Source organism: Pogona vitticeps, chromosome 2, assembly GCF_051106095.1.
Source record: "Pogona vitticeps strain Pit_001003342236 chromosome 2, PviZW2.1, whole genome shotgun sequence".
Lineage (NCBI taxonomy): Eukaryota > Metazoa > Chordata > Lepidosauria > Squamata > Agamidae > Pogona > Pogona vitticeps.
In genome coordinates this window covers 181,361,922-181,477,808 of record NC_135784.1, presented here as the reverse complement: position 1 = coordinate 181,477,808, position 115,887 = coordinate 181,361,922, and the positions used below count along the sequence as shown (strand labels likewise).

At 43.2% G+C, this 115,887-nt stretch overlaps 2 protein-coding genes across 6 annotated transcripts; one reads left to right on the top strand and one right to left on the bottom strand.

Annotated features, from left to right (window-relative positions):
- Positions 1 to 339: 339 nt before the first annotated feature.
- DCAF15 (DDB1 and CUL4 associated factor 15) lies at positions 340 to 37,202 on the top strand. 2 transcript variants are annotated; one of them, XM_020798707.3, is made up of 13 exons: positions 340 to 535; positions 3,987 to 4,084; positions 4,227 to 4,362; positions 9,733 to 9,839; positions 11,650 to 11,786; positions 12,231 to 12,401; positions 14,346 to 14,924; positions 20,890 to 20,981; positions 24,015 to 24,143; positions 25,006 to 25,091; positions 27,538 to 27,642; positions 35,921 to 36,036; positions 36,565 to 37,202. In XM_020798707.3, exons 1-13 carry the CDS (start codon positions 419 to 421, stop codon positions 36,618 to 36,620), a joined length of 1,929 nt encoding a protein of 642 aa, XP_020654366.3. In that variant the 5' UTR covers positions 340 to 418; the 3' UTR covers positions 36,621 to 37,202. The 2 variants fall into 2 exon arrangements, with proteins under 2 accessions (XP_020654366.3, XP_020654367.2); XM_020798708.3 differs by lacking the exon at positions 340 to 535 and adding an exon at positions 621 to 2,006.
- A 4,425-nt stretch (positions 37,203 to 41,627) lies between these two features.
- On the bottom strand, positions 41,628 to 103,792 carry RFX1 (regulatory factor X1). 4 transcript variants are annotated; one of them, XM_020798703.3, is made up of 21 exons: positions 103,644 to 103,792; positions 85,137 to 85,472; positions 78,237 to 78,346; positions 77,376 to 77,459; positions 71,951 to 72,043; positions 67,157 to 67,252; positions 65,089 to 65,184; positions 62,509 to 62,603; positions 60,412 to 60,766; positions 59,411 to 59,592; positions 57,765 to 57,884; positions 53,775 to 53,890; positions 53,044 to 53,162; positions 50,983 to 51,092; positions 49,979 to 50,130; positions 49,553 to 49,650; positions 49,101 to 49,250; positions 47,916 to 48,124; positions 47,593 to 47,746; positions 46,839 to 46,884; positions 41,628 to 44,122 (listed from the first exon to the last, which is right to left on the bottom strand). In XM_020798703.3, exons 2-21 carry the CDS (start codon positions 85,423 to 85,425, stop codon positions 43,956 to 43,958), a joined length of 2,841 nt encoding a protein of 946 aa, XP_020654362.1. In that variant the 5' UTR covers positions 85,426 to 85,472; positions 103,644 to 103,792; the 3' UTR covers positions 41,628 to 43,955. The 4 variants fall into 4 exon arrangements, with proteins under 4 accessions (XP_020654362.1, XP_072847619.1, XP_072847618.1 ...); XM_072991518.2 differs by lacking the exon at positions 67,157 to 67,252; XM_072991517.2 differs by lacking the exon at positions 71,951 to 72,043.
- Positions 103,793 to 115,887: the final 12,095 nt, after the last annotated feature.

Below are 115,887 nucleotides of genomic sequence, written 5' to 3'. Positions count from 1 at the left end.
TATCTCCTTCGCTTTCCTCCCTATGAGGGACAGGGCGAAGCCAAAAGTCCAGTGAAGAAGAGCCTAGCATGTGTCTCTTTCTCTACCATGGCAACCAAGCTATTTATGAATTGAAAGCCGGCCTCGCCAATCGGAAACCGCCGAGAGGCTCCCGAGGACTTAAACTATTGTATTGCTTCTCTTTCGCCCTCTCTGATTGGGAGCGGCAGTTTATCCTCGATGATTGACTGCGGCTTCTAGCAATGGCAACCGACAGGCCGTCTGAAGTTTGTCGCGAGGTCGAATAGGCGCCCGCTCACGTGCGAGGACTGGCCAATGAAAACAGAAAGGTGGGCGGAGCCCTTTGCGTGGGTGCGCGCGGGAGGTGGGGTGAGGGGCTTGTGGCGGCGGCGACGAACGGCAGAAGCGGTGGAGGAAAATGGCGCCGAGCTCGAAATCGGAGCGGGGCAGCGCCTCGGGAGGAAAGCGGGGTTCGGCGGAGACGGGGCGCGGCGGCAGGCGGGAGCATGTGGTGAGGCAGCTCGAGCGGGTCAAGGTGAGCGGAGGCAAAAGCGGAAGAGGCCGGAGAGGAGAGGCAGGGGACCCCCGTCACGAAGGGGAACGGGTCCCCCAGGCATGTCGAGACGTGAGGGGAGGAGGAGGAGGAGGAGAAGGCGGCGGCAGCAATACTCTCCTGCCGAGGAAGTGGGAAGGAAGGGAGGGAACCCTTGGTGGGATATGGTAGTCCTGTCAAGACTCTTTGGGGTTCAACGGTTGAATTACAGGTTCTTCGGAAACGGGGGGAGGCTTGTGAGTGTATGAACTGGAGTATGATTGGGATTCCTTTTTCCCTCCCCTCCCCTAGTGGTTTCTGTGAGGTAAATGTATGGAGGTGAGGGAGGATGTATGCTTGTGGTATCTGCTCGGTGAAGATAATCCTCAGGGGCTTCCATGGAGAGGCCTCTAAGGTGTCAGTAACAAGGTGCCTTGATGAGCACGATCACTCCGCCGGAATGGGCGCTGCGTCGTCGGTCTCTCTGGGTATTGAGAGGAATCAAGCGTCCTGAAAGAGGAATAACGTACTGTGTTGGAGATATCCTTGCCAGAGGGAGAAGAGAGTGTGACACCGAGAAAGATGGAGAATTGGCGTCCTTGATGATAGGAGATGAGAAGGGCCTTGTGTACTTGTACTGTACTTGAGTCAGAGAGTGGGATTAACATGTGCTTTTCCAGATAAATGGGAAAAGATGAATCAAATGAAATCGCCCTGAAACTATTGTTTTTTGTATAATAAAAATGTATAGTAAATAATTCTTAAAATAAATGGGTCATCTGTCAACTCAGGTGATGGATATATGCAGATATTTCTTAGTGTTGAGCTTGGATCTTTGAGACCTACCTTCAGATGCCCTCTTCATTGTTAAATTCAACAGGTGACCTTTACCACAGGAGGGAATAACAACAACTATAATAGTAATCTTAGAACTGCAGAGCTGGGAGGTGCCCTGTGGATCAAGTCCAGTCCCTGTCAAAGAGGCATAGTGAGGAAATGAACTTCCAAACTCTACCTCTGCAGCCATGGACCTAAACCACTCAGCTGTCCAACAGTTCCAGGAAGAGGGGTGGGGAGGGGGAGATAAGGGATGTTTATTAGGTTGTATGTCATGATATAATTGAAAATGCTTGGCTCACAAGGCAGGATATTAATTGGGGTTAGTGCCATGTGGTGCTGTTGAGCTGAACAACAATTGGTATTCATATTCAACATAGGTGAACAATCGCTTGTTTTCAGCAATTTTTCCAGATTGGCAAAAGGTTCATTATTCATCTTTTATATTGTGTTTGTTGTGGAGTAAGTACTTTCAAGATGTTTTGTCCTTTGCTATATTAATTTTGTGTGTGTACTGAGGGTGTGATTCATAAGTGCATAACAGTTTCTTTCCTGGATCAAACCAAATGCCAGTCTAGTCAAGGATTCTTTGTCCTGCAGCCATACATTTCTGGAAACATATGAGCAGAACATGCAGGTGGGTGGTCAACAGGAGGGCTGTTCCCAGTGTTTGGCTTTTGTTGATGTGTTGTATGTATGTGATCGTTCAATTTTCTGTCATAGAGAAATAGATCACAATTTGAGCCATTCATGGAGCCATCTGATGAAATCTATTTTGCAGTGATCACATGACTCATGGAGAAATGTGTTCAAGCCTGACCCAAATCCTTGATCAAGTGGTACAGTTTCTACTTTTTGGGGCTGGACTGGAGAGGTTCCCCAACAGAGTGAAGGGAGATCACTCCTGTTAAAATTACTCTTCTTGATGTAATTGGGTATGTGTATTTGGAGCTGCCTGATCACACCGCTAGTTAATACCCAATGGTTAGTTTTAGAGAGACATGAACAGGTGTTTGGGGCTTCAAAGCCCTGACTCCTCTGGTGGGTGCCCACTTGGAGGCAGTGGCCTGGCTTCGCTGCCCCACCTCCTCTGGGCATTGCCTCTGAGTGGGCTCTGCTAGAGGAGGCAGGGCTTTGAAGCACCAAACACCTGTTTGGTGACTAAACAACCCAACATGAACTGCTGAACCAGATGGTTTGTTATCAACTCTGGTTAGATTCATTCTGCATGAACATATTAAAATATTTAAACAAGCCATCTACATTGGTAGTTATTCCACTTGGTGCAATTGCTAGGCATCTTGATTGAATGACTTCAGAGCATAAGAAGCTTTCTTATATTTACTTAGACAATTGCTCCCATCTATTCTGATATTGTCAGCTCTAATAGCTGCTGTCTAGCCTTTTAGGAAGAATTCATTCTCAGCTCTACTTGGAAATCAATTCCTGATACTCCTCAGCACTTCCCTATCTGGTACTAACTAGGCACCATCTTCTGTAGTTTCCAAAATCAGACTAGAATTTAGTCACTAGATTGATGTGTCCAGGGTGATAATGATGCTATAAACCTTATTCTTCTTGTAACTGGGCTTTTAATCTCTTCTTGGTAACTTAACAATTATTTCTAGTTCACAGATGGTGAATTGAGACTGGGGAAGGGAACTGCCAAAAATTGTGGAGAACTAGGAGCAGAACATCTGTCACCAAATACTGTGTCTTTTGTTTTTCACTTGTAACCAAAGGGCTATTGTGAGATGGATAAGGAAGCATTTTTAATGTGCTCTAGATTTTCATTACTGATTAAACAACTGAGTTTTGTGCTCATATTGGAGTTAAAAGGATATAACAAGAATCTTAAATCACTTAACCTTGAAATTTTTTTCCAGTACTTAGTGATAGGGAGAAGTATAGTAAATCAGAAAAAGAAGAAGAGTGTGCTGCCCCATCGTGCTTAGACCACACTCTGGTTGATTTACATTTTAATTAGGCAGGACATACATTACCCCCCAAACCATAACAGAAGGCTTGACTGCTGTGGCAAAAGAAAAATAATAGTTGATACCTGCTTCCTTTTTATGTTCTTCACTGCTCACGTGACCTGTGTTTAATATCAGAACCCTTGAGTGAACAAGTGACATAGGCCAAAATCCTGTTCTTTCTTAAATTGCATTAGATTGGGCCGACTGAATCAATGGGGATTGATTCAATCTACCATAAGTTTCATTGATTCAGCTGGGCCTGCTCTAACTGCCACTCACTTTAACACAGTGAGTGGCAGTCAGAGTAGGGTTATTTGAAACAATGGAGGAGTTGGCCCATTAAATCTGCATTGACTCATTGGGTCTATTCCAGTGTGATTTACTACCTTATGCAACAGGATTTTGACAACTGTGAGGGGAAAAGCGATGTGGTTGGATTCTGCAGGAATCATTGCAGTTGATTGGCACCAAGAGTTACACGATTTATTTTGACCACAAAGATTGTGCCTGATGCATGTGCTACCTTGTTACCCCACATAGTTTTTTCTTCTTTCCTTCATGTTATGTCAGTTTGTGTATTAGAGAGAATCTTGAAAACCTTAAAAGAATCTATTTTACTGCTTTTCTTCCTTTTGCAGATCACTGGGCAACTCTCACCTCGTCTGTTCCGTAAGCTGCCACCAAGGGTTTGTGTCTCCCTGAAGAGTATTGTTGATGAGCATTTCTTATGTGCAGGGTAAGGGCATGATATGGTATATATTCTTATTTTATGACCCAGTGCTGATGCTACTTCTCCTTGATGTGAGAGGATTCATGACTTTTATGAAGTGTATTTGAGAGCCCTGTAATCTGAACTTTGCTTCTTTCTTGTGTTTCAGGCACATTTTCCTTGGCTTTTCTAAATGTGGGAGGTATGTCTTGTCCTACACTAGCAGCAGCGGTGATGATGATTTTTCCTTCTATATTTATCATCTGTACTGGTGGGAGTTCAATGTTCACAGCAAGCTAAAAATGGTATGCATAATTGTGCTTGTGAGATGTGGGATTGAAATATCACTCCCTTATTTTGATTATGAACATTAGAGAAGTTGACTTGACCCACTGTCTTGAAGTTGGTGGAGTTCTGTAAAAAGATTATCGTCGTTTAGTCGTTCAGTCGTGTCCGACTCTTCATGACCCCATGGACCAGAGCACGCCAGGCCTTCCTATCTTCCCCTGCCTTACGGAGTTGTCAAATTCATGTTGGTTGCTTCACAGATACTGTCCAGCCATCTCATCCTCTGTCGTCTCCTTCTCCTCTTGCCATCACACTTTCCTAACATCAGCGTCTTTTCCAGGGAGTCTTCTCTTCTCATGAGGTGGCCAAAGTATTGGAGCCTCAGCTTCAGGATCTGTCCTTCCAGTGAGCACTCAGGGTTGATTTCCTTTAGAATGGATAGGTTTGTTCTCCTTGCAGTCCAGGGAACTCTCAAGAGCCTCCTCCAGCACCACAATTCAAAGGCATCAATTCTTCGGCGGTCTACTTTCTTTATGGTCCAGCTCTCACTTCCATACGTCACTAGAGGGAAAACCATAGCTTTGACTATTCGGACTTTTGTTGGCAAGGCGATGTCTCTGCTTTTTAAGATGCTGTCAAGGTTTTTCATTGCTTTCCTCCCAAGAAGCAGGCATCTTTTAATTTTGTGGCTGCTGTCTCCATCTGCAGTGATCATGGAACCCAAGAAAGTAAAATTTGCCACTGCCTCCGTATCTTCCCCTTCTATTTGCCAGGAGGTGATGGGACCAGTGGCCATGATCTTAGTTTTTTTGATGTTGAGTTTCAGGCCGTTTTTTGCACTCTTCTCTTTCACCCTCATTACAAGGTTCTTTAATTCCTCCTCACTTTCTGCCATCAGAGTGGTGTCATCTGTATATTGGAGGTTGTTGATATTTCTTCCAGCAATCTTAATTCCGGTTTGGGATTCCTCCAGTCCAGCCTTCCGCATGATGTATTTTGCATATAAGTTAAAATAAGCCGGGGGACATATAAAAAGTTTATAGACAGCTTCAAATGGTGGAAATGGCATTAAGGGATGAAGTACATCACTACTGCAGAAAAGAGAAACAAATGTGATGTGTGAGATAGCACATAAGATGATGTTCTGTCAAATAACTGGATGGTCTGTATCTGTGATACAGTTCAGCAAGTGTGTACATATTTTAAATTCATGTGAACTTGGGTCCCTGATGACACCTAGGATATCCAACTATATAAACCAGGGCGGCAGATAGTCCTGCTTGACATTTACCCTTACATGATTCCTCTGCCGGCTGAATCTGATAGTCTCAATTAGAGTTGAACCATTGGCTGAAGCCCTGTTGTACAGTTACACAAAAGGCATAATATTTGGGAGCAAGTTGCTGTAAATTAAGAAGTCTCTGCAGATCTTATCTGTTGCATACTGATTCACACAATATATGAAAATAGATAATATGTATTTTTCATAGCAACTTGTTCCCAAACTTATGCCTTTTGTGCAACTGCACAAGGGGATTTTGGCTGTTGAATCACTAGGATTTACATAACTGTTGACTTTATTATTCAGCAGTTGATTCAGTGGATCTACTCTGCTTTCAATTACCAGCTGGATTTAGGTCTGGAATGTTGACTGCATCTTTATACTCGTGTATCCCTAGAGATTGCAGTTTATCATTCTGTGGCTAGCAAATGAATTTTACATCTCAAAAGCAAGTAACAAAATATTATTTCTGTAAGGTCTCTTTTTCTTTGTTGTTATGGGCCATCAAGTCACCTCTGACTTATAGTGACCCTGTGAATGAGGCATCTCCAAAGTGTCCTGTCCTCAACAGCCCTGTTCAGCTCTTATAAACTCAAACCAGTGATTCCTTTAGGAAGTCAGTCCGTCTTGTATTTGGTCTTCCTCTTTTCCTGCTGACTTCTACCATTCAGACGCCATTTTCTCTACATTCTGATGATCCTTGTACATTCCTGGAATGTTTGTGGTTTTTAATAATAATCAGTCTGGATCTGTTGTGTTTGTGACATCTTGCTTAGTGTTCCCTATTGTGTCATGACTAGGTTAAAAAAAAAGGAAGCACTTTTATAAGACTTTGCAGGGTGAAATTTTCCTTACTTTCTAATCAAGAACTGTAGATCTATAGGAATACTTAAATTTTAACACATTTTTTGTAGGACCAGAGAATTGTAGATCAGAAAGTGGTCCAAAGGCTTGTCAAAATCCAGCCTTGCCAGTGCAGGAAATCTGGAGCGAAAGCATTCCTGATAGGTGGGCATCCCCAGGGAAGGAGAATCTACCATCCTCTGAAGACTCAATTCCATTGTCAGATAGCACTCACTGTTAGTTCTTGTAGTCTGATTTCCCTAATTTTAGCTATGAATATATCATAATTGTATACATAGGAGAGAAATATAGTCTGCTCAAATTCAAGGCAGATTAAGATTAACTGCACTTTAAAGCCTAAACTACAAGTTTCCAACCTGGTGGGTTGCAATCTCTAAGGAGGTCATGAGATGTTTTCGGGGCATGTGTGTCACCACAGTTATTTTTAGTTGCAATTATTTTTATATTTATTTTATTAATGATAGTATACACAATGCTGTTTTATTTTAATTCTCTTGGCCCACAAATAGATCAATTTAATCTGAACCAGAATTGCAGGCAATCTAGCATTCTTAATTGTTTCTATACCACTTTGGGCAGATTGTCCTTTTATGCAAGCATATTGCTCCTACCCTCTCTAAAAGAGCTGCTCTCATTCATTTCTCATTGCTCCTCTGCATCTACTTTTGGGACACTCAGCCCTTTGTACCTGGGAGCAAGCCTCACTTAAGTGTCTCATGTAAGCCTGAGTGAGGTGATTGTGCAGTGCATGCTAGGAACACTGATGCCCAATGTGGTAGCAGGATTGAGAAGTGGTTGCTGCGCTGTGGCATCTTTCACTCTCCCTAAGTGTCCTGCTCTCCTGTGTGTGGCGATAGCAGCACAGTGAAGGGACTGGGGACCTGGGCCAGGTGATGCTTCTGGATGGCGCCTGACTTGAGGAGGAGGGCAAGAGGGGCAAAAAGGTGAGGAAGGAGAACCAGGGAGGGGGGAGCATGGGAGGCCATAGGGGAAGTTTTTATTTGAGCTTGAGGAGGAGGGGCTCTTCACTGAAATGACTTTTGGGGAGGGGGAGGAGACATGAACAGAGAGTCGTTTCCACAGCCGAAAAAGTAAATTAAACACGGAGTGTATTGACATTTTTTCCTTCTCGATTTTTATCTAATAGAGGTGGATTTACAGCCTCTCATAATTATGTATTACATTATACAGGGCTTGAAAAATCCACTCGTTTGTGACGAGTGAAAAAACACTGCTTGATAAGCCACAGCTCTCTCCCTCCTTGCCTCCTTACCCTCAGTCCGTCTCTCTCTCTCTCTCTCTCTCTCTCTCTCTCTCTCTCTCTCTCTCTCTCTCTCTCTGATCCTGCAGTCCCCCCTTCCCCCTTCCCATTGCAAAAGGAAAAACTGCCCTCTTCTTGCTAGAAGAGAGTTTGAGCAGCACATAGATATATAGCTCTGCAAGAGAATGTAGAGTACAGTGGTGCCTTGCTTAACGATTACTTTGTTAAATGACGAATCCGCTTGACAAGGTTTTTGTGATTGCTTTTGCAATCGCAAAACTATGTTTCAATGGGCGATTTTCGTTGGACGATGATCGGTTCCCTGCATCGGGAACTGATTTTTCGCATTACGACAATCTGAAAACAGCTGATCGTTGGGTTTCAAAATGGCTGCCCGCTGTGCAAAATGGCTCCCCGCTGTGATTAGGACAGATTTTTCGCTTGACAGGCACTGGAAAATGGCCGCCCTATGGAGGATCTTCGCTGGATGATTAGGTATTTAGCCCATTGGAACACATTGATCCGGTTTTCAATGTATTTCAATGGGGTTTTCCCTCCGCTTTACGATGATTTCGCTCTGCAGCGATTTCGCTGGAATGGATTAACGTCGTCAAACGAGGCACCACTGTAGTCCCATGCTGGAGAATATGGAGATTCCTTGTTCCCAATTTCAACCAAATGATCTTGCTCCCTAAGAGGCCGGGCGCTTTTGCTTTCAGTTTTATTTTTGCTGGAGACATTCAAAAGAAAGGCATTCAAAATGCAAGCTTCATGACCCCACAGGCACGCAGGTAATAAAGCAACCCAAGTCTGAGGGTATATTTATTTTGGGTTTGTATGCATTTTTATGTAAAAAATCCCTAGTTTAAATTTAAATTTAAACATAAATTGCAAGGCTATAGTCCGGTCATGCTGACTGGTGAAATTTTGACTGACTGGTGAGACATTCTAAAAATCTTCAAGTCCTGTATATTAATATTAACATATTAGAGTTATCATCTGAAAAACTTTTTTTGCTTTTTCATGCAAATGTGGTGGTAGCATCACAGGTTACTTCACAGGAAATACTGGCCTTAGCAAATGCAGACTATATCACAAATGTTAGTTACCTGCTCTGTTTGAAATGTTTTATTTTTCATCCAGTTATATATGATCACAGGTATTTTGCTGAGGATGCCCTCCAAAGCACATTGAGTCTAATGTGTTGAATTACAGTGGTGCCCCGTATAGCGACGTTAATCCATTCCAAAAGCCTGGAAACCTTCGGGACCCCTCCACCCTGTCCCTGCATCCCCGCGCTGCCGAGCCCAGGATGCCTGACAGGCATCGGGTCTCCCCACCTTCCCCCCGCGGCTTGGATCCGGCTTGGATCCGACCCGCGGGGGCTACCCCGGGCATGGCTGGACTCTTGGGAGTCCAGCCATGGCAGGGCTAGCTCCCGCGGGTCCGATCCAAGCCGCGGGGGGAGGGTGGGAGAGCAGGGGGATCCGGATGCCTTTCAGGCATCCCGGGCTCGGATCCCACCCGCCGCCGGTTACCCAAGGCTGGGTAACCGGCGGCGGGTGGGATCCGAGCCCAGGATGCCTGACAGGCATCGGATCCCCCCACCCTCCCCCCGCGGTGGCCTCAGAAGGACCCTTCGGAAGGGTCCTTCGAAGGCCACCGCAGGCATTTTCCCCCAGCTGAGTGGCGGGAACTTTCCTTTGGAGGCTCCCGCCGCTCAGCTGGGGGAAAATGGTGCCTATGGGGAAAACATCGCAAAGCAATTTTTCCCCATAGGCACCTTCGTTATACGATCGCAAAAGCGATGGCATTTTTGCCATCGCTATGCGAATTCGTCGTTAAACGGGGCACTCGTTATACGAGGCACCACTCTATTGTGTTTTCTGCGTATTTTGTAGTTTCCATGGTATCACCTAGCATTAAACCTTTCTTCTGAGACCCAGTCATATTCCAACAAGTGTTTTGCTGCTCATTTAGGTACGTCAGGTTCGATTGTTCCAAGATGAAGAAATCTACAGTGATCTATACCTGACTGTGTGTGAATGGCCCAGTGACCCTACCAAGGTCATCGTCTTTGGTTTCAAGTAAGTTTTCTTCCCATGTTTCTCTGGCACTTGCTTGAGGCATTTCTGACTATTGCCATGATTTAAAAAAAAAACAACAGCATTGCACTGTATGAAAAATTGAAATATCCTTTATCATAACCTCTCAGGAAATTTAAACTATTTAGCATAATAAAACAATGATATTTCATTCCCATATTTTAAATTAAATTTAGAAATTTTCCCAGTGTACCACAGACTGGCAAAATAAGAAGCAAAGGTGGCACTTTTCTAGTATCTATCTCACTTGAAATAAGCTTATGATAGAAAAGAGAGGTAGAATTTCAATTTAGGAAGTTCAGCAAAAGAAAAAATCACTGAAATTGTAGACAAGGGTGGGGAGTAACATTCTAATCTACATCCTCAGAGGTGAAATCTGAGACCTACCACTTTTGAACTAATTCTGCAGGTCTTATTTTACCTTGTTTTAAGCAGAATAACTTGGTAAGGAAGACATGATTTTTGCAACTTATGTGTTTCTTATACCACTAAATTATGACAAACAGAATCTACCTTTCAGTTCCTACAGGAGTTGAAAGTTGCCTTACTCCCAGCTTTGTAAGGTCCACCTTGATGAAGACTCCCGTAGGAGTTTGTGCTATTTTAGCATTTGTGTTATTTTAGTGGTCTAATAGGGACATATAAAATATTAATACAGTGGTGCCCCACATAGCGACGATAATCCATTCCGGAAAAATCGTCACTATGTGGATTCGTCGCTATACGGAATAAAAAAGCCTATAGGAATGCATTAAAGCACGTTTAATGCGTTCCTATAGGCTAAAAACTGACCGTTATGCGAAAATCCTCCATACGGCCGCCATTTTTGCTGCCCGGTAAGCGAGAAATGGGCGCGAAAACACAGTGGGCGACCATTTTTTTTACCGGGCAGCCATTTTGGAACCGCCGATCAGCTGTTCTAAAAACATTGCTATGCGGAAATTGGTAAGCGAAACAGCTTACTGTTCATCGCAAAGCTATGTTTTACCATTTAAAACATCGCAATGCGATCACTTTTGCAATCGCAAAAACTTAATCGCTATTCGGATTCGTCGTTAAATGGGGCACCCGTTATGCGGGGCACCACTGTATTTTAATATTGTGAGCCACCTTGACTCCCCCTATCAGGAGAACAGCAGCATAGAAATAAAACAAATAATAAATGTTACCCACACTTACTTTTGAATTTAGGAAGTTGTTATTTTTCTATTCACTGTGTGGCTGTGGGCGAAGACTTAACACAGGGGCAGTACCTATACAAAAGGTCCTTGGTGCCATCCGTTATAATCTTCCCATAGGACTGGAAAAGGGATCTCAGCAGCGGTGGACAGACATTGTTGCTCAGCATCAACAATACTGTGATAGAAGAATTAATGGTCTGACTCAGTTTAAGTTTGTATCTTATGTTCCATGAATTTGGCTTAGCTAGATGAATGTTGGCAATACATTCTCCTACAAATGATTTTTCCATTTCTAATTTCAATTCAGATATATCTGATTGGGAATATGATTGAATATTAATCAGATTTGTGTTGTGTTCTACTCAGTTCTGTGAAATATTGGTGGTAAACTGGTGGGGTTGCTCTTGCCCTTGGACTGTATGGATTATCTTCTTTCACTCAGAGTGTTATTGGATTTGGTACAGCTTAACTCAGGAGTTTGAATAGATTTATCATTGTATAGCAAGTGGCTTTTAACAAGTTGTTAGTTGTGCCAAGTACCCTCTTAAAAGCTAGGAGGCATAGTTTTTTATGGCCTTTGCAGCAAATAACTTCTACTTCCTCTCTCATAGTACCCGTTCAGCCAATGGTCTACTCATGAACATGATGATGAGTGATGAAAACCATCGAGATATCTACATTAGTACGGTTGCTATGCCTCCTCTTGTGCACTGTTCCAGCTGCAGGGACATGGCCATTGCACATCCAGGCAAGTGAAACATAACAGGCTGAGGAGGAGATTTTGGCAGCGTGCCTCAATTAATAGAAATCTTTCAGGGCTTACTGAAAGTGTTAGCAAGATATGATATAGCACTTGGAATCTGATGCTCATACTAGGATTAATGTGTTGTGGGAATATTTCTGTTCAGTATCATTTTGTTTGAAAGGATATGTCTATCTTGTTTAAATACTTGTTTTAACATGAGTTATCTTTTAATAGTTCCAGAACTGAGAACAGAGAGTATTTTCTTCATTCTGGAAAGGTGTCCATTACATTTGTATTAAAATACTGTACAGTTCTACTGTGAATCTTTTGAGAGAAAGTGACAGTCTCTTGCAAAGTTTTCTATAGAGAGCAGATCCTCTTCTACTTTTCTTTGTATTCACGGTTAGTCCCATGCTGATTCTGATGATCCTTGTGTCTATTTTCTAGGTGACCCAAATGCCAAATGTTTGCAGCATGGGTTCATGCTGCACACCAAGTACCAAGTGGTATACCCTTTCCCCACATTCCAGCCAGCATTCCAGCTCAAGAAAGACCAAGTGGTGTTACTTAACACTAGCTATTCTCTTGTGGCCTGTGCTGTTTCAGTGCATACATCAGGTAGGAGACTGGCGAAGGCAGGGGGCATTGCATGAATTCTTTTCTGTTTGGCTGATCTCTTCAGTTTCATTAAGGGCCATTTATGAGGCAAGCCTGTTACTACTGAGTAAAATAGCCTCACGTGTTATATGCTTTCTTGTAATTAAGGAACTGGGTTCCTTATGAAACAGGGACAACCCATTTCAAGAATTAAGGCATAAGAAACCCCTTTGGTTTTAGAAAATGAACAAGTATTCTGTTGTAATTAGTTGTTTAGATTCCTCTGTGCTTTATGAGCAGTTACGTACATTTGTTAGAACCTTAGTTGGATCGTTTTCTGTTTTTGATGTTTGACACCAGTTATCTTTCAGCTGGTGCCACTGAGGTTTGTTGAAAATGTTGTCTTTGCAGCTATGTTCAGTCAACAATAAATCATCTCCCTATAGCACAAATCATACAAGCCATTCCTTCATTATTTTACTGTATTTAAATCACCTGACAGCCCCAGATAAATTTAAGAATGAAATATTTATTTGTTCTTAGTGGCTGCTATTGCTTGTGGAATGGTGAAAGCATTTAAAAATTTTAAAATATTTTAAAATTAGTTTTAAATATTTTTAAATATTTAAAAACAGAACCAGTCTTCTTAAAATAGATATTATAAGGAGTCTGGGACAATAGAAGATAATTACTTTGGGAAAAATCAGTGCCAGACAAGCTCCTCTGATGGGGTATTTGAGACATGGTGCTCAGAAGAAAAACTTCCTAACTGTTAGAGCAGTATGACAGTGGAACCAGTTACCTCGGGAGTTGGTGAGTGCTCCAACACTGGAGGTATTCAAGAAAAACTTGAACAATCACCTGGCGGATATGCTTTGATTTTGTATTCTTGCATTGAGCAGGGGGTTGGACTTGATGGCCTTGTAGGCCCCTTCCAACTTCACTTTTCTATGAATCTGTGATACTCACGTGCATGTGCATGCACACACACAGAGTCACCAGTATCTGTGTTTTCTGGATATAGCTTGTTCAGTCTCATTATAAAGGTGGAATAGGTAATGTTTAGGGACTTTCGCAGCCTCCCCCAGAGGCTGCCCTTTGGTGTTGAATTTGTTGTGTTATTGGCAAAAAAGGTCTCTCTTTATTTTTTTCTTTACAACAAGGAACATGTTTCTTACTTAACTCGCTTAGAGATGGCATTATGGTTTGCAGGGACAGGATATAGGGTGTGGATGCTGCCCACATTTTCACAGTCTGAGAGAATATAGAAAGAAGTGAAACACAGAATACAGATGGATACAAGAGGAATAATTTCTTGAAACTGCAGAATTAGGTCCATCTTCTTAAATTTGTTCAAACATTTGACAAGGTTTTGTAATTTTGTGGAAATTCTACACAACAAGCACAAGGCCTTCATGTATCTTTAACCTCCTTTTTCTAGATTGAAAATGTTAGTGGTCCTTTTCTTCATGGTTCTGAGTTTATAACCTGGGGTGATTGTCCATGGAAGAAAACAAAGTTGATGTTTGGGCCTCTTAACTGATTAGATTGCTTCCTGAAGATAGGGCTATGTGCCCAGGCTAGTAATCTGGCAGTGAGGAGTTGAGTTTTACTGTACCTTCTGTACCAAGGGCTAAACTGCACTAAACTAGCAAAATTCCCACTATTATTGTGCGTATGTAGATAAATCTTCAATATTGAAAAGTCCTCCGATGGAGATGTGCTATGCATGTGAAAACACTGTGTAATTTCTCAGCGACCAGATTTTGATATTACCAGGACATGTCTTCCATTCTACAATTACATCTCAGAATCTAGATGTTCTAGATTTGAGCACTTATTGGTATTTGAACATCTTGTAATCAGCTAAACAGCATCAAATAATGACTAAAAATGTTGGCCAGTTTGCTGCAGAAATAAAAATGCATTTTGCATTTCTGATTTTCTATTAATGTTTTCTTTTAGATGACAGCAGCTTCTCCCAAATCCTTTATGACAGGAGTCGCCAACCCTGGTCCCCTGCTGGTGAAGTCAGCCACACAGCTCTTGCAACTCAGTGCCCTGCAAGCTTGGAAGAAAGGCTAGAAAGAGACAGTTGCACTTGCCAGAGCAGTGATGCATTGCAGCAGCCTGCTGCTATGCCTTTGCAGGACACAGAAAATCACATCTCACCAGCTGTAGCTATGGCAAAGGAATTTGTTGCAGACATCTTCCGAAGGGCCAAGGAAGCCAAAGGCACAGTCCCAATGGAGGAAGAGGCAGGTGGTGGGCTTGAGTGCCTTCTTGACTCCAGTGAAGCCCTGGACCAGGATACTCTAGCCTCTTGGGATCTACAAAAGCCTTCGGAAACTTGTGTGCACAGTAGTGGCATTCACAGCTCCATATCATCTGGGGCAGACAGCCTTTCTGATGTTTCTGTCTCCCCCAAAGAGTCTTCCCCTGCCGGTGCTGAGCTGGAAAGCCAGCCAGCTGAGCCAGGCTATGTGAACTATACCAAACTGCGCTATGTCTTGGAGCCCAGTGATTCCTCTGAGGCAGAGGATGGTGAGTGTCTGTTTGAAGCCAAAGCTCCATGTGCTAGGAAAGAGCAAGTATCACTATTTAAACCTCTGTGGTTAGGATGTGAGCCAAGAATCTCGGTATCAAAGGCATTCATTTCTGTAGCTCTGTTGATGGATAAGCACCCTTCCCCATAGACTGCTACTTATTGAGACCTGTGTTGCTTCTAACATCCTGTACAGTGGTGTCTCGACTTATGAACGTAATCCATTCCAGAAGATGGGACGTAACTCAAAATGGTCGTAAGTCGAAGCTCTATTTCCCATTGAAATGCATTGAAACCTGATTAATCCGTTCCAGCTGTTTTTTGGTTGTACCTCGAGACGCCGGTTGCAATTCGAAACATTCGTTCCCATAGGAACAAATGCAATAGCGGTTAATCCGTCCACCAGCACAAGGGGGAGAATTTTTCTTCTTTTAGCCTAAGATGACTTAGGTTAAAAAAAGGGCAGGAAAGGAAGAAGGGAGGGAACAATGGGGAAAAGAGGAAAGAAAGAAGGTCATCACTGGGGTACACAGACCCCTCCGACAAAGGTTTGTGCTGTTAAGCACAGTAAGAAAATTGAGAGAAGACTTTGGGGGGGGGGGAGACTTGAGTCTAAATCACATTTTAAACCAAACACCTTTTAAACAAAGCACATTTTAAAACCAAACACCTTTTAAAACCAAACATTTGAAACCTACCCTCCAACACCTTTTAAAACAAAAGAGAGGTCACATAGCTTTCTGTGTCTTGTGGAGGGCATCACGGTGACCTCTGGCTGGAGGAAGGCGGGTGGTGAGATGGTCATCACTGGGAGGTGGAGTCCCCTTCTTTGAGTCATCTTCTCCAGGGGTTCCCTGTCACTGTCTCTTGGCTGCAGGCTCCATTCTGGTGAAAAATTTGTCCAATATCACCTGCTTTGTCCTGCACTGCAGAACCTTTCTGAAATGGCTGACCATGTTGTTCATCATGTCCGAAAACTGTTTCCTGTCGCAGTACTGTTTGGGTGGTGCCTCTCAAAGTGTTGGCACTCGTTCCATTTCTTGTAGATGGATCTTATCTCCTCGCTGCTAACCTGTGCTCCCTCTTCCTCAGTGGAAAGCTCCTCCACAAGAGTCTTCTGCTGCTTGGTTTGCAGTTCGGCAAGTTCTGTGGTCAACTCTTCATGGTCTTCAACCAGCTCCTCTTCATCCTCCTTGTTGACATCCAGCCCTATGCCTTCACCCATGGAGATGATGTCCCTCACCACCTGTGCATCAGTCACCTCAGTGTCATTGCCTGTGACACATTCTCACCACAGTTTCCTCCAGGATGAGTTCAAGGTCCGAGTTGTGACATCTTTCCAGGCCTTGTCAATGAGTCTGACGCAATGGAGGGCATTGAAATGTGTCTTCCAGAACTCTTTCAGGGTCAAGGATGTCTCCTTGGTGATATTGAAACATCTGATGAAGAGTGCCTTCATCAGGTTGCTTCTTGAAGTTGCTGATCACTTGCTGGTCCATGGGCTGCAGAAGAGGTGTTGTGTTGAGGGGGAGGAACTTGACCCTGATGAAATCATACTCCTTGTCAAGATAATCCATCAAGGATGGGGAGTGTGCTGGAGCGTTGTCCATCAGCAGAAGGCACCTTTCAGGAAGCTGGTTGTCGGAAAGATATTTTTTGACAGTGGGTGCAAACACTTCATAGAGCCATTCCAGAAACAGCTGTCATCCAAGCTCTTGTGTTGGCCCTCCACACGACAGGCAGTGTGGCCTTAACTTTCTCTCGGTGGAATGAGCAAGGAGTCTGGGAGTGGTACACCAGCAGAGGCTTGATCTTCAGATTGCTGGTGGCGTTGGCACAGAACAAAAGGGTCAATCTGTCCTTCATGGGTTTGTGGCCCAGCATTTTCTGTTCCTCCTGAGTGATGAAGGTCCTCCTGGACATCTTCCAGAAGAGTCCTGTCTCATCACAGTTGAAGACTTGCCGGGCGAGATAGTGTTCTTGATGAATTTGGCAAAGTCCAACTTGAAGCCTTCTGCAGCAGCATTGCGAGAACTTGCAGCCTCCCCATGTCTTATCACACTGTGGATGCCACTTCTCTTTTGGAACTTTTGAAACCACTCCCTGCTGGCTTTGAATTCTTACGATGCACTTCCGGAGGGGTTTATTTCCATTAAATCACTTAGCTTTTTCACAAATCATGGATTCACTAATGCTTTCCCCTTTCAGCTGTTTCTCATTCATCCATACCAGTAAAAGTTTTCCACCTCTTCTATCAGGGATGACCTGTTCTTTGTTATGATTGTGACTCCTTTTGCCACATCAATTTCTTTAAAGAAATCTTCTTTAATAAGGTGGAGATGGTTGAATTTGGCATCTTGTATTCAGAAGTCAGTTCAGTCACACGCATGCCATGTTCATGCTTTTTGATAATGTCCTTTTTCATTTCAGTGGAGATGATCTTCTTCCCTTTGCTCTGCTCTTTCTTTGGAGCCATGAGTACTGTTCAGCACACCACAGTACACAAACCCTAGGAGCCACAGAATCCAGCAACCATTATTCCAGCACCCAGACCCCCTCAGCACAAAAAGAGATAAGAGAGAGAGAGAGAGAGAGAGAGAGAGAGAGAGAGAGAGAAAAGACGGTGCGGGGGGGGGGGGAGAGACTTGAGTCTAAACCACATTTTACACCATTCTAGCAACCAGAGCCCTTCAGAGAAAATTTCTGATTTTAAAACAATAGACTTTGGAGTCTAAACCACATTTTACACCATTCCTGCAACTAGAGGCAGAGAAAATTTTCTGATTTTAAAATAAAAAGACTTTGGAGTCACATTTTAAATCCACACGTTTTAAAACAAAAGAGAAGTCACAGTACACAAACTGTAGGAGCCACAGAATGCAAAAATAAATAGATAAATAAATCCAGCAACCATTATTACAGCAAACAGACCTCTCAGTCTAATTTTACATTTTAAAATTACAGTCTAATTTTCACATTTAATTTAAATTTAATATTACAGTCTAATTTTCACATTTTAAACCCACACTGCAAGACCCATCAGAGCACAGAAACATAACCCCCCCCACCTAGCCCAAACCCATGCTGCAAAAACCCTGTACAGTACATACAGTACTCACCCAGAACAGGCAGTCTCTCTGCTTTAAAAAAGAAAGTCAAAAATCCAAAAAGCATTTTTTTTAAAAAAAGCCAAAAAAAAAAAAAATCCAGTACCAGGCAGTCTGAAGTCTCTTTCCATGTCCACACTCTCTAACTGTTGGGGCAAACGAAGTACCGAGAAGCAGCCTCTTCACTGACCAACGGTTAACTGAAAGCAGTTCAAATTTCCCGCTTTCCCCACCTTCCTTATGTTTTTTTTCCAGTCATAAGTCAAAGCTCCAGTCGCAAGTCAAAGCAAAATTTTGCGACCGGAGCGGTTCGTAACTCGAAATGGTCGTAAGTCAGGATGTTCGTAAGTCGAGGCACCACTGTATGTCCAAATGGAAGTTGTCTCTCTGCTTTTTCTATATACTTGGAACTGTCCTTTTAACCTTAAACCTGCAGGAGCCCAGAGCTTGCAGTGGGTTTGCATGGGGCACTTACTGTGTGTCCTGTCAACATTCTATACGGTATAAAGGATTTAAATGTTGCTGCCACCTCCTGTTTCTATGTAGCAATGAAATCCAGCTGTATTGAGATGTGAATCCGGTTGCCCTAGGCTTGAATAGATCTAGTAGTGTCCATTCTACTGGTATCGTGACTAATGAGTCTTGTAGTGGCTTACTCATAAGTCTGCCTCTGATGCAATGGTGAGCTGTAGAATATTTTGGAAATCAAATCCATATTGAAGAGTTAATTCTTTATTCCTATATCAAAGGCATGAACTTTGGGAAAAGTTGATGTCTCATGTGATTTGAGTGTAAGAATGCTGAGTAAGTTCATCAGTTATTTATTTTGGTAGTTTTTTTAACTCACCCTTTTTGTATTTCAGTTGTGATAGTTCTTTAAAACAGCACTGCACCTTGTTTTGCTCACTTCCGTTTCTACAAATCTGGAAGTCCACTTTCATTATTGGGGTCAGCAGTGGGTCTTGGGGGCTAAAACCCTTGGAACTTGCCAACATTTGTTGTAAACCAGGGCAGGCAATATGTGTCACATTTTAAGATTCTGTTTTCTAAAAAACCTTTTGCTCAGAATGTCCCCATGGACATATGAGGGACATTTTATCATAGAGGGGTGACACTGTAAAATGTTTTTAAATGTGTGTGCTTTTAAAATTGACCAATGGACAACACAAATGTTCTTTTCCATGGAGAGGGGTCACCTACAACTCTAGCCTCTAGTCCAGGGATCGACAGGTGTCTCTTTAGGAGTTTGACCATCCCTGCTCTCAACCAGCCACAGAGGGGAGCGTGTTGGAATAAGTATGCAGGGGAAACTTTTATGTTAATCTACCGTAAGGACTGGCAGTTTTTAAAAGATGATTTGTGTTGGATCTCTTCGTTTTCTGTTTGAATAGGCGGTGCTAACAAAACTCTGGCCACTGAAAATGTAAGCTTAATGCTGCTTCTGCCAGAAGCTTATTTTTCTCTTCAGCTATATTATGGGATTCCCTATCTTTGTGACATGTAGGTTGGTGAATCTTCCGCTTCCCACATATTCTGTGCAAGCAGTAAGATATTTTGTGTGTGTAAACCAGTGCATTTACTACAGCACACACTTGTCAACTCTGAATTGCACTGTGGCACTGATTGCCTGGTGCATTTGGTGTATTTTCTACAGAAGAGACCCCAAAAAGTCCCCCCCCATCAGTTTAGTTGCTGGTGGAGTTCCTGACTTCCTTCTTTGAAAGCTTAAGTTTTTAGTTTGAGTTCCTGTCCACTTCCTTTACTTTAGGATATTTCAATTGTATGTTTCACCCCCAGGCAAAGCCATTTTGTCATCTTTGGAAGCCAGAGTGGATGCTAATTCTGAGTGATGTGTTCACCAGAAATATGTTTGGTTTGTCTTTGCAGATTTGGTAGGAGCAAAAGCAGGTGTACATAAGAATTTATACAACTCCCCCCCATTATGTACTGTATATCAATAATAAATAAATACTTAAGGAGTTCGGTCTCCCTCCCCCTCCTGTGAGTTTGCTCAGGATTCACTTTTTTTGGTCTGCCAGATGCATGGTTGAGCAGTGCTTTGAATTCAGGTCTCTTGAGTCCTAATCTGTCATTCTCTTTACTACACCATACTATTATCCTTATTGTGAGGATAGGTGGCACAAATTATAAAATAGTTTGTGTGCTGGACTTGGGCAAGTTACAATATTACATTAAAAAGCTACTGTAAGGCAGTGGTTTTCAATATTTGGCCTTCCAGATATTTTGGACTTCAGCTCCCAGAAGCCACAGCCAATGTCCAAGAATTTTTAGATCTGAAGGTCAAAACACATAGAAGGCCACAAATGAGAAGTACTGCTTTAAGCTGTTTTTTGCATGATTTTTACAGTACTGTATTGCAATATGCACAAGGGGAAAGACTTTATCTAAACCAGTGTTGTGAATTTTTTGTAGTGAGATGTGAAGAACTACTGGGGAGTTTGACACCTGTGGCTACCAGGATGATTTGGAAAAACAGAAGCTTTGGCTTCTTAGAAGAGACCAAAGTTTCCTTTAAAGCAGTGGTCCCCAACCTTGGACCGCCAGATGTTCTTGGACTACAACTCCCAGAAGTCTTCACCGCCACCTCTGCTGGCCAGGATTTCTGGGAGTTGAAGTCCAAGAACATCTGGAGGCCCAAGGTTGGGGACCACTGCTTTAAAGTATTCTGTTCCAGATGCTCAGTTTCTTTTGATCCCAGTTCTCTTGCTATTTATTGTTCTGGTGTTCTTCATTTTTCCTAGTGTTGAGCTTCCTATTAAAAAGTTCTATCTTGAAATGTGTTTTGTTGGCACTGTGCAGTTACTCTGCTTGGGCTTCTCCCTGTGTTTTCTTTCAGAGTATGAGGATGACAAAATCTCCTTGCCATTTGTTGTGACAGATCTGCGAGGAAGGAATTTGAAGCCACTGAAGGAGAGAGCAGTTTGTCAGGTGAGGGCTTGTTATAGAAACCTCTGTTAACTGGAGAAGAGATGCGGCTCTGTCAGTGGGGGAATTACACTTTTTACTAATTGACGTCAAACTTCATAAGGAAAATTTGATGTCCTGCTAATGCAGACTTATGATGGGTGAGCTTCATCAGAAGAGATATCATGGTGGTGCTCAAGTCATGATTTAACAAGAAGCCTTGAGCTCGTTGAGAAAAGATTATTAAAACTATGACAAGATTATTAAAGCAAGTTTCTCATATGAACTTCAGCATTTCCTGTATGTCCTTTGGTTCTCCGTCTCTTCTGCTTAGCTTAATGTTGATGACATCTTGATGTGCTCTGCAAATGGGTCACTTCTGTTAGGACATTTCTCCACTGAATACCTGCCCCAAATGTTTACCTCCCAGGGAGTTCGAATTATGAGCTGATGAACTTACAGTGGTGCCTCGCTTAACGGGCGCCCCATTTAACGATGAATCCGCATTTAACGATGAATCGCATCGTGATGTTCCCTATGGGGAAAAATTGCTTTGCGATTTTTCCCCATAGGCCCCATTTTCCTCCAGCTGACCGGCGGGGGCTTCGGAAGGACCACGAGGGAGCCCTCCCCTGCGCTCCTTCCCAAGAGCCCGCCCGTCAGCTGGCCGAAAAAGCGCGGGCGCTTCGGAAGGAGCGCGGGAGAGCCCTCCCCGGCGCTCCTTCCCAAGAGCCTGCCTGTCAGCTGGCCGAAAAAGCCGCGGGCGCTTCGGAAGGAGCGCGGGGGAGCCCTCCCCGGTGCTCCTTCCCAAGAGCGCGCCTTTCCGCTGATCGGTGGTTCCAAAATGGGCGCCAGATCAAGAAAATGGCCGCCCGCAGCATTTTCACGCCTTGCCCTCGCTTACCGAGGCGGCGAAAATGGCGGCTGGATGGGGAATCTTCGCTTACCAGTGAGTTTCCCCCCATAGGAACGCATTAAACGGATGTTTCCGGATAGCGATGTTTTTCCTGGAACGGATTAACGTCGCTATGCGGGGCACCACTGTATTTACAAAAGGCATGTTGTGCAGCTTCCTGGTGACTATAATTATGAATGTTTTCTTTATTAAATTTATATCTATCATTTTTTTCACATCTAGAGTTGAACATATAGCACAGTATAACTTAGTTTATTCTTTCACTTTATATTTTACTATCTGAGTAACTACAAGGATTGGGTTAAGACTCCAGTGAGGCATTTAAGGTTGTCGTGTTCATGAGCAGTCTTATGTTAGCAGTTATTAGGGCATGACTGGATATCAATCTGATTGTTTTCTGAACCTCTAAAATTCTTGACAATATAACCTGTGATATTATTATAAGCAATTCTTGAGGACTTTTGCCTTTTTTGAGAAGTGTAATTTGGGCTGCTTGCATTTAACTCCTGTTAAACTGTTGACTGACGCCTACTGCATCTATTTTCCCCATTCTGTGAGCAGAAGCTCATCTTATTCTGCCAGGTAGTAAATTCTGTACTTCATTGAAATTTCCTCCTGAAACTCCTTGACACACAATTTAAACAAAAATACACACTAATTGCTTGGTTACAAGTAAAATGTGTAGTTTTGCAACTAAAGAGAACCTTCAGAGTATGTAGGAGGAGACAATGTGAGCAGAAGGTATATAATAAAAGTACAAAATTGTTTATTTGTGGAGTAATAAGATATAAGATGGTGTGTTCTAGAATTATTTGTGCTGTTATGCTGGACCCCTGGCCTCATGCACCAAACCAATGTAATGCAGTATGTAGAGTGCATTTTTTGGAAATGCTTAGAAGTTGCCCACAGTTCACACAGGAAAAGCAGTTAGTAGCTCAGTGGACTTGATAGATGGTAATGTTAATGGATTAAATTTTAAGAGAATCATGTAAGTTTATTTTATTTTCAACATATTGTTCTAAATTCAAATCTTAGATTTAACCTAGGTATATCTACAACTCTTTTTTAGTTTTGAAAAACTACTTTAAATATTTTTAAAATTCCAATTAATAAAATCTATGGGATTTTGAGGGAACTCCTGCCCAAATTAGAGAAAACTCATATTAACAGTGATCCACAAAATAATCCATGTGCTGACAAAATGGAGTAGTCTGTACACGTAGGCAGTGGTTGAAGCAATAAGCACCAGACTTTAGTCAAAGTCAAAGTATATTTAAAGGACCAAAAACTTCATGAAGCCTCACCTAAGACTTTGTCTGAGATTTTGAAGCTAAACTCTTGGATGCTGAAGGTTTATTTTGATAAAAGAAATGCCCACAAAATGGGTGGAGTAGTATGTTAGATGAAATGCTGAGAGCAAGATCTCTTGGTTCAGATTCTGAGAGGCTAATATAGATCTGCTCATCAGCCGAAGAGTTTGAATTATGAACTGGTCAGCTTAATTTAGGAAATATATGCTGTATGTCGCAATAACTTTAGGAACATTTTTCTTTATTAAATTCTACTCATAAGGGCAGTACAGCATACAGGCGCAAAAGCAAGTAACTGGATGGACTGTATATAAGAAATTGTCATGTCAGGATCCTTCCTAATGTGCTGATTTCCATAAACCCCCTACTGTTGCTGTACCCACCCTTGCCATGATTCAGTTTCTTTAAATTCAGAATTGAGTTTTACAAATTGTTTGTGAAACTTTGTAATTTTCTCTTCTGACTTGAATTTATGGCGGTCATTGAGCATTTTTAATATTCTTATGGCTGCTTTATGGATGTAAATCAGGAGTGAGAATCCAAAGTCCTCCAAGGTATCATTTGACTTCCACTCCTGTCATTACTGACCATTAGCCATACTGCCTATACCAATGAAGAGCCATATTGATCCCCATCTGTGGTGTAAATGGGCTGAATAAGATTGTGCAGTTGGACACTGATAGCCATTTGGGAAATTGGAAGGAAGATTATTGAGTGTACCTCCCAAAGGTTGATGATTTAAAAAGAGGACCATCTGGTTTAGGTTGCATAAGGAACAGATGATTATATGCTTGTCTACTATTCATGCTGTGTGTCTTCTTTCCTTTCCAGGGACAGTACTTAACCGTGGAACAGCTGACTCTAGATTTTGAATATGTTATTAATGAGGTGATCCGGAACGATGCATCATGGTCTAAGCAGTTTTGCTCCTTCAGTGACTATGACATTGTCATTTTAGAGGTAGGGACCTGGTGGGTGCATGAACAAACCAATGACCTCATTTTGAGGCATAGGGGCCGTTTCATATTTGACTTTGAGGAAACATTGTTTTGCAGGGACAGACTTAATCATCTCCTAGCTTGAGAGGAAGGGCTTTACTGTCTCTGAATGAATTTTTGCAGTATTATTGTTACTTTGGTTTAACTTTGAGGGTAGAGTAGGATATAAATTTCTATGATGAAATATCCAAAATACTTTTGGTTGCTTTCATCGCTGTAGTATGGTCAACCAGAGCCTCTAGGACTCATCTAAAAGTTTAATATTTTTTCTGGTTGGCTCTTCTTCTCTCAGGGGAAAAAGCAAGAATAGCTAATTAGCATCCCCACTGCTTGATTTTTAAGTATGGGATGTGATGGTGGCAGCTTCTAGAGAATGCTTCTCCTTCCAAGTTGGAAATGGTTCTGTGACTCACTTTCCAAATCTGGCACAAATGAAGGCTTGCCTTAAAGATTTCCATTTTTTCTCTGAAAGATCCCTCCCCCTGTCTTGAGCTTGCGTGGTTTGGGTTCTCCCTAGCCAAACTTGTCGTGCGGTGTGATGACTGGGAAGGGAGAGTTCAAACCTGAGTAGCTTTTCCAGGGAGGTCATAGCCCCACCCCTCATCGTCGTCATGTTCTGACCTGCACTGGTTTAGCACAAGTTTAAAACCTTGGTTTGTTAATTGTGCTCTCTGTAGAGACATCACAATGGAGCAAGTGTTTGAATCATGGCTCCCTGTTTTGAAAAGAATCAAGCCGACAATTAGTTCTGACCTGCTACTGTAGCCAGGGTGCAGTTTAGTTCAGGTTGCTTCCTTTACCAGCTCTTGAATTTATTTTTCTAGGTATGTCCTGAAACCAACCAGGTTATTATCAATATTGGACTCTTGCTCTTAGCTTTCCCTTCTCCTGATGAAGAGGGACAGCTCAGGTGAGTTCATCCCTTAGTTCTCTGTACATCTTCTTTTTTCCTGATTGCATGAGATCTTTGCTTTGCCCTGAAGAAGTTATTGTTAAGTTGTTAGCCCTATCTGCAGGAGTGGAAGAAAGCAGAATATGGCTTAATATGGTCTAAAGACATGCACCAGCCGTGAGTGAAGTGGGGCCACTAGGGCCTCCCTTTAAAAAAATAAAAATAAACCCAAGCTTTGTAGAGCACGTGAACTGCCTGCTTGAGACCCTGGAGCTTTCAGAATCAGAAATGAGTTCTGATCACTTCTGTTTTTTGGAAATGGACTTCTCTGGGCCTTTCATCTCAGGAGAACCCCAAAAGTAGCAAAACTGCCTCTGCACACTCTAGAAGGAGACCTTTCTTTTCTTTTAATCGAATGCGTGCACACACGCACACGCAGAATGGCCTCCAAAGCCCAGGGATGAGCTTGTGTGGAGCCTGAACTCTTGAAAGTTAACCACCCAGTGCACACTTTCCAATGTAAACTTCCAGACCTACTCATTGAGACATGCTTCCTACTTAGGGAGTGAGCAACATATGACCTCCAAAACCTGCTGGGTGCCTCCCAGCGCTTCATTTCCCCTCCACGGGGAGGAATTGCCTGGAAAGTACCCTTATGTATCTTAGCAGGTATGGGAGTAATTTTCTTAACATTTCAGAAACCTTGTGCCACTTAATTCAGCCTACTATTGCAAACTGTGTGTGTGCTATAGGAGAAGGGGAAAAAGGGGGTGGGATGTTTCAATTGCACTGAATAACGCTTCTGCTTTGCCAGCTGTTATGTTTTCATTTTGGTTTTCAGTAGAGCTAAATGAAATATCAGAACACTTTAATCTGGCAAAATTCAGATTTTTATTTTGAACATCTTGAAATTGGGCTGATATCCTATTGCTTTGATATACATGCAGAAGGCATGTATAGTTCGCAGTTAATGGGATTCTTGAGTATGTACCAAATCAGTGGGTACACATGCCACTGAGATTCCCAGCAATGAACGAGAATGCTAGTGTTAATTGCTATAAAGAAGCAACTGTATGTTACACCATTTGCTTTCCACGTGTGTTACAAAGCAAAAGGATTTCAGCTATAGGCTTCTTAACTATTCATTTTTTGCTCATGTCAAATAAGTCTTACAGGATATAAAAATATTGTCAGAATACTTATGGTATGTGTGAGGGTTCGAGTTCAGGCTCCAGTTTTGCTTCAAATAAATCATTAGACTTGCGAGGTTTGGAAATTGGTGTAACATTTATTGCGTTGTTTAACAGGAAACCAGTGTCAGCAAACGGGTTCCAACCTTTTGCCCCCTCTGACAACAGGTCTGAGGCTTCCATTTGTCAACCTTGAAGGGGTTTCTCCCCGAAACGTTCCAGGGTCCCGGCCAGTCCAGGGCTAAATTTGGGTCTAGTAACTGTCCAGGCTCCCCTTCCAGCAAGGGGACAGTGTCTTCATCCATGTCATCCAACCAGACCGGTTCTCTGGAAGGGGAGCCCGCCTGCCAGGATTCTCCGAACGCCCCTTCGTCTGCAACTCCCACACCTTCCTTTCTCTTCTTTCTCTCCTTTCCCTCTCAACATTCTCCTTCTCCTCTCTTAATTTTCTTCTCCACTGTTTTGTTTCTCTCTGGCCCCAGTAGGAAGGATTTTGGGTGTTTTGTCTCCTCCTCCAGGCATCTGCCTCCTCTTTGGGGATCCGTAGCTTCTCCACCTTGCCAGTCCATGGATCTTCTAGCCATATCCCTTCCCAGCCTGGCGGTAACTCCCCTTCTCCTCCCTTTATATCTGCCAGGCTTGCCTCTACTTCTACCCGCGGCTTTCGCTCAGTTCCCGCCAAAACAGTCCTGTTCTCTTTGACCATTAACTCTTTCAAATTCTCCTCCATCTTCTCCTGGTCTGATCCAGGCGGTTTTATCTTCCTGGGACGGGGAATTGGCAGGGTCTGTATTTCCTTATTGGCAGTAGGTGGGAGGGATGGCATTCCTGTGAGAGGGACTTTACTCTCACCTCCAGTCGTACAGTATGTCATCTCTCAACTATTGAAAAGCACCACATTCTGGCTATCAAATATATTCTAATCTCTGTTCTCAAGTATTGAAATCGGATACCAGACATAATATATCTCTCTTAAGTTTTCTGACTGCTCAGATAATGCCTAAATACATGACACATTTTTAGAGGAAATTCCTTGAGAGATGCTTAATTTCAGTTCTGGTTCTAGGTTTCTTCCAAGAGATAAGAACTCGGTGTGGACAGAGGGTGCAGGTTGGCACAGATCTAATATTTGTTCAGTGTAAGCTGATAAAACATGACTGTGTTAGAGGATGGGAAAGAGATGTTGGAACATACTTACTGAGTAGACAATTCTTTTTGTCCTTCAGAGGCTCATAAAACTTTTTGTTAAATAATCTGCCTGTTGCCTTCTGCAGGCCGAAGACCTATCACACCAGCCTCAAAGTTGCTTGGGATTTGAATACTGGAATCTTTGTCACTGTTAGTGTGGGAGACCTCACAGAAGTCAAAGGGCAGACCAGGTAAGGTGTCTTTTCTTGTATTCTGTGGCTTGCTCTAGAATGAGTTGTCTCTGAACCTACATGCATTTGAAGAGAGGAATAGACCCCCCCCCCCAATAAGAGCCAGACTGCCCAATAGTAGGGGATATGCTTTAGCAATAGCCTTCACAGGGAGATTTGCTTGGGCCACCCTTGTAGTCTTTTCAGGGCCTGCTGGAGACTTCTGTTCACCTCAGCCCTTTAATGGCTAACAAGCAGCTTTGTTGGCCATTAAACCAACTCCAAAATCCAAACACTTTATTGGGGTAATTGTTGTTGTTGTTAGTTGTTAAGTCATGTCCGACTCTTCGTGGCACCATGAACCAGAGCACGCCAGGCCCTCCTGTCTTCCACTGCCTTCTGGAGTTGTGTCAAATTCATGTTGGTAGCTTCGGTGACGCTGTCCAACCATCTCGTCCTCTGTTGTCCCCTTCTCCTCTTGCCCTCCCACTTTCCCAACATCAGGGTCTTTTCCAGGAAATATTGCAGTAATACCAAAAGGAAAAAAAAAAGGTTAGCCCAATCAAAGTATTGACCTAGGATTTCAGCCTCTACAGAACTAGGTAGTCTGGGTTTCCCACTTTTGATTGGTTGTATATGTGTCTTTTAAAAAACATGCCTTTTAAGTTTCTTTTGTATTTTAACCATTTTTATATTTATTTATTCATTGTAAGTTGCCCAGCGTTATGGGGCAGAATACAAATGTAAATAAAATACGTCAGTAGTGTGGAACATCTGCTTCCTGACTAGTTGCCAAGGCTCATGGTGGCCTGTGAGAATTTAGGGAACATGAGTAGGCACAGAGATTGGTTTTTCTGAGGCCTTGTATGTCCCACCACCAAGAGAGGCTAGGTTGGTGGGTACAAAGACCTTTTCTACAGCGCACCCCAACTGTGGATAATGGGTTTTGTTTTCATTTCTTGTAATTTTATTGGATTTCATACATAAGTGCACTGGTGGTCAGAAGAGCCGTATATAGATATTTTAATTAAATATATCAAAACAGCTCTTGAGATGAATGCATGTTCATAGCTCTTTAGGTAGGCTTTCCCTCCTGTCATCACTTGATTATTTTTCCCCATCTTGAACCATATTACTATTGTTGCTTTTTATTTTATTATACTGTTTTTATTCCATCTTTATTGTTAGCCGCCCAGAGTAGACTTGTGTCTAGATGGGTAGGGTATACATTAAATGAATGAATGAATGAATAAATAAATAAATGTTCCTTTTTGCATTGGCTGGAGATGTCACTTAATAATGCTTGAAGAAGCTTTCAGTCTTGGCTCTTTCAAAATGGCTAGACACTAAGCTAGTGTCTTTTTGGGGATTTTACTTCATATTATTGATTCATAAAGACTGCAAGAGCAACTTTCTGCTGTTTCACTTGTAAGTTTCTCTACTGATTTCTGTCGCCTCCCCCATTCTGTTATTCTTTCAAATGTTGCTAACTTTTTATTACCTCCTAGAATACCCCCTTGCTTGTTTCTTCCTTTCCCCTTTTGTTGTTAAGAATGTTCACAGCCGCACACAGTTTAGCTGCACATGGGAACCCCATGCTTGGTCACCATCAGCTAGGTTACATTTGGAAATATTTCTCTTACAGCAGTGGTGAATAAATTGGGCCTCACCGCTGTTTTTGGATGGCTGCTTCCATTATCCCTCAGCATTGACTGTGATGGTTAATAGGTGATGCAGTCTACTAAAAGCATACATTCTCCAGCCTTTGTTTTACATTTCCTCCTTTCAGAAAACATCAAGTTCTGGGTTTGATCTGGCATCTTGACTTGTGCTAGAGCAAAATTAAGAGCAAAATTAAGAGTTACATTATCACAGACATCTGAAATGAGAAATCCTAATACTGCCCAACATAAAGCTTGCCTTGCATGAGACAGGGAACTTATTGAAGTCACCCATGAATGTCTGGGCCCAGGCTGCCTTGGCCGAGACAGCTCCCATGCTTCAAGAAGGGGATGCAGGTCTAAGCATTTCATTCATATGTGCCCTAGAGGCTCATTCTGTAGTACATAGAGGATATGAAGATGGGGAAACCATGACTTCTTCATCGTGGTCTTCTGTGAATGCACACAAAGGGTTAATACCAGCGCCAGCGTTGGGCCTCTCGGAACGTTTTCTAGCTGCAAGAGAAAAGTAACAATGTTTAGGACTACCCCTACTGCGCACGCCCAGCCTAACCGTCCCTCAGTTCCATTTTTCCGCCTAGCGGTTTGGAGCCTCTCGTCTTAGCTGCGTTACTGCGATATATCTGATTTTTGGCTTTTGACCTAGCTTCGCTCACGGACTACCCTAGCGCTTTTTCCCTTCAACTTGACGACTCGGTGTATTTTTCTGGCTTTACTCGGACTGATTTCGGACTGCTCTGCCTTATCCTTGGACTTGTCGTTTCGGTTTCCTTACTGCCCTATGTCCCCTTCCGGGCCGTTCAGCAGGTGTGTGGTGTGCGACCGCAAAATTCCCCATCAGGACGGCCACGATACTTGCCTGTATTGTTTGGGGGAGTCGCACAATCCCAAAACTTGCCCACACTGCAAAGCCTTCACTAAGGCTGCTCTCAAGGCTCGCCAACAGCGCCTCAAACTTCATCTGTGGGAGTCAACGTTGTCTTCCACGGCGCCCTCGGAGGGGGAAATGGCTTCCACTTCTCGAGCAGCTCCTGTTCAGTCGGTCGTCTCTAAAGTTTCCAAAATGTCGAAAAAATCCGCGTCGTCGAAATCGGCCGCTCCTGCTTCGAACCCCGAGCCTCCGGCTCCGAAAGCTAAGCCGTCGAAATCGTCCAAAGCTAAGGCGGCCGCCCAGCTTAAAATGACATCCATTCGACTTTCTCCGAGCTCGGGTTCCATCCCATCACCGATTCTTGAGGAGTTGTCGAGGCGCTTCGAGGCCTCGTCCGAGGCACCCGCTCCTCCTCCTGTTCGACGTACTGAAGTGCTACCACCTTCGGGAAGGTCTTCCCCGACGCCGAGCCAGTTAGTCGCAGTCACTACTGGTCTCGCTTCTGCCCCACATAGCCCTTTTCCTGCGGGCCAGGGGTTGCCTCCCGTGTCGATCTCGTCCGTACACTCGGACTCGAGATCCCCTCGAGAGAAGATACCTCGATCACCTGTGCGTTCGAGGTCGAAATCTCCTCGAGGCAAACGTTCTCGCACGGAGAAGCATCACTCCCCGAGCCGGTCCCCTTCCTCCGGCCGCTCGAGGTCGAAGTCTCCTCGACGGAAACGGTCGAAGAAGAGGCATCGAGCTTCCACTCAGTCCGACTCTGGCGATCGTTCGGACTCGAAATCCTCTAAGCGTAAACGCTCTAAGAAGAAGCGCCGTTCTCATCGACGTCGTAGCAAGCATCGACGTCGATCCTCTTCTTCCTGTTCGGCGGATTCCGACCGCCCTAAGCGTCGTAAGCGCCATCGACGTCGACGCGACCGTTCGAGGTCTCCTTCTTCGTCTTCGACATCCGCATCTCGAGACCGGTACCGCAAAAAGATCCGGTACATATATGTGTCTTCTTCTTCAGAGTCGACCCGGCCTCGACGCCGACGCCGGGCTATTCGAGCCAGGGACCAGCCTCCTACGATACCGGTTGCCCCTCCACCGCAACCGGTTCCTTCCACCTCGGCGCCGACCGTGGTCCCAGTTCGACCCCCGACAGCGCAGGTCGGCATCGAGAAACCCCCTCCAAAGAAGAAGAGGGACGTCTTCTCCTCTGATCCAGATGAGGTGTCCACAGAGCAGTCTTCTGACTCCGATCAGGAGCAACCCCCACCCTTGCCACCGCATGATTTGCCTCCGGGTGATCTGGTGCTTTCCGATACTGGTGATCCTCATGCCCCTTCTCCATCTGAGGATTTTTCTTCTTACTCTCAGATGATGTCCAGACTTGCCAAGACACTCAAACTGGACTTGAATCTTCCTTCGCCTCCGGGAGAGGACTTGTTCTTTGGGGACATCAAGAAGGACAGTACCGCTCCCCCCAGTATAGCCTTTGTGCCTGTGGTTATGGAGGCCATCAAGGAGTTCTGGGCTCAGCCTGCGACTACACCTAATGTCCCTCGTCGCACGGAGCACTTCTACAAGATTCATGGGACGGACACTCATTTTCTGCTCAAGCATCCCATTCCGAACTCACTCATTGTTGAGACAAGCTGTTCAAGGCCTTCGGCCAAGGCCCATGTTACTCCAGTTGACAAGGAGGGTAAAAAGCTGGAACTCATCGGCAGGAAAATCTACTCCCTTGTCACTTTGCTACTTCGAGTCATAAATTATCAGACTGTTCTGGGAGCTTATCACAAACAATTATGGCTCAAGCTTTTGCCGGGGTTAAAAATGATACCTGAAGACACCCGGCAAGCTTTCCTTAACTCCTATGAGGAAGCTCAGACGGTATCCAAGTATGAACGTCTTTCCATCAGACATGCAGCAGGGATCTCTGCCAGAGTTCTCATGTCTGCCATCTCTATCCGGCGCCACGCTTGGCTCCGTTCTGCGGACATAATGGAGGACGTCAAGTTGAAGGTCGAGAGTCTCGCCTTCGACGCTACCGGGCTGTTCAACGAAAAGACCGACTCCCATTTGGAGGACCTTCACAAGGCTAAGAGGACTGCCAAGTCCTATTCTGTTCAGACTCAATCTAGACAGAGACGCCCCCAATGGCGTAAATCTTATGGACAGTATCAATCTTCTCAACAGTACCGTCCTTACAAACACCTACCTCAGCAGCGCTCTGGCCAGTCCTCTTCTTCTGTCCAGGGCTATCAGGGATACCGGCCTCGTCCACCCCATCGTCGCCAACCCTTTAAGCCACCTGGCAGGAAACAAAAACAGTATCTTTGACTTTCGGCCCCCCGTTTTCACCCATTCACCATCCACCACCCGTCTTCAACCGTTTCTGCACAACTGGTCTATCATCACAAACGACACTTGGGCTCTAAAAATTATTCAGCACGGTTACCAGCTGGAGTTTATAAGATCTCCTCCGCTAGGTTTCATAACTCATTCTCCCTTCGACTCCTCGCTCGAGGAAGAAATATCATCTCTCTTGGAAAAAGATGCCATCTCTACAGTACCACCCCGCGACATACAATGCGGGTTTTACTCCCGCTACTTCGCTGTCTCAAAAAGCGGAGGAGGCATAAGGCCCATCCTCGATCTAAGACTCCTAAACACTTACCTGCGACCCAGACGTTTTCGGATGCTCACCTTAGAGTCCATCATGCACTTGCTGAAAAAGAACAACTGGTTCGTCCTTATAGATCTAAAGGACGCATACTTTCACGTCACTATTCACCCCGACCACCGCAAGTTCCTTCGGTTCATCTTTCAGGACACGGTCTACGAATTCCAGGCCCTGCCATTCGGTCTGTCCACAGCTCCCCGGACCTTCACCAAGGTCATGGCTCCGGTGGCAGCTTACCTTTGTCTCAGGGGCATTCACGTTTACCCTTACCTGGACGATTGGCTCGTAGTCTCCACCTCGCGAAGGCAATCCCTGAAAGACACAAAATTCATCCTGTATCTTCTCTCCAATCTCGGTCTCACTGTCAACAAGCAGAAGTCTCAGCTCATTCCCTCCAAAACAGTTCAATACATAGGGGTCTGTTTGGACGCTGTAAAGGGTCGAGTCTTTCTTCCCCCAGAAAGAATACACAAGATTCAACGAGCCATCAGGAAATTTCTTCCCGGTGCTCGGGTGACAGCCCATCACGCCCAACACCTCCTCGGCCTGATGTCTTCTACAACGCCGGCGCTAGCTCACGCTCGCCTCAAACTCCGGTCGCTCCAATCATGGTTCCTCACCCTTTTCGACCCTATGATGGACAGTCAAAGGAAGCGCCTTCGTGTCACCCCGGAGCTCACCAGACAGCTCCAGTGGTGGATGTACACACCCCATCTCACGGTTGGCCGGCCCTTTCGTCCACTCCGTCTCACCGTTCAAGTCACAACGGACGCCAGTCCGTCCGGCTGGGGGGCGCACTGCGGGCGTCACACCATTCACGCCCTCTGGACACCACAGGAAGCCATGTTCCACATCAATCACCTGGAACTGCTGGCGGTTATCAAGGCCTTCAGGTCCTTCCTTCCTCTGCTGCGCGGCCGCGGAGTTCAGCTGGTGACGGACAACACTACCACAATGCACTATGTCAACAAGCAAGGAGGAACCCGCTCTCATTCACTCCTGTATCTCTCCATCCTCCTTTGGGAATGGTGTTACCGTCATCATATCTACCCAGTGGCCATCCATGTAGCCACAGAGGACAACACAGTTGCGGACACTCTGAGCAGGCTTCAACATCAGACACACGAATGGGAGTTGAACCCTCTGGTCTTCCAGGACCTTTGCCGCCAATGGGGGACCCCAGTGCTAGACGTGTTCGCATCTCCTCACAACGCGAAATGCTCCTGGTATGCGTCCCGGGCAGGTCTCGGTCGCCACTCACTCGGCGACGCATTCATGATCCCATGGAACCAGGGTCTCTTGTACATATTTCCACCGATCCCGTTGATACAGAGGTCCTTGATCAAACTCCGACGTTCGACGACTCCGGCCATTTTCATTGCACCCTTTTGGCCTCGCCAAGTGTGGTTCCCCACTCTAGTCAGCATGGCCGTGGACTCAGTAACCCTTCCGATGTGGCCGGACCTGCTGACCCAGGAAGCAGGCAAAGTCCTTCACCCCGACCTCGACACGCTCCATCTGACGGCGTGGAGGATCGTCCAGAAATTCAGGAGGTCTTGACCAACGCCATCAAGCCCTCCACGTCTCGCTTGTATGCCTACAAGTGGAAAAGCTTTCTGAAATTTACCCAACAGAGGGATCTCGCCTCCTCTCCTGTGTCTCTTTCTACGCTTCTGCAGTATCTCCGTTACCTGTTCGATTTCCACCTGTCTATCTCTACTATCAAGGTGTACCTTGCTGCGGTTGTCTTCTTCCAGCCCAGAGCTTCTCCCTCTTCTCGCTTTTTCTCCCATCCTACCGTCAGGATGTTTTTGAGGGGTCTCTCTAACCTTCGACCTCCCGTTCGTCCTCCACTCCCTCAGTGGTCCCTCCACTTGGTTCTACATGCCCTATCCAGACCCCCATTTGAACCCATGGCTACCTGTGACCTCAAGATGCTTTCTTTAAAAACGCTATTCCTAGTGGCTATCACCTCTGCTCGTCGAGCTAGCGAGTTGGCAGCTCTCCGTCATGACCAACCTTTTCTTCAATTCTTTAAAGACAAGGTTATGCTTTACCTGGACGTATCTTTTCTTCCCAAGGTGGTCTCCGACTTCCACGTCAATCAGCCACTTATTCTCCCAACTTTGTTTCCGTCTCCGACGACCGATGTTGAACGCATGCTCCACATGCTTGATGTTCGACGGTCCTTAGCTTTTTACGTGTCCAGGACCAAGGACTTTCGCCTGGCCAACAGACTCTTTCTTTGCTACTTTGGCCCAAAGAAGGGCTGCCCGGCCTCGCCGTCCACGCTCTCTCGGTGGCTCGTATCTACCATCGCCCTTGCCTACGAGCTCAACCACAGAGATCCTCCACAGGGGCTTAAAGCCCATTCCACCCGGGCTGTTGCCTCATCCACTGCCTTACTTCGTGGCGTCGACCTGCCCGACATCTGCCGGTCCGCTACGTGGTCCAATGCCTCTACCTTCATAACCCACTACAGATTGGACGTGAGGGCAAAAGAGGAGACCAAATTCGGGAGGGCAGTGCTAGCATCGGCTCTTCAGTGACAGCCCACCATCCGGTTAGTAAGCGTGCTAATCACCCTTTGTGTGCATTCACAGAAGACCACGATGAAGAAAGAAAGGTTACTTACCTGTAACGATGGTTCTTCAAGTGGTCATTCTGTGAATTCACACAATCCCGCCCGGCCTCCCCTCTGTCTGTCTGTCACTGGCATCTCTATGACTCGAGGGCCTATGGCGGACAAATGGAACTGAGGGACGGTTAGGCTGGGCGTGCGCAGTAGGGGTAGTCCTAAACATTGTTACTTTTCTCTTGCAGCTAGAAAACGTTCCGAGAGGCCCAACGCTGGCGCTGGTATTAACCCTTTGTGTGAATTCACAGAATGACCACTTGAAGAACCATCGTTACAGGTAAGTAACCTTTCTTTCTCCATTACACCGGTTTCCTCCTCAGTACTCTGTAGATAAGAGCGCTAGGGTCTTTGGAGACCCTTGCCTACAGACCATGATGTTGACAGCTCTCTCTCTCTCTCTCCCCCCCCCCCCCCACCTACGATTCCTCCCTCAGTGGCAGTGTGTGGAGCTCCTATAGGAAAAGCTGTGTTGACATGGTCATGAAGTGGCTGGTGCCAGAGAGCAGTGGCCGCTATGTCAACAGGATGACCAATGAGGCCCTTCATAAAGGTAAAGCTCCCTAGTTCTGGACTAGAGGCCTTGGGCATCTTCGCAAGGCATAGTGGGCTTAACTGGCTGGCCAGTATTGGCATGGCAATCTCATGCAAGCCAAGCAAGCATGTGATGCTTTCTGTGTTTGCCACTGATAAGGACAAGTACTTGCTTTACTGGGCCAGCTCTTAGCATATTTATGGGGTTACAGAATGGTGAAATACATGTCTTGTTTCAGAATATGACATCTCATTCATGTACTTACTTTGTTGCTTGAACCTGGGCCCTACTTCCCTCTCCTTCATTTGTCCTTGGGTGACAGCTTTCAATAGAGCTTTTGGAGGACAGTGGCAATGCAGTGCTAGTTCTGCTGTGGTGACATCTAACTTTAGAGGAGTAGGTTCCAAAATCCCACCTTGGGCTGTTTGTTCCCGTCTCACTCAAAATTATGGTGGATTCCTGGAAGATTTTTAATGTTTGGATTTCAGGGACACTTACCATTGACCACAATGACTGCTAATGCCTTGTTTTCCTTCTCCCTTGCAGGCTGCTCCTTGAAATTCCTTGCAGACAATGAGCGTTACACATGGATTGTCTTATGAGGCCTGGTTCGGAGACAATGCCTACATCAGTAGTTCATTTCCTGCCATAACTGTGTGTCAGATTCAACTACCTCCTTGTTAAAAGTTGTTTTTAATTTCCCCACCCCTTTTGACTAGACAGTGGCCCAGATGACCTTCAGCAGATTGGACCCGATTTGTGGGTACAGCCACATCATCTGCTTCACAGGTAGGGTGGGAAAAACAGATCTGGTCCAGATGTTTTGGAAAACCTACCTCTTCTTGCACATTAGATCTATGGATTGGTCTGCACAGATTCCTGAAATGCAGGAAGCTGAAAACGATTTGCTTCGGTATGTCTATCTGGATTTTGTGATGCTGCAAGGAGTCTTTAAGAGGTGAGAGTCTTGTGCATGGTTTGCCCTCTCCTGGTGCTATACAGTGATTGGTTCCAGGGAAGTTCTGTTTAATGAGACCAAAAAAAAACACCCTTCTCTGTGTTCCAGGCTCTTCCTCCACCCCCACTGGAGGATTCATTTTCCCCTCTCATGCATAGATGCCATCCTGCTTTTTAATTTGTCTTAGCAGGCATTCTGATTCCTGCAATAAAACATTTAAACTTGACATTGACTCTTGCTCTTTCCTGTGTTCTTTGAGAGAAGACTGGGAATACAAGCACTCACCGAGCCTCCTAACACTGCGGTGTGTCTTCATAGTATGGACCCGGGACTCCTGAAGCTACTAACTTCAAAAAAAAAAACATACACATGTATGCTGATGCTGTTTTTGTGGCCCAGCTGGGCAAATGTGAGAAGTTTGTTTATATTTTATTCATGTCACCCAAGATGATGTACACTGGAGTTCAAAGTTGGTCTGCTTGGAGACTCAGATCTGTCCAGTTCCAGCCTGCTGTGAAAATATAGATTCTACGTTGAGGTTCATTAGGACAGAAATACAAACTAAAATAGCCTATAACAATGTATTTATATAAATGAGCACATGGACCCTGCTTGAAATAACACATAACAGTTCTGGATACTGTATCTTAGAATGGATATTGTAGTAGAGTCCATGTGAGGACTAACTCCTGTATTTGTGGCTATTCAGTGCAGAGAAGAGTTCTGCGTGGTTGTGGGGTACACACACTAGAGGTCTATAGCGTGATGTATGGTGTGGAAAAAGCAGTCAAGAATTTTTTTTCTGTCCTAAAGTAAGAATGCAGGGTCATCCACTGAAGCTGAATGGAGGGGAATTCAGAACCAATAGATATCCTTGCCATCACTCATAGTCAGACATTGGCATTTGTTATTAGAAGGTACAACAACAGCAGCTCCCTGTTTCAGCAACCTTATAAGTGATTATACAAATCTATGAAAGACAAATACTGTATGTCATTGGTTCCTACTTCTAGGATATTTCTGCATGCTTGCAGACAGAAGCAAGAGAGTGCTACTGTACTCATACCCTGTGCATGAGTGTTGTACAGAAATGTGGTTGGCCACTTTGAAAACAGAAGGCTGCATTTAATAGGCCGCTGGTCTGCTGCTGCATAGCTCCGGGGACATTAATTTTTCCTTCTTTGTATTACAGTACAAAGAATATGCAGGGGTATTTCCAGACTGAAAGGTCCTTGCACTAGCAGAGTATATAGCAGCAGAAACATGGCTGCAAGATGTTCTGTCTTGATTTTCTTAGGAGTGCAGATAAAATTCTTCCTTCTACAGCTGTGATGGTTCATGAGTCTTATGAGTAAGGGCATTTTCACATAGCCATCCAATAGGAGTATGGAGAACAAAAAGTGTTGCACCTTGTGATTGACAGCAGCTGAGATGTATATTTGCCTAAATACCTCTGACTTAAAACAAATCCTATGCAAGAAATCTTTCATCTAAAATTTGTGCTTGGAAGACTCTTCTTCTCTGTCCTAGCAGCTCTCCTTCACATTGCTGCTCTTCGTCTCCAGCTGGTACAGCACAGTTGACAGGAGTTAGGTGACTGTGCACACTGGAAATACATCAAAGGGAAGCCACACAGGCCTCTGGTACTCTTAGGTAAGAAGCTCCTGTAATCTCTGCAAAAAAAGCCATTCTTGTTTTGCCCGTAAGATTCACAGCCTTATACAAGTCACAGAACACTTCTGCTGAAGTTGTCCTGCTTGTAGGTTTACAATGTGTGTTTTGAGGTAAAGTTCAGTTTGGCAAGAGTAAGAAGCAGCATTCTAGGCAAAGAACACAGCTGAATTTATTTCTTAAGAAAGAACTACAAAAGGTAGAAAACAGCTTTTGCACTCTAGACTACACACACACATACATCATCTGAACCACAGGCACTGCCCATCTCATGGACCCAGGACACCTACAAAGCTCTTCAAACTCCACTTGAAGTCTCTAGTGCAGCTAAAGCTGCTGTTGCCGCACAAAAGATTGACACAAAATATATATTTTATACAATATGTAGATTTTGCAATAAACATCTATATCACAGGTTTAAAACACTGGAAAAATTGAACAAATAAGGCCATGATGGTTGAAAAACCCAAAAATATCAAGTAATTTATCTTCACCAATCTCACAATATTTAGGTGGTTTATAGAACAAGAATTAGTAATTACATATAAAAGCACAGATATTTTTTTCTGTTTAAAACTAGAATATCTAATATTCAGTTACAAACCCAAAGAGTGATTACTTTCTTTAGAGTAGGAAGTAACCAAATCTGTTTGCTTAGTTACTAGCACAGGGAGGGAACAAAGGATTGAGTTCTGTTTAAAACCAAGGGCTGCTATGCTCTCCGCTAGCAAGGATTTCTACAGTCTGGAACAGTCAGACTGAGTTGAGCTTGCTAATAACTGTCCCTAGCTGCTCTGCAGCTAATCTGTTGAGTGGACAGAGAGAATTCTGATTCAGAGGGAAAAGGGTTTCATTGTTGTGTAAGGCAGCAACTGAATAAAAAGGTAAGCTCATTCATGTTGTTGAGTCCTGTGTAATTGGTGGATCCAGCATTCTGCACAGTTCATAGAGGGAATAGCTAGCTCACAGAAAGCAAGGTTTTTACAAACAACTAGATCCATTTTCCTTACCAACGGTAGGACTTTCCTAAAGCTAAAAGCCAATCTGCATACATGTCAGAGAGCAGGGATGGGAAATGCTGGAACAGAGAAGTTCTTGAACCTTGATTAGTGTGCCTGTTCCTTATAGACTATTGTTTTTTCCCTGTTGCAGCACAAATCATAACCTTTATGCACTGATGAACACACCCATACACTTCATAAAGCAGTATATGTTCACAAATCTGTGACAATGAAGTTGATGTTCATTTTATGTATACCAGAAACAGTGTACTGTAGAAACAAAGCTCATCATGGCTGAATGTACATCAGTTGGCTGTGAATCATTAGTGAAGATAATAAGGAGGCATGTATGGTAACTAAGGTGCATCTCTGAGAAGATGAGTGCTTATGCAAGGCGGCAATTCACTATGAAGCCTGTAACAAAGTGGGGGGGGGGAATACACCTCTGCCACTTGTATCTTGACAGTGCTGCCTTCTTGCTAGAGTTCAAAATAAAGAGGTGCTCTATGTGCAAACATCTCTCTCCAGTGTAGCAATTTGCTACAAGAGAAGAACAACAGTGTTGGCACCTTGTATTTCCCACTTCAATTCACTTTAAGGAGAAACTTACTGGTTTACAGACTGGGCTACTGTCTTAATGAGCCCTTCACTACAGTAGTCTAACTTAGGTTGCATTTTGAATAGGGGCTGTAAAGTGGGTGAATTCCTATTGTACACTACACACACACACAGTGGAAAAGAGGACAGACCCATTAGATGGATCCATGTCATAAAGCTTGTTTGTGATCCTGATCGTGTGAAAGCCATGGCTCTAGGCCAGGGGTGGCGAACCTTTTTGGGCTCGCATGTCCAAACTGGTCGGGGGGGGGTCAGTGAGCTGCTGCCGCTGGAACCAGAAGTGGCAGCAGAAGAGGGAATCCTGGGCACGGAGGTGCCTCGAGACCCCACTCCAGATCAGCCACCAGCACCAGCTACTCTGGATCCTGACTCGCGCCTGTCCAGGCACCAGCAACACAGCTGCGGCCACCTGCTCAGGTTTGGCTGTGGGGGGAGGGGAGGAGCAATCCGGCAACTTATGGCTCGCATGCCGGCAGAAAGGGCTCCACTGCCAGCTGTGGCATGCGTGCCATAGGTTCGCCATCGCTGCTCTAGGCAATATAAGCAGTAGAAGTGTTGCTAAGATCCTATTTGGCTGAGCCGAGGAAACACAAGATGTAATAGTGAGGAACAGTGGGCTTCTCTCTGGGTTTGCTATTTCTGTCCTTACCTAGTGGGTTTGAAGGGGAAGCTGTTGCCTATTGAGCAGAACATAGAAAAACAGAAATCTGCTATCAGCCTGATCAGCCCATACTAAATTGCCATACAAATGCCTTTATGGGGAAACTTGCATCCAGAAATTCCCATTATGGACATAGAGATGAGTTGCTTGGAACTGAGAGAGAACAGGGGCAATTTAAGAGGATTTTAAGCCATCCCTCTCCCCTTCGGGGCCTTATCTACAAGCTTATGGAGGTGCACATATATTTCCTTGCACTGCACTGGTTAGAACAGTTGTGTAGGACTGCTTTGCAGCATCACCGACTTGACCTGAAAAGATCCATAGGGAAGAGAACACTAGCATCCAAATACGTCTACCCTGAAAACCAGTGATAAGTGAATGTTTTCATACAGGCATACTGTCTTTACATGTCACTTTTTAAATCTGACTGAATCAACCTGCAAAGGAATGGCACATGAAGCTTCTGTTGCACTGGCTGCTGCTACTGGAGCCCAAGTCTCTGTGCTTTGCTACAAGTACCTGTGAGGGAGAAAATACAAGCCCACGTATAGGGTATCAGCCCAGGAACATTTGCAACCACTTATGCTCCTCCTCATAACATCCCGGAAGGGGGATGCAAAGGTTAGAATTTGCATTGCTGGCCCGGCAGAGATTTCTGCCCTGAAACCTGCCTCTTTACCCCCTTCCCCACCTGTTTTGCTTCTTTCCTCCATATCTTGCCACAGATCAGGTGGGCTGTAGCCACCTAGCAATGCAGTTAGTGTGATTTCGCTCAAATCTACTCAGTAACACTTTACTTTAACCAAGCTACTTGGCAACATAGCTGGTGGTAGACTGCTAATGTATGGGTGCAGGGTAGGTTTAAAGTGCACTCTGTTCCACAGTGATACTGAGGAAGGTTATCTTCTGCAACTTAAGACCCATCTTGCTAGAACAGTGGTTTCCAAAGTTCGGGACCAAGTTATTCTTGGACTACAACTCCTGGAAGACCACTAGCTACGCTGGCTAGGGCTTTGTCAAATTGTACTCTCAGAACATCTATGGCCCCAAATTTGGGAGTCATTGTACATAGCGTGCAAGAGGCAATCTTTGGATTCCAAGTACTTCAGTGAGGACTAACCCTGCCCCACTCTCTGGCACTGGAAGGATCTCCTTAATTCATCAGTGGAACAAATACCTTTATATCTCCTTCCCTGGTCAATGCAAGGACAGGGTCCCCTCTCCCCTACCAGTACACCTGCAAAGGCTCATTTAATCGCCACTGAAAATGGCATTTGAAGTAAGGCTTCAAAAAGCAGAGTGCTAAGAGTGGTGAGTTGGGCTAGGCTTACTGGATAGAAAGTGGTACAAGTGGAGCTAGTGTTCTACTGGCCACACAAGCATCTTGAAGAGAAAGACTTTTCTAACTCAGCCACTGTAAGTGTGTGGCCGATGATTTGCCATGGGTATAATTCAGTATTACATCCCAGTTTCAACCAGAGCAAAGGGCAAGGACTCAGAAATACTGATCTCACCCCATGCACAGTGCCTAGTTTGTTGGCAGAGCAGAAAGGAATCACCTGGCTTGCCTTTGGGCTATCAGCAGGTGCAATTTCCTGATGTGATTCAGAATAAAGCTGAAATTGCAAAGAACCACCAACTGATGTATCATCACCAGGAGGAGTGCAGAATCACAGGGAGTAGGCAGTAATAGAAAGTCAAAAGGGTTTACAACAAGAGTTCCATTGCACCATACATAAGAGGCATCTGTGACATTAGACATGCCTTTTGTGAGTCTTGATTTTTAACGCCTTCTAAACCCAGCAAAGGCCTGAAGTGAGCTGTCCAGAAGAGTAAGCGCAGGGCAGTCTACTCCTAAGCACCTGGAGGATCAGCATGAGCACTGTAACAAATCTAGAACTGCCAGCCACATCTAGGAATATCAGCTCCTAGGCCATGACACGGTAGGTTTAGAGTGCCTATTCTGCTCACAAAAGACCTTGCCTGGAGGCTCCTTACTCTTCCAAGGCGGATACAACAGATGGCACATGCACATGGTCAATAGGCACACATTGCTGGGAAATGGAAACTTGGAGGGACATGGCTGGGATACATGGAACATGTGCAGTTCTCTTCCAAGTTGCCATCCTGCTCCACCCCACCAGATTAAGTCACACAAACACCACACTGAGGAGACCCATTGTGGGTTTCAACTCCTGCCACAAAAAGCTACAGTCCACATGGAAGCTGTGGGATGTGTACAACACAGAATCTGACTCTCAAGCTGTTGATGTGAGTTGTTTGCTTCCCAAGCTTCTGGAGACCCAGTGTACCCAACAACAAAAGCACAAAACTAAGGCAGACAGATACCCAGGAAAAAGTGTAACTCCTTGGCGGACACAAAGAAAGCTTCCCACCACACAGTGACATCCAGCCATGCTCCCAGAAGCAGGTGGAATTCGCATCTCCAAGGCGCATCTGAGTGCTGAGTAAGGGTTGCTCAGGTTTGCCAGATAGGGTGCATAGCTGAGTACTGGCCACAAGATAGAAAAGGCCAGCTTCTAGGCGAGCCTGAGCCAGTGTTACAATGTCAGATTACATCCCATCCAAGCATCACGAGTGGGAGTCCCTAGCAAGTTGAGGACTATGCTTGGACAAGCACACACCCTCTCTCCAAATGACAAAGTGAGCCATGGATAAAGGGTGTCCGAGATAAGGTCCAAGCTGGTTTCTAACTACCTCCTGTAGCCAGAAAGGTAGCTGGGAAGAGGCAGGAACCAACCGACCTGAGCAGCAAAACCCAGGCCTGGCCTGGCATCCCTTGGTGCTGTTGTGGGCCTGGCAGGACTTAGGCGAACATCCCTAACTTAAGGGAACTTGGCTGGGCTGGACTGGAGGTGGGTACAGGAGAGGGGTGAAATGAAAGCGCATTGCATACCACTCAGAGACAGGGAACAGCTCATCTTTATCACAGGGCAGCACAACACAGCACAAGGTGCACCCCGGCCTTCTGCTGGGCCACTTCACAGTCAATCCCTCGCTGGTCACTCTAACTGGAGGGCAGCGCTTGCACAAAGATGCCCTGTGAATCTGTCCGTGCCAGCTTCGAGGGTGGCTCCATGGGCTCGGCTGTTAAGCTGCTGGACTCATTGGAGCTGAGAGACAATTCCTGAGGCATTTCCTCATCACTTTCTTCTTCCTCCTCCTCCTCCTCATCTGATGCAAAAAGAAAGGTGGTTAGAACAAAGCAGCCCCATTGTAGGAACCTCAGTACTGTACTGAGTAAGTAGAAGCTGTGGTCTGCTTCCTTTCCCACTCTTCCTCAAGTCAATTTAATTCAACAACAGGCTCAAGGTTGATGCCAGGGGACCACAAAGAGCCAGAAGAAAAGGATGTGTTGGCCTCCAAGCTTGATGACTGCATCAGACTGAGGTATTTCTTAAGGACACATCCTGCATCATCCACCCTATTAGTCACAAGAGCTAAATGCAGCCCTCATACGTAGAGTACCACAGACTTGGGGACAAAAGTGAAAGGAGGCCCCTCTCTTTTCTGCTTGTGAGACTGCCAGAGGCATCCGGAAGGAAAGCTTTGTTGAGAAGAAAACTTAAGGTGATGGACTTTCTTTCTGGACCAGCGAAGTACAGTATATCACAAGAGTACACCCCCTCACATTAGTATATCTTTTCATGTGACAACACCGAAGAATGACACTTGACTACAAAGTAAAGCAGTGAGTATACAGCTTGAGTCAACAGTGTAAATGTGCTGTCCCCTCAAAATAACGCAACACACAGCCATTAGTGTCTAAACTGCTGGCAACAAAAGTGAGTACACCCCTAAGTGACAATATCCCAAGTAGCCATTTTCCCTCCCTGGTGTCATGAGACCGTTAGCATCACAAGTCTCAGGTGTGAAGGGGGAGCAGGTGTTATCACTCTCACTCTCTCAGACTGGTCACTGGAAGTTTCACATGGCACCTCATGGTAATGAACTATCTGAGGATCTGAAAAAATGAATTGTTCCTCTACATAAAGATGGCTTAGCCTATAAGAAGATTGCCAAAACCCTGAAACCGAGCTGCAGCACAGTGGCCAAGTCCATACAGTGGTTTAACAGGACAGGTTCTACTCAGAACAGGCCTCGCCATGGTCAACCAAAGACATTGAGTGCCTGTGCTCAGCGTCATATCCAGAGGTTGTCTTTGGGAAACAGACGTATGAGTGCTTCCAGCATTGCTGCAGAGGTTGAAGGAGTGGGGTGGGGGTCAGCCTGTCAGTGCTCAGACCATACACCGCACACTGCATCAAATTGGTCTCCAGGGCTGTCGTCTCAGAAGGAAGCCTCTTCTAAAGATGATGCACAAGAAAGCCTGCATACGGTTTGCTGCAAACAAGCAGACTAAGTACATGGATTTCTGGAAGCGTGTCCTGTGGTCTGATGAGACCAAGATAAACTTATTTGGTTCAGATGGTGTCAAGCGTGTGTGGTGGCAACCAGGTGAGGAGTACAAAGACAAGTGTCATGGGAGTGTCATGGTCTGGGGCTGCATGAGTGCTGCCGGCACTGGGGAGCTACAGTTCATTGAGGGAACTATGAATGGCAACATGTACTGTGACATACTGAAGCAGAGTATGATCCCCTCCATTCGGAGACATGATGATAACGCCAAACACACCTCCAAAACGACCACTGCCTTGCTAAAGAAGCTGAGGGTAAAGGTGATGGACTGGCCAAGCACGTCTCCAGACCTAAACCCTATTGAGCATCTGTGGGGCATCCTGAAACGGAAGGTGGAGGTGAGCAAGGTCTCTAACATCCACCAGCTCTGTGATGTCATCATGGAGGAATGGAAGAAGACTCTGGTGGCAACCTGTGAAGCTCTGGTGAACTCTATGCCCAAAGAGGGTTAAGGCAGTGCTGGAAAATAATGGTGGCCACACAAAATACTGACACTTTGTGCCCAGTTTGGACATTGTCACTTAGGGGTGTACTCACTTTTGTTGCTAGTGGTTTAGACATTAACGGCTGTGTGTTCTGTTATTTTGAGGGGACAGCACATTTACACTGTTATACAAGCTGTATACTCACTGTTGTACATTGTAGCCAAGCGTCATTTCTTCAGTGTTGTCACATGAAAAAATATACTAAAATATTTATGAAATGTGAGGGGGTGTATTCACTTCTGTGATATACTGTAACTCTTAAATTAAGGTGCCTCCAGATTTTGACAAGGAGGGCTGTTTATACTGCACTGGATTTTTTTAAAAAAGCCATAGTCCTTATCTTAAAATTCTCTTGCCAGAGTTTGGATGTACCATACTAACAGTACTCCAAGAGAAACTCGCTGGGTGGTGGCAGGGAGGGGGCCTTTTCTGTTGTAACAGGAACTATTGCCAAGTTTCCCATAAACAAACCAAAACCTAAATGAAGGAGCACGTTACTTTTATTGAGTAACCCATTGTTGCTCAAAAATGTAACATTACCAAGGTCTATCAGCATTTGAGCAGAATAATCCATACCATCTAGTATCTACAAAATATGTTTCACACATAATATTGTAACTGTAATAAATTAACTTAATGATTAATGACAATTTTGTATACAAATGTCTTAATAAAATCAATTAGAATAAAACAGAAATAGTAGTAGAAGTAGAAATATAGCTTCACACAAATAATTCGAATACTAGATGACAAGCTAACCCATTGATTTTTAAAAGTATAACATAATTTCATTTTCAGTATATGAGTGAAGAGCCTCAAGAAAGAAGCCTCAAATGCCTTTTCTGCATGAACACAGTGAGGAACAGAATCCCCTCACACATATCTAAGTGGGGTTTGTGTTTCTGTTAATAATCACATAGATCTAACAGTTTGTCTACTGACGAAGTCCCAAGTAAGCATTGGTCTCCCAAGGAGCTGGACAGTACCTTTATCTGGGTCCAAGGGATTCAAGGAACTTGCCAGGTTTGCAAACTAAAACAAAGCAGAAATAAACGTAAGGGAAAATGTTCCTGATTTTCCAGATGCTGCAATGTAACCCTGTAGGTAGAGCGAAGGAGGACTTGCTGTTTTTCCCAGGCAACAGCTGAGATATCGGGACTGGGACAGGAACAGGAAAGGTTGTCTCCTCTCCAGAACATGACAATGCAAACCCCCTCCTGGCGGTGGTCGGGCAGCTACCCTTCTGGGAACTTTGCTAATCTATTGGCTGCTGCACTCACTGTGCAGGGAGATGGACAGCCATCGTCAGTGGGCTAGAAATTGGTCATGGCAGCTCAATTTACTATGTTGCGGACTTCTGAATGTATGTTTTGGGATGTCCAAACCAGAATGAATAATAACATTCTGGGACTTCCATAGAAACAGTCCCAGTAGTTTTCAGCTGAGCAGTACAACAATTGCAAATGGTCTCCAGTTTAATTCTTGCCATCTCCAATTATAAAAGGATCTTATGTTGGGCTGGAAAAGACCCTTGGTTAAAATTCATGTCAACTTCTACTATAGTAGACAATATCAATTAAATTTCCCAATAGTATAAAACATGTGGGTAGGCAAAGCAGTTGAAGTCCCTTCCTGAGTCTGACATCCCAGTCAAGAATGTGCTAACCTAGATGGATTCAGGTCTTCAAGCAAGGACTCCCACAAATCTTCATCCCTGAGTCCAAAAACTACTAGACTTACCTCTCCCATGACAGCAATGGGCGTCTCGCCCTTGGCCTGGGCCACACGGTGTTCTATCAGGTAGTACATGTACTCATCATAGAGGAGACGGATGAGATGGAAGGAACCAAAACTAGCTGCACTCCGCAGAGTCAGATCCCGAATCACCATGGAGCTGGAGAGAGAAGAGTCTCAAAGCAGCAGTTCCCATCCAGGCAGACCCACAATGGTTGACTACCCCCATTTGACTGGCAAGGTGACCAAAGAGCAGCAAACAAGGCCAGTGGCTCAACTGGATGAGTGCCATGAACCAAGCCCAACACTGCTTCTCACCTGCCCCTTACCTGTAGAAGGACCACTTGAGGAGAAATAGTTTGGCTGCTTTGGGAAAGCTGGGGCTGCCCTGGTAGGGCTTTAGAACTTGGCTGACGACACCATCCAGCCACACTGCCCATTGCTCAAGGGAATTCTGTTGCTGCAAAGTCATCTTGAAGTCCTGCTCGAGGCGCTGCACCACACGATCCTCACACCGACACACCCACGAGGCCTGCTCCTGCGAGGCACCAAAGGAAGGGAGACGTGCATCTTCAGGGAAGCTGTTGCTTTTCCTTCCCTAGTCAAGCCAGGGACCCAACTGAAGTGTCTGAAAAGCGCTCTAGAAACAGATCTGGTGCAAAGAGAATCTGGTCCCTGGTGGAAGAACCAACGAGACCCTATGGACTGCCGTGAAGGCAACTTCTGTCCTCAGCTGAGAAGACTTCAAGGAACTACAAAGTCCAGATTTCCCAAAGAATATGCTGTTAGAGATGAACTTTTCTTCAAGAATTTGAAGAAAGAGAGATAGAGACGGCAGTGGGAACCATCCAACGCAGGCACATTCTTAGATGGCTATTTCTAGTAGTGTATTGTTTACAGGCACCCAGCAGTTTCCCACACTTTGTAATTAACTCCTGGAATTTCATCAGTCTAGTGTTAAAATAATAATGACAATCTATGTATGGACTAATGAAGCAAGGATGTAACTCTTGGTGGAGGAGTTACATTTTGGGGGAGAGGAGCTTCTGTCAAGAATGAATGTTATGTATAAATATAACATCTAGTTCAAATATTAAGATATTTGTTTCCACATCCTCCAAGAACTGGGCTCCATGGCACCGATTAGCTGCTGTACTTAAATTGGTGTTAATGTTCAATGGTAAGTGTATTTCTGAGGATCAGATTTTGGGGACAAAACAGGGGAGGGCTTTTATCTTTGTTCCCGGATTGTAAACCACTCAAGGGCTTGTAGTGATGTGAAATCAAGTGCTATTGGCAGGCCAAGAAGCAAGCAAAGCAGAACTTATGTCTGCACCTGGTACAACTTAACCACTCACCACCTTTCCCCCATAGTGGGGGATAGTTTCCATGGGAGCAGCTGGTCAAGTAAGAAGGGAAGTCTGGACTCAAAAAGGGAGAGGAGGTAAGGCAGGCTGAGAGTGCAGCTGACCCTTGTTCATTTGAGACTGGACAGAAGTCTGTTGGGTTATTACCTGGACATTTGCAAAATCCACCCGGTTGAGGTCACTTAGCATCTGATTAATCTGAGCTGTGTTCTGCAAGACAGCCCGAGCAGCCTGGGCAAGATGGTTCAGGGAGGTGTAACGCCGCAGGGTCTGAGCAAAGGCACTTGCTGCTGCCACCTGAGGGACAAAAGGCAGATGGCACAACTCATTCATTCCCTTGGAGACTTTAACAGAAAGTGGAAATGGGGTGTTGGGCAGGGGGGTGGGGAAATAGGTAAAGATAGGACAAGTGGCTGATTGTAGCATCAACTCAGAAAACTTGAGCCAGAGTGACTTCAGGTCTGTTGATCCACTCCTAAAGGAGGTCCAGACAAGGCCATTTTTAGAACTGCCTCCTACTGTCAGGAAAGGGGAAGTCTAAGATGAAAAAACGTAACCTGCTCTTCCTCCTCCCAACAGTTTCCAATCCTTTTCCTTACCTTTACACGGACCATCTCTTCTGGAATATTCATCATGGCATTTGTCAGCCAGCTCTCCAAACTTTTTGCAAAATTTCGGATCGCTTGCGTCAAGGCACCTGGAGCACAAGGGAAGGGCAGCAGTCATTCTGCTCTAGAACTGACCGTTGAGGGGGTGGTAGTCTCCTCTCCTCATTGAAAGTGGGGTGAGGGCAAACCCAACAGCAACCCCTCTCCCTGGGAATGGCTTCAGTGCCTACACCAAAGGTCAGGGGATCTTTCCATGCAAACCCCAGACCCGCATGATGACAACTGGCCATGGCCCCTAAGGCAGAAGGGCCAGGCAAAGCCCCCAGTAACAGCTGGAATATCCTGCTCTTTGCATCAGGATGGACTGCTGCCCAAAGTCTGTCTTACCCACTACTGAACTATGAGGGATGGGCTTACTCGGAATGGGCCGGAGCACTTCTGGGATCAGGACCTCCACCAGCCCCTGGTACAACAAGTTGTCACAGTCCTTTGTCCACTTGAGGACAGGCTCGTACTTGGACAGCACCACCAAGCAGCTCTTCGGAAGACGCTTCTCAGCTTCATCATGGCTGAATAGAAAACATACACAAGCTATTACAGGTCACTGAGACAAAACCAGACTCTTCACTCCAGCAGCCTTTCCACACCTAGCAGTCAATGGATTTTGTTCAGAGGATTAAATATCTTCACAGGGAAGGGGGAAGGTATCCCAAACTTGAAAGATTTTTTTTTAAATAAAAGAGCTCATTGCTGTACTCATTATTTTGGTGTAGTGGATTTTTACTGTGCTCTGCCCATGTGAAGAAATGCAGAGATAAACCCTCTCCCTCTTGGTTCTGCCATACTGAGCTGATGAGAGGTACTAGCTGGGACAGAGGTATAAATTCATTCTCATGAGAAGAGAATTGTTTTACCAGAGAGTGAACCAGAGCCAAGGCCAACTGAGATTGCCCAATTGCACATATTCTAGAGCACTGGTTCTTAACCTTGTGTTACTCAGGGGTTTTGGACTGCAACTCCCAGAAGCCTTCACCACCAACTGTGCTGGCTGGGGTTTCTGGGAGATGCAGTTCAAAAACATCCGAGTAACAAAGGTTAAGAACCACTGTTCTAGAGCAGTGGCTTCCATCCTTGGGTCCCAATAGGTTATTGAACTATAACTCCCAGAAATCCTGCCCAGAACAGCAAGTGGTGAAGGCTTCTGGGAGTTTCAGTCCAAGAACATCTGGGGACCCAAGTATTTGGTTTAAGGTTTAACTTGTATATAATGTACACCTAAACAAATGATCAGTTGTTTTTTTTTTTAGTTGAAAGTTACATTTGTTCTCTTTGTTCCTGGTTCCTATTACTAAAATGTTAATAACAATATTTAAAAACAGAACTCTTCTGCCCAGAGGTTACTGCCTCACAGCCGTACTTACATAACAATAGGGGTAGCTTCACTGGGCTGGTTCATATTGTACCGCCAAAACGTCTTCCAGAGTGTTTCCACTAGTGTGAACTGCAAGTTGACCATCACATCAACAATGGCCTGTGGAGAAGTAGTAGTAGCAGCAGTAGTAGAATGAAACAATTGCAAGTCTGCCAGATAAAATGAGGCATACCTAGGAATCCTCTGACTAAATCAATCAGTTCTATCAACTAGATTTTGGCTTGTTTATAACAAATCAATCCACTGTCTGGCACATTTCTGTTACTCAGAGGGTTTCTTTCATTTCTGAACTGAAGGTCATGATACCCAACCAGATGATGTGAATCAATAGAGGAGAGTGAGGCTGCTCAATAGAATTCACAGGCAGATTCAGCGTAAGCTCTTTTAGCCTCAAGCCAAAACTTTAGTCAACTCCAGTTACTGTAGCTGGTTTACGGAAAGAGAATACCTGCCTCAAGGAGCCGAGTATGCCTGGAACCAATGATATTGATGGGTTTGCTATCCTCTATGGATTGAAGGTCACTAATTTCAATTATTTGCACACATGCTCTATTCTCAGCACTGGTGTTGAGATGTTTTTAAACTCAAAACCGATTTCCACCAGCATTGTGTATACATGTATGTTTTTGTTGAGAGTATGACAGTACCGTATTTTTCCATGTATAATATGCCCCCATGTATAAGGCCCCCCCCTTTTGTAACAAAAAATTAAGAAATCTAAGAAGGGCTTAGAAAGGGGAAAGCAGGGATCAAAGCAATCCTCCAGCTTAGCAAGTGGAGGGGGAAAGGGATCAAAGCACTGCAGGATCCTGACTGTAGGAAGCTAAGCCTCATTACTGAAGGAAGCCTGTTTGCAGAGGCAAGATATGGGCCATTTTGTTCTCTTCTCAGTGTACTTCTGTGTATAAAATGACCCTCAATTTTTGGTCTAAAGATTTTAGACAAAAGTATAGTGCTATACATGGAAAAATATGGTGTATATATGGGCTTTAGTCTGTGAAAGCTTCTATTGAAACATAAGAATAGGAGAAAGATGGGGGAATATACTTTAAATAAACAAAATTTTAAAAATAAAGAAATATGAAAGAAATACAAGATAGTATAAAGATGTAGAAGACTCCCAGTGTAGTGTAGTGGATGGAGTGATGGACTAGAATTCTGGAGGACAAGGTTCAAACCCCATCTCAGCCATGGAAATTCACTAGAAGGGTGGAACTGGTTAAACTACTCTTTAAATATCTCACTTACCTTGAAAGCCCTATCAGGGTCACAATAAGTCAGTTTCAACTTGACAGCACAGAACACACACACACACTGCACACACACCGCACGCACGCAGGCACACACATGTAAGGATCTTTATAAAAACATAAATGTATATATGTGTAGTATATCCAAATCCTCATGTAGCTTCTTGCAATCAGACGTCAACATAACCCACCATGTCAAATGGATGAATTAATAATTCTATCCTCAGTAAGCTTTTAGGCACCCAGCTGACTTGTGAAAATTCTTGCAAGGTTGCAAATCCCTTTTACACTGCAGTCACACAATCATCTCAGGCAAAAAAAAAAAAAAAAAGAGCCTGATCATTTCCAAAACTAGTTTTGAGAAGAGGAAGCTGTAATGGTAGCTGCTGCAAAGCTTCTCACACATTCAAGCAATCAGTGGCAATGGCAAAGGGAAAGGCGTTTAGAGCAGTGGAGCAGTGTGTGCTATAGCAGTGAAATTGCCTTGAAAAAAATTACAACTGAAGGGGATGTTTCAGATAAAATGAAACAAGAGAAGGCATTCAGGGAGGAGTGTTCAAAAAGGTCGAGTCAGACTGATTCTGCTTTCACTGATGGCGCTTGACCTAGAAGCAGCCAGAGCAGCACATGGCCTAGAAGCATGTGTACAGTGTGGCACAGAATGGTGCATTTGATGCCAGCCTGCCTGGGATGCATGCGAAGCTGCTACTGCTTTCCAGCTGTCTTCTGTTAACAGTAATCCATCTCATGCAGCTCTCAAGAGCCTTGATTCCCCCTTTTTGTATGATCCACACACATACCTCACAATGCTCTCGATAGAGCAACTGGAAAGCCTTTACATCTTCAGGCCCAATGCCCTCAGGGAGGGTCTTCCCTTGAAGGTCTAACTCTGCAAAGTCAGGCAGACTGCGAGAGGGATCTGCAAAGGGTGAAAAAGTCAGATTGCCAAGAACAGCCCTCAGGCACAGCAAAGAGTTCTCCTTTGCCATTCTTCATCCTGGGGGTCTTACGGGAATGGAAAACTGTGGCCCTACGCCCCACACTATCACATGAAATCAATCTAATAAACAGGGAACTCCAAGCAGTGAAGTTGTGTAGACCTCATTTCAGAAGAAATGCAGGAAATGTGTTCCAAAAACACCTTCTTGTGGAGAAACGGGTTGGTGAGTGACATAAAAAAAGGTCTGTACCATTTGGAAAGGACCCTGCATAGAGCGATCCAACCATGCTGACGGACTCCTGCCAGCTGATTCTGAAGTTCTCCATATAATTGGGCTCATGCTTGACAGCCCTAAAGCAATGCCCCATCACACAGAAGCTTATCAGGTATGTCAGTCAAGCACCCTATAGCACACATACAGTCTCATAGTCCCCATCAAATCCCCTCTCCATTTTTTGCAACCAGGGATCAAAGAGTAGACACTATCAAACTGCATATAGAGGCGGGTACTTCATTCTTCTCTGTTTCCACCTCAGAGAGCTTGTGGTCTAAAGTCTCCAGCATATAACAGAGAGGGGACAAGCATCTTACCCAGGAACTGTTGGTACTGTTGCACTTGGGCACTGATGTCGGACAGCCCAGAAGCCTGCTGCTGCCCCACAGCCACTCCATTGGTCATGCCTTCCATCTTCTGAATGGGTTTCAGCCTAAAAGGCAAAGCAAACCATGGTCAGGATGTGTTGGAACAGAAGCCACTAGATAAGGGAAGAGAAAGAGGGCTGGGTTCTGTTACAAGGGGGAAAAGACTGCTTGGGGAATTTGCACCACTCTGAGGCACATGATGAGGAAACCATGTTGTCTAGAAAGAAATGACAGGTTGCTTACTTGTAACTGTAATTCTCTGAGCAGTCATCTGTGAATTCACACCAAGGGGTTCCTTCTGAGCCTGCACTGACATCTTCAAATCCATTCATTCATACCCTCTCCACTGTGCCTGCTCCCCAACTTAACGCTAATCTTCAGTTTCCCTGATTTTATCAGTCTGCTGCTGAGAAAAGCACCTGTGAGGCAGACCGAGAGAATGGGTGGGTGGGTTGTGCGAATCCACAGATGACCACTCAAAGAACTACAGAAAGCAACCTGCATTTCTTCTTTGTGGTCTCTGTGATTCCAATGGGTGACTGCCAAGCCCACTTAGCAGCTGGTGGGATGTCATACCAATATAGAGAAGATGGCTGCTTTGCCCAACGAAGCATCAAGTTTCACCCTTTTCAATCTGTAATGTTTAATGAACATCAATGGCTGGGACCATGTTGCTGCTCTGCAGATATTTGTCATTTGACTTCCTTTCAGGAAACCTGAAGATGCAGCAACTGCTCTAATTGAATGGCCTTTCAAGGACAGAGGTAGTGGCCTTTTCAATAGCTGGTAGGATAGGGAAATCGTGTTCACCATCCATTTAGATAAGCATTAAGACATAACAGGTTCACCTTTCTTCAGCCCCTGATAACTGATAAACACTTTGAAAGATTGACGGAATTGCTTGGTTCTTGAACTGCAGAAAGCCAACACTCTATGAACATCCAGTGTGTGTAGCAATTTCTCTAGATCAGAAACTAGTGAGGGGAAAAAGTTGGCAGCACCATAGACTGGTTGAGATGGAAGTCAGAAACAACTTTTCAGAGGAAAGATATATTAGGGATTCTAAAGGAAATCAACCCTGAGTGCTCACTGGAAGGACAGATCCTGAAGCTGGGGCTCCAGTACTTTGGCCATCTCATGAGAAGAAAAGACTCCCTGGAAAAGACCCTGATGTTGGGAAAGTGTGATGGCAAGAGGAGAAGGGGACGACCGAGGATGAGATGGCTGGACAGTGTCTGCGAAGCAACCAACATGAATTTGACACAACTCCGGGAGGCAGTAGAAGATAGGAGGGCCTGGCGTGCTCTGGTCCATGGGGTCACGAAGAGTCGGACACGACTAAACGAAAACGTAACCTTTATGGAACTGTGGTCCTTATGGAATTGCAGGAAAGGTGAGTCATGTCTGAAGGCAAAAATGAAGCGTGCTGCTTATATACCGCCCCACAGTGTTTCAAGCCACTCTCTGGGCAGTTTACAAGTGTATTATGCAAGCTACACATTGCCCCACCAGCCAGCTGGGTACTCATTTTACCGACCTTGGAAGGATAGAAGGCTAAGTCAACCGTGAGCCGGCTACCTGGGATTGATTGTGAGCACCGTTTTGGCTGCAGTACAGCAGTTTAACCAGTGCACCATGAGGCTCTTCACATAGTTCATGTGCCCTCCTCGCTGATGTTACCATCACCAAGAAAACTGTCTTATACGCCTGAGATGTGTTGTCACCAGTGGCTCAAATGGTGGTTAAGCACTAATGTTAGTGACCACTGCAGCAGTGGAGGCTTGACTTCAGGGTAGACATTTTCCAAACCTTTCAGAAACTTTTTAAGAATTGGATTTGTATAGAACTGTGATGCAGACAATCCTGGAGGTTGTTGCGCCACTATGGCTGACAAATTAATTTTTACTGACAAATGCAACAAGCTCATTTGCTTTAGTTGCAGCAAGAAATTGTAACAGAAATCAACCCTGAGTGCTCAGTGGAAGGACAGATCCTGAAGCTGAGGCTCCAATACTTTGGCCATCTCATGAGAAGAGAAGACTCCTTGGAAAAGCCCTTGATATTGGGAAAGTGTGAAGGCAGTATTAGCTTTTTCATGTTCCTTTCTGTTGGTACATCAAAGGACACCAGATACCAGGTTTGAAGAGACCACATATTTAAGTGGGCATGTTGGAATACCACTGTTGGTAAGGCCATCAGATCCAGCAGTCTTCGAGCCATGTACACCATCACAGACACATTGGCTTTGAATTTTATTGCAGATTCAAAAATCTTGCCTATTCTGACATGAAGTAAATATACTCCTGCAGACCTTGAATCTTGAATTATCCCAAAGTATTGAATGACTGTTTGATTTTAAATGTGACTTTTCCAGATTTATCTGGAGACCGATATTTTATAGCAGTTGTAGTGTGAATGAAACATATCTCTGAATCTTGCCTTTTGTACTTGCCACAGTTAACTAATCATATTCATATGGAAAACAATCACAATGGATTCTGAGATATGCTGCAACTTTGGCCATACACTGTGTGAAGACTCAGGGTGCTATAGATAGACCAAAAGGGAAAGCTTTGAACGTGAATATTTTGTTGCCTATGGCAAAGCATAGCAAGTGTTGATATTCCAAGAAGATGGGTAATACTGTATGAAAATAAGCATCCTTTAGGTCTCAGTGCAGCAAACCAATCCACTTTCTTGAGGAGTGGTAATATCACTGCTAGTGTCACCATTCTGAACCTCTTGGTCTCTATGTAAAACTTTACATTTCTCAAGACCAAAAATGGTCTCAAACCTCCACCTTACTTGAGGACAGTTATATATTGGAAGTAAAGCCCATTCCCCAATAACTCCAGGGGTAACCCCGCATCTTTCTTCCTCTAAGCCTTGAGGTGGTGTTGTGGGTCTAAAATGAATAAGCCATGGACACAGCCTGTGTGCTTCTCTGCACTTTGTGGTGATCAAAGTAGGATGGTGGATAGTGCCATTCTGGACTTGGACAGAACTGTTGCATGGCACCAAAATAATAACATAGATACTCAATTTTAGTATGGGATGAGAGTGGTGGCAAGAATGAGATCCCTTTCTTTTCACTGTTGAGGCCAAGTCCAGGGATGAACAATGGTGTCACCCTTGGAATGAAGATGAGTCATAATGTTGATAGTCTTTAGGACTCTCTTGAAGTGGTGACAGTTTACTTAAGAGTCTGATGTGTTATTTGGCTCTATCCTGAAGAGTGACTGAAGACAGGAGAGTCTGCATGTTCCTGGGATATTTTTTCCTCAGACACTGACCCCAAACAAACCAGGTCTTCAAGTTCCTTATATTGTAGAGAGTGTCATGGCAGTAAAACTGATGGTCCTTATTCTTCTGATTAGTCTTTGCTTTATTTGCTTGGCTATTCATAGAATTGGTGACCTTCTTTCTACTTCTGGTTGCTAAAACTAAGGTCAATTTTGAGGGAGACAACCTACCCTTAATATCAGCAGTTAGTTGTGGAGGTTCCGTTTCTTGTGTGGTCAGATCATCTAAGGTCGAAGTTCGTGTTGTTTCCAAATGAATGACTTCCATCAAGTTTGGATAATGTTTTGCAGAAACTGTTGAAACTGATGTTATCATTTAAGTATATATAGAAGAAACTACAATGAAAAAAGGTTCTAGATGTTCTGAAGGTATTTTCACAGTGGTGGCTGAAAGGGAACTGAGGATTAGCTTAGGCTCTGGAATCTTTCAACAATGTCCATGCAGGTATGGAAGGAACCCATTGGTGTGAGTTACAGAGACCATGAAGAAGAACCACAGGGGACTACATTGGGGACTCAAAAGTAGAAGAACACTTAGGATTGCACAGAGGAACTTAAGAAACTGCCTTCTAAAGAGTCAGACCAGAGCAAGTTGCTTGCCACTGCACTATGGACTCTTCCCACCATGGTCTCTTACCTTTGCTTCTGGGAAAAGGGCTGTTGCCTCATGGCAAGGTGCTGTTGATCTTCCATGAGCCGCAGCAATGGGGAATTGGCTTTGATACGCAGCCCATAGTAGTGGTATTTGGAATTCCCTCTGGGGAGGAAGACAGAAGCAAGAAAACATAAGCCAGCTTATAAATGCTCTGGTTCCTAACAGAGCACAAACCCTTGGTCACTGGAATACTACTACCATATAAGCGAAGCTATCAAATATTACAACAGTCCAACTGCGACTATGTGTGGGCAACCAGACCAGTTCCTGCCTCTGAAAGCTGCTACACCTTAAATATGTATCCCTTTTACTTGGGTTTCTAAATACAGAAGTACAAGTATTTACATCACTTTTCTCTCTCTCTTTTTAATGGTTAATTTAAAAAAAAGATAGCAGCACAAATCTATCAGTATCAAAAATCCATTCTAATAGCCATAAAGAAAGCTCCAAGACAAAACTAGGTGAAAATGCTTTATGTAGCTTTGAAAATAATGCAAAGGTGTTTTTTTAGCTTGTCAGTATATGCTCTCCTACTTTCTGTCTGATATTTGCTGATGACATTCAACTTTATTTCTCCTTTTCATTTAAATCCAGGGACACTGTTCTAGTTCTGAACTAGCATCGGACATCCATAATAGACAGGACCAAGGTTGAGAAATCAAAGCTAAATATACAGTGATCCTGGTCAGCAAAAACAGAAAACAGAGAATGGAAATTGAAACCCAGGTCCATACCATGGCGAGGAGTATGCTTTGCAAAAGTTAAAGCCAGTGTTCCAGATGCACACATTCCTGAGATGTCTGATCTGGCCACGATTATCTCTAACCCAGTTACATCCTTTTCTGGATTACTGTTAAAATACCTGCTTTAGGGGCTGTTGTAGAACAGTGTTTGGAATCTTTAGCTAGTTCAAAATGCTGCAGCCAGATTACTGACTGGAGCCAGTTATTTGAAGTGCATTATTTCTTTATTACAAAAGTTGCACTGGCTACAGGTCTGTTTGGGGCAGAAAAGCGCTGTGTATGATTTATCAAACCTGACTATTTCTTTAGATCAGCTGCTTGCTGAGAAAGAACCTTTTAAGAAATAAGAGCTATAATTTTTTAAAAAATATATTTTTAAATTGCTTTTTAGCAACAGTTTTTCAATACAGTAATTTGAATTTTCTGTGTTTTTGTTTGCATCTGTTTTTAATCTTGTCACCCTTGTTTAGCCCCCATTTTGAAAAATGCATGGGATTTAAATCGCATGAACAACTGAATATACATTTTATGTAACACAGCCTTATTTATTTGGGGACTGATTACTCAAATTGGGTTAGTTATCAGTTTATCTTTTTATGAAACTGGTGTTTTGTGGGTGGTCATCCTCCCCACAGCCATTTTATGACAGCCCATTGACACTTCTAAATTCTTCTAAAGGAAAACTCACATTTGTTCAAAAATATGTTACAAGAGAGGTTACCTGGATGAAAATATAGAATGTTCACAGAAATCTGACCACTATAAAATTTTGCTGGTGTAGTTCAAATCAGATTGGTGGAAAGCCAGAAATCAGGCATGTGCACTTGTGGACAAGCTCCCTTTAAGGAAATATACTACACTGATGGGAAAGCCTTCTCCATTTACCTGGTTCCCAGCCGGCGAGTACGGAGACCCATGAACACTGAGCGGATCAGCTTGCCAAAAGATGCTGCATTGACCGGCTCCAGTTTCTGCTCCTGGCAATGCAGGAGGTAATGGCAGTACAAAGTACTACGTGGAAGGCTCACGCCCTCTGCCGTCTCATAGTTATCCAACAGCCACTGGACCTGCAAAGAAACAGGTACTTCAAGTTACAAGCCTTTCCAGCTTCTGCCCTTTGCCTCCCCTGCGCCATCCGTGGCCCTTAATTTATGCCAGAGGCAAAAGTCTAAGACATCTATAGTCTTGTTTCCTTTTCATCAAGGACCCTATTTATCCTTCCAGGTCTTAACTAATTACTGCAGTCTAGTCTCTGTTCTTTTTAACCAGATTGCATTTCCAAACGCTCACTGCCACCACAACACTTGAATGACTTGTGTTGTGGGATCAGTCAGCAAAATCTTAGGAAGTGGAGATGAGAAGAGAGAAGGCATTATGAAGAAAGTCAGGCAGGCAGAAGAGCAAACAGACACATTTCACAACCGTTCGGCTGAATCTGCCTTGAATTTCCCATCCAGGCAAGTCTGTTATTGTTAGCCACTCTGAGAGAGCAAGAATGAAAAAATAAGGGCTTGAAGATCCCATGGCCTTACCATTACTTAACAGGAGACGTAGATCTATTTGGAAGTATTCTTGTATGAGTCTACATTACTACAAGGAACAAAACAATACTGTATGTCTATCTATGTTGCAACTGTGGTGCTCCACTGTGGGATCTGATATTTGGTCACCTTTAATGGCATCTGAAACCCAGCAGTTTGCACCAGGATAAAGCTCCCTCTGGTGACAACTTCATTGAACCAGCCTCTGCTAGTGCAAGGAATCTAGCAGGTATCCTGGAGCACAGTCATGAAAATTCCTGTCCTCATAGGGCTGAGTCCACCAGCCCCAAGTGGACAGCAGCCAGGGTCTCCCATCCTCCGCCACAGAGAGACTTAAGCACTTACAGTTGCTGGGGAGGCCCGGGTGGTGTGTGAATACGACTGGCTTGAACTTCCCAACATGTAACCTCCTTGAATCACGTAGGTCCCTGTGCCGCCACTTCCACCACTGCCTCCACTGCCAGCTGTGCTGCCGCCACCACTACTTCCACTGCTGCTGCCTCCAGCACTGCTGCCTCCATTTGGGTTGGCTATGATCTGCCCTCCAGAGACATACATGGGCACCGAGCCACTGCTGGCCACTGTCTGAGAGGTTGCTGGGGTGGAGACTTGAGTCGAGGTGCCTTGAGACTCATAGTAGTTTGCCCCCGCGTTCTGGGTGTAGAGAGGGGTCTCCGTGTACGGGTAAGTGTTGGAGCGTCTGGAAAGAAGAAATTCAGTCAGGTACTGGTGCTTTTCCAAAAGCAAAAACTAGAGATTGCTATGGGTAAAGGGGAGGAAAGTGTATAGATGCAGCACTCAAAAACAGGCAAAGCAGAATACATTCTAGATCCACCCCACAAAAAATTTCAACAGGTTAATTTTTTTCCCTCCTGCCTGCTTGGATGAGGAATGGCCTAGGAGAGGTCCTCGGCCCCGATATGTTGTCAAAGCCAATGTAATTTATCTTCTGGTGATGCCCCCTAATTTTCAGTGATGTCTGTCTCCCCCAGTGGTTTTGAGATTCTCTCTTGGGGGAAGGAAAAAATGGGAATCCTCTCCCATCTACTTCCCTTGTCCTGAAGGAGCCATCAGAAATATTATCTCTGATTTTCTATTACATGTACCACGCACAGAGAGATTTAGTTTCTTCTTTGGTCAGTACCAGGTTCAGCAACAAGAAAGTGGCAGGCTTTTCACCAAGTTGCTTGGCAATTCAGAGTATGGGAAATCTAATTCTCCATGTGACTGGCTAGATCTGATGCTTCCCATGATCACTTCTTACTGTATATATTTTTGCCTCTTACATTGTAACTGAAATCTTCTGTTTACCTTTCTGTCACTGCTATTCTGTGACTCTTGAAAATTTCCAATGATAGCATTCACTTTTAACAGACTGCTCCTTGGAACTGAATATATCCATAAAGTAATGCTACATTGTTTTTTCCTCTGCCTTTTAATACCCAGTGTATGTAACCATGATGTTAGAAGCTGGTTCCTCTCTGTGTTTGGCAATGAAACATTTCCTATGCTTTTTGTAAATAAATCTCTACTTATTCCATTTTATTACTGTATTCATATTTTTCCCTACAGTTTATATTAAAGAATATTTTTGATGAGGTTTTGAGGAAAGGTTGTCCTGATCTTTTTTACATAATTTTTCAGGACTGTGCTCTAATTAAGTTAATGTGCCACAATAAATCAGCTGATTAACATTCAAGGTCTCAGAAATGTTTTTGCTCTTAATGTGTAATGCGCAATTACCCTCTAATAAGTAAGCTCACATTGTTTAAATGTAAAAAATTCATTTCTCTTTGCTTAAGAAACCCGTCCGAAAGTGGGATTTTATTGTCACAGACCACGCAATGTTTAAATGAGCCCAAGGGGGCCATGAAAATAGGAATAAAGTAAGAAAAAATGGGGGGGGTCCCCCTTTGGTCCTAAGGCCGGAACGAAAAAAGGAAATACATATTTTTAAAAAGTTTAAAGAAAAAGAAAAGGAATTGAGATTGAACTCTCTTTCGCTTTTAAACTCACAGAAGCAAGAAGCTCGAGGCTCTCAACACAATGGTTGAAAGAAACTGAATGGAGAGCCCTGGTGCCAAGGTACATATACGGAGGGGGAGGGGTCTACACTAATGTGTTTTTTGCTACCGCAGAAGCTCTAGAATCTTCCGACGAAGCTCCACACAGGCACAGATTACCCAGGGTGTGATTCACAGAGGCCACGAAGAACACCTGAGTCACCCAAAGGTTGGGAACCACTGTCTCGAGGATGCTCTGGCTTACACCCTGCCTGGACTAAATTTGCACTTGTATGAAAAACTATACTACTCAAATAAGAAGTTCTTTCAGCTGCAGTCCCAGCAGCCAGAACCTGATAGCTACTAGCTCACTGAGGACTCAAAATGTGGCGGCAGCAGTACGCTACGCCTTCCTCATTTCAAGATGTGTACTACTCACATGGTACTGGCTGTGTAGCTGGCGTCTCCTCCTTCCACGTATTGTACCTGGTTAGGATAGACATGCTGCACGGGCACCTGCTGGAGCTGCTGCACCTAAGGAGGCACACACCGCAGGCAAGGAGAGGAAAGGCAAACTGAGGTGAGGAAGGACAGGGTACGTTTACTGACTCCCACTCCACTCCCCCACCCCTCAGCTCTAGCAGGCATCCCTAAAGTGAGATGGGTAAGGCTTTGGCTGCCACTACTTCTGGGCTCCAGTCAGCCCAGCCACCAGGAAATAACAGTCAGGACTGAGGAGACCACCCTGGACAGTTCTCAGGTTCTCCAATCCGGCTATAAAGAAAAGGCCACCTTTCTACCCCAAAATACTATACCACTTATGTAAATCTAGTTCCTGGCTCCCTGCATCTGCCTCTCAATTTCTATTTACCTTTATCCTGCACACGGAGTTACATGGATGTCATGATAGCAAGAAAAGCTGCAACAACTCACAAAAGCTGTAGAATTATTTTTGATGCGGACTAGGAATTCCTCCAACGCATACAGAGGAAGGAACGTCTGCTGGTTAGGGCTAGTTTATCCAGCTTTCTATCTAGAAAGTGAGGACACTGCATTGTACACAGTCCCAGCACTTCCTTAGGGTGTTTTTGATGCATTACATTTTTAGGAGAACGCCTGGGAAGTTTTTAAGTGAGCAAGAGTCATGACAAACAGCTGCATCTGTTCTCCTTGAGATTAAAAAATCCTAGCCTTCGAGGGCTCCAAAATCCTGAAAAGCACTTTTGTGGATAGCGGCTGTCTCTACGGGCGTTGAGACAAAAACATCCAACACACTGTCAAGCAATCAGCATTGCAGTATCTAGCTTAATTAGACTTTGTCTTCCACACCAGCCCATGAGCTGGGACATGGGCTTTTTGCTAGCTGCTCCAAACCTCTGAGCTAACTCCCTGAGTGTTGAACCCTCTCCCGCCTCCCCAATGTCATATGCACATGTAAGCAGAATATATCCCAGTTTGTCAAGACTTCCATATTTAAGCTTCACTGGAGTAAATGAAAGCAAAATCAAATTCTGTACTGAAGAGGTCCAAGAATTTCAACTCTTTTGGCGGGCCGTAGGGAAGGAAATGAGGCTGCTCAGCCACCATTGATTAAGAAAAGCATTAATTTCAGGGGGAGACAGGAAAGGGAGCATAGGGGTGAGGTCCGGGATGATGTTGGCTAGCTCTGTTGTCTGCCTTGATGAAAAGGGAAGCGCGCAGAGCTTGCTATTCTTGGATCTCAGTGGGTGCCTTGTGCCGGACCTACTTTAAGTGCTGTCGCTGCTGTTCCAAACACTAGCACCTGAGGGACTCTCTGAATCTTGACTCTCTGGTCAGGGCTGGAGTGGTGAGAAGAGAGGAAGGGTAGCTGCTCTATCACCACCTTCTGTTGTGGCAGGAGGAGCGGCTGAGGAAGCATGCGGACCAGTTCCACCCACTGCTCCGAGGCGGAATCTAGGGAATGCATGTAGTGAAGCCTGTGCTCTGGGCTGGATAGACAGCAGCCAGCCAGCTGGGGTGCACTGCTGCTGCCGCTGCCGCCGCTGCCATTGCTGCTGCTGCTGCTGCTGCACTCTAGAGAGAAACCTTGCTGAACTCCTTGTTGCTCCTGCTGCTGCTGCTGCGACTGCTGACTGCTCTTAGAAGGGCCACTGCCTGCACTCTAGACAATAAACAGAAAGACTGACGCAATCGGAAGCCAAGCAATGCCCTCTCAGCAACACCATGCCTGGGAAGAGTGGGTCCCATGCTCTCGTTCTTCTGGCTTTTATTCAGTGACTCTAAGGAATGCTACAACGGTAGCTCAAGAGAGACCTTACAAAACCAGAAACTGACAGGGGCCGAGAACCCTTCCCAATTTAACTAATCTGATAACTAGCGGTCACATGAAAACAGAGTGGACACGATCTATAAGGGAAGGAGAATTCTGGGTGGCTCATCACGTCCAAAAGATAATGGGGGTAGGAAGCAAGCGCACCTGGAAAGCCTGTCCTGGACTGGGAAGACTGTTGGTGTTGTTCAGTGCCATCAAGGCAGAACTGACTTACAGCAACCCTAATAGAGCTTTCAAGGTAGGTGAGATATTTAAGGAGTGATTTTACCAGTTCCACTCGTCCAGACAGCTTCCATGGCTGAGCAGGGATTTGGACCCAGGCCTCCTAGTCTGTCACTCTGTCCACTACATCACACTGGGAAGGCTACAACCAGTGAAAACTCTGGAGTATTTCTGCAGGGGAAGAATTTCTGATAGAAATGGATGTATGACTTGAAGAAAGGGGTTGGAAACCCAAGGCCGTCCAGACGTTCCTAAACCTTCCTTGTGCTCGGCCAGCATGACCAATGGTCAGGAACGAGGGCAGGTGTAGATCAGCAAAATCTGGAGAGTATAAGTTCTCCCTCTTGCCTATGCTGCTTCAATGGTTCTGATGCAGGCTAGCTATCTTGGGGGGAACAATAGGCCCAGCTCTGTTTCTCCACAACTGGCCCTCAGCAGTGCCCCTTACAGGACAGCCAGAAAGCAATACATAGGGACACTTACCTCTTGAGTAACATGCACCTGTTGGAGCCCTTGCACTGCCAGCTGTTGCACTGTGCCCGCTTTGGGAGCGGAGGGAGTCGTCTGCACAACAGATCTCTGCAGTGTGAAACAAACCAGAACCTGTCACTCTCTTCAGAAGCAGAGGACGTTAAGAGGCGCCTTCCCCCAGAAGCAGTTAGTGGCTGACTTCGGAAGGGACAAATTATGAAGACAACAAAATATCATCACTTCTGCTAATGGCTCTCCAAAGAGACCAAAACAGCAACTTTCAGTTGCCTGGCAAGTATGGGCTTTCTTTCTATATCACCTTGTGCATTTTTTGAGAGGCACAATTTTCAATGGAACTGCCTGGAGATGGTTAACCTCCTCCCTGAATCTCGTATCTCAGTTTCTGTTAACAGTTTTGATAACATTGTTCAGGAAACAACTGAATCATGTAGGCACGCCAATATTTTTGTCTGTTTCTAAAGGTTTGTCATGGGCAATCTAAATGATCCCTGCAGGTCAAGGTAGTTCAGATTCTTTCTTTCCCTTTGATTCCTTTTACTCTACAAAACCATAACAAGGGTTGGCAGATATTAGAAGGTGCACTGTCTTTTCAGAGAAGCCTGAATATTTCGTGGCAGTGGGAGACTAAGGGAGACTCTTCATTACAAAATGCATATACCGTAGTTTTCTGTGTATAAAACGCCCCCACTTTTCTAAATCAAAATTTCTTTCTTTGCAAGAAAGTTTTCGTTACAAAAAGCAGCTTTCCCCCTCCAGGTTTTGCAAAGAAAATGCAAGGAGAAAGCAACTGCTGCATTTTCATTGCAAAACGTTTGCAATGAAAATGTTGGGGGGGAAGTAGGAATCGCTCCCCCCTCCATTTTCTTTGCAAATGTGGAGAGGGAATGAGGGATCAAAGTACCTCCCTCCCTCCTTAAGTCTGAGTATAAAACAACCCTCCTTTAATTATTTTAGGAAAATAAAGTCTCCTTAAGTCTGAGTATAAAACAACCCTCCTTTAATTATTTTAGAAAAAAGTGTCTTTTTATACACAGAAAAATGAGGTATCTTAAGCCTGAAGAATTTGTCTTCCAAAACCAAAGAGTTTTCATCATCTGAAAATCATGCAGCTAAAGGTTCCACTGTTTGGCCTCTGCTTATCAGCTGAGATATTTACTGTACAGAAGTGTCTGGGGAAATGACTTTCAACTTCAACTGGCAGGCTAATATGCTCCAAATAATCTGAGTGTGAATAAAATCAGGCTTTATTCCAATAGGAAATTTGTTGAAAACTAAGGAAAATTTTAAAAGGCCTCTCCTCTTATTCTTAAAACCAAATGTGTAAAGCTGAAATGTTATCTTACTTTCAATAAATAGAACATCCAGATTAATGACATAAAAACACATGTAAGCCTGTAAATATTACAAAAGGATTGCTGTTGTTGTTGTTTTGGTTTAACAAAGAAGTCTTATGAAAAAAGTTATAGTCACCAAAATGTCTTATGACAAAATACTATTTTTCTGGACATTTAAGTTATATTAAAAAGAAAGCAATTAATTTTAAATCTTTCAGTGGTATTCCAACCCCTCACATGCAAAATATTTGGCTCCTGGAAATCAGGGATACCAAAAATGCTCTTGCTCAACAATCAGAACAACAAAATGTTTTACAAAAACATGTCTGCTAGCAGTGAAACACACAAAAACCACAATAAAACTTCCATTTGGAGCAATGTGACATAAACCAAGGACGGGCCACAGCCTGGCAAACACTCACACGCAGTTGGGGAATTACACAAATATGGAAGTGGGTGAGACACCTCCACTGAGAAACAAACACAAACTATTGCAAAGTTCACAACTGTTGGGAGAAAGGAGGCGTATAAATTTAGTAAATAAACTAACAAACCACCTTAACTCAAATGTCAAAGCTAATGGCTGGCTGAAGGAAAATAAAAATTCCCAAGAGTGCTTACAGCAATCTGCAAAATTCAAAGAACCCCCTTAAAGACCTTGCCATCCCAAAATCTGATGGCATTACTGGGATTGGGGAGGTCTGGTGCAAGGAAGCATACAGCACCTCTTGTGCAACAGGCACTTGCTGGACTCCGTGGACCTGGAGCTGCTGTACTTGTCCCGCTTTAGTGGCAGAGCTGTTGTTCTGGACTGGGGAGTGCTGAAAGGCAAGGAGGAGGACTTTACCCTCTTGGTATGGGCAGAGGAGAAAGGCACAACGCTTTGAGGAATTCCTGTTCACAGTTCACATCCACTGGCTTTAAATATGGAATCACTAGGCATCTCCCTCCACCCATTCCAGGAGAAACCCCCTTTTTGGAATAGCTTGTATACAGTATCACTGGTTTTACAACTGACATTTTATTAAAGACGAAGAGGGGTTTCCAATTTGGTTCTTTATTTTCTTTCACAGCCAAGGAGACAAGGTTGCTAATGAATTGAACAGTAAGCCCATGCATCAGCCTTCCAAATATTTTTTGCTCAAAAGATGGCTCTGAAGTCAGATGTCATATATTCTGTGGAGCCAACACACATACAGATCCAAGTTCTAACAGTTGTTTTGTAATTTACTTAGAAAAAACATCTCTACACAGAAGTCAATCCTGTTGTGTAAGTTACACCTGCAGAACATTGATGACATCACAAAGCAGAAGGAGATTTTCGGTAATCAAGGACTTCCCTCTTCTGTTCCAGGGCTCCCATGTGTGTAAGCAATGTAAGTGATTACATGCAAGTCAGAAAAGCTGCAGTCCAGAAGACAGAACTCTTTAATTACCAAAAACCCTCTCCCTGCTAGCAATGTCATCACCCTTCTGCAAGTATAACTGACGTACACAACATAATTTTGACAAAAAGATCAACTGATCCTGAACAAAACAGTTAAACAGAGGAACACATATAAACCAGTGGCTGAACATTCTAGTCTCCCAGAATTAAATATTCAATTATCATTCAGGAAAAGTATGTTTAGACAAATACAATAAGATATCACTACCTTGCCTGATATAGCTGAGATTAAATCAAACAAAAAGGTTTGATTCTATTTATTTTAAAGTTGTTATAAAAAGTAAAACTAATCAAATGTCCATGAGACACCTTTAAAGACTACCAAACTACTTATGAAAAATTTTGACAGAATCAAAACAATAGCTGAATGAAGTGGGAAAATAAGACAATGGAAATCTATATATATTCATATCTGTGTGCTAAACTTATGGAACAGGAGGTGAGTTCTTAAAATTTTTTTGTTTATGTATGCTGCTCACTAGATAAGTGGGATTAAAGTCTAATAAACAAGCAAGCAAGCAAATGAACACAGACACTGACATGCAGACAGAGCAACATTCATTTTTGACATCAGAAGCAAAATCTAATTATTCCAAATGGCTGGAATCCTGTTGGCATAACTATGCAGGCTTAACTAATGATTATGTCATCAGTCTGCAACGCTAAACTTTAATCTTATTTAATTTGGAGCTTCCTATTTTACTCCCCACAGCTTCCAAGGTTTCCTGGTGATCCTAGGGAAGCTTTTGGGAGCTTTGGGACAGCAGGAGGAATCTTTTAATATCTGAAAACTGCTTCTGAGTGGCTGTTACCAGTCCCAATCCTGGCAGCAGGGATCCAGCAGCAATTTTCCAATATTAAAGCCCCCCCCCCCCTTTGAAGGTCATCAAAGGCTTCTCCATATTAAAAGGAATCTCTAAGGGAACCTCAGAACATGAGAGAGAGGGATTAGGAAGCTTGAAATTCAATTCAATATTAATGTCACAGACTGATTATGCCATTGCCATTTTACATCCACATAGTTATGGAACAGGATTTCAGCCATTGTATAGTTGGGTTGTTTTGTTGTACCAGTCTCAGGATACCTCAAATATATTTATCAATGGACTGGGTTGGTGGGCAAGGTTGCAAGTTGATATCAAAAAATAAACAAGTGCATTCTGAAAGCTGAGCTTTCTTGCAAAACTTTATTTTTAAGTACTTAGAGAACTTCTAAATACTATAGTGCCAGGTCGTGGAGCCATATGCTGTGAGTTTGAATCTCCAATGTGCCTCTCAGAAGAGGAGCCAGTTGAGATTACCTGGAGCATGTTGGACTGATGAGACTACATGCTCTTCAACCGGTGTGGCCCTGGAAAAGCTACACTGTCCCAGAGCACCACCAGAAGGAGAGAGTGGAAAATCACTTCTAAGTATTTTATACCTAGAAAACCCTGGAATGGTCACTGTAAGTGAGAAATGATTTGATGGAACATAATGAATATCTGAAGATTCTATTTTTCACTTAAGCATTTTCAGTATACTTCAAAAGAACAGCATTTAAATTAATCAGCAGACAAAGCAAGGATTACCAACAGCTTCCAACATTACAAGAGGAATCCAAAAGATAATCATACCAATTATTTGAAGGTCTGGGAAAAAAAGAGAAGTGTCTTTGTTCAGCACATAAAACACTGTAATACTCTTGTGTTACTCCACAGCTTCCCAGAAGACAGAATTTCACAAGAAGATACTATTGCCTGGAGAACTGTCTTTCTATTACCATCTACTGCAGTTTAATGGAACTAGAAAAGGTATGTCGAAAACGGTTTCAAGCACCTTTCTGAGATTGAGGTATGAAGGCATTTATCACTCTGTGGACCCAACCCGTGAAATCACTTTCTGCTACATTTAATAAACCAAGAATGGGAAGGGTTAAGGAGTCATACAGCATACTGAATCCTTCCAAGCATCATTTCAATGTTCTTATGCTCCAATATGCTGCAATAACTGGAACTCATTCCACAACCTAGCATTAGATTCCACTCTAGGCACAGACTGAACTGCAAATGAGTGGAGCCCACTCCTCAAAGCTCACACAAGCAGTTTTACACTTACTTAGCAAGCATATTACAGAAGGCTTCCAAGGCTTCACCATGGGGGCCATGCTAAACTTGACTGCAAAGTGCTAGGAAGAGTTCCCCCGGACTGTATCTCAAAGATGCAATTGTGACATAGCAGTATTGCCTCTTTGATGACATCATTGCCACAGGGTAGGTCAGTAACAAGCTCTTATCTGTGGCTGATGAAATTCACATTGAGATTTATAGTATACCACCAGTGTTCCAGTCATCTCCTATCTCACTTCACCACCCCAGCTCACTGGAAAACAGACTGGAGTCTGCAAAGCAATAGAAGCTATTTCAGGGCAACCATCTCCATCAGTAAGTCATCAGAGCTTCAACAGGAATACCTACAAGAAACACACCGAGGCGAGCTACGACTGTGGAAATCTCTGCAAGCGCAGCATCTCGATAAAGTCCACTATCTTTACATGGGTTGGTAAATTTGAAGGGGAAAAAGGGAGGGGGGGGAGACAAAACACTGAGGCACTTTAAAGACTAACAGATTTATCTCCATATGCACTTCCATGAATGAACATCTATTCTTTCCAGACGGAGTGTGCAAATTTTTACATAGCTAAATGTGAAAGTAAATTTCAACAGGACGTGGCATGAGGTTAATGAAATCCAATCAGTTGGAGTCAGCAAGGCTGAAAGAGCCAAGTGGAATGGGCACAACCAGCCCTTGCAGCCCAGTGTTTAATATGAATAACACTGCATGACAAAATCAATTTCTGTAGATGGGCCAGGCATCAACCTAGGTCTCCACTCAAGCCAGAACAAACTGTGTCAAGTACATAAGTGAATTCAGCATAATTACTTCTACATGTGGTGTTATACAGAGCGAGCATTAGCTGATGAGAGCTGGATACCTCATTAATCTCAGGTGGCTTGTTGCCTTCAAAGTATGGCATTATGTTAACTTCACCTTATTAGATTACCTATCTTCTTTTTTTACTCTTCCTTTCCATAAAGATTTCTCTATTCTTTAAAAACTGTTTTATTTATTTATTTGCTTGCTTGCTTGCTTGCTTATTTATTTAAATAAATGTATGTTTATCCTCCAGATCAGGCTGGATAAAAATCAATGAGGCCTAACCAGTAACAAATAGAGAGGGACTAGTACCTCATGGGATTTGGATACTATACATTGCTTAATGCATCCTACATTGTTGGCTCACATTCAGCTTGTGATCTACAACAATTTCAAGTTCCCTTAATTTGTAGCATTACTGAGCCAGGTATCCACCATTTTGTAACTGTACATTTGTTTTTCTTTTTCCCTAGTGTAGAGCTCTGCACTTACTCCTGCTAAATTCCATTCTGTTGTTTCTGGCCCAGTGTTCAAGGCTATTGATATTTTTTGAATTTTGTTCCTGTCTTTCAAAGTATTAACTTATCCACCCAATCTTGTGTCATCCGCAAATTTGATCAACCATCACACATATTCCCACATCTATTCTTCAGCTTCTAATTACTCTGTTTCCCCGAAAATAAGAGAGGGTCTTATATTAATTTTGCTCCAAAAATGCATTAAGGCTTATTTTCAGGGGATGTTTTATTTTTTTCCATGTACGACATTCTGCGTTTATTCAAATACAGACATGTCATCTTATTCTGGTTGCTACACAATGGTGGAAGGTGGGGTTTCACTGGGGCTTATTTCTGGGGTAGGACTTATATTATGAGCATTCTGAAAAATCATACTAGGGCTTATATTTAGGTTAGGTCTTATTTTAGGGGAAATAGGGTAAATTGAGGTGAAACTAAGAGGGATCGAGTGGTTCAGTTAAAAAATCCTGGACTGGACATGCAGATGATGAAATGAGAACTGGAGTGGGTAGACAGATGAAGGAAATGAGCAATAGCAATTTCAATGAAGACCAAAAGTGCAGTTTCTTCGAATGGTCGATGGAACACTGAAATGTGACTTTCCCAAACCTGCCAGGTCTGACCACCTGGTCACCCACCTCCGGTGAAGAGTGGACCTGCTGCACGCCATGGATGGCCAGCGTGACTGGTCCTCCTTTACCAGCCTGTGAAGTACTCTGTACCACCAGCCGCTGAAAGAGCATGACACAAAAGAAGGAAGCCCCGGTTAACTGACATATTCTCCAGAAGACGACTGCCATCTTGAAAACATTTACTGGGAACTTAGGCCAGTCAGTGGTTTAAATGTTTGCATATAGCACAGATTGCATTTCTGTCAGAAAAAAAATCATTACCAGCCATTCTACATGTTGACATTAAAGTTTCTTGCAACTCCCCCACCCCTCACCCCCAGTTGGCTCAAGGCACTTTAGTGCCTGGGATAAAAATGGCATCTATTGATGTTTTAAGAAGCACATCACAAAATTAGCCTACGTAAGCTGACTGGAAAGAACAGGAATTGTACAACAGGTTAACTAAAGGCTTTTATTCTAGAGCAGATTCTTCTTGACTGCAAAAGCAGGGTGATTATAAGAGATTATAAGGCATGTGGAACTGGCAACTTGAAGGATGGCAGGCAAAGGCTTACCCTGTGGGCCATTAACTGGTTCTAGCCACAAGAAGTTGCTACTGAGTGACCAGCTAAAATCAGTGAGGAAGCCTTTTAATGATTATCAGTCTACTGCCGCTTTGGGTGAGCTCATACCGCTTCAAGAACTGATTTTGCTATCTGTCTGCATCACCTCACCTCACCTCACCTCTCCACAACTGGGATTTAACCTTTATTCTGAAGATTAGTGTTTCCATCTTCCAGGTACCATCTTTCACATGTTATCCACTCATACTGCTGTTTGGTAGCATCTTCCTTTCTTGGCATATGATAGGACAGGGATTTGCGTTATGAGAATTCTTTTCTTACTCAGCTGACAGCTGAGCTGCACTAACAAAGAGAACCCTTCATAGGTCACCTTTATTTTTATTTTTTTATTTATGCAAATTATGTTATGTGATATGTTATATATTTAATTGTTTTATAGTGTATGTTGTAAGCCGCCTAGAGTGGTCACAGTTGACTAGATAGGCGGGGTATAAATGAAATAAATAAATAAATAAATAAAGAAGGAATAAGAACAAGACACTCCATAACAGGAGCAAAAGAGGGGGCAACACTAAGAGGAGAAGGAGACTGCTAACACTGGAAAGAGATTTAGGAAAACCTGTTGAGAGAATCGTATGAAACTGTTGTCAACTTGGGATGCTGGAAAGTGACTGACAGGAATTAACAGAAGAAGAACTCAGAAGAGGGACACTGTGAAAGAAATTGTTGGTTTTTAAATGGGTGGAGTCTAGAAATTCAAAATATTCTCTTGTGAGTGTCATAAAGCAATGTTTTAAAGAGATGGAGCACTTAAGAAATATGAACTGATTTCTTCCTTCTTCCTTCTTCTGACTAGCACCATGTGTGCTTGCTGTCACATAAAACCCTTGTGTTACTCCACAGCCTCCCAAAAAAGAATTTCACAAGAAGGTACTACTGCCTGGAGAACTGTCTTTCCAATCGCCACCTACTGCAGCTTGACTCAGATAGAAAAGAGATGCAAGAAAGGGCTTCCAGCACCTTTCTGAGGATGAAGCAATGCTCTTTTGTTTGGAACTGTGGGCGCTCCCTGTCATCCTTTAATACGGAACAGAACAAAAGCCTGCTCTGCAACCAAGCACTGAGGACACAGCCAGCCAGTCAAACGGTTACAGGTTAGGAGAGTATTATCTTGATCTGAACTACTGTTTTCTGACCACTTCTTCAATGTTACAAATATTCTGATTTCTTGAACAAAGACACTTCTACTTGCTGGCTGTCATTATTATTATGTGCCTTGGATGCTTTTATACTCACTAGGGAGAATTCAGGGCATCTCACAGTTACGGAGGCTCTTTCACGTTTTTTAATAAGTCACACACAAACATCCTCAGATTCTACTTAGATGGCAGACACTACAAAAGCAATATTTATGAAGTTTGAGAGATCCTACCTGTATTCCACATTGAACTCAACTTCACAAATGTGAACTCTAGGTACAAATGTATCCAGAGGAATATTCTAAGTACAGTATATACTTTGGAACCAGTATGCAAACTAGGTTGCTATGACTATATATCCTAGTCGTGCTGACCTAAGGCCTGGAAAATTAAGACTTAAAAAAATCAAATCAAATAAAAATGTAAGACTGCTAGCTATAGCAAGTCACTTTGAGTAGTAGAAATCAAAAGGCTGATCTATGAATAGGTTCAAATAACCCAGGTACAATGGTACCTCAACTTACGAATGTCTCCACTTGTGAACGTTTCAAGTTACGAACGGCTACGGTCGCAAAATGTTGCTTCGACTTGAAAACTAAATAAACCTTTTCCTGCCCTTTCTTCTTTTGACCTTAGGTCAAAAGAAGAAAATTTTTTAAAAAAATTCTCCCCCTAGTGATAGAGTACGGATTAACCATCTTTGCATTAGTTCCTATGGGAACTAATGCTTCGACTTAAGGATGGCGCCTCGACATAACGAAAACCAGCAGGTACAGATTAAATGGTTTTCAATGCACTCCTATGGAAAAGTTTGCCTCAACCTATGAACTTTACGATATACGAATGCCGTTCCAATACAGATTAAATTCGTAAATCGAGGTACCACTGTACAGGGCAAAAATTCTAATATAGATTGCAGCAAACAGGATAGGTATAAAAATAAAAGGTATCATCATTCAGTTCCCTCACTCAGGTTGTTTTGAACTCAAGGCACTTACATCTGGTACAGATACATTACCTAGCTTCCTATCAATAGTCAAAAAAATTATTGGAATGGAGCTCATTAATCCCCCCCTCCAGAATCACATTTTTTGTGTGTGAAGGTGTGTCCTTTCCCTAAATTCTCTAAAGTCTCCCCACAGATAATTAAAAATATTCTAATTTAACAATCCTTTTAAAATTTTAATATCATGACATCATTAATAGCTACATTCCAAATCTCATTATACTATTCAGGTAACTGACAATCATATTTTACTTTGCTCTTTTTTGCTATAATTAATCATGCTGCTGTTAATAAAATAGAAATTAGTTCTTTCTTCAACTCCTTTAGGACAAACTTCCATATTTAAGTTCAGTATTATATTCACTTGCTTAAAAAACCAACTTCCAAAATATCAGAATCTTTTCACATTCCCACCACTTATGAAAATACATACCTATACCTTGCTCACATATCGAACATAATTTAGAATATTTAGTATCCACACAATTTTATTTTACCGGTGCTAAATACGATCTCCAAATTAACATAAAACATTTCCTTTCTTCTTAGAATATACTGAGATGCAGCATGATGTAAAGGCTGGACCATTAGACTAGGGCTCAAATGATGTGGGTTTAAACCCCTGCTTGGCCTGGATACTCACATCTTACGGTGGGGCGGCAGCGGCAATGGCATGTTACTCCTTGAATATGTCACATATTAAGGTCACCATATGTTGGAAATGACTTCATGGCACATAACAACAAATATAGAAACTGTACATCACAGGATATGGCTCTCATTATTTCCATCAGCAGAGAACACGAACAACAAAAGTGTTTGAATAAATTCAAAAATAACACCCAGACTGTGTCCTGACACCTCCAAAAGGTACACAACAGCTGAGCCAGTATGTGAGTCTCCTAGTACAGTTAATGGTGCAATTGAACCAATCAAACTGATCATCTGGAATGGACTCTTCCTACAGTTTAACTATAGAACTGGGACAAACCCTGAAGTATCAAACTTTCCCAAGTTATGGCTTTCTTGATCTCTTTAATATAAGCACACACCATCCAATACGTTATCTTACAGTTATCAGTTATGATTACTTTCCTGACAAACTGTCCTGCTTGAAGCCAGGCAGACAGGAGGATAATTTGGAAAGGTATACATAAATCTACACTACTACGTAGCATACTCAACACTCAGAATTGCCAGTGGGATGACCACTTCAGCCAGTGAAGTTAAAAAGAGCAAAATCAACCCTTGGAATACCTTATAGACCTCTCAGGCATCCTTCAGTCTTGAAAGACTATGGTAACGTGCTCTGTAAAAGGACTTGGAACAGCATCTAGTGTGGCTGAAAAGGCCAATTCAAGAGTGACAATCCCTTCCACACTGAAGACAAATACAATCTGTCCACCTGTCCAGCTTCCTGATTTTGCTGCTTCCGGGACTGCCTCTTGTCCTCGGCCTGCCGGACAAGGGTCTCTTCAAATTGGGAGAGTCCGTGATGCACCTCCTGCCTCCAGGCTGAACAGCCATATGTCAAGGTTTCCCATCTGTTGAGGTCCATTCCTAAGGCCTTCAGATCCCGCTTGCAGATATCCTTGTATCGCAGCTGTGGTCTCCCTCTGGGGCGATTTCCATGCACTAATTCTCCATACAGGAGATCTTTTGGAATCCGACCATCAGCCATTCTCACAACATGCCCAAGCCAACGTAGACATCGCTGTTTCAGTAATGTATACATGCTGAAAATTCCAGCTCGATCTAGGACTACTCTATTTGGAACTTTGTCCTGCCAGGTGATACCAAAAATGCATTGGGAGACAACGCATATGGAACGTGTTCAGCTTCCTCTCCTCCATGGTAGCTGCTTTGCCAATGCGTTTATCCAGCTCGACATCTAGGGAGAGAGTGTCGGCTCCATGGGGTGCCTGGGATCCAAGCCAGGGACACCATGGAAAAAGGGATGGAACATAGAACTACGTACGAAGGCTGTAGAGGAGCTGTTCATAGCTCTATGACAAACAGGAACTGGAAGTGAAGGCCATGTGTCTGCCTCTCACAGCGTCATCTCTATGGTCACCGATTGAGGTGCTTGATGTGTAGCCTCATGAGTTTCCTACATGAGGACCTGGAAAGAGATGGGCTCTTGGGGATGTTCCACGGGTGGGGGGTGGGGAGGAGGAGATTGGATGGCTGGGGAGTTTTGTCAAGATCCTGCCCCTGGGGGCAAAGAGACTCGTGATGGCTCCTCCAAGCAAGGGGAGTGGTCAGTGGTCAGTAAATCAAGGGAGCCGCAAGTCCAAAATGTTTGGGAATCACTGCTATAGGCAGACAACTAGTCAGCTATTGAACCATTTCAAAGAAAATTTCCCTCAAAACAAATCCTGGAAACTACAGTTTTGCTAAAGGACTACACATTTTAATACAGAATTCTCAACACCCCGACAGAACAATTCACAGGGTTGGTTGGGGAAAACAACACCCAAGACAAATTTTCCTGAATGGTTATCATTCTCCATTCTAATAAGATGCTATGGCTAGAGTGGATTCCTAGACAAATACGTGCAGCATCTTGATGTTACCTGGCAGGCATGCTGCTGAGCAGAGCTGGACACTTCAAAACTCCATTAATCATTTGTAGCAACGTCCTGGAGAGAGATCAGACTCACCTGTTGAGGTACTTGCACACTTGTAAGCTGAAGAGGAGAGACTGTTCCAGGCTTTGTTTGCACATTGGCTTGGACCAGTAACCTCTGCCAAACAAAACAACATGGGAACAAAGTCAGTCCAAGACAATTCACACCAATGGCAGAAGACCATTTCAACCTCATCCATTTTCACATGGCACCTGTCCTTAGAGATAATAACACTCATTCTTACTTCCAAATTTCACTACAAGACACTGAACCAGTTTCTCAGGCACTACTGGTCTTGCAGTCTGCTCTCAGACCGTTTCTTTTCCTGCCCCCATTCCTCCAAATCCTAATCAATACAGCTGAGAATAGAATACATGAGAGATTCCCTGCTAACAATATACAAAATGATCCTGGCTCCCCAACTCCGTTCTTGTTCTTACTCACTGTTTCGTCCCTCCCTTCATAGGGTCAGGAACAGAACCCCAGGAACTCGATCCATACCTTCCATTGCCTATTATTCTCACATAATTACCAGATAGAAAGTTCTCTACACTTCTCACATCGTCAGCTGTCCTGATAGAGCAGGGGTCTCCAAACTTTTCCTTGTGAGGGCCACATCATATATTTTGCACAATTTTGAGGGCTGAAGGAGGAAAGGGGAACCCAAGTGATCCTCCACCCCCGCTGTCTTTGCTCAGCAGGGGTGGGGATTGCTTGGGTCCCCCTTCCCTCCTCTTCCTAAGCCCAGCCAGATAAAAAGACGGGGGGGGGGGAAGGGAGATGTGGCCTACAGGCTGTAATATGAAGACCCCTGTGATAGAGCATCCTATGTATATAATATCATACATGTCTTTTTATCAAAAACAGAGCTGGGTTCCTGGGCAATTCACCTACCTGCTGAGTAGCCTGGACTTGCTGTACCACCTGAGTTGGTACCCCTGACTGTGTGGCTGTGGAGCCTGGACTGGACTCTGAAACTGTGTCGCTGGGCCTCATGGAGCCTTCTGCAGGGAGGAGGAAAAGAAAAGTTTACAACTACAGTACTGCCACAGGAAACAATTTCGCAAATATCAAAAAAAGCAGCTTGATTAGAGTGGAAGACTAGTATTGAGGGGTAGGGTCCTAGAAGCAGGTACAGAACTTCTTGGAGTTCAGGTATTAGGCATTCAAGTTATTATTATATAATGCAATAAAGGCAGAACTATACCTTATTTGTTGAGAGGTATCCATACATCATACTGCAAGGCACTACTTCAAATGGGTTACAGCATCTTCTTAGCATAAGCTCTTCAATCTTTGGTCATGAACACCGTATAATCTTACATTTCTTTACTCAAAAGGAAGTCCAACCAAATTCAATGGCCAAATCTATTGAAACCTGAGAAAATGCACTAACACCTCCCCTCTATTACTATACACTATCATATACATTATGAGCAGGTGATCTGTGTAGAATTATAATACATCCTGCCTGCAATATTGCTGTGGCCTGATCCCTCTGCTCCACTTCCCTCTCATTTTAAGGACTAATTTAACATTTTGTTTATTTTACTACTTTAGAGGGCGATTGTACTCTTCATTTCATCTAGTGCCAGAATAAAAAATTTAAACTACCACAAGAGGTCCTACCTGATTCTGTTTAATACACCCACTTGAGAAAAAACTATTTGCCAGCAACAGGCTTCCTATACTTAGCATTGGAACACTCATCTCCTCTGATTTTTAGATGCAGCAAATGAGGGTATAGCTTCATCTTTTGCAGCATGATTTCTTCTCCCCAAACCGGCCCTTGACTGCACCTGGACACGCTGCTCCACTCTTAGCACATAATCACACTAAGGATGTTACCAGGCTATAAAAAATGGCAGTTTCCCCCTATTTTTCCTAAAAACATTACATCTCATGGCTCCCATAACACCTTCTCACATTACAGCCTGAGGCAACAAAGTGCATGTCCTTACTCAAAACAAGGAGGGAACGCACAGGCTCAAGTACCAGTAGCAACTGTTGAGCTCAGAATCATAAGCTCCTTGTGTGTTTTTCCTAAAGTTTGAACATCTGCTGCTCAGACAAAGCTTAGAATTAAAGAATTGTACAGCTTGAAGGGATCCCAAGGGTCACTAAGTCCTTTTCCCCATATGAAGCAGGAAAGCCACAGCTAAAGCATCCCTGACACCTGTGCATCCAATCTCTGTCCTAAAATCTGCTACGAAGGAGTGCCCATACCTTCAGAGGTAGAATATTCCATTACCAAACTATAACTGAAGTTACTGCTATGAAGTTCTTGCTTCTCTACTCTAATTCCAGTGGCCATGATGGATTTGCAAAAAGCAAGGCAAGGAGGTGGGGCCTGGGAAACCATAACCTCTGACACAGGCTAGCAAATCCTAAAGCAGAAATCTGTTTGCAAGTACTTACGGTCAAAAGACATTGCATAAAGACAATCATAATACATGATGAGGCTGCTGAAAAGGTTTCAGCTCTAGTTGTTGCTTCCTTGAAAGGCAAGGCTTTTATAAACTGGAACCTTGGCCAACTAATCCCTGCTAGTTCCTACCAAAGCTTCAGGCAGGTTGGTTTCTAATAAACAGTCGCATCATAGTAGGTACACCCTCTGTTCTTCTCAGGATGGGGTGGCGGATGCCGGCTGTTCACCCGATTGTAATCACGAAGCAGGAGTTCACGTTTCATGAGTGTCTCATTTGACATGCTCAACAGGAGGGAGAGAAAGCGCAGAGGAAGTCATTTTGGGCCACCTGCATTAGGCTGGCGAATTTGCTTATGTTCTTGAAAAGTAAAATCATACAGAAGGTTTTGAAAAGCTGTTCCTTTGGAAAGCTGGCATTCCTGTAACGTGAAGAGAAGCACTGCAAAGCCTATATGACTATATACACGGCTCTATGGAGAATTGCCAAGCAACACTGCAGACATCTCAGGTATCTCTGAGAACCTTTTGCCCAGAAGGAAAAGCTAGATCTTTTCCAATTCATTGAAAGAACCCACATCTTCTTATGTAGTTGTTCCAATAAGTGTACTTCTTTTTTTAAAAAGCTGAAAAATCAAAATTTTAAAATATGCATAATGATGTTTCTAATAATGGTGGGCAGGCATTCTAGGATAAAGAGACTCACACTTCCATGACTTGAATATATAAAACGTTTATGCCTCTTTAGGTATAATAAAAGACAATGCCAGTGAATACATGATATTCTCTGGGGCATGAAAGCAAGTAAGATTTTCCTAACAATGAGAGAAAGCAGGGTCACCATAGAGGTACCTCAGAAGAGCCTATCAGAAACAAATGCAGAGAGAGCATGGTCTGCTAGGAGAGTTTTTAGCTTACAAAGACTGAACAGTACACTCCAATGTTGCTGGGGGAGGGGGAAGCATTCTTCACCAGCTCAACCTCCTGGAGTCTTAAGTTTGCCTACCAGCATTCTGACTGTGCTCGATGACCAGATTTCTTCATTTCACTCAGCTCTGAGATGGCAGTTAAGGAAACACTGACTGGCTTTTTTCCCTTGGGAGGCAGAACTGCCCCTTCTCTCCTTACTGTCCAGCTATAACCCAAGGCCAGAGAATCATTATTCTTTATCATCATTATAATCATTTAACTAGCTAGGTGTCTTTCCCTTGCTCCCTCTCTTTCCCTTGTTAAAGACAAAGGAGTGGTAACATAAAGGGACCTTGGACAATTCTCACTGGCATATTAAAGAAGTATATTTCTAATTATAGCAAGATTTATAACACCGAGAGCATTGAGTCTTGACAGTTCTATTACGGACAGTAAGGAGTAGGATGAAGAGGATGTAAGTCTACCCAGGGCGCATACACATTACTTCAACTCCTTTTGGAAACAAATCACAGGAATGATGCTGAAGAAATAGAGCCCTCAGGAACTAGCACGTCTTACTTTGCCCTTAGGAAACTACACAAGTCACTCATACTTTTTTTTGTAATGGTATGAGCACACTTTTGCTATTTTTTAGAATCTCAAAGCCAAATCCTGAATTACTAGATATCCATTTAAATTGTATCTATTTGACTCAGATCCAGTAAAATGAAGATAAGGGTTAGCGGACTGTCCCTTTCCATCTATCACAAAATGAAAAAGATCTCACCATGACCACAAAGATTACTCTCACAAAATGTTCTGCATTGTGTTGAGATAGCAAATGGCAAAGAAAAAAGGCAACAAGTTAATGTAATATTTCTGAATTATCAAATGAAGCTATCATTAAGTGAGGAAAATAAACCAAAATCATTCAAAGCAGGACATGCAACAGCAGGGTTATCCTCCACCCAGAATGAATTCTTAAGTTGAATTTTTAACCACATTTCTGTCTTTTTTTCACCATAGCTGAAAATCAGCTGCATCTTGCATTTGCTGGATGAAGGGATCTGTGTAACTCAAAACCCTGTGTATCCTACATCAATACAAGGTATCACCTTACTGTTTTTGTTAGCTATGATTTTGTACAACACACATGTTATACTGGCAGTGAATCAAAAACAGAATTATGGAGGCTTTTACTTACTAAAAGGGTAGAAGTGTGTAATTAACTACATGATCACATACAGGTACAAAGCAAGACATAGGGACAGAGTAAAGCAGTGATGCATGAGAATAAAGCATAACCCTCCCCCCCAAAATCACAGACACCTGCCCTTTTCTACTCAGATACTGTGTAAGTGGAATATACAAGGTGGTACTGCCTACTCTAAAACCTTAGGCGTAAGTCTTCCAATATCCACTACTAGATCCTTTTTAATTGAGGACAATGGGTAACAAACTGATGACGTTCTGCATGAGCTATGGCTCATTTCCAGAGAAGAGATGAAGTAACCCTCCATTCAACATCTTAAAGACAGAACGTTAGGGTCTGAATACAGTACTGAGCTAGACCAGAACTGGTCCAACTTCTGTCCCTATGCAGATTGACAAAGACTGTGCTCTCAACCACATATATGGCAAAGCATGTCCAACACAACTGACCTATGGCTGCCTCTCTCCTATATTTCTACAAGCATTCTTGTCCAGTTTTAGTGTTGTATGAAACAAAAAACCAGAAGTGAGAGTATTGAAACCTATAGAGCTCTAACCTGAACGGATGGCATCTGGATGTAGAAAATGTAGAAGTAAGCTCTTAAGAAGCAAAATTCTATCACAATGTTCTTTCAGACTCACAAACACCCACTATCACCTGGAAATCCTGATTCCTAATCTGTACTGTACATATAGCTCCTGTGTCACTTCCTCTGGGATTTAAGATCTATGTTCTGGAATAGATCCCACTAGGTACAATAAAGACAGTATCTTTTTTTTAGTGGGTGGGTGAATTTTCCATTTTTGTGTGGAAAAAAAATCTATTCTTCTTGTAAACATTTCAAAGATCTGGGAGAAGGATGGAACTGAGATGGAGTATTTTTGGTTACAGAAAAAATGCACCAAAAATCCAGTATACATCATATCAACAGGAAATAATAATGAAAAGAAAAATCTTGCCAGTTCTGCAAGTTGCTTTCCATAGCCAGGAAATAATCTAAGCACTAAGGAAAAACACCCAGCCACAACACAAATCAAACAGCTCCACTCAGCAGCTTAGGAGCTCCCTGATTAGAATCAGAGTTGGGCCAGGTTTCTTGGGATAATGTTTCAGGCCAGGCGAAATATTTTATTACAATACCAAAGGCAGCAGGAATTCTATCTGGCTATTTGTCTTCTTCAAGATGCAGAGAAGATCTGCCATGCTCTTGTACAGCTTCCACCCATTTCAATTAGGCTTGTGCAAGAGAACAATGAATTGTAAATGTCAGTGAATGAAGGGGGATTGGCTTGGATTTTCTGCCTTAGGGAGCAGAAAGTCTTGGGCCGACTCACTCCAGCTAAGCATTGAAAACACATCCTTCAGTAATAATGTGGTTCACAGTCTCAGATGAGGAACCTTAAGCTGGAAAAAATCATACAGAAAGGCTAGCAGCTATACAAGAGTCATGGAAGAAGGTATTATTAATGTTCATTCATTAATCAAGAAATGTGCTAAAACATGAAGTAAAAAAATGACTGTGCAGGTTTTCCAGATCAAAACTAGTCTCCTTGTGTACCTATGGCAGAAACGAGGGTGTGCAATAAATGCAGCTTAGCTTTTACATCCATTTGTGAAATGATCCATTTAAAGCTAATCATTTCCAAGTATCATTAATGTAAATGGAACAGTATAGTGTGTGCAAAACCCACACATTGCCATTAGTGGGATTTTACATTGTCCAAAATCATACCCTTGAACAGCAGCATAGCGCAGATGAAGAGTTCACTCCATATCACCGTACAGACAAGATACAGACTGACACTCCAGAATAACTATAAAACTGTATAGGTAAGTTCACTAACTATCTGATTAGTGACAGCAAAAAAAAATCTGATTAGTGACAGCAAAGTCCTGCTGTAGAACACTAAGTTGGGTTCTATTCTCATCATCACATTTAAGTTCTAAATGCAAATAGTCATTGTTGATGCGGGAGCCAGAAAGAATTCAGGTAGATTCTTCCCTCAGTGCAACTCTGTACAGTATGCTTATTACTCGAGGCTAGGTGGATGAACCACAGTTGCATAATACTAGGTTCTGTCTTCCTAGCTCATGCAGAAGATAGCCAGAATGACAAAAGACTGTCCTTTTCTATAGCTAAGAAACAAAATCCATGTATAATAATACTGCATAATCTGTCTGGATTGGAGAAGAGGAAAGATTTGTGTTGCTGCTTCTATCAGAACACAAGATCACCCTGATGTGCAGCAAATTAAGTATTTACTCATATAATGAATATACAGAAAATGCTACAGAATTAAATCAGAGAGTCAGATAAATTTATGAAAACAAATGGGTCTATCAGTAGTTCTTTGCCTTGATATCTAAATGAAAGCTCCACGGTCCAAGTTGGTGCTTCCCTAAGTGCCAGACGCTAGAGGGCAAATAGTAAGAATAGATCTGTTCCCATCAGGCCCTCCCTGTGCCCTTCCCGAAGTAATCTGCGTAGCTACTGTCAAAAACAGAACAGTGGTCTAGAATAGATGGACATTTTGTTTAAACCAGTAGGCTCCTGATAAATCCTTATATATGTAAAACATGTATTAATTTATTTCTATATATACCCTCCCCTTCATCATATCCCAGGCACGTTAAAACAAAACTTTTTTTAAAAGATTGCAATAAACAGTATTAAAATGTTAACATTTAAATGTAATAAAATAAATAAAAAGAGAACTAAGTATAGAACACAAATCCAATCTGCTAACCAAGAGGTATTCAAAGTTTGGGCAGCAAGGATAAGTAGGTGAAAAGAGCTATCATTTATGGCTATCAAAGAACTATGAAATATTGTTCCTTGAGAGATTCAACCGAAATGATGAGCCTGTGTGCAGAACAGCTTTCATAAAGCTGGAAGGAACAGGAGGATGTCTATTATATAGATTTCTCAAGGAAATCATAGACAAATATCTTTTAGTGATGCTTTAGGAACGGAGTTCTGAAAGCAAAAGAGACGTCCCTTAAAAGTCGTCATGTTTTGCCAGTCCTCCTCATTAGGAAAGAGTATGTGTTGACAGAAACACAAGACTGACAATGATTAGACTCTGGTTCGCCACTGATTCCTGTTCTGAGAGGGGACAGTCAGAAACAACACTGAACCTTTGGTTTTCCACTGACTGTTCTTGAACGCTGTAAAACATACCCTCATCCCTTACAGGTAACAAGATGTGCACTCTTCCTGCCCCCATTTGCTCCACACCACACTTACCAGAGACTGTCACTACAATGTACTGTTGAGGGGTTGGTGCTGGTGTTTGTTGTCCAGTAGGTGGAGCCTGCGTCTGGGAAGGCGGGATTTCTGAGACATACTGCTTCGGGGTGGGCTGTTGTTGTTGCGCACCTTGCAGTTCTGCCACATACTGCTGCTGAGCTGCTGCCGCCACCACCACAGGTGCTGTTGTGGCTGCCGTTGCTGCTGGCTGCTGCTGCGGCTGTTGTGGCTGTTGTGACTGTTGTTGGACTGCCTGTAATTCCGTAACGTACGCCTGTGTTGCCATGCCAACAGTGGGGAAAATGATAATAAATAAGGCTTTTTTTTTGCTTCCTTTCGTTGAAGAAAAAAGAGGAAAAACAAATAGAACAAAAAAGAAAGAAAGAAACAATTAATCAATTAGAAAGCATTCCATAGACAGAAAGAGCTCCCTACAGTTCTATTCACTGTGCACTAACTTAATAGCATACCACACTTAACACCTAATTGCAGTCAATTACAGAAAAGAATAGCTGCAGGTACACTGATTACTCCATGTGGAAGATCAGCCTGGAAATTCAACAGCCCAGAACACAACATTTTGCATTTACCCAGATATATGTGCATAACTACACAAGCCAAATTTCCAGTAATTTCCTTTTGCTGAATACAACCTTCTGAAATTCAATATTCTTCCAGTGCCCAAAAGATTCAGCTCACAAGAGATCTGGAGAACTGAGCACAAGCTGTCCAGTCCCAATCGCCAGGAAGAGTCACGTGAGCTGCGTAGGTACTGATCCCCATGTTTCTGGCACTGTTTTAAGAAAACCAGAAGCCTCTGAGATGATCTACCATTCCTTACTTTTTGAGCCTCAACTGAATTCTGCACTGCTATTTTTGAAAGGAATTGAGTACATTCAAAATGGCCTTGGATTGTATTATATTAAAACACAGATATATACAGTATTACAAAATAAATTCTGCAATTCTTTACTGTTATTTTTGTAATTTTGCAGTCATTTTCGGTGGACAACAACAACCTCCAAGTGACCCACATATAAATTAAACCTGCAGAAGGAAAACTGAGAGATGCCTGACCAACACTGAGTTGTGTTATGGAGACTGTGTATATACTGCTGGCATTACAATGGGCAGCCATCCTGAACAGGCACATAAGAGAACCAGCAATTAGCCACAACAGCAAGACCAAGTTGGGACAGAAGTGGCATGACACAATATCCTTCTGTATGTTCCTTTACAATGCCAACATAGGTAAAGGTAAAGCTTCCCCTTGACAATATTTGTCCAGTCGTGTTCGACTCTAGGGAGTGGTGCTCATCCCCGTTTCCAAGCCACAGAGCCAGCGTTTTGTCCGAAGACAATCTTCCGTGGTCACGTGGCCAGTGCGACTTAGACACGGAACGCTGATACCTTCCCACCAAGGTGGTCCCTATTTATCTACTCACATTTGCATGCTTTCGAACCGTTAGGTTGGCAGGAGCTGGGACAAGTGACGGGAGCTCACTCCGTCGCGTGGATTTGATCTTACGACTGCTGGTCTTCTGACCCTGCAGCACAGGCTTCTGCGGTTTAGCCCACAGCGCCACCACGTCCCTTACAACATAAAATCACCTAATTACCAGAGCCACAAAGTAACATTATTTTAAAAACACCTCAAGAAGTCAATGTTTTATATTCTCTTTGAGCCAAAATATTCATCAGGCTGGAACATCATATTGTGTTTGGAATCAACTTTTGTATCAGGACCCAATGCATCTTCAAAATGGGTGGAGAGTGCTTGGGGCCACAGAAAGAAAATTCAGAAGGATCAGATTTTGTACCCAGTGACAGTGGCATAAAGGTAATAGGCTGAAAGCAGTCACTGAGTTCCTGGCATCAAGGACACCAGAATCTCCTAAACAGGAGGTACTAAGTCGAAAATATCAGTCTACATAGCAATATGGTAACAAAGTAACATTAAGCTACATTAAAACTGCATACAGATGCAAACAATAGCTTGTTCTTTTAATTCACAGCCAACTCATCCTTCTGAGAGGTTGTGCTACTATCTAACAATCCAGAAAATGAGATACAGCAGAGCTTTCTTCCTTCATTGTCAAGGTGCCATACCATAACAAACAAAATCTGATTTTTTCTTTTATAGTTTATTTATTAAAAGAAAAAAAAAGGGGGGGAGAAACCCTATTTAGATTATTCCTACTTCCATTTTAAGCCCGAAAGCTAGGCTCCTTTTCTGTTGTACACCAATACTCAAATTCAAGGATTCCCTGTAATCCTCATCAAGAAGAGAATTAATGGTGGACGAAGATCCTTGACCATTTTCCCTACTGCTGTCAACCTTGCAACTTGACACTTTAAGGGAATGCTGGAATGGTTTCAGGGTACCTTTAGGGTATCCTCTCAGTTCATATTGGGTGACCCAACACTCCTTGACTAATGCCAGAAGTGTTCTATTATTTTTAAAAAGCATACAACTGGAAAAGTGGCATGTGGATGAAAACATTTGGCTGCAAAACACATATATGGTATATATATGCTGATCAGAAACTTCTGATTGTCTTTTGACCACTTATAACAACATGAAATGGCTTAAACTTGCAAACCAGTTACAATGACAGTTACAACATTGGGACCTGTAGTCTAAAACAATGCTGTTGCAGTTCATTGAATGTGTCAGTAGAGTTATCAGGTACAGAAATTTTCCACTGACACATAATTCTTTCCTTGATTACATGACAATTTTCATCCCAGAAGATCTACGAAAGCAAGTTTAGGAAATTACTGTGGAAAATGATAGGGCTGCTACTGGAAGAAACTTTTCTCCTATTGCCACCATGTCCTCCTATCCTACATATAAGATATAATGATGGATTAAAGAGTAGAAATTTCCCTGAGCTAACCTACAAGGGACTGGGTTATGATGAACATTTCATGAAGCATGATAACATACCTTTGCTACATTTGAGCAAGGATGACTTTTAAACACCTATGGCTCAATCTGGCAGAAGAAGATGGAAGTCCTGTTGGTGTTACACAGGAGCACATTTAAAAATAGCATTTCTCACACGTAGTCTGAAGCAATACAGTTCTTTTTACTCCTCTGGATTACCTGTACCATTAGATAGAGTGAGACTATTATCTAAGGCAGCAAATTTAGGGTGTCATGAAAACACACAAAAAATTAGTTATTAGAAGTATTGCTACTCTCAGAAATGGGGAGATGAGCAGAAAGTTACTTACAGAATTTTTCCCAAGGTGCCAAAATAAATTGGCTACCCTGAGGTACAGTGCACCCTTGATGTGGGGAAAGCATTATTCACTCTTTTGCCTTGGGCAACAAACTATCTTTGACCAGATCTGCTTTCATCTGGTGCTCTCACAATTGTAAACCAAGCTGCAGTTCTTTTAAAAGTCACCATCCTGGAATGATGCTAAAAGACCACTGCCTTTTGGTTCTAATGGTTGAATAAAGAATCCATAAAAGGATTCTCCACCTTTTCGTATTTAAATTTTTAATGTTTTGAGGCTTTTACAATAATAAATACTAGGTAGCCTGAAAAGTTTAATGGACCAAATCTTATTTTTAGATGCTTTGTGTAAGCCTCTAAAAGGCAACTTTGAAGCAGAGGCAGTAACTACCTAGACATCCGGAAGAAAGGAAAATAGTGTCTGAGGTGATCAGGGCAAAGCATTTAGAGCTCTGGATATTGCTAAAACCTAAGTCTGGAAGTACATCAGAAGGAGAGCATATCCTTTTAGTTCCTTAGATGCCCTCTCTGGGGTTACCACAGAATCTGAGCCAAAGGCCCTTGTGTAAAGCTAGCTGTTCACACACTTTTACAATGAACAGATCAATGACAGGTCACACAAGCCTTTAAATGGTAGAAGAAGTGATATGGAAAGAGTAGCTTCCTAGCAGCTGATGAGCATAGAGCATAAGTACATCTCACTCTAGAGCAGTGGATCCCAACCTTGAGTACCCCAAGTGTTCTTGGACTGCAATTCCCAGAAGCCTTCACCACCAGCTGTACTGGCTGGGATTTCTGGGAAATGCAGTCCAAGAATACCTGGGTTACCCAAGGTTGGGATCCACTGCTCTAGAGGATTCCGCAGTAAATATAATATTGTAGAAACTGCCTCATTCACCAGTGGACTTGCTTTCTAAACATCTTACTTTCCTTGAAGTCCTGTTCCCCGTCCCAGTTTACAGGAGTGACATACACCAGGGTACAGCAGGTGAGAACAGCAAGGACAGTCCTGCAACTTATCCGTGTGTTTAATTTAGTTTGCTCAGAAATGAACACTTGAACTGAATAAGCATTTTCATTTATTGTTTGAATATTTGACTTCCTAGAAACAGAACAAACAACTATAACTATCCTCTCACTTATAGTTCCGTAACATTAGGAAAGAGTAGCAGATATGAATAGAGCACATAGACAGGAGCAAGCAGTGAATGTATCAGGGTCTGATTTCAAATCACAAGCCTGGTGGTAATATTAATCTCCTCCTCTCTATCCACTAAGCCTCAACACTGCCTGGACCAGAAGCACATCCTAGTTGGCAGACGCTAGTGGGGTCCATCAACTCCTAAACACTCTCAGGCAAAGTCTGATCTCAAGTAAATCCAGTCTCATCTTTGGCATCTCACAGCTCAGGGAGCCTTCTGAAGGAAAAGGACAGTCTCTATGGAATGTATAGTTTCTGGGCTGAATTCAAAGTGCTTGTTCTAATCTATAAAGCCTTAAACAGGCTGGGCCCAAGCTATTTCAAGGACCACATTTGCCTCATGAGCCTGCTTGACTGTTAAGATCATCGGGGAGGCCTTTTTCTCAGTCCCGCCACCTTCACAGTTGCGTTTGGTGGGGACACGGGAGAGGCCTTTTCTGTTGCTGCTCCCAGACTTTGGAACTCTCTTCCACTGGAGACTAGGCTGGCCCCATCTTTACTGCCCTTCTACAAGTAGGCAAAGACCTTTCTCTTCAGACAAGCTTCCCATGAGTGACTGGCTGCCTGAATGAGGTTTTAAATGGATTATTGTGCCTTACCACTCTGGATATGTTTTCGTGCTGTTTATGTTTTTGTACTCACCATTGTTAGCTTTAAATACTGTACTGTCTTTTAAGGATGTAAGCCATCTTGGATCCTTTTTTGAGGTGAAAGGTGGGGTAAAAACAAACAAACAAATAATCCTCATGTCAGTTGATCATGACTTTATATCATGGTCAATTCAAGAGGAATTATGACTTAAAGAAAACAAACTGACAGTCTATTCTGTGCAACTGCAAATCAAGGCCAATCTTTTCTGCTGCCACCACCACCCAAATTCCTAGATTTTGACCACTGGGTCCAGTCCTCGCCGTTTGTGGTACATCTCTCTATAGATTTATATTACAGCAGCCACTTCTGGAAGTAGTCTCCTTGCTTTAAAACATTTTTCAGTCTGCAGCAGCCCCTGTCATCTCTCTCTATTTTTGCTTTCTCCTCTACAGACTCCTGCATCATGGCAGCGGGTGGTCTGGGGCCTAGAAAGGTAAGCCAGTGGAACAAAAACTTTGGGCAGGTTCTACCAAGCTGGCAAAGCTTTAAGTACAGCACTGGAGGAAGCTTCACATGTCTGCCATGCAACGACCAGTCTGATTACAGACAGGACCATTGCTAAAATATTAGCTATCTGGTGACAAACTGACCATGAACACTGATAATACAATGATGTACAGTAGTTACACTCTGCATAGCCGATAAAAACCATGTGCGTTGATGAAATCATGGATCTTCAAGGTATTTGAGGTACTTCTATCTGTAACAGTTTAAACTTCCTCATCTCACTAGAGTAATAGTAGGCTACTTTTTCTGCCCTCAGCAGTAAGAAAAAGGCACATAAGAGTTTAAACAACAGGTGAAAAACCATCATTCCCTTGGCATGTCCAACAGGGCTGACTTAGATAAGCTGATGTAGTAACGGCAGACTTGGTTCATTTGTTTTGGAAGCAATCCAATGATGCTCAAGTAATGGAAAGACCAGCTGACAGGCTGCTATTGTTACCCAGGGATACCCAAATGTGCTCATAGTCCTCACATTCTTTGTGGGGGCTCCTTCCATGCTCCCCATGGACTTAAGTGTTGCAATGGGATCCGGATCAGGGTATTTGCCATTCTAGTGAGGGTTACTTAATTTTTGTGTATTGCTGAAATGGCCTCCTCTAGAATGGAAGCCATTGAATAAGGGGGGTTTTGATTAAAAATTTTTCACAAAATTAGAAAAAAAAACCACCCTATTAAGTAAGGACAGGAAACTGAAGCCGGAATTGCTGCTTTATTGATGACACATTCTGTTTCCTGCTATGAGAAGACTGACTCAGACTTGTCATAAGCAGCCAATAGCCTAGATCGCTCTGATCATGACTGCTCAAAAGATAGAAAACTGCATCTCTATTCATGTGTACAGGATAGGGGTAACCAGAGTATATGAGGAGAACAGTACTCCGGCCCCCTTCGTCACTACTAAAAACAAGAAAGAGAGGTTACTTACCAGTAACTCTGGTTCTTCAAGTACAGTAGTTATCTGTGAATTCACACTAATGGGTTTAATCTGTGCTTGCGTAGAGGTCTCCGGTACATTCTAGAGCTTTATGATACGTTCATCAAGGACTTCCCCCCCAGCCCACGTGGTCCTTGGTAATTACCTCAGTTCGAAGAATAGCCCGCTGCTGCATCAAGTGATACAGAAGTGACGGACAGAGGGGAGGACGGGCGGGAAGTGTGAATTCACAGATGACCACTCGAAGAACCAGAGTTACAGGTAAGTAACCTCTTTCTTCTTTGTGGTCTCTGTGAATGGGTGATTAACAAGCTAACTTACCGGAGGAGGGATGTCACAGAAGAACAGAAGAAAGTACAGCTCTCCCAAATGTTGCATCCTTTTTGGCTCTCACATCCAGGCGATAATGGGTGGCAAACATAGATGGCGTTGCCCAAGTGGCAGGTTTACAAATGTCCAGGAGTGGTACTCCATGAAGAAAGGCTGCAAAGGTAGCCAGAGCTCTGGTAGAATGAGCCTTATTACCAGCAAGTAGAGGCTGTTTGGCTAGTTGGTACACCAGTATTATAGTGGAAACAAGCCAATGGGATATAGTTTGAGAAGAAATATGGGAACCTCTGTGAGGGAGATGTAGTGTTCCAAAAGTTGTTTTCATTTGCAGAAAGAAGTCCGTGAGACACAGAAAGCAAGTGCACGTCTAATGTCCAACGTTTGTAGAGACCGTTCTAGATCAGTCATAGGTGATGGAAAAAAGGTAGGTAAAACAATAGGTTGTGAGAGGTGAAAATGGGACACACCCTCTGGTAGAAAGGAGACATCAGGGGTGACCTTGTCCTGGTGAAATTTAAGAAATGGAGGATCGACCCTGAGGGCAGCAATTTCCGAGGCTCTACAAGCAGAAGTAATGGTGACCAGGAAGAGTGTCTTAAGGGGAAGGAGGTGCTCTGAGACAGTAGCAAGTGGCTCAAATGGAGCACGGATAAGCCAGTGAAGAACAACAGGTAGAGTCCATCGTGGAGAAGGTGCGGGAGCAGGACACATAGTGGAGACCCCTCAAAGGAAGAGTTTCAATGTGGGATGATGAAAAAGCAGAGCAGGATCAGAATCTGGAGGTTGATGGGCTATTATAGCAGACAGGTAAAACCTGAGAGCAGAGTGGGAGAGATGTTTATGAAATAGATGGGAGAGAAACTGAAGGACTGCTTGCAGGGTCGTAGGATTGGTAGGAAGATGATGTTGAAAAGCAAACTTTGTGAAGACAGTCCATTTATAGGAATAGAGTTTAACAGTGGCAGGCTTTCCGGCCTTGGCTAAGATGGTGTCTACCGAGGGTGAACCCTCCATGCCGTGAGATGGAGAGTGTGAAGATTGGGGTGGTGAGTCTTGCCTTGATGCTGTGAGAGGTGAGGAATGAGAGGCAGCCGGAGGTAATCTGTAAAGCTGGAGTGGAGCATGGTGAACCATGGTTGTCTTGGCCACCAAGGGGCAATGAGGATTGCGTTGGAGCGATCGTGATGGATTTTGGCTATTGTTCTGAGAAGGAGAGGGATGGGGGTCCCAGATGCATGAGGAGAGAAAGGGTTATCTGGATCTCTTTTAAAGCTTGAGAGTGTGAAGGGGAGACTGTGAGCCAGTCTATGTAGGGGAAGATGGAGATTCCCAGAGTACATAGGTGGGCTGCTACAGGTGCCATACATTTTGTGAATACCCTTGGCACTGTAGAGAGGCTGAAGGAAAGGGCTTTGATTTCGTAGATATGGGGTCCTACGGTGAACCTGAGAAATTTGCAATGGTCTTGGTGAATTGTAATACAAAGTACACATCAAATCTGTAACTGCAAACCAGTCATTTAGTTGAATAATGGGTAGGATTCGTTCTTGCGCAACCATATGAAAACGTCTCTGAATGATGTAGTGGTTGAGGTCCCAAAGATCGAGGACAGGTTGTAGACCACTGTCTCGTTTTGGGACAGTAAAATAGTAGGAGAAGAACCCTGGGTCATCTTCTGAAGGACTGACAGGTGATGTGGCGTCCTTTAGGAGAAGAGATTAAATTTCCTGTTGAGAACAATGGACGGTGAGGTTAGAACGATCCTTGGTGGAGGTGGGAAGATGAATTATATGGTGTTACCTATAACGATGATGGTGAATACCCAAAGTCAGTGGTGATATATGCCCAAGATGGAAGACGGGCTGAAAGACGAGTGACAGTGGGTGGAGAAAAGTAAGTTGAGTGGATCTGGGGGATGAAGAAGTCAAAGATCCTGGAGAGGCTCAAGATGGAGTCTCTTGTGAGATCTGTGGGACTTCGGTACCATAGGGAGCAGTACGGAGTCATCATCCGACGGGGAACAATAGAAGCCATGATTGGTATCAAGGGGAAGGCGAAGATTCAGAGAAGTCAGATTGGTAACAGTATCAGTGTCAAGGGTGTCGATGGTCGGTATAGAAGTCGAGCTCGGGTTGGTAATACTGATATACTTGATGTTGAAAGCGCTTGAATGTAGGGTTGTCATACTGCAGAGGCTCATAGAGCATGACCAGTTTGGAGTGGCGATACTGAGTAGAAGGCTCTCGAGATGCCAGAGACCCAGTTAGAGTCATGGGTTGTTCGGGACCGGCATCAGAATGACACATCTATGATGTGTGATGGGTCTTCCTTAACCTCTTGCGCGGAAGTGAAACGTCGGGTACTGGATACACTGACTTGGAATCGCCCATAGAGGCGGAGAACCCATGGACATGGGGCTCGGTTGTGTCAATTGAGGCAGGATGGTAACCTCAGCGGAATCAAGCACAGAAGATGGAGAATGTGCAAGTAGTGGAGATGGTGGTTGACCAGAAAGAGGAAGAAGGGTCTCTTCTGACGAGTCAAGGCGGATTGTAGGCTGGTCATGTAATGGTGCTAGGTCCAATATCGGTTTCTGTCTGGAAGGATGAGAGTTGGTGGACGACTTCTGTTTCTTCGATTTGGAGTGTTCCGATACCGAAGGAGATTTTGGTACCGGGATGGACTTTGTTGAACTGGGAGGCTTGGGCTTAGATTTCGGTTTAATCTTGGAGATTGACTTAGCTGTGGGAGAAGTGGTAGTTGCACCTGGAGATTCTTTCGGGGGCTGAGATATTTTGGACGGTTCCATAGTCTGAGCTGGTTGCAAGGAACGTTCCTAGAGGAATGAGCGAAGACGCTGTTATAGTTTAAGGGCTTATTTAGAGAAGTTCTTGCCGAATTGACAAATAGAAGGTTGGTGAAATTCTCTCAGACAAAAGAGGCAGAGATCATGGCCGTCTGTAAGGGGAACCTTGTTGGAACACGAGGTGCACCTTTTAAATGGGGGAAGAGGGGCCATAAATGGTGGGGAAGTGGGAAGTGGGGGTGGTAGGGGAAATTGTTCAAAAGGTATCTTACAATTTCCCTTGATTATATATAGAAGTCAGTAGAACTGACCGAAAGTCTTTATAATTTTTTCTCAGATATCAAGATGAAGATGTATGGAGCTTGACAAGAGGAGAGACCTCAGTGGTGGCAAAAAGGAATTGAGGTAATTACCAAGACGGGCAGACCATGTGGGCTAGGGGGGTGGTCCTTGATGAACGTATCATAAAGCACTAGAATATACCAAAGACCTCTGCGCAGGCGCAGATTAAACCCATTAGTGTGCATTCACAGACACCACGAAGGAGAAACTCTGTTATCCTTCCATGCAAGCAGGAAGCATCTCTACAAAGAGGAGGCAGACGACTATTCTCTTCAATAAGAGGGCTAAAAGGAAGGAGATAGGGCTAATTTGTCTCCTTTCCTCATTTGTGTAGATCAGGGGTGGGCAATTAATTTGTATAGGGGGGCCACATGAAAAATCTGAACTGTGTTCTGGGGCCGAACCAACTTTACTTAAAAATAAAATGAAACAGTGATGTTATGAATGTTTTTATTTTAAACTTGTTACTCTTCACAAATACTAAAGAGGTTTTCTGCAGTATGTTATAGATAAGCAACTGATCAACTTTAGACAAAAAGCTATAAATGGTTTTGATGTTCAAAACTGTCCACGGGCTGGACAGGAGCAGCTTGAGGGCTGTATGTGGCCCTCGGGCCACACTTTGGCCAGGTCTGGTGTAGATTAACCATACTCGGAAAAGGGCTTTTGTCTGACCCATCCTCAAGTTACTGATACGCCACAAACAAACAACATAGAAATGCATGTGTACTTTGGAAAATACAACCTAATAATTCTCATGAACTGGTTTATATGGGTTAATTGTACTATTAGCACTGGTATGTGTGGCATCTAGTCTCAACTCAGGTCTTCTAGACAGAGCCTACTGCAATCTGCCTTCCTCAGTTTCACCACTGTTACACATGCATAATAATTGTAATATTCTTTTAAGATAAAGATCTTGTTACCTGTTAGCTATGAAGAATGCTGAACCAGAGCACCAGTTATCTATAGTCTAGTACTATAGGCTAGATGATAGCAGCTTTCCAAGGCCTCAAGAGACAAAAATCTTTCCTTGCTCTGTTCTATGACTGCACAATCTTCCTACTGATTAACTACCAAATCAATGGTAGAAAAAGCCCATGCCTAATTTACTAGATGCTTAAGCATTTGAGGCAGAGGCGTAACAGCAACACACAATATGCAAAAAAGGATGATATCACCATTAGGAATTTGACCATTTGTTTAAGCAGTCATGATTTTACACAAGCATCTTTTCTAGATTCTTGCCCCCTAGGAAATGTGCTGCTACCCAGCCTTTTCCCTCATGGCAATTAAGATGGAAGGATCATTTTCCTAAAGGCAGACACCCTGTCATCCACCACACATTAGTACTCTGCTTACGCTACATGCCAAAGGTTCTTATGTGCTTGGTCACTTCTCTTAGAACAAGCCAAACTTGGAAATGACCTGATTGCTTATAGCCTTGGGAGGATCAGAAAGTCACAGCAAAGAATAACTGCATAGGGGGACTGCATAGTTAAATCTCACTGGCAGACATAACAATTACCTCTGAAGATCAGAGTACTGGCACATTATCAGAACAGTGGTTCTTTTAAACCATTATTCCTCATATTAACCACCCATGCTTCCCATCTCAGGTACTTAGCATAAGCAAACACTCCAATCTTCTGAGCAACACAGTAAAATGAGAAGAAATACCTATACACTTCAATGAGACAGGAGAATCAACCCACTACCCCTTGGAAAATAACAATAATTACTCAAAATGTTTGATTTACCTCTCTATATGGAGCTATTTAGGAGAAGAAACACTGATGTATGATTGTATAAGCTTTATTTGGTTTAGGTTAGGCACTTAGAGAAACTCCCATGCAATATAAACTGTGAAGGAGGCATGTAACTCAAGCTGAAGTTAGCATCAAAATGTCTTTAATGCCCTGTAATTTGTGATTAAGTTGAATTTTTAACAAGATTGGTTAGCCTTGCTTTCTGTGAAACACATACCGGTATATTTAAAAATACTAATAGGTATCTATCTGACTAGAGCAAGTATAGGCAATATACAAAACAGCAAGTTCCCTGAAAGATTTCGGAAACAAATCACTGGGCAGTAATCCTGCAGAAATCCCACCAAAATGGACAGGAGTTGTGCAACAGCATTGATACCACAAATACTTGGCTGTTGCTGAAGGAGAGGAAGTTCCCAGGACCTGTAAGAAAAAACCTCCGTCCCTCCAAGACAGAGTTCCTAGGATACAATCACTCCACTCAAAATAAATAAATAAAAATAAAAATCTGTAACTGAGCTCAAACCCTATCCAGCCAGCTGAGTCTGCAAATGCCATAGCTATTTGGTATGCTTGTTGATGGAAGCAGTTCAGGGTCTATGTCCCACTTCCGCCTCATATAAATCTCTTTCCTATACACAGCTTGGCCCACTGGGAGGCAAACAGTTTTCTTCCTTGTCAGCGCAAGACTGCAGTTAAAGGGAGTGTGCTTGGAAGGTTCATACAAAAAAAAAATCTCTAGTATAAAATCTCCTTCCCATTTCGACCTCATCTGCCAGGAGATGCAATAGAAATTGAACAAGGTACAGTAGTTTTATACAGGCCAGTGGGAGGATCATGAAGCCTCTAATTTTTCTCCAGTTTACCCAAGTTCCCCAGGATAGCTGACTATAGCAGTTTCTTTCTTTTTTAACTACAGTAATCACAGGTATAACTTGCTTACAGATCTTTCAGCAATTGATGTGGGGAGTGGGGGAGGGATCTATTAATTCTACAGTTCAACTGGGAGAAAGATTTACAATCTCTATTGCATTTACTTTTCCCAAAACATTGAGTTAAACTGCATTTATTCTTGTTCTGAAGATTTCATAATTTAAGCTGAAGAAATACTACCCGAGACTCCAGAGAGCCCAGTAAATTGACGCAGCTTGAATCTAATTCTCCACTCCAATAAGGTAGAATTCTGTGTACAGATGCAAAACACAATATCTGGGAAGCATACACTAGAGATTTTCTCACTAAAAACAAAGGGGCTTACCTCTTTCTATTGCTTGTGCAAGGAAAATCTGCTAACACAAGGGGTTAGAAGATTTCCATGCACAAGCAGTAGCAAAGGAGAAAGCCTGCATATAATATCAGTTATACATACAGTAAAGGACGAGCAGGATTCTGGCCTCGCTCATTCAATTATTCTGGCTCTGTGAGCTTTTGATTAGAAACAGCTATCATCAGGGAGGCTCCTGAAACACTTGTCTTTGAACTCAAGCAAATGTATTTTCAGGCAAGAGAGGAGAAAATTGACCAGAAGCATAATAAAAAAAGTTGTGATCAAAGGGAATACTATCCTGGACTATAACAGAAATGCTTGCACCTAGAACCAGTGTGATTCATTTGACACATGGGTGCTCCTTGGGACAGGCCAACTGACCAGAAAGTACAGTTTGATTTTGATGAATATAAATGTACAGGTGAAGGTTTTTAGCCAAGACTTTTAGCATTTTGCATGACTGTCTAAAAATCAAGCTGCTACTAAAGATACAGTGATCAGCTGAAAAACTGGCAACTGTACTTAAGGACAAGTCAGGCATTTAGGAATAAGAATGAACCAGTGCAATTGTTAAAAAGTGTTGCACTATGACTTGGAAAACCTGAGTTGAAATCCTCACTGAGTAATTTTGGCCAGTCACATCTCTCAAGCTAGCCTACCTCACAGAATTAAGTAGGGAAAGAAGAAAAATGTGTTATGTCACTTTGAATGCAGTGATCAGAGGAGAAAATATTAATAAAATAAAAATAAAGGCTACTGTCATGTTTTCCTTAAGTACTGTAAGTGACAAACAACTCTTTATTGCTTGCCTTGCTGTGGGGGTGCCATTCCCAAGGTTGCTAATCCACATTGTTGTTGTAGTGAGAGCAAACTCTCCTAACAAGATGGGGCTGCTTCTGAGGGGCGTGACTACCCATTCTTCTTCCTTCTCATAGATGATAGAGAGCTTCCTTAAGTGCCTTTCCTTGGGCCAATCATAATAGCATTATGCAACCATTGTCCTATCTGAACTCTGTCAACTATCTGTATACTGTCAACTATCTGTGAGCTTGTAAGGTTAATAAACACAGTCCTCCTGGGGGCAGGGCAGTCATCTTATTTTGCCTCTTCTACTAGTCGCCCACCAGGAGCACGGCTGGCAGACATCCGTGTGTGTGGCTGACTTCTTTAACTTCTATCTCTATTTGCTATCCTAATTGCTTGTGATCACAAAGCCCATCAGCCTTCTCATTTTGTGACTCCGACACCTTGCTTTCCAAATACATTTGATTATTATTATGATAACCTGCCTTCTAGAGTTTTTTTTTTTTTTTGGAGAGGTATAGATGTCACGTACAAATTAGAAGCCAATGCAAATGTATATCACTGGAACAGGAAAAGGGAAATCTATTTTCAGCTTCATTTAGTGGAAACAACAGACTTTTTCCAGGGAAAATTGGTTCCTACCTAATTTCTCTGAACTGTTCCAGTTTTATTGACCAGATACTCTTTTCTGAGTCTGAAACTGTTCCAAAGTCTGCATCTGCTATGTACCAAAGCACAACTGCATTCCTACACAACTCTGAATTAACTTTTTAAATGACAGCACTAATTCAGTCACCAGCATGTCATGCTACATAGTCAGTGGACTGGAACTGTCAAATATTTTAATATAGCAGCACACTCCCATATGGAGAATAAGGCCTTTTCAAATGTTTGCCTTTGCTCCATCTGCAACATGGGATACGTTATAACATGATATAGCTCCCAGAGTAACAGAGGAAGGAATCCAGCAAGAGTTAAAGCCAAAACTACACTATACCTGTTTTGTCTACCGTTTCAAAAGAAAAGGCTGCATACTTCTGACAGACACCCCATCTGCTTGCTGAAGAAACTACATATGTCCAGTGTCTGGATGGAAATGCAACCAGCATTATCATGCAACTATGTATATAACAAACTGCCCCCACAGTATTTTGGCAGCACATAATTACCTAATTTCTATGTCTGAAAAAATCTGGTAAAAATAACATATAAACATATCAAATTCTTCATTTATCTTGCTCGCATCTTTCAGAAGATGGAAGGAGCAACATGATTACCTATTCTAGGCCTTACTAACAGGAAAGAACTAGTCAGTGAGAAAAGATTTAAAAACTACATTTGGTAACTAAAGTACTATCCCACAATAACATAAAAATGTTCTTGCTTCATAAGAGTATTTGACATTCAGTCTCTACAACTATCAAATGACTCTTCAGTGAAATTAGTATCACCTTCCAGTATCTTTTTACAAGAATGTTCTGCTGCTTTTATACGTTAAAAGATCTGAAAAAGTGAAGCAGAATAACACTTTTATAAATATATAGAGATGAACTCTGATTTTCCTGCAGAAATGTCTGAATCTCTTAAGATAAAGAAATTAATATGTGAAAATTTGCAAAATAAACACCAAGAACATAAATGAAGAGCAACAGGTTTTATGATGTATGAAAATCCCCTGCATTCACATTTCTGTATAAGAAAGGAATGAAAATATAGCAAAAGATACAATATAAAAAATTGCAATGAACGAATACACCTATGAACCCAGTTGGCATAGACTGTGTGCTTCCTCTGCACTAAATGTAATGGTCTCTGTCATCATCTCTGTATATCAAATTAATAATATCAGATTATCCAATTTCATTCACTACATTATTGCTGTTCTCATTATCATACAACAACATGGTGTAGAGATGAAAAGAAGGATGGGTGCTTGGGTGAAGATGTTGCACAGAAGTTGTTCACAAGTACTACGTTTGTCATCTCTGTGAAGCAAGGTGCACATCCAACTCAATAATTAAATATCCCTAAGCCCAGTTTTCCCTTACATCTGGTCACCAAACACAACATTCATCACAAAATATTTGCACTCAGATCCACCAAGTGGAGAGAGTGAAATCTCTAAACCCAGTATCAGAGATCTACTCTAAAGAAGTCAACTGTGTATTTTCTTTTCTTTTTTTTTTAACATAAGGGGTGACAGAAAGGAAAAAGGGAACTGGAATTGATGAGGAAGAGGGGAGACAATAACATACTAACATCCATTCTATACCTATTGCCATATCAAGGTTTTAGGTTACAGTATTCTGTTTACTCTTTTCTGCCTTCTAGATAAAGTTCTCATTTCAATATATGCTATTCACCTGCTGCCTGTTGATTCACTCCACTTGTTAAATAGATCCCATCTTTCTGTTGCCTTTTGCAAGGGATAGTCCTTCATGACTCCTGATAAGATATCCATTTCGGCTATTTCCCGTATCTTTTCAATAAGATCTTCTTGTTTCGGTACCGTCGGACTTTTCCAATTTTTAGCATATAGAATTTTGGCTGCCGTAACAATATATATAACTATATATTCCTTTGACTTATCTATACAGTATTAGGGGTTTCATACTCAGTAAAAACAGTTCTGGGATTAATGGCACCTTACATAGCAATATTTGTTGCAACATGGCATGTACTCTTTTCCAATATTGTTTCTCTACTCTACATGACCACCACATATGATAATAACTTCCCACTTGTGTTTCACAACTGTGTATTTTCTGATCCACAACACAGTGACAGAACATTAGTTTAGAAATCCCCATGATATTATGAATTAACAATAAGTCTCCGTAACTATTTAAGCCCTCCTTTTTAGATTCTGACATCATGTCAGTTCTATAAACCTAATATTCTACATGACAGAACAGACATATAAACATATGAAACTCCTGATCCTAGTTCTATTCAGACTAATACCTAATTGGTTTGACACTACAATGAAACAAATTTTGTGCTTCTGCAATCCCGGTTACCTTCTATTTATTTATTTATTTATTTATTTATTTATTTTTTAAATTTATACCCCGCCCCTCTAGACCATGTCTACTCGGGGCGGCTTACAACATAAAATAGATCTATATAAAAATATATATATAATTATAAAATACAATTTCTATATTAATTAAAACAATTAATTTAAGAAAGGATACTAGGTTGGGATAAGAAAAAAGAAATGAAAAGAGTTAGCTGACTGGACAGAAGGCCTGCCTAAATAGCCAAGTTTTTAACAGTCTTTTAAAAACACCCAGTGAGGGTGCCAGCCGAATTTCTGTTGGAAGGGTGTTCCACAGCCGAGGGGCCACCGCCGAGAAGGCCCGGTTTCTAGTTTTTTCCTTCCGAGCCTCTCTCGGCGTCAGGCCCCTCAGCCGTCCCTGCTGGCTACAACGGGTGGTTCGGGTAGATATGGGTGGGAGAAGACGGTCTGCCAAATATTGAGGTCCCTTCAAGTGTTCCATTTGAATTAGTTAATTATGAGTTACATTTAAAGCAACAAAATATGACTTTCACTTGCCTCTCAGCCAGGGCTCTAAATCATAAATGACAAAGTGGAGTGTGTAAATGCAAGACTTGTTCCTATAATATCAACTACGGTTTAAGGCAGAGGTGGGGAATGTGTGGTTCTCCAGATGTCACAGGACTACAAATCCCATCATTTGTCACCATTTGAAGAGCTACATATTCCTTATTCTGCCCTTGTGCTACATGGGAATCAGTACACCGAGTCAAATCATTGTTGCCTACTCTAACTAGCAGCTGTTTTTGAGATGCTTCCTGAGAATGCCATCACAGATACTTTAACCAGAGATGACACAGATGGGACCTGAAATCTTCCCCATCCAAAGCATATCTCCTGACAGTATACTCTTCCAGCTCTCTCAGAAGTAAACACAAGAAGCTGCCTTACAATGATATACAGAAGGTACATTCTGTGTACAGGATCCTCAGTGGTGGCTTCCCCATTACCTCAGGCCGGCCGTTTTTTACAGCCAGGTAAGATACATTCACAATACAAACGGATGCCTGAACTTTCTGCATGCAAAGCGTGCGCTCTGCTAACGTATGTGAAGGCACTACGACATCTGGATAAAGTGATTTTACAACCGTGACGTCACTCACCCCGTTAGTACAAACCAATTGTACACTATGTTTGACCATAATAACAAACATATTTTTATTACTGCTCGTCCCAGTCATTTTAATCCAACAAGAAAACCGGCTGCCAGTGACGTCACCAACATTATATGACGCCTTCTGAAGTCAACTATTTTTTTCCCTCGCTAGCTCTAAGTGAACGAGGAGTCCCCGCCTCCCCCCCGCCTCCCCCAAAGACTCATTGGCCCACTTAGAGTTCCTCCTGGCTCCTATTGGCTGCCTCGCCCACCAATCACCGGGAAGCGCCAAGTGCCCGCCCATCAGGGCCTGGGCCCTTTCCGACAAGCCCCGTTCGGTGTGGCCGCTCTGGCGGGGCCCACAGCTTGATGGAAAAAGCACCATTAGCCCACCTCACCTTTCCCGACTGTCTCGGGAGAGGCAAAGGGGAACCACGGTGTCCGCCATTTTGCAAAGGAGAAGGGAAGGAAAGTGGACTTGGACCCACCTGGACCGTCCCGGCCCCGCGAGGCCGCGTCCCCTCAGGGGGAGGGGCGGGGACGGAGTCGCGATTATCGTACCCTCTCTCGATTTTGGCGGGAATCGCGCTGAGGCGGGGAGAGTGGGTGGTTGTTGTTGTTGTTGCCGGGTTTCCTGGTCGCCACGACTACGGTGGCTATGGCGCCCTCCGTGTTCCCTCACCGGGGCAACTGTTGCTACCCACCTCCGCGCAGGGAGGGGGGAAATAGGTGGTGCCCGATGCTGATTGGACAATGTCCAACACCCATTGGACTATTCTACTGTCAGTCATGTGTCAGCACTTCCTCTTACCGTTGGTTCTAGGCCGCGCCTCTTACCGGATGCTTCGTCTTTCTATTGGCCAATCACGCATTCCGATGTATAGATTTGATCGGAGGGCTGTCTATCTGACGGAAGGGCGAGCTGTAGAGCCAGCGGGAACGGACTGAGAGTTGGCGCTTTACCACTGGGTAGAGTTCGCGTCTGTAAAGTGTAGCGAATGTTGAAAGTCACGCCTTAGGGTTGCACGTGGTGGCATGCCGGGAAATGTAGTTCCTAGACAGCCACCAAGCGTCCTTCTGCTCAAAGCTGCTAGGGGGAGTATACGCTCGTTAGCCCGTGTCTGCTTGAAGAACTGTGTTGGATCAGGCTGAAGAGCTACTGATGGAAAAAAAACACCACTAGCCCACAAGTGGTCTCCGTCGTCGTCGTTTAGTCGTGTCCGACTCTTCGTGACCCCATGGACCAGAGCACGCCAGGCCCTCCTGTCTTCCACTGCCTCCCGGAGTTCTGTCAATTTCATGTTGGTTGCTTCGCAGACACTGTCCAGCCATCTCGTTCTCTGTCGTCCCCTTCTCCTCTTGCCTTCACACTTTCCCAACATCAGAGTCTTTTCCAGGGAGTCTTCTCTTCTCATGACATGACCAAAGTATGGGAGCCTCAGATTCAGGATCTGTCCTTCCAGTGAGCACTCAAGGTTGATTTCCTTCAAAATGGATAGGTTTTTTCTGCTTGCAGTCCAGGGGACTCTAGAGCCTCCTCCAGCACCACAATTCAAAAGCAGTAATTCTTCAGTAGTCAACCTTCTTTATGGTCCAGCTCTCACTTCCATACATCGCTGCTGGAAAAACCATAGCTTCGACTATGCGGACCTTTGTCGGCAAGGTGATGTCTCTGCTTTTTAAGATGCTGTCTAGGTTTGTCATCGCTTTCTTCCCAAGAAGCAGGCGTCTTTTATTTCGTGGCTGCTGTAATCATCTGCAGTGATCATAGAGCCCAAGAAAGTAAAATCTGTCACTGCCTCCATATCTTCCCCTTCTGTTTGCCAGGAGGTGATGGGACCATTGGCCATGATCCTGTGTTTTTTGATGTTGAGCTTCAAACCCTTTTTTGTGCTCTCCTCTTTCGCCCTCATTAAGAGGTTCTTTAATTCCTCCTCACTTTCTGCCATCAGAGTGGTATCATCTGCATATCTGAGGTTGTTGATATTTCTTCTGGCAATCTTAATTCCGGCTTGGGATTCATTCAGTCCTGCCTTTCGCATGATGTATTCTGCATATAAGTTAAATAAGCAGGGGGACAATATACAGCCTTGTTGTACTCCTTTCCCAATTTTGAACCAATCAGTTGTTCCATATCCAGTTCCAACTGTTGCTTCCTATCCTGCATTTAGATTTCTCAGGAGATAGATAAGGTGGTCAGGCACTCCCATTTCTTTAAGAAATTGCCATAGTTTGCTGTGGTCCACACAGTCAAAGGCTTTTGCGTAGTCAATGAAGCAGAAGTAGATGTTTTTCTGGAACTCTTTGGCTTTCTCCACAATCCAGGGCATGTTAGCAATTTGGTCTATAGTTTCTAATTACAGTACGTGTATATGCTAGAGGCAGGACACATCTTCTTCTTCCCAGTTTAACTTTATAACACCCCCCTCATACACCCCTGAGGCAAGTCAAGATGGCTAAAGCCATCCCCGGTGCAGTTTAATGGCTCAGAAAGGAATTGAATCTTGATCTCCCAAGTTGCAGTGGAGCACTGTAACTGCTACATCACCCCAGCCTTTTGTTACTGTTTGTATTTAATATTCTGAAGCAAAAAATGAAAGGCTGTTCATTTCAAGCCCCACTAGTTACATAAATAAAATAAGGGTTGGTTGCTGTAGATTTTTCGGGCTGTTTGGCCATATTCTGGAAGGTTTTTCTTCCTTTTTATTTATTTATTTATTTATTTAATTTTTATTTTTATTTTTAACAAGGGGTGACAAAAAGGGAATTGAGGTTAAGAGGGAAGAGGAGAAACAATAACATACCAACATCCATTCTATACATATTGCCATATCAAAATTCCAAATTACTCTTTTTACTATTTTCTGCCTTCCAGATTTAAGTTCTCATTTCAATGTATGCTCTTCATACACTGTCTGTTAACTCAATCCATTTATAGAATAAGTCCCATCTTTCAGTTGCCTTTTGTAAAGGACAGTCCTTCATCACTTCTGATAAAATGTCCATTTCCGCTGTTTCCCGTATTTTCTCTATGAGATCTTCTTGTTTCGGTACCATCGGACTTTTCCAATTTTTGGCATAAAGAATTCTGGCTGCAATGACTATGTATATAACTATATACTCCTTTGTCTTATCTATGTTATCAGGTATCATACTCAATAAAAACAGTTCTGGGGTTAATGGCACCTTACAAAGCAATATTTGTTGCACTACAGCATGTACTCTTTTCCAATACTGTTTCGCTACTCTACATGACCACCACATATGATAATAGCTTCCCACATGTGCTTCACATTTCCAACACACATTTGATACATCTGTATACAACTTCGACAATTTTTCTGGAGTCATATGCCACCTATAAAACATCTTGTATATATTCTCCTTAAAATTAACCAATCTTGTAAACTTTATATTATTTTGCTACATTTTCACAACCATTGATCAATATCAATATTATGCCCTGTTTTGTGCCCACTTAATCATACATTCTTTAACTATTTCGTTTTGAATTTTGATTTCTAACAGATAGTTATACATTTTCCTAACTATTTTATCTTTTGAACCTAATAAAAGCTTATCAAACATCGTTTGTTCTGAGTAGAAACCTATTTTGTCTTTTATATATCTAGATTCCAGCTGTGCTCTGGACCACCAGTCTATATAAATATTCTGTGTCTCTAGCTTTTCTTTAGACCTTAATCCACCATCCTTTTAAAATAAATCTTGATATCTTAAAAGTTTTGCTTTTGTCATGAGATTAGGTTGTGTAAAGGCCTCTATAGGTGATACCCATACAGGTGTTTTGTGATAAATTTGTTGTATAATCTTTCTCCACATTCCCAATAAAGCTCTTCTTATCATATGTAAATTAAAATGCTTTTGCTCTTTATCCTTTTTATACAATAGATAAGCATGCCAGCCTAGCTGTAAATCATGTCCTTCCAAGTTGAGTAATCTATCATTTTCCAAAGTTATCCATTCTTTTATCCAATCTAAAATACAAGATCTGTAATACAGACCCCAATCTGGAAGACCAAAGCCCGCCCTCTGTTTGGCATCTTGCATTGCTTTAATTTTAATTCTTGGTTTTTTACCTTGCCATACAAATCTCATGATTATCTTATTAAGTTCTTGGAAAAAGGTCTGTTTTAAATGTGATAGGAATTGTCTGAAATAAGAATAAAATTTTTGGCAAGACACTCATTTTAATCGTCGCAATCCTTCCCAACAACGATAATTGTAGTTTATCCTATTTCTCCAAATTGTTCTGTATCTCCATCAATTTCATATAATTATCTTTAAATAGTGTACTTGTCTTCTTTGTAATTTGGATCCCTAAATATTGAATTCTCTTTTCCTCTTGGAAGTTCGTCTTCTCTACTAACTTCTGCCGTTATTGTTCTCTTATATTTTTAATAAGTATTTTTGTTTTCTTTTGGTTTATTCTCATTCCTGCCATATCACCAAAGTTTTTCAACGTCGCCATCAGGTCTTCTATTGAATACACTGGATCTTCCAGTATAATGACTAAGTCATCTGCAAAAGCCTGAAGTTTATAGATTTGGCCTTTTACTTTCAATCCTTTCAATTCCTTTTTATCTTTGATTTGTTCGGTTAATATTTCTAGAGTCAAAATAATAGTAGTGGAGAGAGTGGACACCCCTGTCTGGTACCTTTCTGTATTTGTATTTCTTTTGACAGCTCGCCGTTAATTCTCACTTTTGCCTTTTGTTGAGTGTATATTGCTTTAATTAGCTTCAAAAATCTTTCTCCAACTTGCAGTGTTTCCAGCAAATATAACATAAAATTCCAATCGAGATTATCGAAGGCTTTCTCTGCATCCAAGAATATCATGGCCATCTGTTTCTCCGAGTGTGCTTCATAATATTCCAGGGTAAGGTTTTTCTTCCTAATGTTTTGCCAGTCTCGGTGGCTGGCATCTTCAGAGGACAGGAGCCAGAACTCTTTCTGTGTTCTAGCTCCTGTTCTCTGAAGATGCCGGCCACAGAGACTGGGAAAAAGTTAGGAAGAAAAACCTTCAGAATATGGCCAAAAAGCCCAAAAAACCTACAACAACCATTGGATCCCAGTCATGAATGCCTTCGAGAAAACAGGGATTGTTGGTTGAGGGCAAAGGTGCCTCCTCATTAGCCTCTTCCATGGAAACATGGTTCACCTGCTTCCCAGCTCAGGGTTTTTGAGGGAGGCAAGAGGTTCTCCTGACCAACTGCTCTCAGTGCTGCTGCTGGAAGGGAAAGATCCTGCAAGCTGCATGACAAGGAGACTTTTCACCACCACCATCCATTTCAGAGAAAGTAAATAAACTGCTTGTGCGCTTTCTCCACTTGCTGCTCCATGGCTTTCTTCTTCACTGTAGCAGAATCCAAAAGATGATGTCATCCCTGCCTGTCAATCAGAGGATAGGGCAGGTGGGGCGGAGCTAAAAGGACAGTTAAGACAACTGGAAGAGACAGTTAGGGACAGTTGGAATGAGGTAGGGATAGAGAGAGTCAGGGACCAAAAGGTGTTGAGAAAGTGTTAGGGTTTAGGAATAGATAAAAAGGGGTTCAGAAAAGAAACTGAAAGATTAAAACACACATGTAACAGGCAGGAATGAACTTATAAGTAAAACATGGGAGATATTGATTTAAAGTACACAAGAGGTCTGAATACAAGTGATTGAATTATTATACATGAACACATGAACCAGTTATATTTGATTCTTATAATTTGTTCAGTAATAAAAGAATATTTGATCAAAACCCTGATTCCTAAGTTATATGAGCAGTTCCTGTGTGTGGGACTTGAATTGGTATTAAGATAATACCTGGTGGCAGCAGAAAAGGGCGAGTTTACCTTTGTGGAGCCCAAAGAAATAAGGGGTGCAAAGGGGGATTGCCACACTCACCCATTTCCTTTGCCCTGGCACACCAACACTGGCACCAAGCCTTTTAAATCAATCAATGGTTTAGAGATAAGGAGTGCTTGGTTGGGTGGAACCGACACCCCTGCAGATGCCCCTTTGCCTCCTCTCTCCCCACCTTGAACAAGGAAGTTGGAAGAACCCGCTTTTAGTTGCCCATTCAGCAGTCACATTGCTTGAACCAATGCAATGGAGAAAAAAAAGCCCCAGCAGCAGAGGAGAAAAGTACAAATATGGGGTGGGGATCTGGGCTGATTCACATTGACTTGTATGTTTTGTGGTCAATGAAAATAATACAAATCTGACTGTCCCAATCTCAGAGTATTTCTCATATTATTTGTCAATGTGCTTGCTTCCTTAGAAGAGAGTTCTATAATTCTGCTGCTATTGAGAAAACCACGTTTTTGCATACTCACCAACTTAATCCTTGGAGTTATGGGAATGCATTACAATGGCTTCACTGAGTACCTCAGATTTCAGACATATGGGAAGAGGTGGTTCTTTACATAACCTGGCCAAAAACCATCTAAAGCTTTACAGATCAAAATGAGCATCTTAAATTGAGCTCAAAAACCAAATGAAAGCTAGTGCAGTTTGTCTAAGACTGATGTTATGTGGTCTTCAAACTATACATCAGACAATAATCTGACCACTGCATTTTGCATTAACTGTAGCCCCTAAACAGTTTCCAACGATAGCCTCAATTAGAGTGCATTACAGTAGACTAATCAGGAGGAAATTAAGATATGAACTACTGTGCCTTCACTAAAAAGGGGTGCAGCTAGCCCCTAGGCAAAGGCTCTACTGGCAAAATGCTGAAGATGTACCTATTCTACAGTTAATATTGAATAGCTGCAATACCTTAAGGAAGCCAAGGCTAAGTAGTTGCAGGTGAACCCGGCAAATGTTTTCCTTTATCAGCCTTACTTATTCTTCTCCAGCCTTCTCAGGGCACAAATCTCATGTAGAGTAGCTCCAACATATCTTTTCAAATAGAGCAGAAACGAGGGTGAGCTTATCTGGGCAGGGGACAAGTGGAGAAAGGGGTGCACACCTCCTCCCAGGAAGCATTTTGGCTACAAGCCCAATCAGCTGGTGTAGCAAACAAGAGGAAGCAGAAGTCCAGAGTCAGCAAGACAATACAAAAATAGCCAGAGGAGATCACAGACCCATCTAGTCCAGTGTTTTGCTTGCATAAGCAGCAAACCAGTTGCCTATAGAAAGCCTGACATGGCAGCTAATAAACATTCTGCTAAGACTGCAAGCAGTGCTATTTCCATTAGAAGCAAGATATTCAGGCTGTGTATTTTGCAAAACAATGAGCCGCTTTAGATGGCTTCCAGGAATACTATTAGCCTTTGAGAGAAGGTGCATGCATTGTGCATGGCTTGTTTTCCAAGAAAAAATAGATGGGAGGGTCATTTTTGCCAGTGCCTCGGTGAGAGTGAGAGGGCTGACTGAAGTGGTTTGGGACCATGAAAAAGGCAGGGGTGTGTGGCCACTGCTTGCCTAGAGTCTTATCTTGTGCAACCATTATTTGCCTTAGCTATGCACAACCATTTCCTGGAAGGTGCCAAGGAGGAAGAATAAAAGTGCACTGGTACTAAGGATACTCTGAGTTTAGGCATGGGGTAATAGGATTTTGTTGCAGTGGAATGAGCCAAAGGTCCTGTAGTGGAATTGGGGGGGGGGGAATAGCCAGGCAGACTGGAAAAAAAGGAGGACCTGCTAGAGATGATGGTGTGTCCTGACAGTACCCACTAGGAATACTGTACCCATGAAAGGCATCATCACAGAATGCACCCAGGTAGCACTGTGGGAGACTGCTCAATAGGAAAGTAAAGGCTAAAAACCGCAATAAGGTAGTTAGTTGATCACACTGCTCCTTGCTCGTTTAAAACCCAAATGATGAACTCCAGCTCCCTGCAGGACACAAATCAAATCATGTGTGTTCTCAAACACTTTGCAGGGTTGGAAGCACAATAGCCCTCATCTGCTCTCTCCTATCTTTTTAAAGGGTAATATCACCGAGCCAAAGGAGGGCCTGCCTTCTGGAGCTGGGAGCATTCAGGAAGGAGAGCATGTAGCAGTCATTTTTAATCTGTATGCTGCAGTCCTACTGGAGAGCAAAGGTCAAGATCACCATGAGCCAGATTCATCTGTGAATCAGCAGCATCCAGAAAATATGTCCTGGCTTATTTTCTTTTTTTAAACTTCTGCTCTGCCTATTTTTCAGACTTAATTTTTCTCTATACAATTTTAGAGATTAAGTTTCTTATCCATTAGATTCCAGAATTTTTGGCCCTACTTCAATTGAGCTTGCACTAGATGTAGGCTGAGGATATCTGCACTGTGTTTGTATGTTACTGAGTTAGAATAAATCCTCACATCTCCCAAAAATGTAGCATTCATTTCTGGTGTTATGGTCCTATCCTGTTTTTCCCCAAAATAAGACCTAGTATGATTTTTCAGGATGCTCTTAATATAAGCCCTACCCCCAAAATAAGCCCCAGTTAAGTGAAACCATGCACTGTACAGCAACTAGAAGATGACATGACTATATTCGAATAAATGTAGATTGTTGCACATGAAAAAAATAAAACATCTCCTGAAAATAAGCCCTACTGCATTTTTGGAGTAAAAATTAATATAAGACTCTGTCTTATTTTGGGGGAAACACGGTAGCAACAGCATGGCTTATTTACTCTCTTTAGTCTATTGGTGGCGGGATGTTTGTTTGCTGTTGATCTGTTTGGTTGATTGCTAAGTATGTGTGCAGTAGAGAAAGTAGCATACCCCAGCATTTAATTTCAAACAACTGCAACTAAAGAATTTTTAAATTTTTATCAGTCACGGGTTAATTATGTAATTAGTTAATTATTTCCTTCATACCCAGCGGATAAAATTCAGGAACTGGGGAAAGATGGTGGGTGGGAGGACCATATACCTCGTGGAGGATCACACCATAAAATTGTCACTTTTAGCTCTAGAATCTTCCGAGAGAGTCAGCGCAGACAATACCCATATGTGTGAATTCACAGAGGACCACTCAAAGAACTATGGTTACAGGTACGTAACCTCTTTTTTCCTTTGTGTTTGTGTGTGTGTGCCATTTTGTACCAGGGAGCGGTGTTCAGCACTACGGCATTCCTAGGTATGCTAGCAGGCAAGATCAGCATCGAATCAGAACGTCCTGGCTCCCTCTCCAACTGCAGGTGGCGGATGCTGCTCTGAGCCAGAGGAGACCTTTTCGCTTTGGGCAAACATTCCCCACAATCTTATCTTGTGAGCTTCAGGTTCAACACTATACCACACACAGGTGCACCGAAAGAATCTCCCTGCAGCTGCTTGTGCTGCCCGTGTTGTCCTTGTGCCAGTTTGCTGGCTGCCCTCCCACACTTTTCAAGATACAGTAACCTCACCATGACAGCCCCAGTAAAGCAAACCCATATTTACTGTAATGCTCAGCAGAAAGGAAGGGACGAGGTGTGGATGAAGTGACAGAAAAGGAAGCAAAACAAGGGGGAAATCAATGCTGCATCTGAAAGTGCCCCTAAATGAGAGAGAGGGAGAGGGAGAGGGAGAAGGTAGGAGTTCTCCTCGTCTCATTCTTGCACTGGAGGCAAGACCTCTTTGAAATGGACCTTTAGGAAGGCTATCACAACCTTTTAAGATGACCTGTCTTGAAGAGAATAAAGAATTTAGCTGAACGTTTTCACATCCTTACACACCTTTTGCTCCACCAAGCCCTTGGACCTCTTGGCTCCTCTTCAATCCTGTGTGTGTTCAACACAGGGGGCTGAAAAGGAGTTCTTTGTGGTTTCTCAGCCTGATGAGCTAAAAAAAACTCTACGTGGTTAGCAGCCCCACCATGCCAACCTTTCAGACAACACTAACATTTCTAAATATGTCCACCAGTAATGTTTAAAACATTTTTAAGCAGGAACAGCCAACACACTAGCAGAAAAGAGATGAGAAATATTAGGTGGACTACTGTAGATGTCATCTGAGGCAAAATGGTAAATGATACTCCCTCCTGAACACAACCAAGTCAAGGAGGTGACCTGGGAGTTCTCCTGGATTCATCTCTGAGCCCGGATGCCCATTTTCCAGCTGTGGCCAGGAGTGCCTTTCCACAGTTAAAACTAGTATGCCAGCTGCACCCATTCCTGGAGAGATCTGATCTGGCCACGGTGCCACGTGCCTGAAATAACTGGTATTTAGAAGTTATTGCCTCTCATTCTGGAAGTTAGTTCTGTTTAGTTATCATGGTCAATAGCTATTAAGGGGTTTATCCTTTCTGAACTTTCCCCCACTCGCTTCCTTTTTTAATAATGGCTCGGTTTAATGACTGAAATCCTGTTGCTTAGGATTGTAAATCACAACTAGAGCAGGCCAATTCGACCAGTGGAATTTATGGAGGGAATGACTCACCAAATCCCTACTGATTCAGTAGGCCTACTTAATGTGTTCGTTTGTTTGCTTCTATCCCACATTTTCCTTAAAAAGGTGGTTTGCATAATTAAAAAGACAACATTTAAAAGCAAAAACATTACGTAAACAAATATTTAAAAGTGTAAGAAAGATTTTTAAAAGTATGATATTGAAAACGGTAAGTAAAATCAATGCTAAAACACATTTACAACAACAGTTTTAACAGAGCACAACAGTCTGTTTGAAAACCCTCTCAGACTACCAGTCATTAAGGAAAAGCCTGCCTGAAGAGAAGGGTCTTCACCTGCTTGCGGAAGGACAGCAAAGATGGAACTCGTTTGGTCTCCTGTGGGAGGGAGTTCCAGAGTCTGGGAGTAGCAACAGAGAAGGCCCTCTCCTATGTCCCCACCAAACACACCTGTGAGGGTGGTGAGACCAAGAGAAAGGCCTCTCCTGATGATCTTAAAGGCTGGCAGGCTTATAGAGGGAGGTGTGGTCTTTTAGACAGCTTGGATCCAAGCCATTTAGAGCTTTATAGGTTAAACCCAGCACTTTGAATTGTACCCAGAAAAGGACTGGTAGCCAGGGGAGTTATATGTTCCTTGTAACCAACCCCGTAGCAATCCAGCTGCAACATTTTTGGACCCTTTGCCATTTCTGAACACTTTCCGAAGGCAGCCCCACGTAAAGCGTCTTACAGTAATCCAGCCGAGATGTAACTAGGGCATATGTCACCATGGCCAGATCAGACCTCTCATTAAACAGGCATAGCTGGCGCGCTAGTTTTAACTGTTCAAAGGCACTCCTGGCTACCATCCAGGAAACTTGGGCATCGAGGCTCAGGGATGACTCCAAGAGCACCCCCAAGCTGTGCAGCTTTTCAGAGGAGGTGTAACCTCATCCAGCACAGACTCCAAGCCTATTCCTTGATCTGCTTTTCAACTGACCAGGAGCACCTCTGCCTTGTCTGGATTAAGTTTCAGTTTATTTGCCCCATCCAGGCCATTACAGGCACCAGACACTGATTTAGAACCGAAACAGCTCCCTTGGGTTTAGATGGAAAGGAGAGAGAAGAGTTGGGAGTCATCAGCATACTGGTGACACCGAATCCTAAAAAGTCAAGACAGTCTCTCCCAGTGGTTTCATGTACAGTAGGTGTTAAAAAGCATAGGGGACAAAGCAGAACCCCGAGGGACATCAACGGCCAGGGTGTCAAAGAACAGTCCCCCAGCACCACCTGCCGGGTTCTCCCCTCCAGGAAGGACCAGAGCCACTGTAAAACAGTGCCTCCTAGTCCCATCCCAGGGAAACGGGCCAGGAGGATACAGCGGTCAATGGTATCGAAAGCCACTGAGAGGTCCAGCAGAAACAACAGGGACACACTCCTCTTCTCCTGTTCACCAAGGTGACCAAAGCACTCTCCGTCCCATAACCAGACGTGAAGCCAGATCAAAATGGATCTGATCATCCATCTCATCCAGCCATCCTTGGAGATGAGAAGCCACAGTTGTGACTTCCTACACTAAGCAAATGGATTTTGGCCACTCTGTTAGAAGAAAGGTAGTTCTCTCTAATGGGTTATACCCCCCTGCTTTCTTTGTAATGAAGCTGGGCAGCCTTACATTTCAGAAGAATGCTACATTTCAAAAGTGACATAGTTGGGAACAAAATGACTTCACTGGCATTCCAAGTTAATGTCTTCTAGTTTACTTCCCCAAATTACTTTTTAAGAATCCCAATTAAGGGTCTGTTTTTTAAAAGTAGTGAAGAGCAACAAAGGCATAATGAGCAATGCTTTGAGTCCTGTAACAAATCACCTTTTCAAAAATGTTGTAATAGTTCTTGACAGTTAATAAATTTTAAACCCCACCATGAGTAATGGGAAGGAATGTTTACTCAGAAGGAACTTTCCAAGTTCTGGTTTGAAATACACCAGCCTGAAGCCTTGTAATTTAGATTAGTCTCCCAAGTTCTTTGTTTGTCTAATTAGGAGTATCCGAAAGCGTCCCTTGCTTCTGAGTGTTGAGATTGCTCTTTTCTTTGAAATGTTACACTTATCGCGCAGCAGAGGGCAAGCTAGTCTCCCAGCGCTTCGGCCAAAGTTTATCTCTGCAGAAGCAGCAGACCTGAAGGGTAGCATTTGCTGCAGGGCGGCTAAGGCAATGGGTTTCTTATCATAGGGCAGAGAAGCAAATGGCCTTATCTCCAGCCAGCCGAAAGGACAGAATTCTGGGAGATAAGGAAAGTTCACTGATGCTGATGTTCCTGCTGTCAGTGCAGCCAGCCTGAAAGATGCCTTGTGAAGGGTTTGTGTGTGTGTGTGTGTGTGTGTGTGTGTGTGTGTGTGTGTGTGTGAGAGAGAGAGAGAGAGA

Bases quoted from the DNA above. Each gene is read 5' to 3' on its own strand.
- RFX1 (XM_020798703.3), bottom strand. From the start codon at position 85,425: ATGGCAACACAGGCGTACGTTACGGAATTACAGGCAGTCCAACAACAG. The intron at 67,253-71,950 runs GTGGGTGACCAG...CTTGCCTTTCAG, and splicing joins AGGTCCACTCTTCACCGGAG to CACTCCCCAGTCCAGAACAA. The intron at 48,125-49,100 runs GTAATAACCCAA...GGTGCCTCGCAG, and splicing joins TGGATTTTGCAAATGTCCAG to GAGCAGGCCTCGTGGGTGTG.
- DCAF15 (XM_020798707.3), top strand. From the start codon at position 419: ATGGCGCCGAGCTCGAAATCGGAGCGGGGCAGCGCCTCGGGAGGAAAG. The intron at 12,402-14,345 runs GTAGGAGACTGG...GTTTTCTTTTAG, and splicing joins TGTTTCAGTGCATACATCAG to ATGACAGCAGCTTCTCCCAA. The intron at 24,144-25,005 runs GTAGGGACCTGG...TTATTTTTCTAG, and splicing joins ATGACATTGTCATTTTAGAG to GTATGTCCTGAAACCAACCA.